Source organism: Xenopus tropicalis, chromosome 1 (genome assembly GCF_000004195.4).
Source record: "Xenopus tropicalis strain Nigerian chromosome 1, UCB_Xtro_10.0, whole genome shotgun sequence".
Lineage (NCBI taxonomy): Eukaryota > Metazoa > Chordata > Amphibia > Anura > Pipidae > Xenopus > Xenopus tropicalis.
In genome coordinates, this window is record NC_030677.2 from 150,621,436 (window position 1) to 150,756,084 (window position 134,649).

General features: G+C 37.3%; 1 protein-coding gene across 2 annotated transcripts; it reads right to left on the bottom strand.

Moving 5' to 3' along the window:
• Positions 1 to 1,557: 1,557 nt before the first annotated feature.
• scarf2 (scavenger receptor class F member 2) lies at positions 1,558 to 99,427 on the bottom strand. 2 transcript variants are annotated; one of them, XM_031892065.1, is made up of 11 exons: positions 98,727 to 99,427; positions 58,038 to 58,096; positions 52,117 to 52,218; positions 47,505 to 48,024; positions 46,757 to 46,975; positions 45,720 to 45,848; positions 37,703 to 37,806; positions 30,921 to 31,038; positions 30,066 to 30,187; positions 11,390 to 11,539; positions 1,558 to 8,089 (listed from the first exon to the last, which is right to left on the bottom strand). In XM_031892065.1, the coding sequence occupies exons 1-11, from the start codon at positions 98,954 to 98,956 to the stop codon at positions 6,846 to 6,848; spliced, it is 2,997 nt and encodes a 998-aa protein (XP_031747925.1). In that variant the 5' UTR covers positions 98,957 to 99,427; the 3' UTR covers positions 1,558 to 6,845. The 2 variants fall into 2 exon arrangements, with proteins under 2 accessions (XP_031747925.1, XP_031747921.1); XM_031892061.1 differs by having other exon boundaries at positions 11,390 to 11,542; positions 98,727 to 99,426.
• Positions 99,428 to 134,649: the final 35,222 nt, after the last annotated feature.

Here is a 134,649-nt window from a genome sequence, read left to right on the forward strand (position 1 = left end):
TTATTCCCAGCAGAAGCAGCTGAATTACCTGCATGGCATTACTAATGGAGCATACTTCATGATGCTCACCAATGCGATTCATGGATAATTGAAATATGAGTCCTAATATGTCTTATACATCTACTCTATACATCTCATACCTGTACTCCATGGGACCCCATCCCGACTATAACAACTTATTCCTTTGGCATACACATCCCCTACCCTTTTTTATTTAAGAAACTAGGAGATGGATTAGGGCATAACCTGTAGAAGCAGGACTGGCAACTTATATGGAAGCCAGTAGCCCACCCTCCCTCTGTTTATTAGTTCACTGGGAAGGTAGAAGCCAAGACTTCATACCGGAGCTGAATGTCTGAAGCCAATTTATAATATAATAATATTGGAACCATTTTATGTGAGAAGAAAATGTGTCTATAGTCTGCCAACTCATGGCAATGGTGCTTACATTAAAATTCTGTAAGTTACTCAAAGAAAACAAGTCAGAATCTAGTGTAAATTTAGACAAATACATGGTCAAAGCATGGAGACTCCATTGGAACATGGACTAAACATTGCTCAGCACCTTTAATTGTGGCGTTAGAAGGACTTCTCTCTGTTCTTGAGCCAAGGAAAGTGTTTTCACACTCTACAAAAGCCAGAATTTTGTTGACCTGTGGAAGATCTGCCTTATTTGATAGCTTCAGAGCCTTAAGCTTCTTACAACAATACCCATAGCTGGAAAATCATTTTGAATGCACAGAATCCATCTTACCAACATTTGGCCAGTTACCAGGCCTTTTTAGAGGCATATTTATCATATAAATTGGGGAATCCAGAAGGGTGTATAGTTCAATGTTGTTTTCCGTATTAATATTGACCAATTATCAGGGGATCAGGGGATGATAATGCTCAGCACAACTTATCAGCAGCGCTAAGAAACGAACAACCTTCTGAACAGTTATTCCACGATGCAAATTGAATGCAGTGGTAAATGATTTGGATACTTATTCTCCATACAGGATCAAATCATGGAAAATAATCTGCTAAATCTAAAATGTTCAGTAACTTTTTACTGTGATAAATGTAACCAGTATGCTTTATCTGGTTGTAGAACCCAAAAATATAATATCAATGAATAATGTAATAATGTACTTCCTTTTTAAAATAGAAGGACAGTAGATCTACGACCTGTATAAAATTGTTTTATATGGGTATGTAGGAGATGGTACATGTTTCCATTTATATATTATGAATACAGTTCAGTAACAGAATAAGTTTCCCTTTTAAGGAGAAGTATACACCCTGTTTCAAGATAAGTGCAACAATAATTAGGGCTTGTGCTGAACATTCATGTTGAACATGGGGGAATACTTCCAGATAACCAGTAAATGCTACCTGCTAGCTGGTTTCTATGGACAAAATAGGTTTCTACTGGCCAAACTACAATAGGTGTCTTTTAATAATGGCTGTGATTTAATTAAATAAACTGTGCCAAATACCTAGATGAACAGTTTTCTTCCAGGTTCATAATAAATGTCTTAATATGCAACATTCTTAAAAAAATACACCAACAAAAATGGAACAAAAACATTTATTAACAAAGCATTTTTCTTGGGCACAAATGTCAGGAATAGTACCAGTCTTCCAATATAAAATAGTAAGTAGCTAAACCTACTGGCAATAGAATAAAAAAAATACCAACTCACAAACCTGGTTCAGTTGTCAGATTATAAATAGCACTTTTCCATCACCAATAGTTAATTGGTTGTGTAAAGCTTTCAGTCTCACTAAAAAGTATTTTATATTTTCAGGTACAAAGGGGTGTCAGTCAAAACCAGCTTGACTTTTTGCCCTGATCCTGAATCTTGACCCAAATGACACATTCACAATCGAGATGACAAACCTGGTATAAATTCTAAAAAAATAAAAGACAAGTTTCATTCAGCTTTCATAGCAATGCATTTCAAAACTGTGCCTTGAATATCCCCACATTGCCAGAACTGAAATGAATTACAAGCTACTATGCAGCAAAAATAGTATTTAGTAAAATAATACTGTTTTATGAATAATCCCATAACATGAACAGATACCATATACAGGCTGACAAAAGAGACACAATATAATACATCTTAGGAGTATAGATGGGACACATTTCCCACTCTAAGCATAAAGTCCCAAGAGTTTTTGTAACATAAAGACCAAGACCAGTGGCCAAAGGCTGTTGCCAGTTATGCAATAGGAGGTTTGGGGTGAAATTGTAGTGAAACAATAGATATATAAGACATTTCTGCACTTACAATAAAATATTAAATGTACATGGGAATTTGGATTGTTATGTACTGCTAGTCCTTAGAATTGCATGGGTAGTGCTTGGATATAAAGGACAAATCATCAGTCCTTTGATAGTACAGTATTTAGAAACCCAGCACACTGCATAAACACCTTTATTTGAAACATCTGTACATGTAATACCTTAACTTGATAAATCCATGTTTATGGGTAAACAATTATATTGGCTTATATTTATTTCTAAATGTTAGTACCTTTAAGGCTTCATGCTTCACATTACTGAAAAGCCCAGGTCCCTTGAATTTCTGATAACAGATCCCATACATGAATTACAGAACAACAATGTAACAAGTTGGAAACTACTGCTGGTTCAGAAAAGGAGAATCAAATCCAAACATATTAAATTTAAAAAAAAAAAAGAAAACAAAAAAAAACAACCCACTTGGTTTAAACAATGAGCTAAACATTTCAAATTCTGTCATTTATTAGACATAAAAATTCCCAATTATTATTAAGCTAAAAATAAGTTAGAGTCTGCTTGGAACTGCTTTATTGGTTTCATATCAGATACTGTAACTAACTTAATCTTTTTACCACTAAGGTAACAAAGGAACCAAAAAAAATAATAGGCTAAAATTTGATTGCAGATTTTCCATTGTCCAGTTTCACTTTCAAGACAGCTCCACGCCTTTACCGGAACTTCTTGCATTCCTCCACTGTATCTAGTCCTAATTCAGGTTTCTTTGTAACCATGGTAGTCAGATAAATAAAGTGGCCAACTTAAACCACAGCCTCAATAATAGGAAAATCCCATATCATATCCCATATCCCATATCAGCATATATGCCACACCAACGGAACCGTTTTACACACACCCTTAAAGCCACTGGTTCATTACAGAAGAATAACATTAAGGGATTCTCCATCCAAAAACTGTTATTGCACAGATTTGCAAGATTTACTTCTGAGCAACTTTGCAATATACAAGCATTCAAAATGTTAAATGGTTTTAAAGTTATTTAAAGGTAATTTAATGCAATATTGGTCTGACCATTTAAATTCAATGCACTGTTGACTTTTGAAATAATGGTACATATCTTTATTTAATCTTTATATTGGAAAGCTGCTTAGAATTATATTTTTTGGGTGGTTGAATATGTTGAATATATACTTCTTTCCCTTTTGCTGCCTTTCAGCTTCTCTGAAGATGTTCCTGGCTCAGCTTGCAGTTTTAGCCTTGCCTAACATGCCACAGACTCTCTGGTTAGAATATGCTAAAGGAGGCATGGCCTAGCTTTAAGGGGCTCTGTGTAGGAATGGCCAGACAATCAAAACCTTAAGGTAGCTCCCCATAGCATAGAAACAACTGTCTAGGTATTCTAATAGAATGTACAGAGTATTAAGACCTGTGCCAGCATAGGTATCCCCCTGAACTAAACACAAATCTGCAGGGAATCCTGGGGGCATAATCCTTTAAAGAATCTTATATGTCAGTGGTTGAAAAACTACCTTAGTGTTTATTGACTTCATTTCGTAATATTATAACATAGTAAAATGTAATTTATTAGAGTTATAGACTGGTTTATAGGTAAGTGATAATAGAACAATAGCAGTTTACTGAAGCAGAAGGCCTATACTCCATGTACAGTAGATCTTTGAGCAAAGATTTCACTGCTGCAGTTTACTTTATATATTTTTACTTTCTTGTTTGCTTCCTACACTATAAGGCACTGTAGAAGTAAATGGATATCTACATTGCATTTGTATATTTAAGCTTTGTGTATTTGTTTTTCTGTTTCAGTACTGAACTTATGGATAATAATAACATTAAACACTACTGAAACTAGCGGTGTGTTAAATTTTTCGCCAGGTTTTGCTGCAAAAAAATGCCTATTGACTTGAATGCATCACCTTTTGGCACAGTGAAATGGGACAGATTTGCATCACTATTGTAAACTGCTTTGTCATTTCATTTTCTCAGGGTGGGAAAATGATCAGTAAAGCAGTGTATACACAGTGGATGACAACAAAACCTTCACTTCACATGAACAAAATCTAGATTTTTGTCAATGATCTACTTGGACTTTTGTTTATACATTTAAGGAAATGAAAGTCATTTCTGTTAGGTCACTTTGTTTAAAATGATGTATGATTTTTACTGTATAGTAAGGAGATCCAGTCTCCAGCCATAAAGCTGCTGTTGAACCTGTTGCTAAATGTTCCTATTTAACTAAAGGGGTATATTATGGACAATCTGTTTATTGTAGCACTGTAAAGGCACAAGTTAAAAATTAATGGATTAAGTTTAACACAACCCAGTGATCATTTCTCAATCAATGGGCAGGGAGGCACACAGGCTTCAATAAGACATGCAAGTGCACAGGCTGCAAACAAGCCCTATATTACTGGATGCCCTAAGGCAGATGGAAAATACATGGCTGGCTTGTGTCAACCAGTGCTGAGCTCTGGTGCTGCCATTTTTTATTTTGCCATGAGTTGCAGAGCACAATACGTTCCTGGATGCAAGTGCTTCCTGATTGACTTCGCACGCCTAGCACTCTAGCACTTGTGTCCAGGGTCACTGTAAATGATCCTTCATATCTGTAGAAACAACAACCTTGGGGAAAGGTCAGCCACAAACTTAATATTATAAACCATTATAACCATTTTAACTAAAACATAGTAGTACAACAAAACTTGCCAACATAAAATGACATCTCCTACAAAATGCGTGCCTAACAATTATTAACTTCCTTGAAATAAGTGCTTATACATTTTCTAACCATGGTGGCTCCTCAGCTAACCAATACTTGTCTTCTGCTGTTAAATATATTTGTATGTGACAACAAAGAAAAGGTAAACAACCATATTGTTTATATATGTTGTTACAACTGCAATGTCTCTAAATACAAATAATGTGTTCAACTGTGACCCGTTCAGGGTCAGTTTGAACCAAGGGTTCTCACAAAGAGATTCAAACTACGTAGGAAAATCATGTGGTGTAGTTCATTGAAAGTGCTAAGTCTAAAGTTGTATATTATTATTTTCAAATGGGGTAATGTAGGTCCAACTGGAAAACGTACATAAGTAGAATTTAGATATACCTTCAGTTTCTGTGTCTAACATACACTAATAAAACACAGAGTATCCATCCATGTCTATTAATAAAAACTTCTATGTATGTATGAGAATATGGTCATCACTCAGGATCTGCATTGTCGCCACAATTTTAGAAGATATTTCTCTACTAGTATACTACAACTCTCGGTTTCCCCTGAGTAGGAAAGAGCGCTAACAGCTGAATTGTTTATTTCCAACACATAAAAATGGTCATTAGAGCATAACAATGAGGATAGAGATGTACCAACAGACCTGCAGAGTTTTGTTAGAGGGATCATTATGTAGATCCCAACTGCAATAATTTCCTATCATACCCATTACTAATGGTGGAATATGTCCTATTTAAGTGGGAATATCTCTGCAGCATAGTACTGATACTTTGAAGCTGTAACCAATTTGATACACACCACAGAGCTAAGGAATCACTGAGGATACAGACAGATGGATCAAATAATGACCCTATCAAGAGCCTATTCATATTCTAATTTTCAATGTCCATTTTGTAAATACAAGTTGATGCATTTGACATCCTGGTTAATTTTACAAACAAAATGCCATACCCCATGCAGACTAACAAAAAAAAGTAATAATAATGTATATTTTAAAAAGCTAGCTTATCAGTCAATGCATAACTAGAACAGATTAATAGGAAAAAAACACGTTTTATATTAAAATAAGCACTGCTTATGGGCTTTAGGATACAGTTACAAGTGAGTATTTTACATTTTATCATTGCTTTCATTTTTTGTTGTAAAATTTGTAAAACAGTCTGTACTTTTTGTGTACAATCTTTCAATCCCAAAATAATCCTTCCCAAGGTTCTCTCAAATTTCTACTTCTTAGTAAATATAAGATTCGAACAGTAAATTGGAAAAAAAAATAATTTAGTATCTTGTTTCCATTAACAAGCTGTAAATTCTGGATTTGTTTATGATTTGCCCAAGTATTTGTCTTAGGTTTTCCAAAAAATACAGCTGTTACAGATATAGATTAGTCAAAGGTTTATGTCAATGCAGCACTGAGAAATGATGGTTTCTCTGTTGTCTCAGCGTTTGAACAGTTTTACCAAACAAACTTTTGTCCTCCTCCCTATACAGGGCTTGGTCAGCATTCTCAACTACATTCTGGAATTCCAATGTGTCCTTATTTTAGATCATATTTAAGATCTCCTCACAAATGGAATGAAGACTGAAACCACAGCTATAGGAAGTTAAAAAGGATTTACTGGAGAGGTATGTCAAGTACACAACAGTTCCCCCTTCAGTCTGAAGGAACTTTGAATTATTCACCACAAATCAATTTCCCTTGTCTTACAGTCATGGGATGTCAGAAGGGCAATTTCTTTTTGGCTCAAGAAGTGGCTATAGCAAAATACTTTAAAGTATATTGCAGAGATTGTCAGAATCTTTCTTAATGCCCTTTGGGAGTGAACATTATGTGCAAATTTGCCTTTATTACTTTACTGGCTGTGGTGGCATTATAGCCATTTTGGGCTGCGTTTTTCCATCAGAGTCCAAGGTGGCATCTTTGCATTTCTTTCTCGGAGGCTTCTTTATAGGTTGTTTTTTAACTGCTGGTTCGCCTGTCTCCTGCTTTACACTTGCAGTTTGTTCCTGACTACTGTTAGAGTTTTGTTTCTCAACAGGCTGTGCTGTATTGGGAATAGTTTCTGAAACTGGACTTATCATTTTTTGAAGATTTGTTGTAGTTGGCAGATTTGGCTTGCTGGACTTCTGGTTGATAGCAGCCACAGACCGTTTGGCCTTCTGTGGAGGCGTAGGTTTCTCTTTTTGTGATTTAATTGGCCCAATTCCATTATGATTTGAGCTGGTCTCAACCCTGTTGAGACTTTGAGTTTTTTCTTTTAACTGAGCAGCCAATAGTGAAGCTGCTTCAGAGGGAAAATGAGGATGGAGTACCTCAGAACGAGATTTGCTATGATCAGGAGTTTTTGGAGCCTCTTTAACTTCAGTAGTCTTTTTGTCACTATGTAGGTTCCCAATCTTTTTAAGGGCATTTTGAACAGTCCCATTGATATTTTCAATAGGATCAAGACTCCTTTTATTTTTATGTTTAGTTTTGGACGGAGACTGGGGTTCTTCTGATGGTCTTGTTTCTGTGTTGCTTATGGTCTTTTGACTTTTGTCCTTATTTCTCATAACAACTTTTTCTTCATTTTTGCTTTGACCTGTATCACTTGGCGTTCTCTTCCTCTGATTATCTTTATGAGCTGAATTCTGCTCTGTTTGGTCACTCTGGTTTACTGCTTTATCGGGAGACTTGTTAAAGACCGGCAATGAATTAGACTGATTAGCATTATATTTTCCATGAATCCAGGAAACCTTGGGTTTTGTAGATGGATCAGGAGGAGGTGGTTTTGTTCTCTCAGGCGATGGAGGCTTACCACTAATAGTTAAACTCTTATTTTCCATTGATATATCCTCTTCATCTTTAGACTGCTTTGATAATCGTGCAACTCTGGCATACAAAGGCCCTCCGGTAGATCCAGAACCACATGAAGATCTTTCACTATCTGATGATTTGAGCAGCGGCATTTCACTGCTGTCAGCCTGGAAAGATTTAGGGGATCCAGATTCCTTTAAATAAGTATATTCTCCAGCTTCTTCCTCATTAATTTCAGTGGGTATCTTCTCAGTAACACTGGAATTTCCCTTTTCTTTACAATCAGTCACAGATTCTAAAAAAAAAAATGTCAATTAATCTAATTTTTTTTTTTTATTTGCATTTAGCAATGTAATTAGTTCCTGGAAAAGAAATCAGTATAACAGAGGCAGATGTAAAGGTTAGGTCTGATACCATAACTTTGCAAAATATAAAGGTCAACTCCAGCCAAATATGCAAAGATTTTCCTTAAAATCTAATATTAAACAATTTTGCAACATTAAAAAAAATTAAATGACTTTAAAGTGTGCATGTAAATATTTTAAATGATCTATTCCATGCCTTACTGGTCTTGGCTACATGTACTGCTCTCATGTCTGCTCTCCTCCAGCCAAGACTTCATTTACCAAAATACCTTGTGAATTTGTGTGATTTTTCTTCTTCACAGGGCTCAACCTTAAAAGATAAGTAAACCTTTAAAATAAATTGATGTAAAATTGATGAGATTGCTATTCTAAGCACATTTGCAATTTTTTTTTTTTAATTTCCAAGATATTAAGAGTTAAAGCACTGTTAATATGAATGCATTTTGTTACAATAGTGCCACCCACTGGTCACTTTCCGAATGTGAAGTAGTAGAGGACATTGTCAAAGAAGTTGTCAGGAGATAGAAAGAGGCCTGATCTGATATTCTTCTGGTTAGGAAAGATGTAAGAAAGTTTAGATTTCTAATGTTTTTCCTAACCAGAAGCACATCAGATCAGGCCTCTTTCTTTCTCTTGACAACTTTTTTAACAATGTCCTCGACTACTATGTTGTAATGATTTTAATAACATTTGCGGTTAATTTTAAAATCACTGAAACATATTAATATATATATATACAGGTCCTTTTCAAAAAATTAGCATATTGTGATAAAGTTCATTATTTTCTGTAATGTACTGATAAACATTAGACTTTCATATATTTTAGATTCATTACACACAACTGAAGTAGTTCAAGCCTTTTCTTGTTTTAATATTGATGATTGTGGCATACAGCTCATGAAAACCCAAAATTCCTATCTCAAAAAATTAGCATATCATGAAAAGGTTCTCTAAACGAGCTATTAACCTAATCATCTGAATCAACAAATTAACTCTAAAAACCTGCAAAAGATTCCTGAGGCTTTTAAAAACTCCCAGCCTGGTTCATTACTCAAAACCGCAATCATGGGTAAGACTGCCGACCTGACTGCTGTCCAGAAGGCCATCATTGACACCCTCAAGCAAGAGGGTAAGACACAAAAAGAAATTTCTGAACAAATAGGCTGTTCCCAGAGTGCTGTATGAAGGCACCTCAGTGGGAAGTCTGTGGCAAGGAAAAAGTGTGGCAGAAAACGCTGCACAATGAGAAGAGGTGACTGGGCCCTGAGGAAGATTGTGGAGAAGGACCGATTCCTGACCTTGGGGGACCTGCGGAAGCAGTGGACTGAGTCTGGAGTAGAAACATCCAGAGCCACCGTGTACAGGCGCGTGCAGGAAATGGGCTACAGGTGCTGCATTCCCCAGGTCAAGCCACTTTTGAACCAGAAACAGCGGCAGAAGCGCCTGACCTGGGCTACAGAGAAGCAGCACAGGGACTGTTGCTCAGTGGTCCAAAGTATGTCATTCGGAAATCAAGGTGCCAGAGTCTGGAGGAAGACTGGGGAGAGGGAAATGCCAAAATGCCTGAAGTCCAGTGTCAAGTACCCACAGTCAGTGATGGTCTGGGGTGCCATGTCAGCTGCTGGTGTTGGTCCACTGTGTTTTATCAAGGGCAGGGTCAATGCAGCTAGCTATCAGGAGATTTTGGAGCACTTCATGCTTCCATCTGCTGAAAAGCTTTATGGAGATGAAGATTTCATTTTTCAGCACGACCTGGCACCTGCTCACAGTGCCAAAACCACTGGTAAATGGTTTACTTACCATGGTATTACTGTGCTCAATTGGCCTGCCAACTCTCCTGACCTGAACCCCATAGAGAATCTGTGGGATATTGTGAAGAGAAAGTTGAGAGACACAAGACCCAACACTCTGGATGAGCTTAAGGCCGCTATTGAAGCATCCTGGGCCTCCATAACACCTGAGCAGTGCCACAGGCTGATTGCCTCCATGCCACGCCACATTGAAGCAGTCATTTCTGCAAAAGGATTCCCGACCAAGTATTGAGTGCATAAGTGAACATAATTATTTGAAGGTTGACTTTTTTTGTATTAAAAACACTTTTCTTTTATTGGGCGGATGAAATATGCTAATTTTTTGAGATAGGAATTTTGGGTTTTCATGAGCTGTATGCCACAATCATCAATATTAAAACAAGAAAAGGCTTGAACTACTTCAGTTGTGTGTAATGAATCTAAAATATATGAAAGTCTAATGTTTATCAGTACATTACAGAAAATAATGAACTTTATCACAATATGCTAATTTTTTGAAAAGGACCTGTATATATAAGTTGCTTAGAATTACATTTTTAAATTATGCAGGGTTCTTTTTGATTATTTGACTGGTGTTTCCCTATTATAAGAATACTGATATACTTGAAGCAATCACAGTGATAGAACAGAGGAAACCAGGGAAGCAGAGGAACAGAGCAGTTAATATGCATTTACTTAAGACATTGTTTCACAATTGAAACTATCATTGATGCTCTCTTGTGATATTTTGCATTTAGTTTCTAAAGGGCTTTGTAAGCATTTATTTAACTACCAGCACAACCTAGGGTTAGTTTTGTCCGAATCCAATGTTTCAGTTTTATGTGTGTTTAATTTATGAGGCATTTTGTAGATCCATTGCTGGTATTTTATGATAACCATGTTGCATGTATTGGGCAGGGTGTCACCATACTGTACCCATGATGTCCCATTGCATGCACTCATATTTGGTCTTTTTAGGCAGCTTTGTCTCTAAATAAATATGGTCTCAGAATCCTATGGTAATGTAAACACTGTGGTTAGAATTTTATGCTAGAATCTCAGCAATAAAGCCTCTGTGAGGAAAAGAAATGTATGTATGTCCCGCTTTACTAAACACAATCTATTGCCCAAACAATTATCAGTGTTAGAACACACAGTAGGAAATTTACAAATGTATGTGCATTTATTCAATATAAAATTAAATAATCCTAGACAGTCTCTATTTAATCTCTAAATTAGGATGAATTAAAGTGAAGAAGTTATTCTAGTGTAAAATCCTTATTCCACAAAAGAAAGCCATTCCAGTAATTTGTGTAAAAGGTGCTTGTCTTGCACATACAGAGCAATCAATTTGGACAAGATCAACTACAATTCCATGCATCTATATCTTAATTGATGTGGTTTTGAATGACTATATGGTAACTGTTTTCTGTTACTAACCTTCATGAGGCACACAATAAACAGGCCCATCATCATTTGTATCAAAGGAGGAAAAGGAGCCCCTTGAAGACCATGAAGGTGATGGTTGCTCTACAACAGATGGAGGTTCAATGAAGCTGCAGTTAAATGTGTTCTCAGCATCATGGTGGGCTACTAAAACAATGACACATTGAATATACCAATTATTACACAATTTCTTCAATAAGCCTATTTTGGCTTTAGGTTAACATTAAACATTAAAACAGTTACAATTTGATCAGAAATATTTCCCTAACCCAGATTTTTCAATACATTTCAATTGCATTTTTTGACACAGACAAAGACGTTTTCCATATCAAATTATATCTGGTCCCTTATTTAGACTAGCACATGTTATGTTAATACCATACAGAATGACACAGTAGTTGAATGAGACACAGCCTTTTTGAAACAGAAAAAGCTTGAAGGTTTAGTGTCACATTCCATCTTAAAGTCACAAATGTAAAACAAAATGTAAAACAAATGTAAAAAAACACTATGATGAAGTTCCAGGTACTGTTGATAGATTCTCAGTATATTATTATTAAAACATTTTTTTAAAGCTTCAATATAATTTGCAGTTCTGTACAATAGAACGGTATATCATGTAAACAAATAAATTACATACAAATATTACCTGATACTGGAGTTAAAAAGGGTCCTGCAATAGAGCTTACAATCTAATGTGTAATAATGGGTACGGCAAGGTAAGAGAATGTTGCAGAAGGAGCTGTTACAATGGCTTGCCAACTGCAGAGGAGGCTAAAAACAGATTTACTAACCAAGATGTCCCTTTGTACCAAATTGTGGTGTATTATTTTATTACTATAATGCTCTCCAAATGTCCCACCAATTTCGTCTTGGGGTTTCTGCTGTGGATTAGGTGGCTGAAAACTAAAGCAAATGACACACTCCCTGCACATATTAACACAACCAAAATATATAGTACTAGCTGATTCACTCAGTGTTTCCTGGGAAATATAATACTGCATCTTTAAAATAGTAGTAGTAATAGTAAATTTTTTTAAAAAGACACTCTGATTTGAAAAACATTAGTACTAATGAACAGTACTATGGAATGTCTAAGGGGCACATTTACTAACCCACGAATCCGAATTGGAAAAATTCCGATTGGAAAACGAAGATTTTGATACTTTTTCGTATTTTTTGCGACTTTTTCGGCGCCTTTACGACTTTTCGGAAATTGTTGCGACTTTTTCGTTACCAATACGATTTGCGCGAAAAAACGCGAGTTTTTCGTAGCCATTACGATGCGCTCGTATCTTGTCGCGACTTTTTTGTATTGAGCGCTCGGAAGCGGCGGGCGAAACTTTCAGACTTAGCATGATTTTGGAAGCCTCCCATAGGACTCAATGGCACCCTGCAGCTCCAACCTGGCCCAAGGAAAGTCTCCCATAGGGCTCAATGGCACCCTGCAGCTCCAACCTGGCCCAAGGAAAGTCACCACACTGAAGCTTGAATGAATCCGAATCTTTTGTACTCGGCGCGAAGGCTACGAAAAAATCGCAACTTTTCGCGCAAGTAGTAACGCTATGAAAAAATCGCCAGATTTTGCGCAACATTCGGAATGGCAACGAAAAAGTCGCGACAATTTTCCGAAAAATCGCCAAATACCGATCATTGCGAAAAAAACGCAATCGGACGCATTCGGCCCGTTCGTGAGTAAGTAAATGTGCCCCTTGGTGTCAGTGGTTAGATGGTAGATGGTTCCATACCCAGCATTGCTTTGTAAACCAATTAGGTTTTGGATGCAAATATACCACAAAGCCTTGAAAACCACTAGGTGAATATTTTGTCCTATACTATGGAATAGCACATTCAGGATGTTTACATATTTTGTTACATGTTGGCATACCCTATGGAATGCTGAAGTCTAATTTGTCAGCTATTGTCCATGTTGCCATGTGTCCAAATAAATGATTTTTAACAAGCAATTATCTGGTTTGCACGTGGGCAAAAACATTTAACATGATAGGCATGTTTATTTTTTTAAACTTAATTTACTGTTAGTATTTTGTAGTAACTTGAGATGGCCAGGGGTATGCAAGGCTAATGCATACTGGAACCTGATGGCTTTTTAACCAAAAGTACCTCTTGATCTCCTTGTAGCTGAAAGGATGGGCTCTGAGAAGTTTTGTTGCATTCATTCATACAATGTCTGAACACCAAAGGAACACCCAAACGAACAGACAAACAAACTTTCTTGTTTATGTATGAATTTTTTTTACAGATGCCTACATGCCGTAGAGTTACTTACCCAACATCTAACTTGCAGTGATAATAAGAAGGGAAGCAAAGGGCAGAAAGACAGAAAAAAGAGTAATACAATTATCTTAAGATTCAATTGTGCTATACCAATAATGCCAACAACAGCAGTAACACCATATACTATTTTTTTATTATGATTTCCTCCTACACTAGAAATGCAAAGAAAACTAACTAAAAAACTACTAAATGTTCATATTACTTCAGTCAGCAAATCTTAAAAGTTTTTTTGTCTTTAGGCAACAGATAAAAATGGATTTTATAAGCTTATTTTAAAATTATTATATTTTTAAATTTGTATGAACAACCGACACTTCAGGGACTACTCGTATCACTGCAGAATTTGACAGTGGAGATCTCCTTTGTTATAAAGGAGAACACATGAATATATTGTTTAATATAACCCAATTTAAAGTCTTGTGCAACAAAAAGTCCATGGGAATTTCCTGAATCAATACAAAGTCAGTACTAGAATTAATAAGTGTCTGGTCTAAACCTATTACCTAATTTCTTTTATATTATAGCAGTAGGGTTTTCTTTTGTGTATAATTCTGGCTACGGAGACACTACATTCTGAGGAGAAGCTATGACTTTCTCTTGCCCTTAACTGCCTTAAACGTCTCTACACTCTGCCAACATACAGTATAATCAGCCTATAAAAACATTAGAAACAATACAAAAAATAAAATAGAACAGAACAGAAGAACAAATTATACTCAAGCTAGTGACAATATATCAGAAACATGCACCATGTTTTTTCCATAAAATTTATTTTAGGTGAAACCTAAAAAGGGGATCTGTCACCAAGACATTAACAGCTGTATAATAAAAGCCCTTTGTAAATTAAACATGAAAGCCATGTTATTACAACAGCCATGCCAGTTAGGTATTTAAAACCTTGGCTGTCATAGAGGCAGGTCAGTCAGTTACTCTTAAGGTGGCCATACACGTACCAATTCCAAACTTTCCTGTGACCAAAGATCATTCGTTCCCTCTACTGACATGCTGGGCTGAATCAACAGATATAGAGGCACAAACAATAGGGATTCTACCACCACCTGCCATTTCAGCCCGAAACGTAGATTTTGCTTGGGTGCTGTTTGACGAAAAGCTTTTGCAATATCAGTCGTCTCGTCTATCCGCCATACATGCACCGAATATCATACGAAACGAGGTGTTGCACGATAATATCGGCCAGCTTTTCATTCAGCACTTCATGCACTCCTCTAATGCCCCCTCTCTCATCATTTATCATTATCATCATTTATAATTGTGTAGCCAGTGCAGGGGCAAGGGATTAGGTCCCCCATTCTGGCACATACACAAGATTTTAGGGTGATACAAAGCTTGCCTTAATAACAGTGCCCACAAAATGGCACCTGTCTGCTTGTTGTGATTGTGAGTTCCAAGACTAAAAAGAAAAAAAAAATCATTTATAGTTTATTTTGCTAAACTAACATGATAGAAAAGGATTTGGAATTCTTTTTTAGCATGAGAGGAGGCCCCCTTTAAATGCACAGTAAATATTCTGTTGGATTTGTCCATCATACTGGGTATTTTCTATTTCTTTTCTTTTAGTGAATCTCTCTGACCAGGGTAAAGTATTTTATATGTGCTGGCAATTTGAGCCTGTAGCAAAGTAATAAAAACAAAATCAACAACTGACTGCAATCAAATTTTGTCCACATTGATACAAAAAGCCTAACAATAAAAATACATTTATAGGATACCAAAGGCATGCTCTGCCCTTCTGCTGACTTTAGTAAGACTTTTAGCAGCACAGAACACCATTCCAATCCCTCTGATCAAATTCTCTTGCTAAAGCAGTGTAGTAGGTTATACAATCTGACCTTTAGCTCTCAGTCTGCAAGAGCACTTTGTCCAAGTCTTGCTATAATGAGTGCAGCCTGTTTAAATGATCCGGGGCAACTGCAGCTGGAAATCCTGCTGTACATCTATATATACACAGACTACTAAAGACTATTCCAGACAAGTGTATTCTCTGTATACTGGAAGCAAGAAGTGTTTCTGTGGTAATAACCAGCTGACTCCCTTTATGCTGAATTATAGGTTTAGTCAGACAATGTAATAGCACCTAAATTACAGGTTTACATCTGAACTTACAGCATTGGCTAAAATGTATAGCTAAATGGCTCAGCAAACCTATTTTTTAGCAGAATTATTTGACAACTGTTTCATGTAGGAGCCTCATACATTACATTTTCAAGGGACCCATCAACAATATCAACATAAAAAAGAGATATGTAAGTTATCATCAGGTGCCCAGAGAATGGCAAGTACTTCCCTTACACTCCGTTTCTGCTCACAGCCCAAACAATTTGGTCAGTAGAATTTGTGCAAACACAGTTGTGCAAAATTGTGTGATCTACCAGCTGGAAGATCAGTCAAAAATTACAAAGTGTATTACACAATTCAAATAGTAATTGCGAAAGACAGTTACTAAGAGATCATAAAATATTTGGCGAGAAAAATTGCTACGTGTAATGAAATCCTTTATAAATTCTCTCTACAGAAGTATTTCACAAAGTGATCATATAACCAAATTTGATGTGCTTAAAGCTAAACAGTCATGGCTAATCATTCAGTATAGAAGTGATGGACTTTTAGCTTTGGTAGCTTACAGCACAATGAAGCTCTATGGTCATGTGAGGGGCAAAATTAACACTGAAAAGGAGACAGAAATGGGTAAATAATTTGCCTATTTCTGTCCATTTTAATCCAAAAGCTAAAATATTGAATGGTTCTCAGTGAAATGCAAATCCAAATACTGTGATTTTTTGTTCTAGGCCATATGTACATTTTTTTACTTGGGACATTGCGCCACTGCCATTAAGGTTACTGAACAGAGCAGATTTAGAGAGTGACCCAGTATTTCTTAATATTTCTAACTGCGGTGGTTTAACCATAATTGACATTGACAAAATATATGACAGTTCTCTATACAAAGTGTCTCTGTTAGACCTATGGAATGTTGGCAGATTTGTTTTCAAATGTGCTTTTGGGACTTTAGAATGAGTAATGTCTATTTTACAGAATGTCGGAATGTATATTCTGTGGATGTGGATTCCTGCTAACTTATGGACCACAACATTTTACTCTTTCTATAATCCCAGTCTATTCTGAAGCACAATGTACTTATATCAGGCACTGCCAACTGTTACAGTAACGCCAGGCAACGAAAGCAAAACTATCTGGCAAATAATATTACATATACTCAAGCGCCAATTGTATTAAATCTGTTTTCTTGTAATGTAATATATACCCCCATGGGCCCCTAGATACAAAGATGGTCAGGCAGTTAAGCTGAACTTGGACAAACTACCCAAACATATCTTTGCACAAATGGTCAGTTTTAGTTGTGGAACAGCTGGAGTGCTGAAGGTTGCTTATCCCAGGAGTAAGACATTTCAGAGAGCAAAATAACAAAACATATAAAAAAAACCATAATATAAGAAAAATGTCCTTGCTAAATGTGATACTGTGATCACATACTGCTAGCGATATAAGAACTTGCAAGCCCACATACTCCCAAAAGAAAATGCTTAAAAATGCTAAATCCAGCATCTGTAAACAATTGTATAAAATAAGAAAAGCAGACGAAAGCCTCGACTAGAAACTGCAATGACAGCATGTCAAAAAACTAATGGTGTAGCACAGAATGAACTAGTTAGTGGATAGGATACCCTTTCCTGGAGCATTACATTTCCAAACCTCTGATTTCATGGGAATTTGTTATTAGATAAAACACAGATTAGCAAGGTCTAACATATATCCACTCATTTCCTGAAGTGAAAAAAAGAAACCTTAAGAAAAGTGATATTATTTATGTACCAACCTAAAGTGAGCTTTCCAAAAGCCTCCCAAGCAGCCAGCTGTCTGCAGCCTATGTACTTCATTAATTCAGTTAAGATTTTTCAGTAGGATATGTGTTACCCTCTCCAGCAGATGTACCTGCATTTCCAAGCTGCCTACAAGCTCTTTGACTATAACGTCAAAAAAATAGTTAAGGAAAAGGCATATGGAAAACGTACATATTTGATCTTAAATACAGAATCTGTTATATAAAATGGTCTGGACCTGGAGGTTTCTGGATAAGGGATCTTTCTGTTGGATCTCCAACCTTTTTTACCCGTGAGCCACACTCAAAGGTAAAAAGAGTTGGGGAGCAACACAAGCATGCAAAATGTTCATGAGGGTGTGAAATAAGGGCTGTGATATGCTATTTGGTAGCTCCTATGTAAACTGGCAGCCTAAATGAGCCTCTGTTTAGCAGTACACCTGGTTTTATGCAACTAAAACTTGACTTCAAGCCAGGAATTCAAAAATAAGCACCTGCTTTGAGGCTACTGAGAGCCATCCAAGGGGTTGGGGAGCAACATGTTGCTTAAAAACCATTGGTTGGGGATCACTGCCTTAAGTCTACTTAAAAATCATTTAAACACAAACATAAACACAATTTAATTAAACTCAACAAATTAATCTTAGTTGGGATCAAGTAAAATGTACTTTTTTATTATTACAGTAAAAACGGAAAATATTTCTAAAAAATGTAAACATAAATATTTTTTTAAAATGTAAACATAATTTCAAGCAAGTTTGCAACATACATGAATTAAAAATATGCAGCCTTTTTATGAATTTTAATTTAATATTATGGAACAGCTACCTAAGTCTGATCCCCTGTCTTTCTGTTTGTTACATGAATTGTACACTGTTTGGTTCTTTCCTATTAAGCAGCAACAGAAATTAGGCACTATATATGGACGTATGATGTACTTACTCACATGGACTATATTATGGAGGGACACTAGGGGGTGGTATTGCTTCTGTGTATAAAGATGTGGGGATGTTTAGGGTCAATTATTCCTGAGAAAGGGATTGGGTAACACACTACCTGAAACATTGTAATTGGTGTGAATTTCTGTCATGCTGTATCTCATGGAATAAATGTTCACCTTTTGTTCACAAGTGGATTGAAAAGTACTTTTCTTAATTCACTGGATACTGGGAAGGTACCAGACTATCAACTTGTGCCCCATTTTTCCTTTCTTTATTTATCATCTATATCTGTCTATTATCAACCTACCAACAGTACCCCTATATATTATAATTAAGTGAAGCTGTTGGTGGTAAAATTCTACAGTCACAAGTTACAAACATCTAAAATATGTTTTAAAAATTTCACTAGATGAAAATGTCTTTACAAAACTCCAATTTCAAGCCACATTTACTTGTTTAAACTTATGATGATCATATGATTTCAATGTGTTCTGGAATGTCAAAGAAACGTTGGCAGCCTCCCAATATAACAGAAAAAAATTGAAAATAAAAATAAAAGGATTGCCGAAATTCCACACAGCAATGCAGTAGAAAATATCAGTAAGGTGCATTGCTTTGCTGAATTCATTTTCCCATACCTTCTGATAACATGGCAAATCAATGGTAAATAATATCCAGAAATCAACTGGGATAAACAAGCTGTACTATATCAGACACTTGTCATGCTGATTTGTATATAATGTTTACAGTGGCTAAATTAACAATATCATGCATGGCTGCTGATAGCCACAGTGACAGAGGAATACAAAGAGCGTCAAAGAAACAAGAAGAAATTACTGACCCTTAACAGCAATTGACAGAAAGTCACAGACAATGAAGATTAAATGTATGTTAGGCCATATATGCTCATAGTATATGTAGAAGAATTATTATTTTTTTCCCCAGTCTGTCTTTGTATTCAGATCATTAACAACAACAACAAATGGTTGGCGTCAGCTCTGCTTATAACCAGTATTAGAAACATCTGCCTTTTTGCTTGATTTATGAAGAATGGATAACAAAAAATTCATAAATGACCCAAAATAAGACCATTGGTTAAGTGGAGAAAATCTTCTCTTAGTACAGGTATGGGATCTGTTATTCAGAATGCTTAGGACCTGTATAGGCTTGTTTTTCCCCCAACAGGGATTAATTATATCTTAGCTGGGATCAAGTACAAGGTTCTATTTTATTATTACAGAGAAAAGGGAAATCACTGTATAAAATTAAAATTATTTGCTTATAATGGAGTCTATGGGAGATGGCCTTTTCGTAATTCAGAACTTTCTGGATAACGGGTTTCCGGATAAGGGATCCCATACCTGCACTGTGAATCCTACCCATAGATGTCTATAATAAAAAGCCTGATTTAAGGGTGATTTATCAAAATTCAAGATCTTTTTTTTTCATGATTTGAAAAAAACAGCCCAAAAATGTAATCACAAATATATATAATTAAGATATTTCAAAGAAAAACGCTCAAATTTGCATTACAAAAGTTTGCCAAATAAAAGCTGCAGAGTTTCTATAGAAGTCAATGGGAAGTACATCTGACAATTTCAAGCAAAAATGAATGAAAATGAATGGAACTATGTGATTTTGGTTTGTGAGCAACTTTTTTTCCCATGACCAAACATGATCACAATTATTCTGTCTGTATTATGCTACAGCGACCATGACGAAAGTAAAAATAGTCTCAAGTAAAGCATTGTTCCACTGATTTCCCATTTACGTTTTATGTTAAATCAATTACTGTCACAACAAACTTTAAAGCAATGCCCATATGATATAATAAAGCGATTCTTTCATAAACCTTTAGGGGGATCTCCAATGTGTTGCAAAAAATGGTGAATAAAGTATTATTATTATTATTATTAAAACCAGATGGTAACTTTTGTCACCTCCATCACAACTGAATGTTACTATACAAAGACAGAAGAATAAAACAGTTCTACATGAAAATGAACTTATTTACAAACACGGATTCCTTGGGACTTTTTGTCACTTAGTCATGTCTGAGACTTACACTGAACTTGTTATTTAATATAAGTGCCATACAGCATTACATTGTATGTCTTTGGTATCCCCCGAGTGTTTATAAGAATGGATGCTTGAAAAATGTTTAATAGCACAAATATAGAAGGGACTTTAATCATATATAGTATGAAGCTGATTTTAAATGTATTCAAGCTTTTTTCATTGTTTAATTTGATTAAGTTTTTTTATATTAATATTTTTTTAATAAATAAGCAAAGAAGAATTCACAGATTCAAAAGTCGTTAAATAAACCTCTATGTGGATAATGTGTCCTATAACATCAGCGCCACTCAGAAAAAGATGTCAGTGTGTATCACCCCTTAGTTATTTGGTTCTTTGGGTTACACTCATCTAAACTTCCCTTTGTACTCAAGAAACTGGGCAGAAAAATATTTGAGCTCTATTAAGGTCTACTTACTAAAAAGGTACTAAAAAAGCATAGATCGGATTTAGAAGTTTTTGAGACAAATGTTTCAAAACCTTTGTGAAGGTTTGTGAAGGTGCTGCCAGATTTCCCTACCAAAAATTTTTAATTTTTTAGGTTAAAAAGTATAGGAATCTCTAAATTGTTTGACTTTTCAACATTTTTCACTAGTGTACAAATTAAAACTGCATGCGTATTTTGGGAAATATGTTCTCATATACTGGTTAAACAAAGTAGAAATAGTTCACCTAATAAATAAATAAATCAGGCTGCTACTGGCTAAACCTTAGAGGGAAGTATGCTCCAATGGGGAGTAAATAAAGTATTATCTGCAGCAAGGTGTCTTATTAAAACAAGATTAAAACGTTTGTCACATCTATCATAGAAGGAATTTATTGTACAAAGACATAATAATAAAAAATGCATACATCAGTCCACAAGAAAATGGATGTAAATAAAAAATATAGATTTTATGGTAACTTAAAAAAAATTCAGGCTTACAAGCAGATCTTTGATTCTATTTGGCCACCCACAAGTAGAACATTAGAAAACATATTGGTAGGGCAAACTTCCCAGAGGGTCTCCATACACGGGCTCACAAGCAGCCAACATGTTCTGGAAGGTCTGAATCGGCAGATGATATTGGCCCAGCTTAAGTGAGATGTTTAATAATGAAGGAATTGTTAATTTACAAGCATCTTCAATATGCCTAACACATAATTTATGAAGTGTCTAAAGCAGTGCATGCTCATGTGCCAATAAACAGAATACTAAGGCTAAAGGGCAAGTTCTCACACAGGGATGGAGATGTACAGATGGGTTAAATTCACCACTGAAGGGTATTGCTGTGCACTGTACTAAAGTTGTATAAAATATCAGCTTAACAACAGATGGGAAACAGGAGTTTCTACCATATTAGAATAGAAAAGCATATGTTCATCACACAAATGCATTTGGTCAAATAAGATTTTTTTCTCTTTAAAACAGTTAAAATTTGGTGTTTTTTCCTAGTAAGGTTATTTATGTTTGTACATCTAATGCACACTAAAGCACACACCTTAACATTCAGCTACAGGTAATTGTTCAAGGAGCAAAGGAAATACGGATACTTAGTGATAAAACACACAAATACGGCACTGCAGCTTTACTTTAGGCAATGATGCCACATTTGCTTAGTCTTTATTTAGATTTGTTTTAAACATAAAATATATAATAACACAAACACATGGCAAAGGTTGAGTGCCAACAAAAACAGGCACTATGACCAAGGGATTTTATTCAAGTCAAATAGCATTTGCCTCTGGCTCTAAAATCAGACAATAGTAATGAAGTTACTCCTCCTTGCCTTCTGTTCTGCATGCTACAAAGTGACCATGATGAGATATTTAAAGAACTACATGATATGGGATTTCTCACAAGAAGGCCACAAAGAACCACATCTGAGTTTACAATGCTTGTGGGCAGCTTTTGCAAAGCAAATTACTGTGTGGTGTCAGAGGCAGACAGAGACAACACTAAACTTGCTTTAAAATAGTTTCTCAGCCAAAATAATAATACACAATATGCACCTTGTGTAATTTAAGGGCAACAGACCATAGGACAAAGGGCCAAGATAAAATGATCGACCATTAAACTAGCCATGCAAGTCATTTTTGCCACGTGTATTAGACATGCTAGTCACTCCATGTTACAAACCTTGTTAGTTGATGTCTCTGACACATAAGGGAAATAGTGACCAAGGTCTCCACTCTTTCCTACATCCCAAGTGATCTGTTGCTCAAACAGCAGCACATACATGTTTCTTATAGGAGATTCAGTAAAGGTGAAAGACAGAAGTTACAAAGTGTGGGATAAAGGAAGAAAAGACCAGGCAAGAGAAGATAGAGTCTATAATCACTGCAACAGAGAGAGAGAGAGACATTAAGGGGGTGATTTATCAATGTACAACTTTATTTGACTTTAGTAGAACTTTTTTCCTCTCTTTTTGCCCTAAAACTCCCAATATTTGAATTATGGTTGAGAACCTTGAATGTTCGATATTTAAGTTAAGTTATTAAGTTAATAAAAAACTAAAACTGGAATGTAAAGCTCTGGCATCTAAAAGCTTGTGAGCTTATGTAGAAGTCAATGGGAGCTGCCCTAGGCAAAATCAAGCCATAATTTCAATTTGAGTTTGTAAGTTTACAAATTCAAGGTATTCAAGTTTTTTTATTGAAACATGTTTTTCAGATTTGGATTTTTAATAAATAATCAAAAATTCAAAACAAAAGTTTTTTTTTTTAAATTGAGTTTATCTGATTTAAAAAAAAACTATCCAATTCACAAATTCGAAAATTGCTAAATAGGCCCATAAGCCATTTGGTCAGAAGGTCACAGAGCTGAAGAGAATTAAATAGTATAATTCAACAGAAAAGAGAAAGATCCATAAAAGACAATGGGAAAAAAAGTACTAGATATGGAAGAGTAGTGCAGGTGTGGCAAGAATGGATACAGCAGCATGAAATAAATACAGAGCTTTCACTGGTGTGGGTGTGGAGTACTGGGATCTAACACAACCCTGTGTCCTCCTGAGTTATAACAGGGTACTTTTATTGTATTGTCCTTCTATGATATGAAACCAATTAATAAATTCTTTTTAAGCATAACTAATGAAAATTATTGGCATCAAATATATCTTCCACAGAAAAACAATAAAGTGGATTTAAGTTACTGAATAAAATAAGGACTTTAATCATTTAGTTGAACACTGATTTGTTCTGTAGATGATATATGTGTGAGCTTGCACTGTAAACATGTTAGTAAAGGTTCTGTGTCTGTCGCTACAAAGCATCTGGCTGCATTTAAAATTCCCTTCTGTAAGTGGAACAGGCCCATTAAATATGAGAACCAACTGATCCTGAGAAATTTCCAAGTTACTAATACGAAGATAGATCTAAAAAAGGACAAATGTCCCACTGATTCCTAGACAATGCACATAAAGCATTGTCTGAAGTTACATTAACAAATACGAGTTATTTATACACTAGAATAGTATAATGCATCAGATAGTAGTGGATTACAATAATCAAGGCAGGAGATTAGGATGGCATGTGTCTAATATATTATGATGCCTTGTAGAAGGTAACAGGGTGGCTGAATGAACATATCAGTGGCTAGGCTGGCTACATATGGACAATTTTAAAATCATCATATGAAAAATAATACAATAAATTCTCTGAGACTTTGTAGCATTTATCACGTTCCACAACTGTCAGTTTGTCTTGACATGCTTATTGAAGCTAAACAGTCGAATGTGTATGGAGCTCTGTGTTTCTGTGTTCTGTATATGCCAAGGGCAGAACTTTATCTCCATGACAGTTGCTTTCTAGGGATTCAAGGACCTGATGTTCCTTGGTTAATTAAGGTAGTATTAATTTAGGTTACTTGTAGATACTGAATGATAATATACCCATGTCTAATTAAAAAGCTATTAGAAATCACCTCAGAGTTCTGTGCATTTAGCCAATGGCTTCATGTTTTTACAAATCCTTAGTGTATTACAGTAAGAAGACTACATTATCCTCACTCTCTTTCTCCCTATATACAATATATATATTCAATCCATAGAAGGCACTCACAGCATACTTTAACATTTCTCATAGGTTTCCTGTACTTTCTGTACTCCACCGATTCTGACAGTTGGATCAATTCCTAAAAATACCTGATCAAAATGGTATTCTACAGTAAAATTTGATAAAGTATTCCGTATATTCTGTTTTTTTCTTTTCTTTGTCTGAAGATGCTGCCTTCCCTTACTCTGTTACTGCCTTGTCTTAAAAAGGATTTTATCATTGTACTTTCTCTCCTTAAAACTTACAAATTAGGTTTTTTAATTATTTTATTGTATAGTTTGGTTTCTACATTGTCTGCAGTAGTTTACATGATACTTAAAGAGGCAGTATACATCTAATCGTTTTTTATTATGAAGCACTAATAGAAAATTGTTTTGATTTTTTATAAACATAGGTATTTTTTTTATTAAAACAATAGGCAAAAGTATGTTTAGCACCTAATTTAAATTAATATAAATTATAGTCATTATAATGCTTTGTTCTTTTTACTAAAATCAGTAGCCATTTGAATTATGAATTGTTTTTCTCTATAATCAAGACTCCAGCCCTCAACAGGCTGCTGTTCATAAGCAACAATCCATGTGACAGCACTCCAATACATATATAAAATGCCTTTATTTAGCATTTTAGGTTACAGAGTAGTTTTTCAAGCCTATGTGGATCTTCGTCCAGCTACTCTTCTGATAAAGAGCCACAAAGACTTGAAATGTGGTGCATGTTGTTTGAATGGGCTGTTGCTTGTTGATCTCGGTGTAAGGGTCAATGACTGACCAGCACCCAAACAGACTAAAAACTGAGCAGGAAGGTATGTGAAAAAATATTTTTGGAAAGTTGGTTTTACTGAGATTTTCATTATATGGTTAAATAAATGGATACAAAAATATTCACCCCCCTATATTCTGCCACCATTAAACTGCCTTTGTACAATCTGGCTTATAGATCACAGCTATACATTTTTTAAGTTATCAATGAATTATTATGTTAGTAAAAGACCAAAGATCGGGGCTGTCCTACCATTTCTTGGTTTGCTCTGCCTTAGCTAACTTTTCTGATCACTCCCACTCTCTAGCAAAAGCATTTCAGATAACAGTCTGGACACAGGTCTCTCCCTGATTCTGATTATATATGAGTAGAACTCTTTTCTGCAGACTGACTCCTGTGTTATGAAACTCCAGACACTTTAACTGTGATACTTTATAGAGTGAAAGCCTTCGTTGTTTAAATAATATCCAGTGTGCCTTTATACACATATAATGGGCAGTTTATGTTCAGTTGAAATAATAACAGTTCAATTAAAATTTCCTGGCAGAAAAGTATAATAATTTGTATATATACCCACGTGCAGCTTAGTTAAGGGGGATAAAAAGTCCAAAATTATAATCCTTCTGTGTGTTTTTAGACCAAATGAAATATATCTGCAAGATAAACCTATAAAAAATTCTCTACTGTTTTTTAATTAAAAGCCTTTGTATTTTGTATCTTATGCTTTTCCCCTAAAGTAGTCAATGATCTCCTGGAAACCTACAGGGACATCTTGATGTGAAAAAAATCAGGGGGCTGTTCTGTACTAGACTTAAAAAAAAAAAAGGCAGGGACTTTCCTTTACCAAACTTGAAAAAAAGCACAGGAGTTTGTTAATGGCATTGTCATTGGTCAGTTGCTGATAAGAGCAAGTCCGGCACAGATAAAATATGAGCAGAGAGTGACACCCATTCCTCATTCAGGCAGCAGACACTGAGCAATACAGAGTTCCAGTTAGCTGTGCTTTGCCATCTAATTTTTTTCAGAACAACATCTCTTATAGTGCTTTCCAGTCTTAGGGCTATATATAAACACTGAGTTAGGATTTTGACTTTACATCCCCTTTAATATAAATAATTGTTTGAAAATATATATTATGTCATACAGTTATGTAGTGTTCTCTCCATCTGGTGTTTTTTTTGCAGGAGTGTCATGGTAACACAGTGTGCTATGAAACAGCAGAACTCTAGTTATGGTTTAGTTAAAGTTAATGAAAGTTTAGGTATGGGACTTGTTATCCAGAATGCTCAGGGCCTAGCGTTTTCTACCTGATCTCCATTCCTTAAGTCTGTTGTATTTAGACATTAAATAAATCCAGTAAGATTGTTTAGCCTCCAATAAGGAGTTAGTTGGGATCAAGTACAAGGTACTGTTTTATTACATAGAAAAAGGGAATCTTTTTATAAAAATAGAACTATTTTCATTTCAAAATGATTTGTTTTAAACAATAATAAAATCAATATGGCGCCTACAATTATCATTTAATGTAAAATGTTAGATCTTGACTAGATACTTATTGTATGTTAACCTTTGGGCTGGTTCCTACAATTGGGTCCCCATGATCCCCTTTAATACAGTTTAATTGCCATCTACAATATACAATAGTAATTAAAAGGTGGGTAACAAGTTATATTTATCAAATCCTGAGGAGAATGGCAGACTTAGTTTGGGTCTCATTTAAAAAAGGTTAGGAATCCCTGCTGTATGTGTAAGACAACAATCTAAATAACAGGAAGTAGTAAATTAAAGAGGGACAAAGTCAGTTTTAGCATCCTGTGAGGTCATCATGCATGTTTGCAATAAAAAGCACCCATCTGCTCAGGAAATACAAAAAGACAATAAAACATACACATGCGCACCTACCCAAGCATAAAGGGAATTCTATTTTGTGCCTTCCATCCACGAATCTCTCTATGACAGAGCGTGAATGTACCTAAGAATAATCTTCCCAAATATATTACATTGTTTATTTCTATATAATAGGGATGAGCAAAATTTCCGCATTTCGCCATTGGTGAATTGTTTTGCTAAACTTCTGTGAAAATTTGCCGCGGAAAAATTGGGCACACAAATTTTTTTTGTCACATGTCAAATTGGACGCGATCGCGTAACAAAATTGCTGCGGCGACAAAAAATATGTGCGGGCGACAAAAAAAAATTTGCCCGACCAAAAAAGGGCTTGGTCGCGTCAAAATTGGGTGCGGTCGCGTAACAAAATTGCTGCAGCGACAAAAAATATAAGCAGGCGACAAAAAAATTTGTGGGCGACAAAAAAAAGGGCTTGGTCGCGTAAAAATTGGGCGTGGTCGAGTAACAAAATTGCTGCAGCGACAAAAAATATATGCAGGTGACAAACAAATATGTGGGCGACAAAAAAATCGCACAACAAATGCGTTTCGTGAATATTTTTCGCAAATTTTCTTCCAGTTTCGCAAATTTTCTTCCAGTTTCGCGAATTTTCTGGCAAAATGAAACAGGACAGATTCGCTCATCACTACTATATAATTATTCATTTGTAATATTTTTTCATTCTGTTTGATGCCGGTGCATTTTTATCACAACAAGCATGGGATCACTTATCTGGAAACCCTGTTATCCAGAAAGCCCCAAATTATGGGAAGACCATCTCCCACAAAGTCTATTTAAAGCAAATTATTGCAATTTAAAAAAATATATTTTTTTTTCTCTGTAATAATAATATAATATGTACATAATATGTATTTTTAGCAGACTTAAGGTATGGAGATCAAAATTCTAAAAAGATCCCTTAACTGTAAAATGCCAGGTCTAGATAACACATCCCAAACCTGTATTTGGGAAGGTAATTAAAACTGATACACACAGACTGAGTTGAAGGATTTCTTGCTGGGATGGTTGGCTAAATGGTAATGCAATTTGGCTTTGCACATGGATAGCCAAATTGCACTAATCTGGCAAATCAAATGAAGTCTTGGGAACTCAGGCCTCCTACTATTATCCCACACCTACTGAATTGGATAACTGTTTGTCTCTTTTGGAAACATAATATTGATATGATCGACCAAATCATCAACTGATTTTTTTTTTGGGGGGGGGGCACCCATGCATAGACAGTCATGTATTCTAAAGCCTCCTGAATTATACACAGTCTACATTTGTGGCAATATAAGCAACATTTTTTGATGTTCTGTTTTTACATGCATATAGGCAGTAGTGTCCTTTTATAATCATATATAAAATAATATAAGCTTACCCGAGAGCCAACCATGCAAATTTTTTACTGTATAAAATAGATCAAAATCCATAACTTTTGTAGTTTGTGTTACTGATATATTTTAGAGCTCAAAACAATATATTCACAATATCTGAAATTCAATACTTCTATTTTCTGTTACAGCTTTCTAATTTAGTCCGGTGTTTGTTGTGAACAGGATATACAGATGCAAAGCCAAGATAATAATCTATGATGTAACAATAAAAACATATAAGAAAAAAAATAAACGAAAGCAGAAGAGCATGACACAACTCACACAAGTAATATGGAAACAGTGAGGGAAAAAACAACAAGGATGAAAATATCCATTGTACATCTAGATACAATGATATTTTCCCTTTCTGTAAAAAAGATGATTTCACATAATTTTTCGTAGGGTATGTTTACTTTAATGCTGGTATCACTGAGGTTGACCTTCCATTGCAATCGTAGTAAAAGGGAAACAAATGTTACAAATTGGCCATTAAAATGTCCTCCAACTCAATTTAGAAAACCTGTTTTGGTTAAATCTTGTAATGCCAAATTTTTATATGGCAGATAATACCATTATTTTATCTTGTTATGGCCTTTTAAAAGATTGATTAGAAGCAAGACAAATGCTAAATGCCATTGAAAAATAAAGAGCAGGTAGTAAAGTATGAAATGGCAAAAATTGTACTGTTTATAGTTTAATTAGATTTAGCATTTTCACACTGACACTGCACTAAATCAAATCATATTTCAAACTGGTTTTCTTTTTGATGATATATTGTAACCCTTTTGTTTCTTATTTAGAATTTCAATGGGGATTTTATGGGGGAAAGTAAAGCATGGTATATTTATTTCTTCTTCTGAAACATATGGAGTTTAACATAAAAATAAATTGTGCTCTACCAACTTTAAAAGCAGATGGCATAACATAACAAAAGCACACTTTAAAAATAAATATACTGCTTAGAAATTTAAAGTTTTCACATATTAGAATAACAGTTAATTAATTCTGGCTGACGTTCTCATCAATGTAATTTCTCGACAAGAATATGCAGTGCCTGGGAAGTAGGCAACTTCAGAACTTTATTCCTTGTTATAAAACAACAAAGTAAGAACTTTTGACAAGACCAATACCCTTGAGACTTCTTCAACACCCTTGTTAAGGATGTATACTCCGCTGAATGGGTTCCATATGCACCCTACATAAGTTCCCTACCTGGAACTTCAATTTTATGTACTAGTGCAGGGAAAATACTATAATAAAATGAACATGTGAACATGAAGATGCTACTCAAGAAAAAAAAGCAAATCATATTGTGACTGACTAAGGTTGATTAACGTTGATCTGAAATTAGAAAAGCCACTCATTTAATTCTTGATTCTTACATTGTAACTACTCTTTTCTTAATGTTCAGTAGAATAATTGAATAATCTTACCCACAACTTTTGGCAGTTTTTGTCTTCGTAATGGAATGCGAGGCAGTTTCATGCTGATTCTGCTAAACCGACCACAAAATCGGCGCTGTTTTTTCTTACTTGTCACGTGAACTTGATTACCACTGGAAATAAGAAAATAAAATATATCTATATTTAACTGCCTCAAAATATATGTAAGGGGATTCTAAAGGTAAAATATTATATAAAACTATCAAGTTATTAGAATGCCAGTATGACATTCTAGTAAACACAATGAAATGCACTGGCCAAAACAGTCTGACCAAAATGCAGAGCTACATAGAGGGTTTAGAGGGTCTACAATGTTCTTGTAACATCACGTCTTGTCTAACAGCGGCAATCATAAGCCAGAAACAAACAAAATGAAAGCCAGAACCAAGTGACCCTTAAGTAGATATGAATCTATTCTATGAGCAACAGTGGGCAAGCCCAGACCGAAAGTAACATTACAAAACATAGCAACTGCCAAACGGGCCTCTTTTGGAAGTCAGGCATGCGAGACTGCACAAGGGGTTACCCTTTAAGAGTCCCCACAAGTAAATGTCTACTGTGATATTTCTTCAAGTTAGCCATTGATCATCAAAATATATTCTACAGCTCTTCTAGTTAGGGTGGTCCTGGATATGTTTATTTAGATGTTATTGCATTTAAAATCTTATGGCAACATCATATGGCAGCCCTTTGTGAAAGACTGACAGCTTACAAAATCTGTGGCCTTCCTCCATATGCACACATAACTTGCATGGCTTACAGCAGGACTAAGGTAGTGTAAAATAAAGGTATTGTAATATTAAGATGACAGACATCTTTCCAATTTTACATTTAAAACCTGCTTACTCGGTAGATGCCTCTTTTTTGCGGCAGACACAGCAGCAACACAACAACAACAGGAGAAGAATTAGCAGAAAAGTCACCAGTATTCCAGCTCCAATAACTCCCATGCGTTGATTGGCTTCTGAAACAAAAAAAAAACCCATCATATGCCCACTGTGCCTCAAGGTTCCTCATAAACAGCATAAGAAACATAAAAAACATAAGGGTTGATTCACTATGGTGCGTTAAAACCAGCGATATTTATAGCATGTGTTAGAAATTTTATCACGTCTTATTTTTTGCTTCTTAACGCACGATTCACTAAAGGATACTTGCGTTAATTTAGATGCGATGCTGTTTGCATTATTTAAGTCATGAAGACTATTTTCGTGTGGTATTTGACGCAAAGTGCGCTAATTAACGCAACGCACACAAATTGTCACCGCGTGCATGCCATATTAGCCATACATGCCATTACTTTCGGAAAACTACTGTTTTGAAAATGACCATTTCCGTGCAAACTGGAGGCTACATCACTCTAGGGCCAACACAGACTTGAATAAATCACACTGCAAAGTCCTTATTGTGTTGCCAAAAGCTCATGAACTGTACTTTTCTATAATTACCGCCCCAAATAGATGTTAATTTTCACATAGACTAATGCGATATTTAGCGCGTCTAATGTTTGTGAATCATGCTTCAGTATTATTTCTGCACGCTAATTAACGCAATGCATCAAAATTAACGCATTCGGTTGTGCGCTATTTAGCGCACCCGATTATGCGACTTAACGCATGCAATAATACTTAAGCGAATTGCGTGGTTTTTTTTCACAGCAATTTTAACGCAAAAAAGCATGCAATAACTCTTATCGACCTTTAGTGAATCAACCCTATAATGTTTTCCAAAGGGAATACAAATATTACTTAATTACTGACGAGAATAACTTAGTATGCTCATTGTACATAGAAATAAGGAAGTGGTGTAACTCTTCTGAGAAAACAGATACAAATTTATTTTAAACCCCTATGTTATCCTTCAAAGCTTTCTATACAGTTAAAGAAAGAAAGTAATGGAGACAAATTATTCTTATTCCACATAATACTGCATTAAATTATTTAAAGCTAGGTTGCTCTGAATTCTCAGAAGAGACTTGGAGTGGAGAACAGAAGTACACAGTACATCTCATAAAATTAATAATGATATATACTATATACATTTGCTATAAAAAAATCTGAATTTATTACTGTTATGTTTCAGAAATTAAATATATAGAATTATGCACAGATTTACGAGGCACTGAACTGTTTTACCAACTAATGAATCATAACATCTACTACTGGGGCCAAGAGATAATTTAGGGTGGCAGTCAACTAAACAGGAACCTATTGGGGTCATTTACACAAAGCTTGCAAAGTGCAAAATTGGAGGCAAGTTGACATGTCTTTACCCACAATGCAGCATTTTTTTTCCATAATTCCAGCATAATTGCATCCACAAGCTTGAGATGCATATGCATTTTTAACACATCCCATAATTCAGCAGCAGTTTTCTTGATCTCTCTAGGACCTGTCGAATCAGCTAAGCCAGCTACATTAAGGCATTTAGTGAGAAAATTGTTGCAAATCTTCTCTTGCAACCCTACAGCAGAAGCTGCTTGGCAGTTAGCACGAATGTTGCGTGTATGTGATAAAAAGAATACACCTTGCTATGCTCAATTAAAATTCACAATGCAAGATAACTGTCTAATAAAGAATATTACCCTGTGAAGCATGGTTTTATTTTTGCCAATAGTTTTTCCATTTACTTTTATTATATTTCACCCTAAGAGTTTGTAATGTCTTTTTTTCATTTTCTTATCATTTATTAGAAATTATACATAGTTTCTATTATAGCAGCAGCTGTTTATTAATCCTTCTACGTCCATTTTATACAATTTCTTATGTTAATTAATTCCACTTCATTCAATTCTATGCTATTTGCTTTGTCCAGTTTTATCTGTATTTTTTCATTTGCTTGATGATTTCTGCCTTACGTTAATTGATTACATTTCATTCAATTATTATTCTGTCGGCTTTGTCCAATTTAAGCTTTATTTTTCATTTGCTTGATGCCTTTTTCAGTAATTACTATGTTTCTGCACTATAGTCATTTTACTTTTGCACTTTATTACCTTGCTGCTTAACTTTTAGATAAAAAGCATTTTCTTTAGAAAATGAAACTTTGTTATGTTCTAAGTATATTCTTTAGTGTTAGATATCTGGCATTATAATTTAGGCAACATTGTAGAGCAGCAATTTCAAAGGATAGTATATTTTCTCAGAATTCCATAACATTCTATAAGAAGTTTTTCTCAGTGACAAACTGAAATATGCTAAAAATGCTATTTCTGCTTTATAGTGATTGCAGTCATAACACAAAACTACAATCTTTGAACTAGGTAATTAGACCAATCTTAATTTTGAGTTTGCCCTTCGATAAATACAAGCATAATTATGATGTTATTCTAAATTAGAAGCAGTAAAGTTAGGCTTCCAGCAATAACTATAAGAAAACATATAGAAATATCCAGTCTACGTAAAGAAAAAGTATACTCCAAGAATAAATACTTAACTAGTAGATAGTTTATATCATATTATATGGCCTATAAAAGGATCCTACCAAACTGGAATATTTATATCAGTAAATATTGGCCTCTTCACTGGAAGAAAACTAAATGCAGGATGAGGTCTAACCAGAAAAGAGAATCAACAGCCAGAAGTCAGTAATGTTCCCCAGAAAAGTCTAAATCTATGTGTGAAAGTTAAGGTTTTCAGTGATTGTAAATCCGTTGTTTTATTCTATTGGTTGTAGATAAGTGGAACTTAAACCTTGCCTGACTTAGTTATATAGAATATGGCAAAAGAAGCTAATATACAGGTGGTTAGAGTACCAAGTGGGGTGGAAGCTTTCTCTTATGGCATAGCTCAATTTACAATCTGTAGCAGGTGTTACATGCAAATGAGTTAGATAAAGTTTCTCTTTGTGACCTAGTCTAAAGAACACAGACTATTTACTATTAACAAATTATTAATAGTTTTTTGCACTAAATTTCCTTTGATGTTTTGATAATAAATGAGTAAAATTTAAATTCAAAGTTACACTCAAACTTGTAAATGTGCAAATTTGCCCAGTGTTTATAAATGAGCCCCACTAAGTCTGCCCAGGAGCAGTAAACAATAGCAACTAATAAGATGTTTGCTTTTAAACAGGCAACCAGTAAATGCTCCCTGCTGATTGTCTGCTATGGGTTACTGTTCCTTGGCAAATTTTAGGGGTTATTTAATTAAGTTTGGTTAGGAGCAGTAACTTATAGCAACCAATCAGCAAGTGGAATTTACTGGTCACCTGTTTAAAAGAAAATATCTTATTGGTTGCTATGGGTTTTGCTATGGGTTACTGTTACTGGGCAAATTGGTGCCTTTTATTACATAAACCTATTTGTTTGTCCAGGTGCAGTAACCTATAACAACAAATTAGATGTTTGCTTTTAAACAGGTGGACAGTACATCTTACCTGCTCATTTGTTGTATAGAATATTTGCTATGTAGTACATAAATAACACTAATCCTGATTACATTGTATTTCTAAACTGTACTTCATAATGGCACTTTAAACCAGATTTTAGGGTTAACAGCAAAGCTGCTTAGTTAAATGAGCAGTAAATAATTAGGATTATCTGTTTTCTTTTTCCCTACTGTTGCTACTGAGTGACGCTTGTGGGAAAAGGAACCCAGAGCAGACATAATTTCCCCTGTGCTGTTTCAGCAGTACTACAATAAGGATGAAACAGAAAGTAATAACAAGCCAACATTGTGAGTGATCTACTGACAGTAAAAAAAAAAATGCAAACAGCATGCTAACTAACATCCCTTGGAGTTTCCACTGTGTTACCCACTGGGGAGCTTTTCAGGCTGTATCGAAAAAACTGTTTATCATTACTCAAAGCACATTTTTCTCCACAAATTAGCTTTCATATATTATATATATTACGTGACGGCATCAATATCAAATCATTGCAATACTTGGCTGTTATATATATATAGGGCATGAAGATTTGACCTATTTTGTGTGCAAGTCTTGCTAGGCCTAACCTGTTTATAGCTTTCCAAGTGGAAGCCTTTAGCTCTTTCATCTGGCTTCTTGTCTGCAGCCATTCTTATCGGCATTTATATTAGAAATGTTCCCAGTCTCATCAGGGTCTTTATATTCATATTTTATTCGTACAAAACTGTTACATTTTAAAACTACGATTTTAAGGTTTTTGTATTCTTATTTGGATACTCTGCAGTTTTTTTGGGTTTTTTTTTTTTAAATTAGGCTGTTTTAATAAATTACTTGGCATTCATGGTTTAAAAAAACCACTACAATCAGAAAGCTGATATGTAGGCCTCCAAGTGATCTACAACCATACCACAATATACAATATAAGTCTGCCTAGTAGGGGAGCCTTGTCCTTTTTGGGTCCATAATCTGAGACTCTCCCACCAAAACAGAAGCAGTGTGGAGTTATATATAATAATGTAATTGTCTTAGGTTTCCACCATTTGTTACAGATCAGTATAAATTCTATTCAAACTGATTGTGGAATCTGTATAAATCTGTGGAAGCTTGTATCTGTAGTATTTAATCAAGCTAGACAGAAACAGTACCTAAAAAAGACGAGCAGCTAATAGAGCACGGCTGGGAGTTTTCATAAATAGATATCTTCTGTGTACATTCTCAGAAATTGTAATGAGAGGTCCTGGTGAAAGCAGGTCATCCAATCAACCATAAAGTGTGTATGTGATAGATGTAAGCTCCACTGGGGTAGGGACTCATGTCAGTCATCTCTATAAAAACCTGAGGTACGTGTTGGTGTATATGAATAAAGGATAATAATAAGTGGGATATAGATTAATATAAATTGATGATGAAGTATAATTGACTGTTTATCAGAGTGTGTCTCCAGAATACATATCTCTAGTTAATTTGTACGGCTGCTGCTGTTTGTCAAAAGAATTCCACCCTGGAGGATATTTGCTCCAGATTCACTTCAGCGCCTACATATGCTAACTGATTGGAGTGTAATATTTCATCTCGGTTCCGGAGCACAGACCTGCCTCATTATCATAGTTTATCTAGACCTGATTTTTGACATTACTCATGTGGTGCCGATTTTTTTGAAAAACTGGTTCGCATTACACTATTGGTTCTAAAATAATCTTTGCTTATTTTCATGCTGGCATTTATTTACATGATGAACAACTTCTTGAAGAGATTTTAAAATTGTTTCCAGAAAGAAATTATCCCTGGAAGAGAAAATGTGTAGGAAAAGAAAAGTGAAACAGCCTGAATGTGTGACCCCAGCAGTGGAACAAATGTTACATATCTATTTTTCCTAGGAACGGATAGGTTGCAAGAAGCTTCTGTCGGCAGCTTGCACAGATCTTTTGCAAAGTATGTTTCTTTATTGTGGCTCTAGGGAGCTTATCTTGGTATGTGTTCTCAGGAGAGCTCATTTGTTCCAAGACAGCAGGAATACTAAAAATATTCTAATATCCAATTATGTTGTATTTACAGAGGAAACATATTTTCTGAGACTTGTAAAAAGATAAGTATGAATATAAAGAGAAAATAGTATCAATACTCAAGAGCTTACAGTCTAAACTGCAACCAAACTAATTAAAAATGCAATAACTAAACATACATGCACACATAAACACATTTGTTTTATTTCACCACATTTGCTGACCACTTGCTTGTCAAGAGGTAACATTAAGTAATAAACTCAGCTTAATAAACTAGATTTTGTAAAAGCATCTTAAATGTTATTGCTACTAATTCTTAAATAAAAAATATTTGTCACCAAATTAGAGGCTATCATTCTTTAACACTAGTTTATTATGTCTTCAGAAGACAATAATATACTGTATTTCAATAGCTCTTTCCTAAGCATGATAGAAATATCCAATATTGTTACTGAACTTGGCTGTTTTTATACTCTTTTGGTGTTAAATAGTATCTATCTCCTTTGCATATGTGATTATTAGTGGATATTCCTGTCCATCATGGCTTTTATGGAGCCTTGGAGTCTGACAAGGATTGGTAAGACACAAGCTGAACATCGCTAATGTACTGTATGTGCTTAATATATCCCAGATAGATTAGACTTGGTGTCCTCTTCGCTAAAAATTGCAAGCACTATACTACAGTCTATATTCTTCTTACCATTTTATAATAAAGTATTTCCTTTGGTTTAATACAGGGGTCAAACCTTTTTAACTTGTGAGCAACATTTAAATATAAAACATGTTAGGGAGCAACTCAACCATGAAAAATGTTCCTAGGGGATGCCCAAATAGGGCTGTGATTGGTTATTTGTGGACTGGCAGCCTACAGGAGGCTCTGTTTGGCAGTACACATGGTTTTATGCCTCCAAAATGTACCTCCAAAAATAAATTTAAAAATGGACGCCTGCATTGATGCCACTGGGAGCAAATCAGAGGGGTTGGTGAGCAACATATTGCTCGCGAGTCACTGGTTGGGGAACTCTGGTTTAATAAATATGACTGCATTACAACCGAAGCCAACCTACAAGCAGGAATTTCCTATAGTATATTAAAGGACTGAAAGTTATTTTACTTTTAAGCCCACCATTAATACCAATATGTTCGTCATAAAAGGTGAAAAGACAATTTTCCACAATTTGGTTCATCTGTATGTGAACAAAGGAAGTCTCATTTACATCATTATACTGCTTTCGCTGGTACCGCACTAAAGCTTACCCATGTGACAGGCTCCAGTAACTGGGTCGCATTTATCATCATGGCAGTTACAATATTGGTCACAATTAACACCGAATTGCCCTGGTGGACACGTCATGTTGCAGCTGTAGATAAAAGAAAACAGGTTTGTTACAATGCCATTAACTGACAATATGATTTGCTGGCTCCTGCTATATGTGTTATAAGGAAAATGAACCTATGTTTTACAGCAATATGGGCAGAATATATATTGCAATATATGGACAAACAATTCCTGTTTGGCTTACAGGGGAAGGAATTTTAGTAGCTTTTTTGCATAAATTGATATGGGTGAAAGCGTAGGATACTGTTTTCTGCCAGTTTATAAAGCAACCTGGTTCAGGTGCAGGTACAGGTTCTGTAGGGACCAAAGCTTTTATTGTAGCCCAGAAAAAAAACATATTTATTACTGTTCAGTACATCAGCAGACACCATGTTACATTTGTACAAGATGACAATGGTATATGGTTCATATTGTCAAAAAAAAATAAACCATAGCAATACAGACTTTCCTAGGTTTTTATATATTTTCCCTATTAATAACAAGCATCATTTTTATTGGCTAGGCCGGTATAATACTGGTCAGGTGGCAACCCTAAGCCCTCTGCATGAAAATTCATTGTGACCAAATTTTATCCTTTGGAAAAGACTAAACTCCATGTATAGACAGAGGTCATACAGACAGCAACAAGAGGTCCTCTGTACTCACCCATTATCAATATATATAGGACATTCTGTGCATTAAGCCACCAAAATATGCCCCCATCCTTTTAGCAAAACAGAGATTGTTTGTCCATATATTGCAATATATTCAAGCTGGCCAACTACGTCAAAGTCATCTGTGGTCTGGCCAGTCCTACACTTACATATGCGATTCAATTCTACTGCTTCAATATATATTTAACAAAGGGACTAAATTTTACCTGCAACTTACTTGCTTTTAAAGGAACAGTAACACCAAAAAATGAAAGTGTATAAAAGTAACTAAAATATAATGTGCTGCTGCCCTGCACTGGTAAAAGTTGTGTGTTTACTTCAGAAAGTCTACTATAATTTATATAAATAAGCTGCTATGTAGCCATGGAGGCAGCCATTCAAAGGAGAAAAGGCACAGGCACATAGCAGATAACAGATAAAACACTATTGTATTCTACAGAACTTATCTGTTATCTGCTATGTAACCTGTGCCTTTTCTCCTTTTTTCCAGCTTGAATGGCTGCCCCCGTGGCTACACAGCAGCTTATTATATAAATTATAGTAGTGTTTCTGAGGCAGACACACCAGTTTTACCAGTGCAGGGCAACAGTACATTATATTTGTATTACTTTAAAGCTCTTTCATTTTTTGGTGTTACTGTTCCTTTAAGGTTAAAACCCCCAAATGATTGCTCTTTTGTTGGCTCACTGGGATCACCTGACTGTAGCTTTGACATAGCTGTCCAGCTTGACGTATATTACTATATTTGCAGTATAAAACATTTTTTGGTAGCTCAATGCACAGAATCTCTTAATGTCCTATATATATTAATAATGGATGAATGTAAGAGGATCTCTTGTTGCTCTCTGTATGAATTTTGTGGCACCCCCGCCTAATTAAAAAATGTAGTGGTGAGCACAACTTTACCTTGTTTGCTATAATGTATTGGCAGAGGTGTACCAGTATGTTTATTAACACCTCTATTTAGTTGCATGGCTCTGGAAGCTCAAGTCTTTAACCAGCATGCACCATATTTGCTTACATCACAAACCAAACTTGCATAGAAAGTTCCCCTACTGGAGTAGCATGTAGGTAAGTAAAATGAACTACAAGTACAGAACAAAGCCCTATGGTGCATATCATTCTTGCAATGGGCAGCAGGGTTGCCATTAATTTACAAGGCCGGTAAAAATCATGATTGATATCAATGTTATTAATTGGGAAAAAAGGAAAAAATATAGGAAGGCTAGTATTTTTTGCAGAAAAGTTGGCAACTGTATTAGCAAGGCCATGGTTTAAAAGCTTTTGTGCACTGTCAGTCCTCAATAGGTAAAAGTTAGAACATATATTTATTTAGTTGTCTATTAATGATCATAATAGATTAGATTGAGCACTATAGGTAGGGACCATCTTCGTCTGAGTATCTCAACACATCATTTTTGTAACTTATTTTTCTTATTTATAGGAAGGGCTGTCTTTAGCTTTGTTTCTTCCAATCTTCAATTTTTTACTTGATATGTGCTGTATATGTATATATATATATATATATACATACATATATATACACAACATATATGTATGTATTGTAAATGCCAATGAAACAGTGGAAACAGTGCCCATCTTATAGCATCATTTTAATTTTTAAATCAATAACTTCTAGACACAAGAGTGTCCCTTGTTAAAACAAACTGTATCTACATTTGGTTAAAATAACATGCCTTTAACTTTCCAAAAATAAATAAGAAATATGCCTAAAAATCATCACTGCATTCTTTGGAAATTCATTTCATTTAGAAGCCAAAAGCAATAAAGCATTTGACTGCTTTAAAAATAAATTTCAGTTAATATAATTGATTGCGATAGATGGGTATATTAATGCCTTTAAGAGGGGTTTGGATCATTTCTTTAATAAGCATAATGTCCAAGGCTATTGTGATACAATTAGAAATAGATATATATTTGTACTGTATATATAGTTTATATATGTGAGGTTGGTATGAGTATGTGTATATATGTGCATTGGGGTTCATTTGGAGGGGTTTTAACCCAACTTAATTATGTAACTATGTAATTATAGATCAGCTGTGACATTTTAGCCAATCAGTTTCCAGTCCAGAAGTAAAAGCGTTACCAAAAGGGAAGAAAACACACCTTGTATACAACAGCTGTTCTAGCATTTGCCATATTGCTCAGATTTCCATTTAAGGTCTAATAAAATACTCAAATTAAAACACAGAAGAATGCTAACCATGATGTTTAGTTATGAATCTGCTTCTATTCCAATACAGATTTGCTTGTAACAGCAGTTTGTAATAGCAGTATGGAAGTTTTGCATGTTGTCCCCTAGACAACAAGAAATACCCATTTATTGACGGGCATGGATTTGTGGCAAATTTTTTGGCAGAGAAAAAACTCCCATTGACTTTAATGTATTTGAGGTGAGAAGAAAGTTTTGCACATTTAAAAAGATGCATACCCAAGAAAAAATTGTTGCACTTAAGAAAAAAAACTAAACAGATACGCTTATCACTAATTATATTGCACGTATTTGCTGTAAGGCTGTTTAAAGTACATTTCTGCAGACCTGGGTATCCAGCAGTTCACTACAAAGAAGATCCACATTGCACACATTAATGGTGGGTTTTGTTTCATATCATGCATTGAAAAGGGATCAAAGTGCTCATAAGATGATGTGCATATCTATAAAATACCGAGCAGCAATAACAGAGGGGGAAAAAGAGAAACAGCTGCAAACATGAAGAGACATCATGTGGTTAACTGTTTTATCAAGATGACATTTCCTCATCTCTAAAAAACACACGGCTAATATTTTTCCAGCCGAGTGTTTATTGCAGGCTCTTTGAACAATGAATTTTATGTTCAAGAAATCTTTTCCTTGTATGCATTACATGGCCAGTCTATCCCAAATGTGATAAACTCCGCATATTTACAAAGCCTACATTTTTTAAAATGGTGAATACTGAGTCCATCTAACCAGCTAACAAGCTTTACGGTGTTCTCTGTAAGAGACATTTTGCAAACTTATTACACAGGTAAAGGCCATAGTATAATAATAATAATATAAAGTAGTTATAGGATCTATTATCCATAATGCTTGGGCCCGGGGGTTTTCTGTAAGTTGGATCAACATATCTTAAGTTATTTATACATTAAATAAACCAATTGCTTTGCCACCAATATGGATTGTTGAAGCTTAGTTATCATCAAGTAGAAGCTACTGTTTTGTTATTAAAGAGAAAAAGGTTATCATTTTTAAAAGCTAACAAAATTTGTAGGAAACCTACTAAACACAATACTCAGTCCTTTTATTATGTGTTCACTGTATGACAATAAAATCAGCCTGTTATTATGAAAATGAGTCAAGTTAGCAAAACAGTTATTTTGAGTGAATGGTATTAATCAGCCAAAGCACTTTTTTTCTTGACAGCTTTTTATGAAAAGTAACAATTGTGCAATGTATATACAGGCACTAAGTAGGCACTTACGCAGATTAGAAATTAACTATTAAGAGTTACTGTGCTCATTTTTACTTTCTCTCATGATAAGAGAGTGATCCAGCCCCACACACTGCTATAGCTGTACTTTATACTGTACATGTCTTTCTATTGCCCCCACACACTTTTTCAAATATTCTTTCCTGTGCTGATTTCTGTCATTCTGAACCCAAGACTGTAATCTCCAAAGCATGACCAAAGGCAAGTAAACTCCGATGCAATTGGTCAACCAAAATATATCTTAATGAATCCTTTCCTGTCTATCACATCAGCAAGATCTGAGACTGTAAATGGCACCCTGTAGCATGTAACCATAATACATGCATCAGGGTTTCTTGGAGAAAGGCCCAGTAAATGAATAAAGCCTTTCATAAACATAATAACGGGCATTAGACATATAAATATATAAACATATGTTCTACTGTTAAATTTGTAGAACATAATTAGAGAACAACTGAACATTAAATACCCAATACTGCATGCCTCGGTGTATTTACGGCATCGCAAACACAGCTATTACATTTACCTGAAGCGTGAGACAGGTGTGTTAAGATCAGCCTTTGAGAAAACCTTACCCTATGCAGACCCAGAAAAAGTAACCTCTCAAGAATTCTCATTGGCTGGTTAAAAAGTCAAATTAGAGAGGAAATTACTTTCAGAGGTCATTACATGTATGTTTAAACATACAAAAAAAATCCATATAATTTCATTTGACAATCAAAACATCAAATAATTTACTATGCTAGAAAATCCAAAAACACAACATTACAAGAAGAAGAATGAAGTGACATACTTTACTTAAAGGGGATCTATTGTTGTATTTCAAAGCTAATTCTATTGTGTCCATCAAGCAAGCAGGTACCATTTTGACTATGCTTTGCAATCCCTAAATCTTATGTATGCGCCAGACCTAATTCACAAGGCCAAGCACAGGCTATACATGATTATAGAGCGTGAGGACATGGGCAACATGAGCAATGGAAGGAAAGCAACATATGATTTGGTGGCTGAGAGCTTTAAATAAGTTTATTAAAACAATTATAGTTTAATATTTAAAGGTACTTTATAATACTCATAGTACTTTATAGCTCATGGTCTTCCTGCCCAAACCTGGCCCTCCTCCTCCTTTCACCATTACTATTGATGGCATGACCATCAACCCTGTAAATTCTGCACGCTGCCTTGGGGTTATCTTTGACCAGTCTCTCTCCTTCTCTAACCATATTAATAACACTGCCAAAACCTGCCGCTTTTTCCTCCGCAATATTGCCAAGATACGCCCATTTCTTTCACAAGCAACAGCTAAAACACTAATCCATGCCCTTATCCTTTCCCGCTTAGATAACTGCAATCTCCTACTAACCGGCCTCCCAGACTCCCACCTCTCTCCCCTGCAATCAATTTTAAACTCTGCTGCAAGGATCCTCCTGCTCTCTCCTAAGAGGGATCCTGCTCAGCCTCATTTAAGCTCACTAGCATGGCTGCCTGTCAAGCAAAGGATAGCTTACAAAATCCTTCTGCTGACATTCAAAGCCCTTCACTCCTCTGCTCCTCACTACATTTCTTCACTGGTCTCCCTACATGTTCCTGGTCGTCTCCTCCACTCCTCTCAGAGCCTCCGTCTTTTTACACCATCCACACCCACTGCGCTCTCTCACCCACTCTCTTTAAGAAAAAACTCAGCTGTTACCTTCTGGAGCACTAAAACATTATTTTGCCCAGTCCTGCGCTTAAGGGCAAATGCCCATACCTGGTGCACTCTTACCTTCCAGTTTGTGCCTGTATGTTACCCAACCACTCAGATTGTAAGCTCTACGGGGCAGGGACCTCCTTCCTACTGTGTCTCATACCACGTGGCACTTATGTGTATATATATATATATATATATATACACATATATGTATTTATTGTATTTATTTATTATATCACTTGTCCTCCCTGTGTGTAATTTTGTATTCTGTAAGACTGTACAGCGCTGCGTACCCTTGTGGCGCTTTATAAATAAAGTTATACATACATCTTTTTATCTTTAGGTGACAGGCAACATTACATCAGTACATCAGTAATCTTCGTTTACCAGCTTACATGGCTGCACACAATTCCCACTTCCCCTTACAAGTTAAACTTGGACTTTCGCTGTATAAAGAATACGTTACAAAAATAAACTGCATAAAGCTACCAACAGCAGTTAGAAAAGGAGTACTACTAGGCATTCAGCTAAGCCACAAAACCAAAACTGAAGCCAGATACAATGAAAGCTCATTTTTACATACACTTTTGTTTTTCCTTATTTTACACCATTTTTTGTGGTCCCACCAATATATAATGCATTTTCCTGTTTTTTACATGTTTTACCATTTTTTTCATGTCCCCTGTAAAGCATAAAATGGGGGTTCTACTATATTTCTACAGAATATTTATATCTACTTGTTTTGGGTAATACAATAAAACCTATGTAAAGTTATCATACACTTTTACAAAACATTGACATATTCAAATACAATTCAAAACTGAATATATGAAGATAATTTATGAACACAGGTGTTTAACTGTAGGACTGTTTCTGCTAGGAACCGTTTCAGCAGTACATTGATTGATATTAACAACTGTACATGTGCAACTTAGCACCTATGTTCGTAAATCTGTCCTCATTTTTGCTTTTCAGAGATGTAATAGTGGCAAACATGATTGCATATCCTACAGAATGGTTTTGTGTATGAGAAGTTCACTTGCTATGCTTATGAGCCTTTACAAATTATATCAAAGGAACTAGAGGCAACAGGAAACACAAGGCAAATCAGTGATACAATACATGTGATACTATAAGGCAGCGTATAATAGGGGTCATCAAATGCCAAAGTAATTAAAGCCTGCAACTTCAAAGATATGTTCATCATATGATTTTCTGGATCCAATATGACTACAAATATGCTTTCATTTACTGTGAGCTTTACATGATGTTAGAACGTTATAACATCCTAGAGGGGCAAAAGAATTCCTCGAGATTGGATTCAAATTTAATAACAACGAGAAGGCACAAATTCCATCTTCCATTTATTACACACTTTTGTGTTTTACTTTCATCATATTTTATGAGCATAGAAATGAATTTAAGTGTGCATAAAAGCACTTCAAAGGCCTTTCTGGTTAGTGAGATACCTAACCTTTGCCCTAATTGTTATTGTTTCCATACTGAACAATAAAATATGTCAGTAAGGACACTATCATGTATTACCACTTTTTAAATAAGGACCATTTTGGTGTAGGCAGACACAGAGCTATTATTTGGGTACCAGTCATTTGTATATGAAATTACCCCCTGTGCATTGGTGGCCAACAGTTGCAAGCATCATGCAATAACATTAAATTGCCAAGCTGATAAGTCCAATAAGAACTGATGGAAAAGGGTGCATAGTGAACCTTAGTATTCCAAGTCTATTTATGATCTTTAAGCACTTTAATCTTTAAGGGAAGGGTCCAGTTAGTGTACAGGAAGTGGTAATATGTTTACAAAAGGCAATTTGCTTTTCTTTTACAGTTTAGAAGAGGGTGTATTATTTAATTGCTTTATTCTGCATCTCTAACTATTAGCTGGTTGCCACTGACCCACTGGCTCTTACTTTCATAAGCACTGAGAGATCTTCATTTACCACGTCCCCTTATTATATATTATAATGAGAAAAGAATTGCATTATGATCATGAATAACTTCTTTGCAGTGGTTCACAAACCTGGGGTATATTAAGGGCCACATTTTGAGAAAGTCATTTTGAGAAATACAAGACTTACTATGGCCCATAAGAGCCTGCACTGCAGAGACATTTCCCAGTCTCAAAATGACACTCCCCATTGAAGCAGTCACTACAGACAAAGGCACACTCCTCTCCATACGTTCCATTGCGGCATTTTGTTTCACATCTAATTTGAAAAAAAAAAGTAAAGAGTTTTCATTGTTTAGCATCGTTTCTGCCTGTAAAGGGCATCAACATAACAAAAAAGCAAGAAATAAAAAAAAAAAGCCACACAGTATGAAAACAATATAAATAAGCTGAACCACGTTCCATAAAGCAACCAAGGGTTGAACTTGATGGACTCTGTTGTTTTTTTCAACCCTATGTAACTATGTAACCAAGACAGCAAGCTGACAAGATAGATTTAGCACTTCTCCAGATTGTTCTTCTAAGGGATAATACCACCCCTATGTTACAAGGTTCTGACACTTCTGAAGAGAAAAAAATTTGAGTTGTACATACCTAGATTTCTGAATGGGGACTATATTAAATACCATAGTAGTGGGAAAGGAGAAATGTTTAATTCCTATTTAGCCATTTTAGGTACTGTGGAAATAAAACAATAAAAAAGAAACACTGGGCATAAAGGTGTACCTTTTTGTGTCAATACAATCTTGCCTTTCATGTGCCTTTAGTCTGATTTGTGGAACAACCTTGTGATTAAAACAAAACATTTACTATTGTGTATAGGTTCACCACAACTCTAAAAAAAGTGTGTGACAACATGGCCATGCTCAATGTGATGGAATGGATTAAAGAGCACAGATATTTATAAGACAAAATGCATTTTGCAGCTAATTTTCCAACTGCAATTGTAAGTAAATGGCCGTCCATGGAATGAAGACATCTTGACCATGTTTGGAAACCCATAGCAGCCAATGAGATTTTTGTTTTTAGAGGTAGATGGCATACTAAACAAGTAGCAGTTTGCACCAACATTTTACACTGTGAATAGAGTGCTTCTTAGATGAATAAGTCCTAGCATGTCTTAAATGTACTCTATGTCAAGAAAGAGTCTTTAGGAACACTTCTTACCGATCACCGATCCAGCCAGGATTGCAGTGGGAACATTTTCCATTAATGTGGTTGCAAGTGTGCCCATCTTTGCACGGTGGGCACACTTTCTCACAAGCCTCGCCATAGAAGCCTTCGGAGCAGACTTGGTCACATTTAGTTCCATTCCAGCCAGCTTCACATGCAATGCATCTTCCGTCAGCAATAGTACAAGGCTGCTGTCCTTTGCATTGACCACATCTAAAAATGGTTGAAACAAAAGTGTTACTGAGTCCCTGATGATCATTTTGCAAAAGGGGTTTCCCCCCCCCCAAAAAAAACAATAAGTATGATATAACATTCTAAAATAATCTGTGATCAGTGTACATTTTTTATTCCTTTGGAACTGTTAACATTTTTTTTGTTGTGCAACTGTCAAGCTTACATTTTTTTCAACTACATTCTGGTTGCTAGTGTGAAAGCAAACAGGCAGAAAATTAGAAGTCATAATGAAAAATGACTGAAAAGGTACTCAATGCAAAGTACCTATAACACTGAATCATGTAGCTTGGGTTAGTGTCTCCAGCAACCAAAGAACATTTTGAAGGCTAGAAAGAGGCATGGTAGGAAGAGAAAAAGTTGTTAGCTATGTGCCAGTCATGTTTGTGGACTTTCCCATTTAAGCAAAAAAAAGCTCTCCCACTATCTTCCAGTAAGTAAGCCTGTGTTGGGCAACACTGAGTTCATGGGGGGAGATTTTCAAAGTCTAATGTGTTTTAAGAATTCTTACCTTTTCCTGCAGCCTTGTCCATAAAGTCCTGCAGGGCAAGGCTCACGACAAAATTTCCCCCTATAACCTGGGTCACATGTGCAAGTTCCATCAGCTTGGTTGCATTTGCCTTTGGCACACTGGCAAACTCTTTCACAACGTGGGCCCCACAATCGCTCCCGGCATTGGCAACGCCCAGTTAGTTGTTCACATGGAGAATTGTTACAAGAACACTGGTTATTACAGCTGCGGGCCCACCATCCAGGTTGGCAGATACACCTTCCAGTTGCCTGGTCACACTGTGAGTTGGTACTGCAGTAGCAAGCACTTGAACACTGAGGACCCCACCAACTGGGCTCACAGGTGCACTTCCCGGTCTCTTGGTCACATCTTCCATGTTTGCACAGACAGGGGGTCTCACAGTTGGGCCCCCAGCGATTTAAATTGCATGTACATTGCCCAACAACATCATCACAATGGCCATTGGGATAACAGGAACATTTTTCTTTACAGTCTGGACCCCAAAACTGCCTAGGACATTCTAGAATAAAAGAAAATATACACAAAACAACATGTTATTTGTCACAAAGTTTTTCAATGTGTGTCATGAGGGAAACGCATGACTTGCCTTTGGCTTATAAAGAAAGTTATCTACAGTGGCGGTACAGTTGCTAGTAGGATATATGCTTAGGATATATATATTAAGGCAAGAAATCCATTTTTCCAAGTGCAGTTCTAAAAATGCTCAGAGAGATAAATGCTTATCATGTTACTGCAATTGATATATCGGAATATGTATAACTCTTGATATTCCTTAATAAACGTTGAATAAACAAACAAACACACACAAAAAAATAAGATAATCTTATAAGAAGATGAGTGATTGTTATATCTATTTATGTAAATTTCAGTAAGAAAATCAGATTGCTTGCAGCTCCCATGCTCTACAGAGGCTTTCAAAATCTGACATCAAAAATGACTTCAAAATTCTCCATCTGTGTTTGGGTTCCTTTTTTTTCTACAAAACCTAAGGTCCAAAAAATCCTATACTAATTTTCACATCTTCTTAAAACTATAGAGAAAATACTAATTAAAACTGTAAAAGGAAAGTAAACTGAATTTGTGCCTTTCAAGTGACCTACCTGTTCTACTGCTATGCAATGTTTAACTAATGCTGGTTTAAACAAGCTGCGGTGCCCTTCTGTGTATAAAAAAAAGCATTACTGAATAGGAAATCTGGCACTCGCTAATTCTACTGAAATTGAACATGCAGGGCAATGAATAAAGAGTCTACTACAACAGGACACTGAATAAGCATGCACATAAGGGCTACATTCCCATCAATCCCCATTGCAATTTTTCAAACATAAGGAATATGTATATAAAATCAAAGGTTTGTTTTTTTTGTGTGGCCAAATGTCCTGGTGATACTCTGCAGGCCTCTTATGGTTTGTTTATGAGCAGAGAGCTGGAAGCATGGATTAAGATACTGTTGTAGCTCAGAGTCAATGGATAATCCAATCATTGAACAAAACTCCATTACCAGATCAGATCTTTGAGACAGAAACAGCAAAGTGATTGACAGAAGTGAAAGGGGACATGAAGTATTACAAGATAAGGTTGTACTGTGTTGTAACTGTGCTGCGTTTCACAAACAGAGCTTACTCAACCTACTTGTATTTACTGTAAATTCAGATAAATGAAACTTTATGAGCATTACACCTGAAAAAAACATTAAGACCTTGTTTTTTTCAAGGTCCACCTTGTCCATGAATAAATATTAATAGAAGCCCACTGTTACAGCAGAGGGTTACAGCAGAATTAGAAAGGTTGTTGTTAGCTTTGTGGAAAGTAGCTTATGAATTTTACTTTAGGCTTCAATATTAAAAGTTTTACATCTGCTCAACTCACTTTTACCATCGGTTTCCTAGTGAGTGTATGTGGGTGCTCAGTTTCTAGTCCTAGTTACTATATTATGACTTATTGTTAACACTTATTTTCTAAGCTTGTGTTTAGGAATATTCCTTTTCATGATTTTAATGTGCTTTATATTGGTAATAGACCTTTCTTGCCCATTCATATTCCCATGGAAAACATAACATACCTTATAAACTACACAGATATATCCTGATGTGTTGTCAACAGCAATACAATGACTTCACCAACAATAATCTTTAAAAAAACAGATCCTGAGTAACCATAACATGAACCATTGTCTCTGAACCTTGGTTTATTATTTATATTTTAGACCATATAGACATAAACAAACCAAGGCAAGGAATGTAAGGAATGCTATTCTTCCTTGGGTCCTTCCTACATATCTCCAGCTATATGGGTTAGTGAACACCATTTACAGTTATGGCTGTAATTTGCTATAAAACTGATTCCCTAATAAAACTAATTAAAAGCACACATCTAGGCACTTTTACCAGATCAGCACATATTGGTGAATATGCTTCTTTACATACTGTAACTAGCCACATAAGGTTTTTTCTTGTATCATGTAACCATTTGAACCATGTAGTTACCTTACTCAGGAATCCACCCATGTGTCATTGCATTTAACAACAACACAGGAAAAAAAAAGTCAAAGCACTGTCAATGCATTTCCAGTAAGAAACTCTCCTCAACATGGTACAAAGTGAAAAACAAGAGAATTCGCCTATATCTCTGACTTCTATATTACAGAACAACAGATTCCCACTAGACATGTGATAGATAAATGTGTTAAGATATATATCAGTTATGTAGACATTCCAACAGCCACTAATTAAGTGGAGCTTCCTGTGAAGCTGTCTGAGAATGGAGAAAGGAGTGGGGTAGAATGGGGTATAACTGAGAAGCTTAGAAACATAGTGGGGCAAGTTTGGGCAGACATGAGACATCGCCAAAAATGTCCATGGATTCAAACCAGAAATACTGACGTTTGGTTTAATCCATATAGCTCAAGTTATTATATTTTATTTACAAAGCCCTGACAAAATAATTCACATCACTCCCTGCCCCACTAGAGCTTGCATTCTAAGGACTCTATTATATACTACGGTCAGTTCTATTACAAGCGAGTTGACCTTTCTGTATGTTCATTCATTTATAATTTTAGATTTGAAAACTAGAATTAAAAAAAAAAAATTCTTTTAATTTTGCCAGGACAACTCCCATTGACTACTATATGAATATAAACTTGCAAGCTTTAAGATGTTTTACATTCAAGTTTTTTTGCACTGAAAACCTTCAAGTTTTGGAAACCCTAATTTGAATTTGTGATTAAATTATGAAACGATCCCTTATCTGAGACAACCCCAGGCCCCAAGCATTCTGGAGGATTCCTTTTTAAACCTTGCCAAACATTCTTTCACAATATTTTCTAGTAAACACTGTATACAATAGCCTTGCAAAATCACCCTCTTTGTGATGGTCACATGAGTGTCCAACATGCACACTGCAATCCTTTGTCCTTCATCTAAATTGTGTAAGAATAGTTTGTCCAATTTCACTTCCATGTACTTGGCAGGTGCTAGACAGGTCTTAGTGAAGTACACAGGCATGTGGAGAAGTTTATTCTCTATGGGGAGATTTGGATATATGAGTTTAATAATGCCAATCTCAAAAGCATGCCCCTCATGTTTCTTGGAAAATATAGATGTTTGATATTAATGCAAAGTGCTGAGTAACATTCTTGGGCTATATAAAAAAAACAATGGTAAAGAAAGGTATGATAAAACATTTGAGTAAACAAAAGTTTTAATATTGCATCAGGTATGGCTATATTGGGGAATCCTTTTAGAGTTACAGGTTGCCTCTCTTCATCTGTTGCTAAGCTACTGAACTACAAACCCTAACATCCAAAGAAACACAACATTTGAAACAATTTTACAGTTTTGGAAGACGTTGATGAAAAGACTAGAAGAGATTAGGTATTGGCAATGATTTCCACAGGGAATAAAGTTGAGCTACAGTTTTCCATCATCCTCTTCCACACATACAGTATAAGTTGTTGATCACTCTTTCCCAGAAGCTGGCTAAGCTCAAATAAGATTGTTGGGAATTCTGGTCATTTCTGACTTTTGTGACTACATGGCCACATGGCTGAAAGGTGGGGACTAGAAGCATTCTGATCAACCTACATCCAGGCTAATTTCGTTGTTAGAGAAAGACTGGAATCAGTGCATGTGCTCACACCAGACTCTTAATAAATGCTCTCTAAAAAGACTGAACGCTCACATAACACAGAAATTAAGAACCCTTGGGACTACCTTTAGACTAAATGAAAGTGTCAAATGTCAAGACATGGGAGCAGATGTATTTTCATTAGAAAGAGCAGCAACACTAGTTTATATCATACATATGTGAAGCCTTTCTTTGTTTGGTGTCAGTAAAGTAAAATTAACTGCTTGGTCAACTATTGCCTCTAATCCAGATTTAGCATCTAAAATGAGCAGGGCTTACTAGATCAGGGTTCCATGCTGGTCCGGCCCCAACAGGATGTGGTTGGTGTGCAGCACACAGTGGCCAATTGTATCACTATTTAAAAATTAAATGTTGGTGGGTATCACTGAAATATATATCAGTATCATCCTTGCTTATGTTCATAATAAAACAGTTTAAAAAGCAAAAGGAAGCTAGGACTTACTTGTTTCGCAGTTTGCACCAAAATATCCATGGCGGCAACGGCATTCATTGGGCCTTACGCAGACTTCATTCTCCTTACATGTAAAGTTGCCCTCACATATTGCTAAAGAAGAACATGGAAAGGATAGCTGAATTACACAGTGCTATCTATAAGTCTCAAAGTGATACAATGGAAAGGACTATAGCACGGGTCCCCAACATGTCTTACTCGTGAGCCACAGTCAAATGTAAAAAGAGCAACATAAGTATCATAAAAGTAAATGGAGGTGCCAAATAAGGGAAAGATTGGCCATTGACTAGCACATGTATTGCCAACCATATCACAATGTTAAAATGCCTATATCCTTTTCTCTTTCTCCCTTCTCTTATTTTTTTTTCTTTTAAATGTTGCTTGTTTTTTTAATTACAAAGTCTGGATAGTTTGGTCTCTTGTTTGGAAAGAATTAATTGAATGTCGGGGGACGGTCCTGTTCTATAAATAAAAACTGGAGATAGCAATAGAGATTGTCCAGCACATTGGCAAAAGCAAGTAGAGGCGCAGTACATTTGGCAGGAATTTTAACACGTCAAAAGGAATGTTATAAAAAGCTCTGCAAATCACAGCAGCGATTGCAAGTAACTTGGACTCTGTACATACAGATATCATCAGCTTTAGATCTGGCAGCCTAACATGGGTGGTTCAGAAAGGAAATTGCCTGACTGATTGGCTTAAATCTGCTTACAGAGCATCCGGATAACAGTTATCTGCCAGAAATGCAATTTGTCTAGTAGTAACATAAATTATTTTATGTAGGAAGTAAAACAAATTCCGTGCACATTCCCATTTACACATTTAGCCCACAGTGTCTTGGGAAACAAGCATATAGCTGGGCACAACCTGTTCAATATGGAAAGTGACAAAATGTTATTGTTTTTTTTTTTTCAATTCTTTTGTTATGCCATAAAATGACCTCCCTTCAAACACTTTGCTAAAGAGGAAAACTTAAATAGAATTCTCACTTAAAAAAGAACAAAGTTCCTTGTTGTACAGTCAATAGGGGGGCCTATAAAAAGTCATATGATGGAAGAACCAGTGTTCATAGCAAGATATTGGCTTAGACTTTTCAGTGGCAACGTTCCTGCCTTTCATTTAGGACACATGTGCATGGAGCAGCATGAAATGGCAGAGCTGGAGAAGGATGTGATTAAAGATTGATGAAGCTAATGGAAGCATGCCCTACCGAAGGTTCACTCATCAGCTGATTGGACACCTCACACTGAGACCTCACATTAAGCAGCAATGCTGGTTTTAAGTGGTGACAAAAAAAATACATTTTCCCTGGGCCATAAAAATCACAAAAATCCCTGGAAATACAAAAGACAATAGGCAATGCCAGGCCAATGTCTACTGGTGCCCAAGGCCTGATGTGCAAACATTACCTCCTTGCTTGATCGCAAGCACCCCCTCAATCCCATGGCACAGGTTACTTTAAAGCCCCCCCACCCTGTGCCACTAATCTATCCCCCACCTCGCACATGTCCTCTGTACCAATAATTAATATACTGACCTCCATCCATGCCACTGTGCCCTAGTTAACTGCCTACTCTGCCCAGCCCTAGTTCAGGCCACAGTCAGTTGCCCAAGGAATCCCATTCATTATAGGTATTTACATTAAAATGCACTACCTGCACTTTCATATACTTTACTTAGTACCACTGCTTTCCTTCTTTCCTGAAGGAACCTAGTATACTCATGGAAACCCAGGAGCTACCGCCTTCTCAGAATGTGGCTATAGTTGCAGGGTTCCCATTGTCTTCGTCATTTGCCACAGCACACTTACTCCTGAAAAATGGGGCTCACACATTACTCTTACACTGGGCAGACATCAATTGGAACAGAAGCACAATTGAGCAAATCATGACACATGGGCTGCAACTGCATCAGGCACTTCTCCCCCTGATGACCACAATTATGCTGAAATTCTGGGGGGGAATGCTGCATTATGTGTAAATATGGTGGTTGCTTTTGGAAGTGCACTTTACACAGTATGCTTGCAGCGACTAAATGGCCCCTAATATATTTCTGCATTGCCTGCCTGCAGGAAGGGCAAATGAGCAGTAGCCTGTAGTAAAAGGTTATGCTCCCCACTAACATGCAGGTCTGCACTGGGATTCAAAATAGGCCCTGGAATTTCAACAGAGTCATTTCACAGAGGCCCAAATGGTTCCCCATAGGCCCACTAAATAGTGACAGTCTATGGCACCTTACTGTAGCCCCTCTGACATTTGCCAAAATCCACTGACTACCAGTCTGGGCCTGCTAACAACTATGTAGTTTTGAGAGCCTGTACCTGAAGGAAGTAATGCACTATGGGACTTGTAGGCCATATACTTATTGAACTAGTGGTGCTCTCTCTGGTGCACTTGTATGTTTGTTTGGCCAGCGAGTCATTTATAGTTATTTGATCACCACTGCTTCAACATTGCCTCTGTATGTGAGGAAATCTGTCCGTGCCCCTTTGTGCTCATAACCTATAATTATAATTAATTGAATTGACAAAATTGTTGCCCGAATGCCTTTCTGGCCTGAGCCCATTCATTGTCCCCTGTGATGCCAAAATCTACAATAAAGGCAGCATTTAGGAACTGGAATGTTCCATATGTTTAAAGTAAACCCCATCTGTACATTATATCCAAAATGTGTTTTCCTTAAGTGGAAAGTAAAGTCTTTACAAGAATAGCCTATTAAAGGCATCTAACTTTCCTTTCCCACACGTATAAACTGGAATTAGCCCTGTCATATTATTGCTGTAAGAGAAAATATGTGGGAAATGAATTCTACTTACATTGAACCTAGAATATACAGTATTTTCCTTTAATAATATTGCACAGTCAGAACTAAAGAGGACAATAACTTTGTTCTGACATAATATGATGCACAATTATAACCTACTGTATTTTACCAGGATAACAAGGTTGTGCAAGGTGAGCCATCTGGGCCTGGACTTGAAAGATTGGCTATTTTTTTTACCTTTAGCTTCTGTTGTATTATTATGGTTATAGTTGCAAAGCATTTTAGAATTGCTAAGCATTGCTTCCAAGTTTCATGGTGCTTGCAAACACAGCCATTCGTTTATTAGAAATGTCTACAGTAGGGTGCCGTATGCACCAGGATTCTGCTGGTAGATTATGTATATATATATATATATATATTTAGAATGCTAATACTAACTATGTATACAGTGCATATTTCTGTTCTGTGCCCTGTTTAGCATCCCACATTCACACACAGTGTCTTCCTTATGCTCTCTACAAACTTTCCCAGTTTCAGCTATTTATTTTTGCATTAAAAATCAGTAGTGTGTGTATACAGCTGGCTTCCAGTATGAATTTATACAACTGCTTTCTCAGTGCAGAGTTCATTAGATATTCAGCCAGGAGGCCATTAACTTATATATGGTGTGCTTCTCAAGCAATTTTCTTCCTGTTCTGTGAATGTTTAAGCTGTGTGTAATGCTATAGGATTTGCATTGTGAATGCCTGCCAGGGAAGAACAGAGCCTTCTCTATGCATGCATAGTCATAAAACCTCCTTTTCTGTCCTCCAAAGCAAATATATCACTAGTGGTCATTAACAGTCATCCTAGCATACAGATATCACACGTGTGATAATTAAATATCAGTTCTTATATATCCGTAGTTGCATTTGGTACAGCCACTCCTTTATTATACATAATATTTTTGAATATAGTGTAACATTTTTACAAGTCAGCACCAACTATAGAAAGAGACATTAAGATTTAAGGGGAAAAGTACAAAGTGAACAATTTTTTCTTGCAGGTAATTAATTTCAATGTTGCAAACCCAAAAGAGAACTGAACTACACACCCATCAGCAGAAAACTGATTATACAGGCTTTATTTGCGCTACTGCTTAGTTGAAATGTCTAACTGGAAAAGATGTTATTTTTTCAACAAAAAAACAAACCTTCAAGCCTTACAAAGCAATTTGTGCAACAAAAAATGGTATTACATTCTCTCATTATTAGGTTAATCTTGTACAATGTTGGACCGGGCCCACTTAGCTGCTGTGTGATGCTGCACTGCCTGTAACAAGGAAAGTGGAAAAGAGGCACTGAAAAGAGACTAAAGCAAAATGTGGATTATACAATGCAGAAGGTAGCAGCCAGCAGTAGGACTGGAGCCCATGTGCCCACTGGGACTGGAGCCAATGAAGACCTTCCCCAGTATGTCAGTGGGCCATTCTGACCCTGACTTTGTATTTATCCTGGTTTAGTAACTCATAGGAGTAAGTTAGCAGTCAACATGGGCCTTAGCACACTTTTTAGTATAGCACATGGGATTCAGTTAGCATAATTATGTGTAATATCATCTGTACAAGACGACCATACTAGCAATTATGTAAAAAAGATCCTTCTATTTCAGAAGCATGCTGAAATTATTAATAAAGAAAATTTGCCATAACCCATGGCAGTAATTACTAAGGACATTTCTCCTTTAGATACTTTCCATCCCCTAGGTTCCTGTTAGGAGTTTTCTTGTTTTCATGCAATCATTTTTTTGTGCTCAGAATTACTCTATAACTGCCTGCAGCAACAGCTCTGGCTTCCTGACTGAACTGATTCTCCCCATGATCTTCTTTACTCAATGGAAGTTCTCTCTCTCAGAGGCCAAATAGAGGGTTCTTGCTGAGCTGTGCATGTTTTAAGTGAAAATCTGTCTATATACAAGTAGGGTTGCCACCGAGACAGTAAATCGCTAGTTAAGTTGTTTTACATACAAATTTACTGCCAATGTATTTGCCAGTAATTATGTAATACCCTGTGAAACCCTATCCTCCCCCGGGCAACCCTATACACAAGTCTTCTCAATGCATGGCATTGGTGTCTCTCTAGTCACCAATGTCTAAAACTATGGAATGATGGAAAAAGTATTCTTTGCTGGGTCCCAAGAGGCTCCTTGCCATGCAGCTCTCAGTGTGTGGAATTCATTGGAGCTGCATCATACATTAGGGTTGGCTGAGCAATGCAATTATAGAAGCCCTTTCCCTAGATATATAATGTTGTGCTTGTGCTGGGGCCCCATGGGCACGGGGACTGATTGGGTCCAGTCAGCCCAAGACTGACCCTGTTTAAATGTAAAACCTTGATGATTTTCTAGTAATTTGCCTTTGGAATTTTGGACATCTCTGATATTTTAAGTGCCTCTTTTTAAGGTATAACCAAAATAAGCAAAAGCTAAAATGACATTAATTAAGAACTGCATCAAAGGAACAGTGTGGCATAATATTCTCTGAATAGGGGCCAGGATCTGCGTACATGTGCCCTGCATACTTCAGCATTCCAGCCAAATGAAGGTTTATTTATTGACGAGACACAATGGTCATTTTAATACCTCAGATAACATGCTACTAAAATATACAATTCCCATAATGTAATTCATTTTCTCTTTGGAATTTCCTAATGATTATATCAAGAGTCCTGTACTTTGCTTGTATATACAATAACCTTCACACTTGACCTTATTTATTACTAAAGTACATCTTTCTGCCAGTTTAAGGCTGGCCTACATGGCACGATTCTGATGATTTCTGCCCTCACCAGCTCAGAACTCTAGGCCAAAAGCAAGACTCCTACAGTGGATTAAAGGCTTAACATATCTATGTGAACATGTATACATACAGCCTAAGGCAAATATTTGCCTATTGGTAACATATCAGAGGCACCTTAGTGTATGCATGAAAAGCTGATTATGATCTTTAATGATTAAAATACAATGTATAACACAGTCTTTCTCACATTTTCCAAAATATTACTAAATAGGCCATTATCCAAAACACAAATATGTCAGGTACATGTGTGAATCCTAGGATGCAAATCCTAGGGCTCAAAACGATGTAACATAATATTTTTTTCACCACATACCTATTAAACATTCTTCACCTTGTTGTTTCCATCCTTGGCAGCACACAAACCCCGTTGAGCTGTTAGAGAGAAGACAAAAACCAGAGAAACAACGGCTGTTACAATCGATTACTGACATTCAGTTTAAACTTTCAAGACGGTTTACATTATTCTCCACTCTGACATGGGCTGGAATATATACTTGGCAAAATGTAACAAAAACACATCTATATAGTGTTACACGCAACAATCATTAACATAGGAGAAGCTGGAATGCAAAGTAACTGTAGTCTGACAACTCCATTAAAAATACATTCAATCTTAAGGCTTAAAAGCAAAATCAAAGTTACAGTATATAATTGGCTTTAACAGACTCTGACAACCTCTTTTTTCCCTAAGTGGACACAAAGGTTAGCTGGGAACCGGTAAAAAAGCCTTTAGTTTTATGGTGGCCATACATGATGTACAGTATCCCACTGTTTAGCTGTTATAGTATGAAGGACCATAAATGTTATGGCCACCTTTGTATTGTTCGGTTTGTTTAGGCAGACACCTTGAACTGGAATAGCAGGAACTTAAGAGAAGCTGTGACTCCATTCTACGTACATATTGGTTGGGATGAGCACAAATATACCAAAAATAAAAAAATGAACTGACTGAGGGGAATTAAAAATAACTGGTCATACACAAAGGTCTGCTTGCTTAGCAAGGTGACCAAAAGAGCTCTACCAAAATTGTCAACGGGGAAGGTCAACCAAATTTGGTCAATCAGGAGGGTCAACAATCGGATCAAAATATCACCTATACAGGCTGGTAACAAGAGATCTGCATCAAAAGCTAAGTGGGGTACTCAACCAGAGGCATTTTTTTAACTTGCCCAGTAGACATTGGTGGCCCATATACAATAAGCATAAGTTTAAGAGTTAACAACATGTGTACGTCCAGCTATATTCTACTCTCAGGTCTAGAGGGCCTTAAGTCCAAGATCCCACCCATCATTTATGGTTAGAAATCAAGGTTATTAATGAATTGACAACTCTTCCATCTTAAAACAGTTCTACTTGTGAACTATGTATTTCCGATTAAGCCTTAACAAGGCTAGAATTTTGAGTTCTAGAAACCTAAAAAATACTATCTTGAGAATTGTAGTTATAGTACACTAATACTGACAAAATGTCTTGGATCACTGATGCTCAACATTTGATGGCAGGATCTAACAGCAGGCCAGGTTTTCAATTTAACACACACTTAAGCAAAATGGCAGTTTCAGCAATGCTAATTAGTTACTTAAGTGATAAATACTTATTTCCTTGCTAGACAGTTAATCTCAAAATATTTATTTTGAACACCACTGGATATGAAATGTAGGAATTCAAAAGATGATTTTAAAAGTAAAGGATGACTTAAGTAACAGCAACTGAACAGAAAGAACTTTGCAAATACTAGGTCTAGGTGCTAAAAGATTGGGGCAGAATTGCCCTAAAGGCCTCTTTATGCACCTTTAGTAAATAAAACCTTCCTTGCACCTAAGGGCAAGGCTAACCAGAAATAAAAAGGGGGTGGTGCAAAATGGTGGTGTAAGGGAGCATAATGAAGTATGGTCAGTAAAAATAGGGAGCATAGTAAAAAGTATTCAACATTGTTGGAAGCTTTTCCTTAAAACAAAACATTGTATATTGACACATTACAAGTTTATTGGTACTTTCATAATTAATAAAATGCTTATCTGTAATGTTAAAAATGTGACAATTGCAATAATATTAAGAAGGGAATATTATTCATTTGTTGTGTAAGACAACTGCATTGTAAAGTGATGAGTTCCAACAAGATATACAACATTTTCTGCATCATTTTGCTTAAAAGGATCAAAAGAGATGCGCAAAATGCACAAGCAGGTAAAAGGTTCAAAATCCCCTTTGAAACATACATTGTAGATTAATTACCCAAATTTACTGAGCCATAGGATATTGTAGGATATGGTATAACTGGAGTATTTAAATTGACATATGATTTTCATTTAGACTCGCCAAACGTTTAGGGGCTACAGTAATAACATTCAGGAATGGTTTATTGGCCAACTTGCCACAGTCTAATGGAATTTTGCGCCGCTCTAATAGAAAATGCCATATAATCATCACAGAAAAAACACGCTGCCAATTGCCGAAAGCCTGAACCAGACCCCAAGATGATATTTAAAAATATTCAAGTTAATTAAAATCCCCAGTAGGTGTGTGCTATAAAAAGAAAAAGCAAACACACAATAAAAGATAATGTCTAGCAGTCCTTGAAATGAGCTCCTTCTTTCTCTGTTGCTTCGCTGCTTTTTATGTCATGGCATAAGGCTGAAAGAGAGAATGTAGTAGTTCTAGGTAACCACGATGATAGGTTTTAGCCGTATTTATACTGCTCTTTAAAAATATGTATTTGTGCAACACGCCACCTTAAATAATAAAAAATAAAACACAGTTACTTTTAAACAAAGGCAAAAGATTCTGCATATGAAACAAGTACCCAAAACCTAATTAGACCAGTCTGAAGGCCAGAAACACCAAAATGAGCTCTGCCATGTTTAGCCATTTTTTATCTGCTGCCTTAACAAAGCCCTGAATTCCCATAGTTTAGTGGAGAATTAGATAAAACACATCCAGCACCTGAACCCCTACCTTAATTGCTGGCCCTTTAACTTAAACTAGGGATTTATTTTTTTACACAGCCTTGGGCTCTGCCCAGAAGAATGTCAATTTTTCACAATCAATTGTACTGGTTATATAGATGTCTTCAAATTGGCATGAGTTCAATCTTTTTAATGAACCCATTTACTATATTAAGCATTAAAACTGCAACATATGTGTTTGTGTGTATATATACTCACACACATAAAGGCACAGTTCCTATACAGTCCTGATTTGCTGAGTTATTGATTCACAAGATATACATTTGCCAATAGAAAATTGTAAGTCAATGGGCTAATGAGCTGTTATGTTAAGAAAAAAACAACTGGGTCAGCAACCCTGCACGGTACTAATATTGATCTTTGGCTTCAATTGATTAAAAGAGGGGTCTGTCATTTCTGGCAATTGACTGCCACCAGATTTATTAGGTGCAGTACCAGTTTTTCTTTTCATTTAACAATACTCCACAGGGCTGCAACACACACACATATATATATTTATATATCAGGAATTACATTGAAAAACACTAGCAAAAGACAGAACTACACTAGGAGAAGACAGAATTAAACTATATATGCTAAAGAGACATACAGCACAAGTGAAATCATTTTGGCAATAATAACATATATGTGGAGGCAGGTTTACTAAAACTTGAATTTTTCCCAGTTTTAGCTTTTTAAAACTTCGAATAAACTAATTTCCACGAATGTCAGACATTTATAAAAAAAAATATGAACTGAAAAAGCACAGAAAGTTCTTCCAGGGAAGGGAAGGGGCATCTGCCATTGACTAGATCTCGACAAGTTTTAGATGGAGTATTTCTTTAGATTCAGAATTGTCACAGTTTGCTGCATAATAAATCTCAGGAAAGTCGCAAATTTTTAAAGTCTGAATCGTGAAAAAAAAAATCCAATGCCCCCCCCCCCCCCCAGTGTTGGTTATACTCTGGGCTATAAATGATCATTAGCCTTAAAAATGGCCCCTTTATTGGAGCTGTCTATAGATCTGTTATGGTCCCTGTACGTGTGGGCATGTTCTAAAGCTCCTTGCCTAAAGCATTGTAGGAGGGAAATACTGTAGCCAATCAGAGCCCAGCATTCATAGAAGCAAAGAAAGGCTATTAGGTCTCTATCAGGTCCCCCTAGTTACTGGTTGGTTCCTATCCTACAGTGCAGTGTGCCAAGTTCTGCTTCCCCACCTGCACAGCCTGGGAAAGGAGGCAGAAGGAAGTGGAACAGATGGGTGAGATTAGCAGGGTTAGGGTTGCCACTTGTCTGTTTTTGACCTGGACAGCCCGGTTTTTGGAAGGGCTGTCTGGGTCAAAACCTCCTGCCCGGTTTCCCATATTAGGAAAACCAGGCAGGACTCAGTAACACTGATGCGGCGATTGTCCAATCAGTGAACGCTGCACCATAACCCTGCCCCCATGATGTTATGGCCCACCTCCTTCCCACCCCTCAACATCATGGCCCCACCTCCACCCAACCCCTGTGACGTCACCCCCGCCCGGCTAAGAAAGCCGGCAGAGGTGGCAACCCTAAAGCAGGGAAGTTTTCAATAAACCAGCACAATGCAACTTTTCTCAGCATGCCTCTTCTATACTAAGAGGAGTATAATGCAAGAGTATAGAGAAAAATAAAAAAAGCTTCTTATTTACCAAAGTTAAAAAGAAAGCACAAAAATGGTTTGATCTAAAGCACTGTAACTGAATCTCTTAAATTGGTGGGAAACTTCTACTTAAGGTATGTCACTATATACAGAGCCAGACTGGGACAGTCATGTACCAGATCCCTACTGCGGTCCACTGGGCTGTTGATCCTCTCCCCCGATACAACCGAAGGTAACTATATTGGACATGCACTCAGGGAGGCGGTTGGGAAGGGGGCCCAAGCAGGGGCCCCTTGGGGGGTATCGGGGGCCTAGGGTGGCAGCCCTGGTGGGCCCTGCACCCCTAGCTGACCCTAATTATATACAACCACACATAAGTCTTATATGAATGATGTTATAAAAACACAAAAAAGAAACAAATTTAAAGCTTCTGTTTCGTGGCTTCATAGCTCTTTTTGCATTGACCCCTACACTTTATAATTAAAATAAAAATGATTTCAAGTAATTCCAGCCAAATAATGAAAGAAATTAAATTCTGCATGAAAGAAAAGATAATTCTAAGCAACATTCCAAAATATATTCATATATAAATATATTAATTAAAAATGTTTAATGATTTAACACCATTTATAATTGTTGAGTCAGTTCATGTCCTTCAGGCCTAGCTGGGTATTTCAAATGCATGTTAAACACGCTGGTGTTGTGCCCAAACAATTACTGCTAGGGACGTGGCACAATTAGAGAAAGAGCTTTCGCCCTGGTTCCCACGCATCCTGTACAAGGTCACAGGGTGCAATTCCAAGAAATGAAACTTTCCAAATGTGATATGGCTATGTTTAATATTAGTTCTAAGATACTGCTATATTTTTTGAAAAACAAGAAGTAGAATAGTGAGAGTGAGAGTTTGTAAGAAATATTTTTCCAACATACTTTCACTGAATGTATTATTATATACCTTATTTATGTAATAACAACATATTGCTCAGTTTATTTACAGAGGGTTCAATTAATAATCAGTCCCTGCCCCCAATGCAATTTACAATCTAATTTTCTTACCAGTCTCACAAACTTACAAACATCAAGTTCAGTTTCATCAGGTTCCAAATGAAGCATGGGAAATCCAACAGTACAAACCACACAGAGAGCCCTGGTTGGAATCAAACCCAAGATCATATTGAAAATAATATATACTTGAATATTCTATGCACTCTATTCTAGCAGTTACAGCAGAATTATATGATGGTGTGACTGTCTTTTGTTTTACTAGGTGTACAATAGTATTACTGACAGCAATAGGGGGCTCAGGTCAGACATGAGAGGAAGCGTGAGACATTCCATCCTTTGACATGTAAAGTTTATTCTGGCAAAGGTCTAGTTTCAATATATTGCTGAAAGACAAATACTACTTCATAATTTCAATGGCAGTTAGGTCCCTAATGCTTATCAGGATATAGAGCCTATCCTTAATGTTAAAAAGCCTTTTAAGCACTAGATACGATAAAAAATATTGATTGGCTATTCAGTAAGAGCCTGTTAAACTTTATGTAAAGTGCTGATGGGCCAATTGCAGGAAGTTGGCCACAAGATAGCTTAACTGCTACTGTATCAAAGAGCACTGAACATAGAGTTTGCACCCAGCAATTAGAAATATAGTTAGAATTAGAAATATAAGCATCATTGATTGTTGAAGTTTAGAAGGAATTTTACCCCGAAATTTGGCTACTAAAAAATGTATAGTTTGCAGTGACTACCAGTTCATCATAAATAATATATATATATATATATATAGTAGAAAGTAATGTTTAGTACATTGAAGTTATTGTCAGTCTTTGCATACTTGTACCAGTAGTAAAATACCAAAGTCAAAGGAATGTACCAGATGCTGTACACGTGGGGCAGATTTAATACCAAAAGGCTTAATTTAGTGTTTTTGGGGCAAAACTCCATGTTTGCAGTGACATGCTGATGCCATTGTAGTTAATCACATGAGGCATGGGTGCTGTTAGATTTTAGACAACCGTGCCTGCAATCAGCCACACATTATTGTAATTTCTCTTAGTATTAGTATTATTCAATAGTAGTTATAAGAGCATGTATTTTCAGTATTTTTGCTACAAATCTATGTATAAATATAGGTTTATGTATTTTCTTTCTCTTATGTTAGCATTACCAAACATCTAATATTTTATGTAGACATATATTAGTGTCGTCCAATGACTGCATTTTTACAGTTTATTGTGATTACATGGGTCATAATGAGTCCCCTCGATGTAACGTTTTGCCAATAAAGACACAATGACACCATAATTTCTTTTGGTGGGTGGAGTTCGGCCACAGCTTTATTAAAGAAATCCCAACATCAGAAAAATTAGTCCTTGCCATGTATTTAAAACTTTACCAAACATCGCAACAACATTTTTTTATAACTGTTATATAACGAATGCCGGCCACTGCAAACGCAGTGGGCATGTAAAAACCATCAAACACCACCAGAGATTAAATGGCCAAGGACTATCCTCCGCCATTTGCTGTGACAAACCAAATCTGTAAAGTATATATGTCTTTTTGAAAATTTTTTTTTTTTTTTTTGCATAAAGAGAACCTGCAAAGGAAACAAACATGCAAAATAGGCGAACTTACTGTCTATGGTAAATTTCTAATTGCTCTTAAACAGGGAGGGGGAGAGGGAGATGCTGCTGCCGTGCCTGCTAGTGAGACGCTGCTGAGAGAGCTGACAGGCAAGGGGAGGGGGTGAGTATAATTACTTTTCTTCCCGCCCAGAGGCTAAAGATAACTTAACTCCTTGTGTGCCGGAGGGAATTGGGAACCTATTGGCTCCCCAGTCCCTCGGCGCTTTCTTTAGGTATTTCAGCGCCCTTTAAACCAAATGAGGGCTGACACCAGGAATCATGACAACAAATAATAGAAATGATGCAACTCATACAAGCTTTTTCTTAGGGTCAGACTAAATACAAGTGCTAGCTACATCACCTGCCTCTGTCCCTTTCTATTTCAGAGGAGACACTGGAGCTAAGTAACCAAGAAAGAAACACACAGTTCTACCATAAGAGACATTGAGATTTTGGCATGAAACGCAATGCTCTCATCAGAAAAAATGCATATAATAAGACGTTTTTACGCAGAGAATTCTAAATTTACCAACCATAGGCTCCAGTTTATTAATATCTATTGTAGAGTGAAAGAGAAGAGGAATAAAACATAGTTAATTGTAGGCAGCAATCCACACAAAGACAAATTATATTCATATAATGAAATATGTTTTATCCCATATTAACTGGGTCACAAAAATGCCTATTGGTATCACTGAGAAATGCTTATGAAAAAGTAGTTGACAGTAAGTAACATGACAAGGTACTACTGATGGCTGAAGTTTATTTTTATTTAAGAAGCTCTGACATGAAGTGTGTCCTATCATAAGATACAGCATAAAATGCATTGGAAATTAAATTTACATTTCCTTCTGCTTGTTGCAGTCATGTTAAAATATGTTTTACAAGAGCACTTTGTGCAGAAGGTACAAATCAACCCACTACATATCTACCAATTTGGTCCCATGTGTGAAAAGCCCGACTTCACTAATAGGAATGGCTGGCTCAGTCATATTGGTATGTGCCCAATCTTGCTACAGGCTGGCCAATAGCTCCTTACATCTGTTCATGCTAATGATCAGTCAACCAAAACAGATGATTCCACAGACTGCACAAAGGTGTGAAAATTGCAGAAGATTAAAAAAAACTAGGTGACCTGGTTGGTCAGCATTAGCCATGTGTGGCCAATAACAATAACCTAAGAAAAGCTGAGCCTGTTGCGTTCCTATGTTATTACTGTGGTGCAAGTTCAAGAGCTCGTTTTATGTCAGTTATTTACATTGCACTTAATAATAACTGTGACTGCAATAATAATAAGCTGTAGTGATTTTTTGTGCATTAATAAATAATTTACAAACAAATAATTAAGAGATCAAATCAAGAGACTTCCATATACAAAGGAAATAGCTCTGTTTCTCTATTCTATTTCTGCCCTTCCTAGTGATGTTGCAATGGCAGATTCTGTTAATGTCTTTCAAGGGGCCTGGATGAGTTCTAGAACAAGCACAGTATCCAAGGCTATTTTGATACCAATATCTACAGTTAGTATTGATGTTAGTATATATAGTTTATGTGAGTGTATATATAGGTCAGTATAGGTTTGAACACTATGTAACTAACTATGTAACTGAATTGTGATAGGGGGGCCCAAGTGCAAAAGTATCAAGAATGCACCATTTAGTGCTCATTTACTAGCACTTGAGCCCCCTGGTGCTGTAGCTTGGCACAAAGTGCCGGATTGAAAATCCAACCAGCTGGTGCAGCTCAACCCTTGTTCAATCTAGCGCAGCCTGACGCTGGCCACACTTGATTCAAAGCACAGTACACATGTCTCAGCGTTCCAAAATGAAGTGCAGATGCCTTTTTGCACAATTCCACATGCAGTGGGCAAAGTTCTAAAAACGTATGAGGCATTGGAAACAAGCCCTAATATTTATCCATTTGGATAACTATAAAGTTGCTGTGCAATCGGTTGCCACTGGCTGCTGTAATGCCGTGGCTGGCTTTAGCCGTGCACAATATTTTCTTAATGATATCTAATGTGCTTGTAATATTCTGCATTACTGCTGGCTGCTAATAAATACGGAATATTATAAGCTTCAAGAACATAATAATGTTTAACTGCTTATATTTCATAACATTAAATGCTGAAACAGTTTTGGTCTCTTTTATCCTGTGTACTGTATAAACATTATTATAATTGTGTGACGAAATTACAAATATGAATAGACACTTCCAGCAGTTTCCAACTCTAGCACAGAAAGGTCTTACTTTTCAGTCTTAAGAGTGTATACCAGTGGTAGGCTCACATCCAGAGAAACTAGGCAAAGAGTGAATTAAAATAAATCTCCCATCTCTGAAATTAGGAATGACCCATGGGTGTTGTTTTTCCCGTCAAATTACTTGATCTGGTCTTGGTCTTATTTCCCACTAAACTGTCTCCAGAGCTTGAGCTGGATTTAGTACAACAATCTACTATACTTTCCAAATGTTCGCTTGTTTTACCCGGCTACAGTATGTAGTTATTGGCAAAACAGAGCAAATAAGTCACAAAGGTTGACACCTCATTATAAAACAGCACGTGCTACTTTTAACAGTTGCATTGTTTAATCGAAAACATATTATATAACAACTCCATTGCAGTTCTACAGGGGTTATTTGCTCCTGGACCAAAGCAAAATATGTTTTAGCCTCTTAATGAAAGAATAATGCTGAATACATTGACAAAACAGCATGGTTTAATTCTGGAAAGCAAATATTATAGCTGAATTCTTTATATTCTCTCAACAAAAAAATATATTTTTTAGACCATGTTACCCTTAAAGGAACAGGAAAATTAAAATGTATCAAAGTTATTAAAATATAATGTAATGTTTTCTTTAGAAACTTTACTATAGTTTATATAAATACCCTTCTATGGAGCCACGGGGAAGAAAAGACACAGGTGAAATAGCAGATAACAGATAAAATAGCAAATTATTAATTATTCTACAGAGCTTATCTGTTATCTGCCGAGTAACCTGTGCCTTTTCTCCTTTTTGCAGCCTGAATGGCTGCCCCCATGCCTACACAGCTGAGTATTTATATAAATGATAGTAGTCTTTATTACTACTGTGTTTCCAGTGCAGGGCAACAGTACATTATATTTTTATGATTTTAAAACACTTTATTTTGTGTTACTGTTCCTTTAACATGTGTACAGAAAATAACTAACCTGTAAATCTGTATCATTTTGTGTTTATTATCCTATTGAAAAAAATGACAGAAGGGCGCCTATGGTAGGTGGTAAGTGCATGGCTAGACAGCATCCCCTGATGATGTGGTCTGCATCTTGCACCTGATCTTTTATCTGTCAGACTGGAGAAACAAAAGGATAGCGTTCCTGTACTCACTCTCACCCTTGTGTACCTGAGGTCGATTTTGAGGGCAGACCTGTATTTATAAATGATTTAAGCTGCAACCCATGGTAAAACTGTTGCAGTTTTTGTACAGCTCTACTGAGAACATTCTGTTCATCTCCTTATGTTATGATTAGCCAACTGGAATACTGGAAGGTAACCAGATGCCGCTGCTCATATGCTAGGCCCTTTACCAACCCTAATATAATCAAGGTGTTTTATTGCCAGATAAGTTCATTATTAAAGTTGGAAGCTACGTAGTCACGTACAGGCAAGCCCACAGCATTCTAATTTTTAACAAAAATAAATGAAAGTTAATGAAACCTATTTGATAGTGTTAGCTTCAAACTGCTTTACACTATGTACTATATGAAAATCTACAACATGAAAAATAAAAATATGATATATTCAAAGTCAGCAGGTTAAGAAAGTGGTATAAAATGAATGTCTGTGTGCCTACTGAGCATATTTTTTTTTTCCTTTTCCCAAAGCTGCCAGTTACTTTGGGCAAATGTAACAGTGACATCTAGAAGGAGTGGAGCACTTTAGGGTGCCTTGACCTAAAAATCTGCCCACTGAATTTGGAAATGTGGACTCATTCTTACACTATGATTGGGTTAGTAAATGCATTACATTATGTTCTCCAGCCTCAAAGCTTTAGAATGGCCCCAAAAGCATGTTTGTTATGCTAGTTGTGTAACAATATGTCTATGAAGATTTTCATTCATGATGTACAGTATCTAGCAGAATTAAGTCTAAAGCAACTAGTCAATTTGACTGAGTGGTAGGGAATTCCCTGGCATTTAAACCCTTAGGGCAATGACACACAGAGCTACTTGCTACAAAATAGACATTACTAATAGTTGTCTCTTGTATTTTAGCAGAGACAATTCTCAATATTGTCTATGGCAGGGTATTTTCTGGTATTTTGCAGCCACAACATGTAGCTCTGTGTGTCACAGCCTTTAAAAGTTACTAAAGTCACAGACATCCAGCCACAATGGTTCCATTGCACTTATTCTTATGTTTGCTGAAAACTCACAGTTGTATAACCCTATATATACAGTTGTATAACTGTATATACGTATAGTGGTGCAAACTGGCTCCTCTAGTTGTCTGTCATTTCTATGGGTGCCATAGACTTTTCTTGCAAATGATTTTCTTAATAGTGCATATTCTGCACTTTTATTGCCGATTTTCCTATAAATGACTACCTTGTAAACCCATGGATGCCATTGGTTGAAAGGGGTTGTTATGGGCTACAGATTTGTGGCTGCTGTGAGCAGAAGAGGCCCCTGTAATTCTTAACGGAATCTATGTGGGATAATTCTTCTGTAGACTGGGGTACCAATGTAAACAGTACGCCATCTTACTGAAAACTCATGCTACCCCCAGTACAGCCTGAGTGCCAGAACCTGCTCTCCCAAAACTGGAGTGTTGGGAAAACCATCACAATAACCAGTGCTTTCATGTATTAAAAAGTATAATTAATACAAACAACATTATTTTCTATAGAAACATATTACAGAAATAAAGTATTATAAATATTATAAGACAAGTCCAAAAGCCCATGCCTTAGACATAAATGGGCATATTTATCAGTTTTCAAATGAATTCGAGTTTGTTTTTCTAAATCGAATAAACTCGCATTTCAAATGCTCACTTATTTATTAATAAGGAAAACTCATCTGTATAAAAAAAACTCGAATACCTCAAATTTTCGAGTTTACAAACTCAAAAAAAACTTGATAACTCGAATGTCTGAAATTAAAACTATGGCTTGGCATTGCCTAGGACAGCTCCCATTGACTTCTATAGAAGCCTGTAAGCTTTTAGATGGTGAATTTTTACATTCAAGTTTTCGGGTGTTTTGCAAACAAACTTGAATTGTGAAAACAAAATCAAACTTGAATGTTGATAAATCTCCCCCTTAATGATAAATATTTAGTAAATAATACCCATCTACAGAAAATTATACAGGACTTTGAAAGCAAATACAGAAAGACCTCAGACCTGTAAAAAAAAGTTTTGTAAATCTCTGCAGCTGTCTGGCTTCCTTCATCTCTTGTCCCCCCATGCATCTCTCATCATGAGTACTGTGCTGCACCTTTAAAAAAGGCATAGTACCTGCCTTCCTAGCTTTTTAGAAATTCTCATCACAGAATATTTTCTTGTTTTCATTTTTCAGGCTGACAGTTTTATAGTGAAACAGCAATTTTCTAAGATGTAAACAGAGACTTTGAAAAGCTATCTGTATAAGCCTTACATAATCTGGAGAATGAAACACATAACCTGCTGAACGCAGGAGGACAAAAAAAAAATCAATGTTCATCCAAGGTATCTAATTGGAGGTAGATCAATAGAGCTCAATATGTTGTGCCCGAGCCCAGAGACATTTGGTGAATTGCAATTACCCTGTTGGAACTCTCAGGATCACCATTTTCAGATATTTAAGACACTTCACAGAGACATCCTGTGTGTTAAATAACTAGGTTTGTTTCATTTTATTTTTCTGCTTTTGAAGTAATAACTTACTCTCTGCTTTATAAAAGCTCCTACATGAAATATAGCCAGGGCATTGCTGCCTGGTGACTGGAAATCATATGGGCACAGAATAATTGCCTCATTTCTAACTGGTTAGTTCACAAAGAACAACATAATGGGTGATCCATTGCGAGAAACATGTTTAATGCAGAAAATCATTGCCAAGGAGCAGCAATTTGTGAAGCAACTTAAATCACTCTAGGGGTTGCCTGATCCAATACAAATATGACTTTGAACTTGTAGTTGCAGAATAAATTTTTCCCTGAGGTAGTACAAAGTAAAAAAGGGAATGTTGTTTTAACTTCAAGGGAAGAAAAGGGATTATAAAATACATCTTGACCACAGAAAATTAATCCTGTGAATCTGTGTAGTGGGGTGGGGGGGTCTAATTTACATGCCACTTGATGTATTTTTAATTCTAACATATATTACTTTTTTGTTTCAGATATTCATTTTTCAGAAAGAAAAAAACAGATTTATTAAAATGTATGTACTTAATGTAACAACAAATACGTTTTAATGGGCAAAAGACTAGGGGATTATATTGTAAGGAAACACATTCCTTTTGCCCAATAATGACATGTCACACCACAAAGTTGTCACACAAGACTTCTTATTTAGCAAACTGATGTATTATGCGTTCACTAGAAAACCCACTCTCACATTTGTCACACTTTAAATCATGGCTATTATATAGGTAGCCATTATATTCCTTCTTAGTGTGGCCAAGGTAGATTGATTGAGATGGTGAAACCTATATACATTTAATTAGCATTTATGTTACATATAGTCCTGGTTTAAATATAAAGTTGACATCACATGAACATAGGTCATTAAGTCATCCAAAGAGAGATCATTGACTGTCGTCTGTTATTTTAGTGAGACAAAATGAATCGATATGAATCAGTGATAGAAACTTTGTTCTTCAAAGAAAGTGTGGCGGAGTTTAAAGGGATGGCAGATTGCCCTTGGCCACACTCCATTAACCCACTGTTTTTTAAAGACCCAGTTGCTTCCAAAGCAGGAGAGGCTGCCAGAAAATACATTGTACCAAGCGACTATAAACCTTTACAAATCCTTACAAAAAACATTGGTTATAATATTATTTTTTCAGTTGCGATTACCAGGATATGTTATTTGTACCCCATTTGAATAAAATCTTACTATTTTTGCTGTGCTATACAGAAAATGACAAAAATCCCATTGGAATGGTTACAGCAATGTTTTCTTCCATTCTCTTCTTTTTTTTATTCCAAAGAATTATAGTACTGACATATTACACAGCACATTACACAGTACATTCACATTACTGACACAAATCAGTTTCAATGTGTTCTAGTTCAATGTAGTCTATTTCTCTGCTGCAAAAATTAAATATGCAGGCCAATAGCAGAATAACCAATTTTCACCCAACCCTATTACATTATAATTATAATGTAATTATAAGTTTTTGCAATCTCATGATCTGGCCCCAAAGTACATAGACTTTACATAAAGAAAAGACAAGTGGAATGCTGTCTGTACAGTATGTTGTTCTTCTGTTTGTAAGCCCAGCAGTAAGTGGATATACACAACACTTGGCATATTGATTATTGAGCCATGAATTGTATTCAAGAACCCCTGAATCCCAACTTTCTAGTCAACTACTCCCTCATTCTTCTGCTTTTGGGCAGCAATGGCCTATGAGTACACCTGTTGTGCATATTTAAACTCCTCCAGTGATCTCCAGCGGAAACACACTATTTTGTAAAACTATCCAAATAATCTTGAGAGCAATGTACAAAGCACAAAGATTTACAACAATATAAAAGCTTGAAGTAATTTTGATGACTTGAGAGAATACTGCAGTTTTGTCAGACCTGTGATCCCATTATTCCATTGTCAGTCAGACCTGTGATCCCATCCAGACAAAAGAGCAATGTTGTCTGTCATTAGAGTTTATCTGTTCAGAACACCAGGTTAATGCTCATTGGTTATTTAATTTTGCAACCAAGCTGCACAGTATATGTAGGTACAGTACTTTAGGCTGTTGGCACACTGTTTATAGAAGAATTCTAAGGGTGAAGACATGCAAAGCTACTAGAAGCAGTTACTTGTCATGGCTATTGTCTCTGCTAAAACACACCTAGGACGCCTTCAACGGCGACCATTCAAAATCTTTTGTCCTGAATGATATGACTGATATTTTAAGCTTTTTCGATAACACTTGATCCGCCCTACACACCGAATAACGTATAAAACAAGGTTCTACATATGATAATATTGGTGTGTGTATTGCCAGCTTTAAGGTAAGAGATTTACAGTGCTAAATTGCCTCCGGAAGCTACCATAAACAAACAACGTGTAGCAGAGGCAACAAAATGGCTTGGGAAGTGAAATTCAAACATTCAGCCTTTTAAAATGGGCACTGGTTTTGCCCAAAAATATAGTACTTTTTTAAGTATTATTTAACTGATGCCATTAACTGTCCTTTTTAGCTTTTTCTATTTTATCTTTATTTAATTATAATTTTGGTGTTTCCTTCCAAATGCTCCATTTTTGTTCCACTACATAGACCTAAACTCATTGCCAAGTTACTAAACTTCACAGTACATGAGAATTTATCAGCATTGGAGGTGAGCCATTCCACATCAATTCCCCAATTCTATGTAAAATTGAAAATTGCTAACTCTGTCATACCTCGCTCAGAATTGCTACTCTGAGGTTGAATTGTCTGCCTAACCAAAAACTATGAGCGGGATTTGGTTTCATTAAGTAAGCACTGCTCTCAGCATGAGGTACAGTGTGTGAGACAGGAAGCTGTAAATTAGGAACTCTATGTACACATGGTACTGTTTTAAGCGTTCATTAAAAAGGCGTCACGAGTCAAGCTATTGATAGAAAGGAGAAAAAAACAATCCTCCGGTCTAGGTTAAAGGTACAAGCTTCATGAATCACTGCTTGTTAATTCAGTGATCTTTTTTTACCTGTATGAATCCAATACATTCACTTTGGGATCTTAATTCTACAAATGAGTTATAATAATATATTTCTGTAGCAAATCCTAAGTTTATGAGCTAAATCAAATATGCTGAATAGTCTTTTACTGCCTTTTGAATTCAGTGGCCAGAATTTTACTGACCCGGCCAAAAAAAATGATCCTTGAAACCAAAGTTATTAATAGAGAAGACAAATAACAGGGACAGCAAGGCTGGTATATTTTTCCAGAAAATCAACTGTTACACTTGAGAAACAGTTACAACAAAATAACTTACTTAGAAAAAATTTGATCCTTGGCCAAAGAAAAACATTTCAAAGTAGAACTCCACACATGCATTGGCTTAAAAGTAAAGGCTGTTCCATAGGTCATTTATTTCTCAGGGATGATTCAAATCTCAAGTCAAGTGGATAACAGAATGTTCTGAGAACAGCCAATAATATTTGTGAATATTTCTTCCATGTGATGGTGAGGAAAACACAAACGGGTCTAATTTAATGTGATCCTAGCAAGTAACATATAAAGATTTAATAGATGTAATGAAAACTACATTAAATAAATTATTATAATTTATGAATTACTATAAACTAGCTAAACTAACATCTAAAGACAAACAGAAGGTAAGATACTAATGTGGATCTTAATAAATAAATCAAAGTTTATTCATGCCCAGAGTTAATGAATTGTGCATGCTTGCTCATTGGCTGTAGGGTTAAAGTATCATATAAGCAGACTTGGACTGGAATTCAAAATAGGCCCTGGCATTTCAGGTACACAGAGGCCCAAACAGCCCCGACTAGCCCACTAAATAGTGACTGTCTATGGCATCTAAGAGCAGCCCCTCTGGCATTTGCTAGAATCCACACATTGCCAGTGAGGTATAGTTCAGGGACTAAGTAGTATACATTCCAGGGAATATCCATTAAATATCCACAGAGTATCACCTTCAGCACAGTGCTGCAGGATTTGCAAGGAACTGTTCTTCTTGCAAGATGGAAGTGAAATCCGAGGCCAAGAAATCTACTCTGTAAACATAACTTCACTAAAAAGAAAAATATTTGTATGTTTACTGAAGGGAAGTTTGGAGAAAATACATACTGTTAATTAACAGAATTGTTTGTCTAAATGTGTATAATGCTAAGCATATTGAATGGATATTGTTGAGTTGGCCTTTGCTTTACATATGAACAATGACAAAAGGTTTTATGTTTAAATGAAAAGACACAAGGAGTAATTTACAATGACCCTGGGCAGAAGTACAAGAGCACTAAGGGGCACAAGCGTGCAAAGAGTACTTCTGCTTAACCACAACACCCACTGACCTACATGAGCCCCATAGATGGATTTAAGTAAAAGGGGAAGGGTAGTACATGAGCGGTGGAGTAGGTGGCCATTTTAGAGTGAGGAAAGGTTATCTGGGTACCATAAAATGAAAGAAAGTAAAGTACCCCTCCCCTCCCCTCCCTAGATGGGGGTGTTCTTCATAGTTTGGTTTGTTATTTTCTTAGCTGTCACACGTGTGGCCAAGGAGGGTAGGGGTACACAAGTTAATTGTTAGTTAATGGGAGGGACAAGCAGAGCGGGAAGGTCATCTCCTTTCATTAAAGATATTTGTCACAGCAGATAGCAGATGGCAGATGGCGGGCCCTTGTCAGTTTGCCGGGAAAATATTTGGTCTGGTAAGAGGGGCTTATCTCGGTGGGATGGTTTAACCCCTAAGGTTGGTGACAATTATTCTGGATGCATTCCAGGGGAAGATACTCAATAGGTGATGGTGGGCGCTCCAGGTAAGGTGCAGGTTCTTTGATATTACAGTTTGGCGGCGTATCCTCTGGGCCAGGATGCTTTACTGCTGGAGGATATTGCTTCAGGTAAGGAAGGGCAGACTGACAGCGGCTCATGTGATTTATATGTTATACATGTTTACAATATTTGCAAGGTTTACCATGTTTTTTACATTACTGTTAAAATGCTGTAATGAGAATTTGGATTTGTATATTGTTAAACTGTTATGTTATGGATTTTATTGCTGAAAACGAATAAAGCTGTGGCCGGTATCATTCCAAGATGATAGTGTCACGCATTTTATTGGATCTCTATCTATCTCTATCTCTAGTTTAGTGTGAGGATGCAGTGGGTGATGCCTGAGTCATGTGCCACACTCAGCCATCCCCATCCTGGCCTGATTGTTTGCTGGGTGCTATTTCACCCCAGGCTCTTCACATATATTCTCCGCCACTAAACTACACTAATGAGGAAAGGACTTTTCTATAAGGATGTTATCTTAATAACTGGCTACAGCTGAAACTGAAAGAACAAAGAACATTGTCTATTTCTGTCTCTTGGTACAGTTGAAACTGATACCATGGTGCGTCTGTGTATCTGTGTGGAAGGGAACTTTGTAAGCTCCACTGGGGCAGAGGCAGATGCATATGCTGGAAAATCACTATAAAACCCTATGTAATATGTTGGTACTATATGAATAAAGAAACAATATGGCCATACTAATGCCTATTTTTTTGAGCTGGCTGCCCTTTTAAAAGACACCTATGGTCAATGAATCTGTTTCACTTGTCCTAAGTATGTAAAGCCGAAAAAATCCAGGAACAATGGACCGACAGTTAAACCTTTCATAAGAAAATAAATCTGGGATTATCTTTCAGGGAAATTAGTACGGAAAAGCTAAACCTCAGAAATTGGGCTAAAGACATGCAGTGGTACTTAATGACTTAATAACTACTTAATGATACTTAATGTACATACCATAAACACAAGATTATTATATTTCATACATGGTATCACTTCTAAAAGGACATTTAGATCAAATGTATGCTTGAACTTAACATATGCCAAGAAAATCATTTAGCCTTTTATTTTTTAAACGATTCTGCTGTAGTAGTTAAAGGCAATTGCTTGGACAAGAACACAAGTGATGATATTTGGGGACACTTACAGAGCTCATTATTTATAGAGCTGCAGAGTCTGTTGGTAGTCTATAAATAAATTGTAAAAATAATAAAACTGACAGAAAATTGCCTTCCTGTGCACACTGAATGAACAGGTCAATAGCTCTATTTAGCTGTGGTTTAAGAGACGTGAAATGTGCATAAACCTGTGCTTTCTGGATGTGACACACAGACCCTTCTGATGTAGCTGCTGAATTTATATTCAGTAATTATCGAGGCTGCAACACTTTCTAATTCTTTCTTTAAAAAGTGTTGATTATATTGACTACATGAATGCATGCCACCAACATTTCTAGAATAGAAAAGACAAATACTTGCAGGCAAAGATTTGGCAGGAAACCTTGGATATGTTGTGCTTGGGACCTCACTAGCAAATTCACAAGCATCTGCCATTGCGGCTCTGAGTAATTGCATTTGGAATATATATTGCTATTGCATTGCTTCAAATATCAGATTGTGTGACAGATGAAGCATCTGGCTTTTTTCATGTTACATTAAATAATAGGTAAATGGTAGGGGAATGTGACTGTGTTGCCAGCATACTTGAGCGCATACCTCCCAACTGTCCTGATTTTCGCGGGACAGTCCCGATTTTGACAGCTCAGCCCGCAGTCCCAAATTCTTACTGAAAAGTCCCTCATTTCTCTTTGATCTCCTGCACTGAATGCTAAAAAAGATACAATGTTTCGCATACATAATTAAACAAGTAGCTTTAGGCAGAGAGCCCAGAAAAGCTAACAAGCTACACCTGCACTTAGATACAGTTGTAACTGATAAGCTACAGGACTCTTGGGGGAACTGAGACTTGCAGCTTAAAGGGCAAGTTCACCTTTTTTTAGCAAAACTGTAATAACACATAAAAAAGACCTCAAAACCCCTGAAATGTGTTCGAACCTGCCAAATTTTGTAAAATGGGAATGGTATTTAAGGGGCATGGTCACAAAATGGGTGTGGTCAAAAAAAGTTTCAAAACGCTACACGCGCCATTTCTTTTTGTCCCTCTTTACATTTTTCAAATGTTGGGAGGTATGCTTGAGCGTCCATTTATGTACCTGATGGCATGTCATCTAAGGAGTTTCTAACAAGCAAAATATGGTCTGCTGTAAATCTGTGGCTAAACATCCACCGCTTCTGAAGATTCATACATATCATATCTCTGCACAGAAGGGCAAGGTATTGTGCAGTTGCACTGAACATTCTGGGTATGGGAGAAGCAGTAGGCATAAAGGAAGGTATGTTTTTGTAGGTAATGTATATAAGATGGTCCAAAGTAGGTCTTAACAGAAAACAAAATCTCCAAATGTGTCTTATGTGATTATGTGAGATTAAGGTTTTAGCATCAGTATATTCACCAAAATATTACAGTTGACTGCACCAAAATTTGCTATCTTACTCAAAGAAAGTGTGAAAATATGCCATATTTATGGCTGAAGTCTTGCTCAAAGGAGTTAACATACCACAATATGGCTGATACCTTGCACAAAAGATTTATGAATGGACACCACACAGGCATGGCATTGGCCCACCAGCATACACACAGGGTAAATTTTAAACATTAAACTATGCATTTGAAATCTGCCCCATGTGCATGCTGATGGGCCCATGCCCTGCCTGTCAATCCATGCAAAACAAGGGGAAGACAGGAACTGGTCACCCTTTTCTCCACTGGCACGTATAAGTTACTCCAAAAAATAATATTGCATTTGATTACCTCATCTTGATCATGTAACACTGAATTCCCACTGTCATCTCACCAAGGGACCATGTCTCTGGACATTGTTTTGTCATTAATTCAACTATGCCTAAATACAACTGATAAAGGTTAAATGATAAACTAATCTTAGAAAAACATATTAGTATACTCATATCTTACTGTAATTAAGTCCGTTGTGGGCAGAACACATTAGGCGGTTTTAAAGGAACAGGTCAGTGTAAAAATGAAACTGAGTAAAATAGACTGTGCAAAATAAAAAGATTTTTTCAATATAGTTAGTTAGGCAAAAATGTAATCTGTAAAGGCTGGAGTGGGCAGATGCCAAACATAATAGCCAGAACACTACTTTCTGCTTCCAGCAAGCTAAGCTAAGCTGTTAGCAGTCAGTAACCAATCAGTGACTTGGGGTGGGGGCATATGGGACATAACTGTTTAGTTAGTTTCAAATCAGACCTGTCTGCTCATAAACTAACTGAACAGTTATGCCCCATGTGCCCCACCTAAAGTCCCTGACTAACTAAGAGGTTAGAGAGTTGAAAGGTGGAAGTGGAGTTCTGGCTATTCTGTTAGACATCTGCTCACTCCAGCCTTTATAGATTACATCTTTGCCTAACTAACTATATTACAATTTTTTTTGATTTTGCGCTGTCTATCTGTTTTACACAGATTCATTTTTACACTGAACTGTTCCTTTAATGTTTCATGTGGAATAAAGGTATCTAAATCTTTGAAGCAAATACCTCAAAAATGAGAAAAACAAGGCTGGCACTAGAAAAAACTGTACCACTTAGCCAAAAGTGGTGCAATTCAAACATGTTGTTCTGTATTTAAAGAAAAATATCTCAAACATAAACAGCCTGTTTGCAGGCCCGGATTTGTGGAGAGGCCACAAAGGCTCGGGCCTAGGGCGGCAGAAACCTTGGGGCGGCATGCCACCCCGCCGCACCGAAATTTTAAAAGTTTTGTCCCCATACGGAGCAGTGGGGACTTCTCCCCACTGCTCCGTATGCATGATTTGGCCTACAGCGCATGCGCGCACCCCTCACCCGCTGTTCGCGCATGGGCGCGCAAAACCCCGCCCCCCTCTGCACGCATGCGCACTCGGGGGGGGCGTGCGACCGGGGGCGGCCTCGGGGCGGCCAATTGGGAAATCCGGCCCTGCCTGTTTGCAAATTTTTCGAGAAACAATATCAGAAAAATCGAGTACTGGCAAAGACCCATTCGTAATTCTCGAAAATAGACGTAAAAAAAAAAAAATCTACCTTTTCTCAGAATTGCTTAGTAAATGTGCCCCCATGTATATGTGTTTGTAAAACATACTGCAACAAAAGTTTTAAAAAAATCATTAAATCATACATTCAATTAAAATAAGTCACCCAAAATACAATTCTATTCTAAAGAGTAAAAAAAGCGCAACCCCAGTTTAAAGCATTGAAGTTTTATCACCAGCTGTTAAACAACACTGGCGCACACATTGGCAGGATGCAGCTGGCTTTCTGCTGTACAGCAGCCATTTGTACACAGCAGCTGGGGCATGTACGGGTGGATATGAAATGAGTAACAGAACCTTGTTATGTATCACATTACTTGGGCCCTGCTGCAAGCGAGACAGAGTCGAATACAGAGATGAGACAAAAAACACACACCTAGAAATTCTACAGAAAAACTTCTTTCTAAGGCAGAAATCAATCACAAGCTTCTGTGCTGCACTGCCAATGTATTCAAACAAAAAGCTATCCAACATTCAAGTTTATTAGCAATAATAACATGCTAGGGTCTTGCAGTAAAATGGAAGGAAACTTTAAAAATGAATAATTAGTAATTAGTTAATAGTACACACTGCTTAGCCTACATCAGTGATCCCCAACCAGTTGCTCGTGAGCAATATGGTGCCCTGAATTCCTGACTTGGTGGTATGTTTTGGTTGAATAAAACCAAATAGAGCCTCCTGTAAGCTGATAGTGCGCATAAAGGCTACCTAATAGCTACACTAAAGGTGGCCATACACGGGCCGACTATAGCTGCCGATATCGGTCCCTTGGACCGATTCGGCAGCTAATCGGCCCATGTATGGGGAGAGCAGAGCGGCCTGGCCGACCGATATCTGGCCTGAAATTGTCCAGATCTCGATCGGCCAGGTTAGAAAATCTGGTCGGATCGGGGACCGCATCGGCTCGTTGATGCGGTCCCCGATCCGACTGCCCCATTGCCGCCCACATAATCCCCAGGGCCAAACGATCGGATTATTATTTTTTTTACCTAAATGCTCCCCGATATCGCCCACCCGTAGGTGGGGATATCGGGGGAAGATCCGCTCGCTTGGCGACATCGCCAAGCGAGCGGATCTGCTCGTGTATGGCCACCTTTAGCCCTTATTTGGCTCCTTCAGGAACTTTTATGATGCTTGTGTTGCTCTCAGAGTCTTTTTACATTTGACTGTGGCTCATGAGTAAAATAGGCTGGGGATCCCTGCTGTACAAGATGTGTTAAACACCCCCCCTGACTGGATTCCTCACTTGATATCTTTTTACTTCCCCTTAAATATACTGCCATAGCTGGAGGCACGTTATAGTAGGGACACAGTATATGCATGTTTAGATTTATATGTATGAGCAGCCATATTGTCAGTGTTGGCAATGGTAGTGCACCCTTTGTATCCTACTTCTTTGTTAAGCTTTAGTTCTTCTTTAAAGGGCAGTTTGTTGAAAGTCATATTAAGAATAAATCATGCATCTGACTGCCTGAAGGTGGGAATGACTGATAGCGAAAATACATGCAAGGAACTATTAACTACCTGCAAGTTCTATTTCTCCAGGACACTGCAGGTATAAAAGTGAGTTATAACAAGGGAAAGTTAATAAAAGACAAACGTGAAGGTTAGTTCTATAAAAATATAAATGAAGCAGGGTGCTATAAAATGTATTCAGGCAATATATTCAGTTTAAATATAATACTCTGTTTAACCAGTCTGTTGCCTTTTTTTACTCAACAGATTCAGAACAGAACATATAGCAAAAAAAGAAAGTCAAACTATAGCAGATTGTGATTATATACAGTGCAAAGAAGAGGTATTTTTGGGTGATTTGTTGCAGGGAGTGTAACTTTGCATAGGTGACAGCCCTGTGTGCCACCACTCTTAAGGTGGCCATACACAGTGAGATTTAAGCTGCCGATCCAGCAACTGCAAACTGAGTCTGCACTTATCTGCGAGCCCTGTTGATGGGCCTACTTGACTGACATCTGGCTGGAAATTGCCCAGGTATTAATCTTTGAAATAAATGAAATAAATGAACAATGAACCTTGCTTCAAAAAAGGATACAATGCAATCTTAAAGGAGAAGGAAAGGCTAAGTCACTTGGGGGTGCCAAAATGTTAGGCACCCCCAAGTGACTTTAATCGCTTACCTTGTACCCCGAGCTGGTGCACCTGTTAGGAGAAAACTGCACCGGGGTACCTGTAGCCAGGTAAAAACCCTGGGCCGGCGCATGCGCATTAGAGTGAAAAGCCAACTTTCTTGTTAAAGTCCAGCTTTTCACTCTAATGCGCAAGCGCGCCAACTTGGAAGAAGGAGGCGCTCGCTGCTGGTGTGGTTCTCTCTTAACATGAGCACCAGCCTGGGGTACAAGGTAAGCGATTTAAGTCACTTGGGGGTGCCTAACATTTTGGCACCCCCAAGTGACTTAGGCTTTCCTTCTCCTTTAACAAACTGCCAGCTTGAAAGATAGGCTAAAGCTGGTGTATATACAATCTATAATGGCGCTCATTTACATCTGAAAGTGCATTAAGCTAGGTGCCACTTTAAACACAATTGGCATGTTCAGGGTCGGACTGGGCTGGAGAGGCATCGGGTGTGCATGCCTAAGGAACACACATATATATGCACGCCTAAGGAACACGCATCTATGCACACCAAAAGAACACGCATCTATGCACACCTTTCTAGCAGGATTGTGCTCTCTTCTTTATCGCCCTACAGACAACATCCATATCAGCTTTTGGGATACTTTGACAATGTGCTTGCCTGCTGTTTATCTTTAAACTAGTATTTGATAAAATAATTACTTCCTTCACATGGAGGAATAAGAACACAGGGCATGTGGATCTCAGCACCTGATTAGACAGTACCACCACTTCTCCTTGGTCATTGTTGCCCCTGCAAGTGAGTGGCAGCTAAGAGGCTTGGGGGGAGAACATTTTGTGCTTTTGTGCGTGCAGCCTGTCACATACTTCCAACCTCTGTACCTACCCCACCTCTGCTCCCATGTCAGCCAGTGCATGTGGCCAATGTGTAATAAGCTCTTTGGTATAAACAGCACGTGTCTGGAATTCTGCTCCTGTGTTGTCCTGCTATTTATACTAATCCCATATTGTTCTCTGTCACACTGGGTGCTGCAGCACGGCACAGGCTTCTAAGATACATTTTTTTCTGAAGGTAGATCTCATGACAAGAGCCAAGTGGCAAGAGTAGATCACTGGGTGACAAAGTCTGGACACCCATGATATAAACTATAGTAGGCTTTCCAAAGCATCAGAGCACCACTACATAATATTTACTTTGATACACTTTCACTTTTTTTGGTGTTACTGTACCTTTAAGCTAACAGATAGCAAGTATTACACTGTAAAGCTTGTTGTTATAAATAAGGAGATCTGTGCTTGACACTGTTTTTCTGTGATAAGCAAATGTTAAAATTAAATAAGGCAACTTAGATGGGTTAAAGGTCTTTAACAAGTAGAAGGAGGTTTTGTGGGTTTTAACTCCTCAAATGCTAGGTGTCAGTCCAGTGGATGCAAACCAGGAGGTTCCTACTATTCTGTAGCAGGGCCTCAGACATTTAGTTTAAATCTAGATGCTTATTCATTAAAACATTATTTTTCAAACTTGAAATGAGAAAGGATTTGCAAAACAAGACGTCACCCCAGCCAAGAATTGCTATTTTTAAACACTGACATTGTGCAAGCAGGAAGAAACGTTCCAGTTTATATTATAAGCTCTGTGGGGAGGTGCCTTATCCTTAGCATTTAAGGGTAGCAATGGTTTTAGGTTCAATTTGTAAGAATCTGACCACAGTGTATAGGTCTGACCACACTGTCTGGGTTTTGTACCTTCCACTAGTACAACAGGTTTGGTAAAATTGATTTTGTACCATTTTTGTTTTGTAATTATACTCAAGAAAACTGAAAAAGATACTGTATCAGGAAAACACAGAACACACGTTTCACTTTTTAGCCCTTAAACTTTTTTACCCAACAATTATCAACTTCCTCAACTATGTTCTGCCCAGGACATTGCAAGCTCCTTCCTGTCACCTGGCACAATGCACACCATAGCCGAGCATATCTAAGAGAAGGCATGTTAGTAATGTATAGTAATGTAAGCTCCAAGAGGGCAAGAACTAATGCAAATCATATATTGTTGAAATTGTACAAATAAAGAATAATAATAAAGTGCACAAGCTACATGATCATGTCTCTATGTTTGCTGAAAGTCAGAGGTATTTTTTTACTTTTGTCAGTGCAGATCAATGTGTCAGTTTGGCAGAACTAGTTTGACTGCTTTGAGCAGTTGAATGCCATGTTGTTTATAAGGGTGTTAGAACTTAGTGGCAGCTCTGAGGTCTAACACCTCTCTCAATTGTTATTACCTGATGAAAATGCTGGAACACATCTTGGTCTTTATTTCAATTATGTATGTAGCCCACATTCTAAGTCAATCATTCTGTTCCCATGCTAGGGAGGGCTGGCTGGCACAAGCCTGACTTTTGCCCATTGGTGCTGTGCTCTGCATCTAGTGCAACCCCTGTACAAGGTATCTCTGAAAATGACCCCTGCAATCTTCTAGGAAGAGACTAATACCATCACATACTGTAACCACTGCAATAAATACTAAACACTAAACTAAGATTATTTTTCTAACCTTACTAATCTACTGGACTGGATCAGGACTACTGCTCCTATAAACCTTATCCCAGTTCTTGCAGTAGCTGCTTATACCCTATCAGCTTGGCATGTCACACTTCTATAAAGTACAAAAGTGTACAATGTCAGTTTGCTGGGATCTGAACACCAGTAGGTTTTATTTCTTTGTCAGGTTACAGTTTTACCTTGTATCTTGTATAGACAATAAAGCATGCACTTTTCACTGACAACCACTCTGAATTATGTTATAATGTAATAAAGTATCTTTATTTATTTGCTCAAAACTACCCCCTGGCAGACAATAACACCTCCAGCCTTTAGCAAGCATTCTACATTGCTTAACATGTTATATTTCACAGATATTAAAATATATCTATGCATGTATTTTAAAATGCACATACTATTCCTTATATAGACAGAAACAGCTATGTAAAGGATTAGACAAAGGGAATTCGCCCCCTTTTACAGCTATGTAAAGCATGGAATGGAAGACATATGTATGCACTTGCACATGAATATGCAAGGACAAGTCAGTCTCCAGCTGTTCATATAACTAGATCAAAAGTGAAGGAATTTAAAATGTTATCTATAGTCAAAGGGGATTGTTGCTGGTCGCAGGAATCCTTAGTAAACAGACAGTAGCTGTTTGTGCCCAAATCCCCTGAGAGTGAAACTGAATCTGGGATCATGAAATGTAAGAAAAAATGGTGTTGTATGAGTGTAGCCATATGCAGGAATAAAATGTTCTTAACTGTACCAGAATAATAATGCACACTAAGCCTGGTTCTGCTGTCAGATCCAATTACTGTGCCACACATCCCAGATCCAGAGAAAGCAGGAAATTCCTAATATAACTCCATGCAAGATGTTTATATTTGAGAAATCTTTTTTTTCTCTCAGATATCAGAGCAGTTAAACTGGTATTACATAAAAGACAAAAAGTAAAATACCTATTTTGCTCTAATTGTATTATAATAAGTAGTATATTTATTATTTTATTTATATAATGCCATCATATTTAAATGACAAAGATTATACATCATTTACATCAGTCCCTGCCCCTGTGGAGCTTACATTCAAAGCTTTATTCACTTTCACACACTACAGGCAAATTTATAAGGAGCCAATTAACCTGCCTTCAGAGGAAAGTGGAATATATGGAGAACAGATACAGTCATTTAGTGTCCAGACTGGAATTGAACTGGAACTGGAATTGAGGAAAACCTTTCCGACTTTGATCCTTCTGTGCATGATTTTGGACACCTCCCATAGGAATCAATGGCATTCTGCAGCTCCAACCTGGGCCAAGGAAATTCACGATAACGAAGCTCTAATGAATCCAAAACTTTCGTACTCGCCGCGACAATACGATTTTGTTGCACAAATTTTGTCGCAAAGTACGAATAAGTCGTGCAAGTGACGAAAAAATTGAGGAAAATACGCTCGAAACGTTTGTGGATTAGTAAATCTCCCCCTTAGAGTTGCATTTTTATGGCATTCCTGTTTCATTGCTGCATTTTCTTGGGCTTGCTGCGTGTTCAGAAGCTGAGAGAATAGAGGGTTGCATTTAAAACCTGACAAAAATGCACATACGTGCATTTTTAAAAATGCATATAAACATAAAATATGTGTTTTTATGTGCTAAGCATATGTTTCCAAACACAGAAAAAATGCCTGTGTGTAAGAGCCTCTAGTATGGGTCCCACTTAGCTCAAAAAAAGGTTTTATAAATTAAAATACTGTTGCATTCCAAAATAGGACAGCAAATAATTCTTCACCACAAATCTCACCTTAATTACCCTTTGAGTTGGGCTTTGGGCTGTACCTAGGAAAGCAAATAGAGACTGTACCAAAATGGAACAAATAACCTGCTGGATCTCAATAAGTGTTTCCATTTCTCTATGTGTACTGGTGTTCCCCTATTTCTGATGTTCTAGATCTTTGTTTCTTTATTCTTTGTTCATTACAGTATGTCTTTAAACAAAGATTTGTTTTAACTAAACACTGTGCAGACATGATATGTTTAGTTTCTTGGCTAAAGATGTTTGTCACATCCGGATTGCTCTTGACCAACGCCACAAGAACACAGTTTAAAGTAGACAAAAGAAACTTTAATGTTATAGAGATGGTGATGTCATACATCCCTTTTAGAAATGGATCAGATAACATAGATATTTCTATTTACAGCTATAATAGCTATATGATATTAACACAATATTGGTTTACACTGCAGATTTTTCGATGATAAAAAATATAATATTATTAATGACAGATGGCTCCACTTGTGTTATAAATGTTAATGGGTATGAATAACCATGTCTGGTATTTTTCCAAAATAAACCATATATTTTAATTTTATCAAAAGCATAACCATTGGTGAAATTTGAGTTTTTCATTTATTATAGCTAGAAAACAACTGGAAATACACATTCAGCACATACACTGATGTATGATGGCGGCAACATCATTGCACAGGGCTGCTTTTCATTAGCAAGGACTGGGTCTTTTGTTAATATAGAAGGAAAAATTGATGGGGTAAAATGCAATGAAATACATTAAAGTCTGATAAAAAATAAAGTTGGAAAATAATTCATCTTACAGCAGTACAGTGATCCTAAGACAAACATTGGGGTGGCTCAAGAAGAAAAAAAGCTAAATGTACAGCAGTGGTCCAGTAGTAGCCCTGATCTCAATCCAACAATCCAACACTCAATCTGCAACACTATTTAAAGTTCATTTGTCAACATGTCATTCAACCTTAGCAAGTTAGGTTTTCTAGTGAAACAGACTACAGCAGCAACCACAGGCTCTCAGTTACCAAGTTTGTGGCAAGACTGAAATCTTTCTCATCCAAAATTTGATTTTCCTTTTTATAGTTCTTAGTTATCATGCAGGGTCTTACTGGCCCATCAGGATACTGGGAAAAATCTGTGAGGGTCCCCGAACCTTGTTGGGCATTGCCACCTGCCTACAAGCCAGCAGGCCCCCAGCCACCACTGCTCTCCAGCTTGCTAGTTCACTGTTAAAAATTAAAGATGGCCATAAAACAAACAAAAATAAACAAAAGTGAAATAAGCAGCAGTTTTCAGCCCTGCCCACTCCAAGGTTGGCTGCACAGTCACAGACAACAAAAATGTGAATACAATTTGTGCTCATATGGCATAGTTGCCATAATAACCATGGATGCACAAGCCCAAGAATAGCATAAAGAATAGAAAGTATGGGACAAAAGGGGACATTTTTTTCCTAAGGACAAACAAGTGAAAAAAAGATGAGATGTTAGTAAATCTGTCCCTAATTTTTCAAGATAAAACAATAATAACATTCACTAATAAAAGTATCTAAGTAGCAAGCACAAAGAAAATAAAAGAAACCTTTGAACTTGAATAAGGGTTTCATACATAAAAAGCTTTGGAAAAAACATAAGTGAAAGAGCAAATCTGGATCTGTTATAGGAAACAAGTAAAGTTGGTTGCATTAGAACAATATGGAGGAACTCTGGTTTCACCAAGGGAAACCTTTAATATCTCCTGGATGGACAAGATAAGAATTATAGCTGTCTAATGTGAGAGATGCAGCTTTAGTACCGCAAGTCAAAAGGCTAATAATGAGACCATGAAGAACTGACCATATAACACATGACATGGCTTCTCTTTAATGATGGTTAGAAATGAATATGTCTCTGAACTTTCATATATACTATTCAGAAAAGGGTTCTGACAAAACAGTACATCCTTTTGTATTTCAAATAATTCATCTGGAATGAAAACTCAAAAAGTGGTAAGTTATATAAGGCTATAAAGCAGTACAATTAGGTTTAGTTCTAAAGGACCTGAAGGCTGAAGGATGGTGAAGCAATAACACAGAAGCTTAGCCTTCAACTGATGTCATATTGGTAGCACTACTTTTCCGGTTCTCATGTCTAGTGCTACCTGGCTTGAGCTTCCCAGAATTATTTTCCGGCATATGAAAATGAGCCTGAAGCATTAGCATCATCAACCTTTTAGTCCCTGTCCATTCACTTTAATTCCCTTTATTGTAAATAACTGCATGATTAGTACATCAACGTTTCGGTCCTGGTCTAGGACCTTGTTCACTTGTTTGGTCCTAGACCAGGACCGAAACGTTTATGTACTAATCATGCAGTTATTTACAATAAAGTGAGACAGGAGACAGGAGTGCGCATAATTATATATATATAATATATATATAATAATGGAAATATATATATATATATATATATACTTTATAAATAGACAGCATCCACATTATATGCAAAAAACATATATTATATGCAAAAAGTTATGTCATTATCTTACTGTACACATAAAAATGCAACGTTCAAGGCATATGAACAGTGACTCCATTTGCATTACTCAAATGCAAATTACAACATCATTCCATCACTGTAATAAGTAAACAGTCAAAATACATGCCGCACTGTAAATGACCAAATCATATTTTGGTACCCTCACAATCTTTTTTTTGCAACAGGTGAAGTAACCAGTTTAGATATATGAGACAAGTGGGGCAAGGCAAATTCTTTAATCTGTAGATACGCACCACACAAAATATGCCAATGTTACCATAACACCATTGCAATTTGTTTACTCCGTTCACCATATTGGGTCCCAGAAGCTATCCTAGAGGATATTTCTCTTGTCCCACGTGATTGGGATTTGCTTTGCTCCCACTTGTCTCATATAGGTGGGGTAGGACCATAGGCTCTAAACTGGTTACTTCCTCCATTCCAAAAAAAGATGGTGAGGGTACCAACATATTATTTGGTCATTCACAGTGCAGCATTTATCCTTGTTTGGATTGCAAATAATGCAAATATGTGATGGGAGGGAAAATATTTCAACAGAGAATTTTGAGTTAAGGAGGCATTTTTCATGTTTGTCCCAATATGTGGTATATGTTATAATTTGCCCCTGCAAAAAGATATATGTGGAAGAATCAATACCGAAGGTATATTCACGAATTTCACAGCATAAGTCCACAATTATCGTTGGGAATGTTACATTAATATTATTGAAACACTTTAAAAAACAGTGGAACATGAGTTTAAACTTAAGCAAAGGGAGGTATGGTGGCCCAAGAGATGAAATTCCCTTCACCCTAGTGATCTCAATAAGGATTACAATTTATATTTGTTTTCATAAAATAACATTTATTTAGATTCTTGTGTGGTAAACAAATGATTTCATAGTGCATTTTATTGGAGAATTTACCATTGTATTTTGTCTGTTTACTATTTATAGCGATGGAACCCTGCAGCAAGCTTATATTATATTATCATTATATTATGTTGTCATTTCCTCTTTTAGACTTTCAATAGCATTTCTTTAAATAATGCAAAAATCCTCACATGCCTTGAGGAAGAGCCTGGCCGGGCTTGAAAAGTTGCATTTTTATGTGTACAGTAAGATAATGATATAACTTTTTGCATATAATATACCTGTATGTTTTTTGCATGTAATGTGTGTGCTGTTTGTTTTTGAAGTATATGTTGTAATAAAATTCGGAACCTGTTGGATACAGATACAGACTACTCTAATAGAAGGGTACTGTACAACCTTTTCAATATATATATATATTTATAGTGAAATGGATTTTACCTGCCAAGAAGCTGCCACATTCACACTTCACATAGCAAGGAAACAAGGACACTTTAGGTATGATATTCATTACAATTCTTTTTCTGTTTCTTGATTTAACAGTAACAATTTAAAGGACATGGAAAGGCAAAGTCACTTTGGGGTGCCAAAATGTTAGGCACTCCCAAGTGACTTTAACCCCGGGCTGGTGCCCCTGTTGGGAGAGAACAGCACCAGCCCGGGGTAGCTGCAGCGCTTCCTTCTTCCTGCTTCGCGAGCGCGCGCATGTGCAGTAGAGTGAAAAGCTGAACTTTAACAGAGAAGTTGGCTTTTCACTCTACTGCGTATGTGCCTACCGCATAGTCGCAGCTTAACGAAGCAGGAAGGAGGAAGCGCATCGCTCCAGGTACAAGGTAAGCGATTAAGGTCACTTGGGGGTGCCTAACATTTTGGCACCCCCAAGTGACTTTGCCTTTCCTTGTCCTTTAAGTAAAGTTCTAACATAGCTGCGATTATCTTTGCAAAGAGGAGAGCCACCTCTTGTCTCTGTGTAATTGAAAATATCTTTGGTTTCAGGTAAATTGCCTGACCATGGGTTTAACTTTTTCCCTCAAATGGCATATGCTGTTTTATAGGATAAAAGGGCCCAAAACACTTTATACCATTTACTCAATAATTTCTGCATTTGGCCCCCAAATGCAGAACATTTTGCAATTCATGTTTATTCAATTTATAAAAATTCTCTCATCTTAGTCATCTCTTTCATCTCTAGAACAACAACAGTGACTGCAATGTACATTAGCATTCAGCTGTGCACAACAATTGTTTCTGGTACCTATTTAACACTTCATTCTGTAACACTATGGTCATATTGTAAGCTCTTTTGGACAGGGCCCTCTTCACCTCTTGTATCGGTTACTAATTGCTTTATATGTTACTCTGTATGTCCAATGTATGTAACCCACATATTGTACAGCACTGCGGAATATGTTGGCGCTTTATAAATAAATGTTAATGTAATGTAATATAACTATTAGCCAATACCTTTTTTTACTCTGTATATAAAATTCAGAGAACTGTGAGAATGTTACTACTATTACTAGTGTAAATGAATCTCAGCTTCCACCTTATGTACCAGGGTACCAGGGAAATCTCCATAGTAGGACATTTTCATTAGCTCTCTTATTTTCACCATAATATTTAGTCATACCAGTAGTTTCACTGGTAAAATCAGTTAGATTCTTAGAATGGGCCATACATGTTAGGTACTCTGGCAGACTATAGGAAGTCTACTACAACACAGATAAAGCCAGAATAAAGTATAGAAAGAACAGTAATAAAAAATAAGAGAAGATTTTTATGACTTTACATACATGTATGATCTTCCATGTCAAGAAAACATAAGTACCGTATATACTCGAGTATAAGCCGAGTTTTTCAGCACCAATAATGTGCTCAAAAAGGCACCCTCGGCTTATACTCGAGTATATAATATAATTCCGATCTGCGCTCCCGGCCGTGCGCTTGCAACCCCCCCATGGACGTATGTTCGGGCTTGCGGGCACCCCCCCCCCCAGGAAGTTCCTTTAAAAGATGAAAGCATTACATTCTTTACATTGCGCAGTATCATGTACCAAAGTCCTGCATGTTCCAAAGTAACTCTCTTTCTCTTCAGTCTATACTAACCTGTAGCCGAGACGAGCGTGGATATTCGTTTAACACAGCGGAGTAACCGAAACCCAACCCCCCAGTGCACAGCGTCGGCACACACAGACGTCGCGTCTTCCGCGTGCGTGACGAGTGTGCGCGCTGGGGCGGCGCACGGTTGTAGGGTGTTTTGGTTGCGCGCGTCCTCCGCTGTGTTAAACGAATATCCACGCTCGTCTCGGCTACAGGTTAGTATAGACTGAAGAGAAAGAGAGTTACTTTGGAACATGCAGGACTTTGGTACATGATACTGCGCAATGTGAATGTAATGCTTTCATCTTCTACAATTATAAAACGTAATAAGATTACCTCTCAATAACCAATTTATGATATTCCCACTTTTCTCTTTGATATGTTTCAACAGACTAGGAACTATTCATTTGTATTAAAATTAGTGCATTTTTTGTAGATAGCGGTGGAGTTGTCTAGCAGATCTTGCCCAATGTCCTTATTAAGTTAAAAATTAGCTTGTAGTACAAAAAAATGTTTCTAAGCAGGATTGTTCTAGTATAAAATATACATATATTTCACCCAAATGCTACCAAGGTGTATAAAACATGAGACCACTGTGAAATGTACACTGATCCCACCCCTTTTGTGCATGTGGGGTTATAAAGTCTGCCAACACCACCTCATTTTGTAAAGCCCCTTTTGCAGTGATTCTGGCCCCCTTTTTCTGGAACACGCAACTCCCAACTCATGTGTAAAGAGTTTCTATTTGCCCATAAAAACTACTTTCCACTACTGGCTCCTGCTTATGGCTGTCAAATATAAAGGCCCTCAACAAGGAAACTTGGCAAACTGTTAGTAAGAAGGTAGGAGAGTGCAAGGGAGGAGTGGGAGCTGTAAATGTGAGCTATTATCTGCAAGATGGTGCAACAAAATAGCTCCTTTCTGCATTAGATTTTTTTCTTTTTTTTTTAATGTCATGATCAATGACTTGACTTATGTATTAGCACATGAATTAATTGAACTATTTATATGTGACCTATTTACATAATTATATGAGCTATCAACTACATTAGACTTAGACTACAGGTTAGACTACTGGAGATGGCCATTTGCAATTAAATTTATTTGACTTCTGTGAGGTTCTTCCTATGCTGTTCCTGAGACTCACTTATCTGCAAGTACTTTTCTATTTGTACATCTTGGGTAGAACACATTATATAAATACTATGTAGCTGGTTAGGGTGCAGTGTGTGTGGAGGGGAGGGGGCACAATAAGAGGTTGCATTGCCTAATCTGACAGTGCTTACCTGTGCCATGGCCTCATAGGTTGCCAACTACACCAGGGCATTCAAAGTGGGTCATAAAGTATATTCCGTTCCACCAACAGTATATTCCTAGGCTTATACTCGAGTCAATAAGTTTTTCCAGTTTTCTTAGGTAAAATTAGGTACCTCGGCTTATATTCGGATCGGCTTATACTCGAGTATATACGGTAATATCTTCAGATGTGACAATACCATTTACATTCAGCACTTGGAAATGCATGGCTTGCTATATGTGTAAGGAGTTATAATGTAAGAAACCTGTCAGTAAGAGTAAGAGAGGACTGAAGTATTCTGTTGTTAAATGCCCCAACCCAGTACATTAATTTCTAGTTCCCGACACTTTGACTTAATTTGGTCTTTAGGGATAGCAAGATCTATAACTCATTTAATTCTTCAATAGAATGGAGCAGCATGGTGGCTTAGTGGTCAGCGCTTCTGCACTGCAGTACTGGGGTCCTGAGCTGGATTCTGATTTGGGCACTATCTGCAGGGAGTTTGTATGTTCTCCCTGTTTCTGCGAGGGTTTTCTACAGTTTCCTCCCCCACCAAAAAACAAACAGGCAGGTTATCTGGCTTCTGATAAAAACTGACCCTACTGGTCGTTACTCTAATAGGGACCTTAGATTGTAAGCTCCACTGGGGCAGGGACTGATGCCATTGATGTATAATTGCTGGAAAGCTCTGCTTAATCTGTCTGCAATATATAAATAATAATGATGGAATGTTGTTTCCATTTGTACTCCAGCCTATAAAAGGATAAATCACGTGGTCCCCATTCCAGCACGACTGGCTAAAACTGTCTTCCCTGCTGATCCTTTTCAGAGTTTCCACAGTAGTAAGGCAGGCTTGGGGAGACTTTAAAAAAGAATACTATGGTTCTGTTTTATTGGTAATACTGACATGTTCCCATACACATAATGGTAAACAAAAACAATAGTAAAAAAGTATGCATGCCTTGAAATTAGCTCTAAGCATGAGGCGTACAGATGTATTTGTTTATATCCAGCTGCAGTAATCCCATGAGCAGCACAATCCCTCAAGGTGGGGTGGCTGATGTTTGGTTGTGTGACCCAATGCTTTATTGGGAGACATGACCATTTAGGGTCATTTATCAACAATGGGTAACATTGCACCTGGGCAGTAACCCATGGCAACCAATCAAACTGTTGCTTTGATTGTTCTACTGCAGCTGGTTAAGAAAAGGCTAATAACTGGTTGGTTGCTATTGATTACTGTCCAGTTGCAAATGTGCCCAACTGAGCCCAAATTGTCTGTCTGTCTCCATAACCCTGTGTCACCATTCCAGGTCATGAAACAAGTTTCCTGGGGAGTTCTGTATAGAGGCAGTGGACAATCAGTCTCATGCAGGAGAGACTGTTTAGCTTGCACCAGTAAATGCAAAGCCAAAGGGGATGGAGGGAGATATAAAAAAGGGACAGGGGGCACATTGGAAATATCTGTAATTTTGCCCTGCAGCTTTCTAGTTTAGGAACTAAAGCCCCCACACAATTATAGCTTAAACTGTCAATTCTACGGCACAGGCCTGTTATAATGATTCCCAGGTAGAGCAACCTTATATAGTTCTTCGTTTGAATTCCCCATCACCTACTATATTTTGCCAGCATCCTCTTCCCCAGGTTCTGCACTGGGCTGTGGGATCCTGATGCACATGTGCCACAGGCTGCAACACTTCTCACAACAGCGGTAAACAACATCAAAGTCATTTTATAAGAAGGCACTAGTCATTTCTACAGGAGGAATCTCCATCCTTTGTTTAAAAGGGATACAGGGCTTCGTAGTTCTACAACAGCTGCAGAGTCACCAGCTTGAGCTCCATTCTCTAGAACAAAAAGCTGTGCTCTGAAAATTACATTTTCTATTTAAAAAGTTTATAAAGCCTTTGGCAAAACAACATTCGCTACAGTGCATTCCAAGTGCAATCAAAACCAGGAGAGGGAACCTATTTAAAACTAATTTGCAGAATTCTGAGTCAGGGCTATAAACGAGCTGCAAATGTACTGGCACAGATCCAGCGCGGAGCAGACCTCTGGGATGGAAAAATGGAAACTCCTCACAAATGTATCACATTGGCAAGCTTGTGTTGTCCTTCCTGATTGGATAAAAGCACTACACTTGCAAGCTTGCATTATCCTTCAATATTGGACACATAATTACACTACACTGGCAAGCTTATGTTGTCCTTCCTGACTGGACAAATGTAATACACTGGCAAGCTTGTTTTGCATTCCCTAACTGTAGTGCACATGTTTTCTCAGGGTATTCTGGTTCATCAGGGCCACATTCTCTGTTGCGGAATGTGGTCCTAGTAACAATTATCATTGGCAGCACTCTCAAAATGAGCATTTCCAGATGCAAAATACACCCCTTTGCATCTTCTGGAACAAATTCTATTAAAAAAATCCATAGATGCTGCTCTAAGCCAAGAGACCTGACAACTTTTAGCTGCTTTTGGGCTACAGCTAATATGCTTTTGGAGGGTTCGGAAATGCAGACTAAAGGACTGCAGATTGTCCCTGCTCACCAAACAGTGAGCATTTCATTCTAAAACATTTACAAAGGATGAAAAGTAATGTATATTGTCTGTAAGTGCCACACAATGTCTGTGCTATATCAATAAACGACGAAAATAATACAAAATAAAGTAATAATAAAGGTCAAATAAAACACGATGTCAAACTTTGTTTCATTCTCACAGAGAATCACCCTATTGGATCAGCTAAAAGTCGCATGCATGATTCACTATTAACACCTAATTATAGCAAATGATTTACAGAAGTTATAGCACACGTCATGTTTGAACAACAAACTCAACATTAGCAAACATCAAGTGACATAATTGCTGCCTATACATCACCTTTCCCTTCCGTGGCCAAACACACAGGGAGCACTTATTGGATTAATATTTGGTATTCATTAACATTTAAGGGCTTGTTTCCTCCTAATTTACCAAACAGCTCAGTTGATGGGCCATGTATGCTAGAACATTCTTCTTCATAAGAAACATTGTTGCTATTTACACTGAGAGTTTACACAGGGCACATGGCACTGCAAAGGATTGTGGGATGATTATTTTGCTACCACTATTGACTTATGCCTTATTTCAAGTACAAGGTACTGTTTTATTAAGACACATAAAAAGGAAATTGTTTTTTAAAAAAAATATCTATTGGCCTATAATGGAGAGATGGGCCTTTGGAGCTTTCTGGATATAAGATCCCATACCTGTATCTTTATTTAAATGCTTGAATGTATAAACAGTACCAGTAGAAATATGATCACATTTCTCTAGAGGAAACTGTGTAATAATGAACCCATTCTAGCAAGGAGGAGAACATTTCCTTGCAATAAATATGAGCATTAGCTGGAAGCATTATGATAACTGTCTAGCTGGCACTTGAAGCTTCTCATGACAGCAGGCCTCACAACCAATCATAATCAGTGGTGGTCTGACACCGCTAAATCCAAAGATGTTATCACCTAGTCTGTCAGTGACACCTATCAGCGGCAAAGGTTTGACTTGGAGAACCCTTGTGAGAGGGAAGATAATGACACTCTTTGGGAGTCAGTACACAGAAAGTCTGTCACCTCACACTAATTATAAGTGTCACCTTTAATGCAATTGCCTATTCCTACAATACCATTAAGATTTAATAGAATGAAGGAGTAAAAAGTGATTAGCATTTTACTAAGTCCGGATGCACTAATTATATACTGTAAGATCAGAAAATGTCACATAGAAATGCCTCTGGGGATGCAATAACCTCAATATGATTAAGTTTTTGATTAGAAACATAGGATAGTTTAATTATGATAGTTAACTTATATGAAAAGGAAATACAGGCCTTAATACAGGTACACTTTGGAAACAATCAGCTGGAACCATGGTAACTTCCAGCCCCTCACTAGCCATAACTTGTAGTGTTCTGACTCTAAACGGTTAAAAAACAAACATCCTCATCCTACATAGGGTAATGTAAAAGGAGGTGCAGGCTTACCCAGGTATCCCCACAGCAACCAATTAGATAACTGTTATCAAAATACTGACCCAGAAATGCTATTAGCTGGTTACTATAGTTACCAGACCTGTAACAAATACTTGCATTCATTATAACATTGGTCCCAGGAACCAAAACAAAAGAACCAAAATATCAGGAATAGTTGTACATATTGTAAGCTCTTTTGGGCAGGGCCCTCTTCACCTCTTGTATCGGTTATTGATTGCTTTATATGTTACTCTGTATGTCCAATGTATGTAACCCACTTATTGTACAGCGCTGCGGAATATGTTGGCGCTTTATAAATAAATGTTAATAATAATAATAATACATAAATACTTTATAAGGGGATGGAAGCTCCCACTGCGTGTATGTGTGTATAAAAGTATGAAGTTGTGAAGGTGAGTGTTTTGTATGTGTAAGTGTGAGTTGTTTTGGTTTAATATATGCGTGTGCATGTGGAAGTGACTGAGCGTGAGTTTGCATTAATGGGTGCATATGTAGACATGTGATAGTATGTGCCTGTGTGTGGGATAAAGGGTTACTGTCACCCAGTAGACCACATTGCACCCATCATCAATACATAATATAACCCTGAAGCTCCTCCTACTACAACATACATTGAAATGACTCTGTGGCACAGGCAATGCATTAGTGCCTATAATATGCCCATCCACAAAGAACAATAGCTCATTTGTCCCTAGTTTGTAGATGCTGCACTAAGGTGCACTTATACACACACACTTACACACAGACCCACACACTTACACACAGACCCACACACTTACACACATACCCACACACTTACACACAGACCCACACACTTACACACTTATACACACATTTATACACACAGACCCACACACTTATACACTTATACACACACTTACACACAGACCCACACACTTATACACACACTTACACACAGACCCACACACTTATACACACACTTACACACAGACCCACACACTTACACACAGACCCACACACTAATACACACACTTACACACAGACCCACACACTTACACACAGGCCCACACACTTATACACACACTTACACACAGACCCATACACTTGTACACACAGACCCACACACTTACACATAGACCCACACACTTGTACAAACAGACCCACACACTTATACACACACTTACACACACTTACACACAGACCCACACAATTATACACACACTTACACACAGACCCACACACTTACACATAGACCCACACACTTGTACACACACTTACACACAGACCCACACACTTACACATAGACCCACACACTTGTACACACACTTACACACAGACCCACACACTTGTACACACAGACCCACACACTTATACACACACTTACACATAGACCCACACACTTGTACACACAGACCCACACACTTATACACACACTTACACACAGACCCACACAATTATACACACACTTACACATAGACCCACACACTTGTACACACACTTACACACAGACCCACACACTTGTACACACAGACCCACACACTTACACATAGACCCACACACTTGTACACACACTTACACACAGACCCACACACACACACAGACCCACACACTTACACATAGACCCACACACTTGTACACACACTTACACACAGACCCACACACTTGTACATACAGACCCACACACTTACACATAGACCCACAGTGTTATTGAATCCATGCAGAGAGCCCTTACCCTTGTGCCTTGCATACATTCCTTCCTCTAGGATTGAGTTCCTGAGCACTTCCATAGCTGACACAAAGTACGAAAAGTACCACAAAGCAGATGTGGACCCTCCGTGTCATTTTCCTATAGGGATGGAGCAATCCAGTCCATTTGGCGGCGCATCCCCGCAGCATGTCGGCCCGCTCTCCCATTCCCCTCATCCCCATCCGATCCAGAGCCGCCGATTGCACAATATGCATCCCAGACAGACGCGCACCCCCCTCCCCAGATCTGATAGAAGTCGCTGCTGCTGCTGCGAAAACTTTCAGACTCCCCTTTGAGAGGCAGCAGGCAGGAGTGAGCCCCGGCGCATCGCAGCACAGGATAAAGCGCACACACAAGTCGCTCCGCTACTTTCCCATCCACGAGGTCTGACAAGTAGAAGCGCAGGCTCCCCCCAAGCAAGCAAGGCTTGCCCACTAACTTCTCCCACTGTCCCAGGAGATGGCCTTGTACTGTATCCGAACAGGATGTCGGTACCCTCCTCCCCCTGGAGCAGAGCTGCTGGATCTGAGCTTGGGACTTGGGATCCTATTGTTGCAGCAGCAGCAGCAGCCCAGAGCCCCACAGCTTGGGAGTCGCACAGAGCGGAAACGAATCAGAGTTACTCTGGCTGCCAGGCAGCTTGAAATGATTTTTACAGCAGGAGTGGCAGAAGGAAATTCCAGATTTGCTACCCTGATCCTCTAGGAGGTGGGGCAAAAGGGACATGTCCCACCCAAATTTATACTCTCAGGGTAACTCGCCAATGGCACTCTCACATCGCTGTGCCTCCGGCCGCACTGAACTTGGCTTCTCTGCAACATAGATAAAGTCTGGGGAAGTCATACTGAAGTTGCCTGCTGCTTCTGCTGCTGCTCTTGTACAGGCAGAAGAGATGCTTAGGATTCCCATAGGGTATCTTTATGTAGGAAAGTTGAACTGAAGAAGCTGCTCCGATGAGTAGTGAAATGTCTTCAATGATTACTTAACAAGTCCAGTTGCTTTAGATTTATTTATACTAGATTTATGCGGTAAAGTGTTGCTCTATAACTTGTAGGGATGTTTGGTTACTGTTACATTTCTCCATTTATGTACTGACATTTCAAAGGATTATTAGTAGTGTATCTATCAAACGGTGCACTCTAACTTTCACTTATTGATAAATATGCTTCTAAAAATTCCATAGGAATGATTCGAATGTGGGTGAATTTATCTATACTTTGTGCTAATCTCACCTTTTCATAAATATGCCCTTTAAAAGTATTTTTATTTTTATACTGCCCTAGAAGTTCATGGACTCCCTGAAAGTTCTACATTTTATCTTTTTGATACATAGGTGGATCCTGACTTGCCAATGTCGAAGTCACATTATATGGGCAGTGTACTCCTGTATACAACTTTTTTTTACAACATGTCCCAAGCAGTTTTCTATTTAGACTGATGTAACACTTTCTTAGGAGTAATATCTCATTCCAGCTGCTCTCTGGTCAGAGCATCAGACCCAGACTGGCAATCTGTGGGTTTGGCAAATGCCAGAGGGGCTGTTTGAGCATCTTTCTACATGGAATTCCAGGGCCTATTTTGAATTGTATGTATGTATATCTTTATTTATAAAGTGCTACTTATGTACGCAGCTCTGTACAGTAGAATACATTAATACAAACGGGATTATTAAGATAATAATAGATAAATACAAAGTATAACAATAAATACAGATAAATACAAGATAATTACAGTTGCAATAAGTTAAGAGTCAAAGACACAAGAGGATGACGGTCCCTGCCCCGTAGAGCTTACAATCGATATGGGAGGGTAACTTACAGACACAAATAGGCATTTCAGACCTCCATGGTTACATTGCAATCCTTTTTCATACCTGGGCCCTCAAAAAGTAGGGCTGAAATGCAACTCTCAACACTTGGGTACTTTAGAAAAAGACACCAGTAATCTTAATCAAATAAAAATATATTGACCAGTAGCACAGGTATTTCCTACAACAAGTATTTATGGCACAATATCACAGCACACACGCTGAGGTCATGCTGGATATTACTCACACCTGCTCCCAGTGTATCAGAATGTTTCAAAGGGTGCTCCAAAAAATGTCCTTTACTATTTTGTCTGCTCTATTGTGCTCCTCATGTTAAATAAACTACAAGCAGGAAATGGACACAAGATCCCTGGGCCAGTAGGGGAAACCTCCCTCCCAAGGGGCATAGGTAACAGAACCAGGACTTCCTAAACCAGAAGAGAAGTTTAACCCTGTAGGGCCTCTATATTATTGAAAGGTAACAAAGGAGGGGTTCACTGATTCTCTGCCAGCAGAAAAAAACTAAGTAATGCGTAGGCATTTCCATCTGCAATTCCCTCAATTGTCAGGGAAAAGCTTTTTGGGGAGATTAGTAACCTGCAGTAGCAAAGATTAAGCGCGGGTGACTAATCTCATCCCAGATAATCAAAATCAACCAAACTTCCTGACCAAATCTGGGCATATATATAGCCCGCTTTACTGTTTTCACTTCCTGCTCCCTGAAATTAGCTGACTTAAAGAGAGATAATGAACTCTGTATAAACAACTCACTCCCTTTACCTCTTTTTTATCCATGGCTTACAGATAAGCAGGAATTCTAGATGCAGGAGGGTTTATCTGTGCACTTCCAAAAAAAAACTGCTGACAAGAAATGGGAAGGTTCAAAATGAAAAAGTTTGTATTTCTTGGTTTGCCCTATTTAGCTCAAGAAATAAAACAATAAGCAAAGTAAGGCTTACTCTTATGTATCCTCATTTTTAGCAATCTGTCTCTCTACATGTAGGTTTGTATTGGAGTTGGTTCTTTTGAAGGATAGTTATCTATAATACATCACCTGGGCAAAGGCAAAGATATTAAAGCTAATTGTGCATGGAATGACTAGCTTTGACACAATGCCTGCAAGTAGAGAGACAGATTGCTGAGAAGGGTAAAGGTAGCTTAATTATTTCAGAATTGGTACATGACTTTTTATTAATTATATACAGAAAGTCTCTTATTTCTATCAGATGAATCTTATATAAGAATGTCACTGTAAAGTTGTTTCCTAACTGTTAGTGAAGAAATTGGGGTCAGTGTCACCATTACTGCTTCAGTGGCTGCTCTCCCGCATGTCTGTGTATGATTTCAGCCAGAGACTGACTGCAAGCTACATGCATTGGATGCCCTAGTGACTGATACTCACTAATAGATGGCAACCCTTACAAACACTCATAATAAATGCCCTTGCAGTTGCGTTCTGTTACATATTAGTTTCTGCCAGTAAACAATTTCAAATCGTATAGAGGAAAAAACTATTTTAGTTATTATGTTATATTTCTCTATGAATTGCTTCCTCCTTTTTCCATTTCTTTGCCCTCTGACTTTGAGCTGTTGATCAATTCACTACATCCCCACCTTGTCTTATCTGCAGTTTTGCCATGTTCCATCTTTCCCTTTTTCTCTTATAACCATGTGTCCATAATTTCCCCTTGTGTGTATTGTCTATTCTCTTGCCCCATTCTGTTTTCTGTTCACATACCATCTTCCTCTTTATTGCCATTCTCAAGCTTTTACCTAAAGCCAATTATCTTCAGCTTTTTACATAATTCCACAGTCATATCTGTATAATTTGAGAATAACAGGAGAAAAGGTGTGAAGATTAACTTTGAGAAGTAGAAGTGTTTTGCTATTGGGAGCAACATTTAAACCAACTGCTGCTGAGCACCTGGTCATAGTCACGAATAATCCACCCAAGCTCATTAGCTTCCCATCTAGCTTTCAAATTGCCAGTACGGTTGGCCTAACCAATTAGAGATAGTAAAGCAATTTGAAGCACAGATATTTTAAATGAGAAGAAAAAAGGAGAACCCTTAAAACCGACCCTTTGCTATATTTGGTTATAAAAAGCAGAGTAATGCAGTGAGGTTGGCAGGGGTCAAGTCACTCTGCTTCAGGTTGTATACTTTGTGATTGTTGACCCAGAGCATGGGTTATGCAAGGGAAGGTATGTAAATAAAAGAAAAAACGGGACAAAGTAAGAGAATGTAAATTAGGGATGCACCGAATCCAGGATTCGGTTTGGTATTGGCCAGGATTCGGCCTTATTTTGTCAGGGTTCGGATTTGGCCGAATCCATGGTCCTGGCTGAACCGAATCCAAATTCAGCCGAACCCAAAAAACTAGGTATGGTGCTAATGTAAACCTGTAAAGAAAGCAAAAGTACTGCAAGGACAAACAAGGTTTTATTAAAAGTGGTATAGATTTGTGGATGGAGGGGGTTATTCTTCCACTTTACAGAGTGCTGGTAAGGCCCCATCTAGAATATGTTGTGCAGTTCTGGTCTCCAGTGCTCAAATGGGACATTATTGAGTTAGAGAGGGTCCAAAGAAGGGCAACTAAGCTGATAAAGGGTTTGGAAAGTTATGAAGAAAGACTGGCCAAGTTGAGTCTGTTTACACTGGAGTAGAGGCACTTAAGGGGTGATATGATATATAGGCATTAAGGTTGAACTTGATGGATATGTGTCTTTTTTCAACCTAATTTACTCTGTTAGGTTGCGTTGCGAGGTTCCGTTTAAATATTCGTAAAGGATTTTTTACTGTGAGAGCTGTGAAGTTGTGGAATTCCCTCCCCAAATCAGTCATGCTGGCTGATACATTATATAGCTTTAAGAAGGGGCTGGATGGATTCTTAGCAAGTGAGGGAATACAGGGTTATGGGAGATAGCTCTCAGTACAAGTGAGGGAATATAGGGTTATGGGAGATAGCTCTTAGTACAAGTGAGGGAATACAGGGGTAGGGGAGATAGCTCTTAGTACAAGTGAGGGAATACAGGGTAGGGGAGATAGCTCTCAGTACAAGTGAGGGAATACAGGGTTATGGGAGATAGCTCTCAGTACAAGTGAGGGAATACAGGGGTTATGGGAGATAGCTCTCAGTACAAGTGAGGGAATACAGGGGTATGGGAGATAGCTCTCAGTACAAGTGAGGGAATACAGGGTTATGGGAGATAGCTCTCAGTACAAGTGAGGGAATACAGGGTTATGGGAGATAGCTCTCAGTACAAGTGAGGGAATACAGGGTTATGGGAGATAGCTCTCAGTACAAGTGAGGGAATACAGGGTTATGGGAGATAGCTCTTAGTACAAGTTGATCCAGGGACTGGTCCGATTGCCATCTTGGAGTCAGGAAGGAATTTTTTCAAATTAGAGAGGCTTCAGATGGGGTTTTTTTCCTTCCTCTGGATCAACTAGTAGTTAGGCAGGTTATATATAGGCATTATGGTTGAACGTGATGGACATATGTCTTTTTTCAACCCAACTTACTATGTTACTATGTATGTTACTATGTACTATATAGGTTAGAAATAAGATATGGGGAAAGAGAGAGAAAGTTGGAGAGAATGGGTTTTTTGAGAAATACAGAAATAGGGCAAGAGCTTAGACAGTGGTTGCGAAACAATTTCAAGCCCCCTTGAGGGGCCAACCTTTGGCAAGGGCCCATCTTACAAGTCCAACCCTTGATCATGGTCCCTTTTAAATATATAGACCTTCTCATTTACTTTGTATGGTTTATATTGTATGTAGGGTATCTTATTATATGCACTCTGCCCTAAATTTTCTGGCTGTAATATTCACACACTGTGTGTGTTGGGGGGGGTATATATATTTAGGTATATATATTTAGGAAGAGGAACCAGGTGGTACGTGATTATTTAGCAGAAATAATGCAACAGGCGTGGTTATTAAAAGCAGTCAGCAGTGATACTGAGGTTTCTCTTCTTCTTCTCGGTGTGCCAAGGAAGCAGGGAATTGATATTGGAAATATTGTGTTAAAGACACAAAGAAAAGGGGGAGAAACTGGCACACATATTCTTAGATAAAATGTAGCTTTTATTAATTTTCAATAAAAAATCTCATTAAAAAAATAGGACAGATCGGAAAAAAGAATTTTAAAAGAATGAATTCACACCTTGAAAATCTTTCAATTCTAGCTGACACACTTCCAATGTACTATTACTTACAAAGTATCTTTATTGATGTAGTTGACTTGTGTTAGCAACAAATGTAACGATCGTGTGATCTATATAGTATATCGTAACTTTGTACTCTCAGAAGAAAATCCGGCTCTAACTAACAGGTGAGTATATTTCTCTTTCAGATTGGGAGTATAAATAGATCTAATACCGCCTTATTCATACAAATTATGCTTTACGTATAATAAAGATTTTATTTGGACACCCTTCTGATGTTTTGTTTTTTGTTATGTATTATTTATTTCTTTTACACAATTGTTAAACATACAGGTAAATGTAAAGTTCGTAAATTTTATATAACTGGACAGCGTGCATTTCATTAGAGCACAAGAGTGACCATGGATCCCTCTTAACCAGGTAAGTTTCCCTTATTTCAGTCACCTGCTTATGTTTTCCTTAGGAACATTGAACAAACATCCGATTGAAAAATCTCACCAATCGTATATATTCACTGCTTTTGTTCCTCCTTCACCGGCTTCTTTTATTTATTAATTTGATTTATAATCGGTATTCAGCTCTCAATTTGCAGTAGGAAAATTTGCAAAAGTGCTATGGATGTCTTAAATACGTAGTATAAAGACCTCTCTACGTAAGGTCAGCTGATTATCAGTCAGTGCTTACTACGTCATCCGCAAATTCCACTATCTGGCGTGGTCTCCATGATCACATAAACCGCTACTTCTGATCCCATCATCACGTATACATTACTATACTGTATTCGCTTTCCATAAGAAAGCATAAAAACGTTCAATATACTGATGTCCTATTTCTACATGCAGTTAGGTGAAGTGACTTTTCAGAAGGCAATACCTTGTCTCTAAGCCCTCGGCATTTAATAATCTGGGCGAGATACACACACTGATAATGGCAATCATACCTCCCAACATGGTCACTTTTGTGACCACGCCCCAATTAACACACCCCATTTTTTTCTAAAAATACTCCTTTTATATAGTTGAAATGGTGGGATCAGATCCAAATGTGCTATACCCTCATACTGTACTACCTAAGGAAAACAATATAGCAACTCCTACATATAAAATACAAATATAGAGAGAAGGCAGTCAGTTATGTACGTATGTATGTATAACTTTATTTATAAAGGGCCACAAGGGTACACAGCGCTGTACAATCTTACAATATACAGAATTACACACAGGGAGGACAAATGTTATAATAAATATAAATATAGGTGAGTTATAACTATCTACTAGTTTTGCCCCCCACACAGGGGAGACAGTACCCCCATACACAGTGCCCCCCAGGCCCCCATAGACAGTACCCCCCATAGAAAGTGCCCCCACTTGACCCCATAGACAGTGCCTCCAATTTCCCCCATAGACAGTACCCCTCATACACAGAGCCCCCCATACACAGTACCCTTCATACACAGAGCCCCCCATACGCAGTGCCCTTCATACATAGAGCCCCCCCATATACAGTACCCCCCATACACAGTACCCTTTATACACAGTACCCTTTATACACAGAGCCCCCCATACACAGTGCCCCCCATACACGGAGCCCCCATACACAGTGCCCCCCATACACAGTGCTCCCCCATACACAGTTCCCCCAAACACAGTGCCCCCATACACAGTGCCCCCCCCATACACAGTGCCCCCCCATACACAGTGCCCCATACACAGTGCCCCCCCATACACAGTGCCCCCCATACACAGTTCCCCCCAAACACAGTGCCCCCCAAACACAGAGCCCCCCATACACAGAGCCCCCCAAACACAGAGCCCCCCATACACAGAGCCCTGCATACACAGTGCCCCCCAAACACAGAGCCCCCCATACGCGCTCCAACTCCTTGCGCTGCTTCTCTCCTTATGTGGCTCCTTCTCCGGCGGTCCCAGGCCCTTTTATAAGGTTGCGCCCCGTGTGTACGTGTGACGTCATTACGCACGGGCGCAACCTTATAAAAGGGCCAGGGACCGCCGGCGAAGGAGCCACAGGAGAGAAGCAGCGCAAGGAGTCGGAGCGCTCATCTTAAACCCTCTCATCCCGCTGTCGCGGATCCTTTTATGAATGTCCCGCATTTCCGTTATCACGAAAATGCGGGACATTCAGGGAACTATCCGGGACAGCTTAAAGCGGGACAGTTGGGGGGTATGGGCAATCCCCAACAATACTAGCCCTATTGTTGTGTGCCTCAATATCTAACAATTCCCGTAGGGTTGTTTTATATGGCGACAGAAGTTATTTCCATTTACAAGTTGTGCCTACCAGCCTTGATGCTTAGAGACAATACCTGCCTACTTATTAGCACTTTAAGTCCTAAATTTCAGTTAAGCAGACAGCCTTTACAAGTGCCTCTGTGCCTACTACTATGACTGTTACCTCGGCACAGGGAAGTTCTCAGTGCAGGATACAAAACGCCTTTTATTTCACATCGTTATTGCCTCACATCTATTACGCTGTATCTATATATTATACTGGTTAGGGCGTGTAGGTATCGTTCACGACGGATTATAAACTCCTCACAAATCAGATCAGATCATTGCTTAACAACACCCTTACAAGCATCTCTGTGCCTACTACCACAACTGTTACCTCAGCACAGGAGAATTCTCAATACGTGATACAGCACGCCTTTTACTTCACATCTGTGTTTCCACGCGTCTCTTACGCTACATCTATAAATCACACTTATTATGGTGCACAAATATTAATTTATAGTGAATTATGAGATCTTGGCAGGTCTAGTCAGATCAATACTCACACCTATCTGTGCCTACAAAGAACGGCTATTTCCTCGGCACCGGATGAATTCATCAGATCATTACATATACCCCTGTGCCTACCACCTTGGCTATTACCTCGGCACAGACATACGGCACTCTACTTTCCTTAATACCGGTTAATACCCCAAACTTCAAAAATTCTGCGGTGCGGTTATCATCTTTTTACACATTCGCGACTTGTTACCTCAGCACTTAGAGCATTGAACACCAATAGATCAGAATACTCATGTGCCTACACCTCTATCTATTTCCTTGACACCAAGGGTTTTATACAATTAGAGTAACTATAACTACCCGCATCCAGACTTTGATTGGTCAGCTGCCTAACACGTTTACAGAAATCAACTATAGATCAATTAGAAGGTTCTAAGATACCCCTGTGCCTACAAACATAGACAATACCTCGGCACAGGGAATGCTAAGTCAAGAGTGTGAAACGCCAACGCGCGTTTCGCTAAAGGCTTTCTCAAGGCGAATTGAATAATGGTTAGGTACACGGAGGGAGGAGGTGAGATCCCTGAAATGTTTTGTTGCTCCTAAGAAACTCAGCTGTTACAACATTTATTATTACCAAGTGGTACTCTGCTCCTGGAATCTGCCTAGAGAGAACAATACTTTTTTCCTTTTAAAAACCTTTTGGAAAAACATTACATTATAATACACAAGAGCCATGAATAACCTGTAAAATACATTCATATAAACAATGTTTAGTGATGCCATCAGTTCTAATAAGTACTACTTGCTCACCTGCATCAGGACTGCAGCCACTTGCCTTTATACTGTATGGCTGTAGAAAGCTTTGCTGACTTCAGATATACTTTTATTCTGCAACAGGAGTACTTTATTCCCTATATAAGTATACCTTGATGGTAGCGTTTAGCTATAAGATTTTGTCCAACTGGGTCACCACTCAAACCAAAGTTGCATTTTACCCCAGAGTACCATAGAGTAAGAGATTTAGTCAGTGTTTGAATACCCTGCATGATTCTAGTGTCATTCTGTGGATATGAGTGTTCTCTTCCCCTACAAGCACATTCCCATAGTTTCAATTGAGTTTTCTTATTAAATTCAATCTGGCTATGTTTTGCTGCTATAGATAGTCTTACATTTATTATCCAACAGGTGGGGCCCTGACTAAAGGTGGTCATACACTGTAAGATCCGAGGTCGTCAAACAAGCAGATATTCTCCTGATGTGGCCACCTAAGGTGGGCGATATCGAGCTAAGCGATCAAATTAAATGAGTGGGCATAGGTGCCGTAAGACCGAGGACCATATCAACGAGCTGATGCGGTCCTCAATCCAATGGAAAATCAAACCTGCCCAATCAAGATCTGGCCAATTTTAGGCCCGTCAGGGGTGCCCATGCATGGACAGATAAGCTACCTAATCGGTCTAAAGGACCTGAATCGGCAGCTAAAATCTGCCCGTGTATGGCAATCTTAAAGGTTATATCTTCAAGGGGGATGCCTTGACCAAAGTAAGGACCTTTGGAGTCTTGAAAAAGTTTGACTACCACTCATCATGGGTGATATAATGCACAGAGGCTATTTTATAGGGCTTATTAACTATTGAAAGATGCAGTGCAATGAAAAACCAATCAAAATCAAAATTGCATCTATTATTTATATTGTGCGATCATATAGCACTTTACAGAGTTCCATTAAATGTTATGCACAAAGGTACAAGCTTCTTTTTAAATGCCCCTACTGTCCACTTTACTGAATAAGGTGCAAATATGCAAGAGTACCCTACCTTGAATAGATGTTACTTCCAAGTCTCCGAATATAGGACCCAATGCTCAAGGGAATTTTGGAATTATCACCTGTGTTAGGGGCTTTCTTTCCACGTTAAACACAATACTTACTCTATTGCATAAACATCTACATGCAGTAAATTACACTATTTGCTCTCACACTAATGCAATCAATTAGGATATACAGTAACAATTTACTGGGGTGAAGGACATGCTCTAATGTGTATTTTCAGGTCAAACAATGCATAGTTTGGATGAAAATACAAACTCATGTGATTAGCCTATTGGTAACCCCCATTGGACTGCTGTTAACACACCAAGCAGCCCTGTGTGAAGATATCTGGCATTAGTCTGCTTAGTAAATAGCCACAGGGGTAATAGTTCCCTTTACTATATGTCTGTACCTTGAGGTGAAATAAAGTGTGGAATAAAGTCATGTCTCTGGGGTGAAACTCCCCTTGAATACTCAAAGACCCTGCATCATGACAAATACGGGAATTGTTTTCAAGCAAAAGATTCAGCCACTTGATATAAAGGCCCTATATTATTCTCTAGTTAAAGAATCAGATGCATTTTTTAGCAACAATAAATAATTCAATGCATTTTTATGCTAATAATGACCACGGTAGCTTTGTTACTCTACAAAGAATAATGTCAGCCACATTTTCTAAGAAGTATTGCCCCTCCTGCATTTAAAATAGAAACCGATGTAGGATTTCAAAGAGAATACATGAGACAAATATAATGAAATCAGTGATAGCCAAGAAAAATCAAATTATATATGCATGTTCTAGTATCTAGTTTCTCATTATTATTGCTATAATGTGTGTGTAAAAAGTAGCTAATGGCATCGCTAATAATATTTGCATGGTTCATAATTACCTTTTATATTATTTATATTTTAGGAGATATTATTTTCTAGACATGCAGACATTAACTTGGCAAGGCTTCCCTGTCTATGCTATGTATTTATTATGTATGAAAGCAAGGTTGTGGTACATCTTAAATGACAACGTTGCTGGCAGGTTGCTTAGTGCTTTGTCTTGGTGTGTCGCTTGTCTTGACTGTTATATATTCCAATACATTTTTTAAAATCTTTTTTAGCCCAATAAAAACAGAATAAAATGAACAGGTATCAACATTAAAGTCTAGTTTATTCTTTGCATGCAAGTAAACAGACAGTTGGAATGTGTTCATTTCCATTTATATTATACAAGGTATAAGCTTAAAGGGGAACTCCACCCAAGCATAACTTGAGCTTTTTGAAAAGTAAACATAATGTTAACCAACTTTGCAATGAAAACCAATTAAAAAATATGCAGCCTTTTTATGATTTTTAATTTCCTGTGCACATTATGTAAATAAGGAAAGGAATATCACGTTGTTACAATTTGTAACATTGATGTTTTAGTCCCTCCTCTTTTGTCAGGATTTTAAATGATGCAGAAAGGGAAGCCCGATAGAGCAATTGCTGGATAAGGGCGTATGACTGGGTGGGACAAACTGCCAGACAGGGGTTTAGCATTTGGGGGTGGAGCATAGGGAATTTAAAGCAGGAGCAGTTAAGGGGGGGGTATCCATTTTGAAGAGAGAAAACTGAGTCCCACCCGGCCTCCCATTGTTTACTCTTTGGGGCTGATTTACTAAGACACGAATTCGAATCCGAATTGGAAAAATTCCGATTGGAAAACGAACATTTTGCGTCTTTTTCGTATTTTTTGCGATTTTTTCGGCGCCTTTACGACTTTTCGGAAATTGTCGCGACTTTTTCGTTACCAATACGATTTTTTCGTAGCCATTACGATTCGCTCGTATATTGTCGCGACTTTTTTGTATTGAGCGCTCGTAAGCGGCGGGCGAAACTTTCAGACTTAGCATGATTTTGGAAGCCTCCCATAGGGCTCAATGGCACCCTGCAGCTCCAACCTGGCCCAAGAAAAGTCACCATACTGAAGCTTGAATGAATCCGAACGCTACAAAAAAATCGCAACATTTTGCGCAACTTTCGGAATGGCTACGAAAAAGGCGTGACTTTTCGCGCAAGTTTTAACGCTACGGAAAAATCGCCAGATTTTGCTCAACATTCGGATGGCAATGAAAAAGTTGCGATAATTTTCCGAAAAAATCGCCAAATACCGATCATTATGAAAAAAACGCAATCGGACGCATTCGGCCGGTTCGTGAGTAAGTAAATGTGCCCCTTAGTGTTATTTGTCACAACTGTGCCCTGGGTTACTGGGATACAGGTTAAGTTGACTCAAGAAGGTGAGGGGCTACGGTTAGGTAAGAGTTAAGTAAGTATGGCCAATTGTCACAGCCGAGCAGCATGTCCCTGGCAATGGAGCTAGATTTTGTTGGCAGTGCCAAGTTTAGCAAGTAACACTTGTTCAGTGGCTCATGGCTTTTGATGTTTTCTCTCTAAGAGCGATGGATCTCTGGGAGGTGTTACATTATATATATATTGATACCTTGGTTGAAGCATACAATCCTGCGTACCCAACATGCTGGAAGGCACAAGAGGCTGATGGTCGGACCGATTGTCATGTACTTAGTTTGGTCCATTGCCAGGGACTTTAGAGCTCAAAGTATTACTGTTATTTTTATTAATATACTTGTTAACACTGTTATTATGTACCTGCTATTTATATTTCTGATTATGTATTGTTATTGCTTATTTCATGTAATAAAGCTGTGGCCAATATAAATTCCTATGAAGGACAAGCTGTGGTTATTATTTCTAGGCCAGTAGTTTGGGGCAAAGGAGTATTTGGCCCTGCCCAAGTCAAGAGAAGAACTGTTTTGCAGCTGGATTTCAAAACACAAAAATAGTATTTATTTTATACTTTTGAAGGAACAGATAACAGTGATAGGTATATTAGGGGTTTCTGTGTTGTGTGGGGCTCTTTTACATATTTTGGTTTGGAAGCCAAAGTACCAGGCCCAATCATATCAAAATTAGGGTGTTTTTTATTTGTATCAGATTCCACAGGGGTGATTTCTTAACAAAATGGCCAGGATTGTTTATCTTATGCTCTATCCATTTATGCTATTAACTTCCTATTCTCTGTAGGAACTATAAAAACAGTATTTTTATTTATGAAATCTGAATTCCACTTCATTCTATAGCTTTCTTATGTCACATGATGCTGCCCATGTCAATTCTTCTAAAAGTGAACTGTAAAAGTCTCTCAGATGACTGGTAAGGCATTTTAAAGATTACTCAGAAAGTCCAGTTGTTTTAGATATTTCCATAAGTTGGATCTCCATACTTTAAAGCAGATTTATCAAAATATGAGTATAGTGCTTAATACATGAAAACTCACTCACGTTCTATTCATTCCTATGGGATTTTTATAAGTGTATTTATCAAATGGTGAGTTCTAACTTACACCCAATGATAAAAACACCTTTAAAAATCCCATAGGAATGAATAGAACGTGAGTGAGTTTTCATGCATGGATGAGTTTTAATGTATTAAGCTCTAAACTCATATTTTGATAAATCTGCCCCTAAGTCTTTTAGGCTTGTTTTGCCTCAAATAAGGATCTACAGTATCTTAGTTGGGATTAAGTACAGGGTTCTGTATTATTATTATTACAGAAAAAAAGGAAAAATGTTCTTTTCATTATTCCTGGATAAAATGATTCTGGATAACAGATCACATACCTCTAGCAGTCATGATTTTATTAGTGTGCAGCAATGCTAATTGTATACAGTAAGGTTTAGCTATTTTATTCAGGCAGTTTGAATGCCTACTGTGCTAGGCTTGCAGAGGGACTTGCCCAAGGCCACAAGGAGGTGACATATAATTTGCAGCCTTTATGACCTCAGTGCAACAGTACAAGCACGCCATTCTTCCTTCTTACTTTATTCTTCCTTTTTTTGTTTGACCACTGGCCCCATCTCAAATCCCTCAGGGGCTATCAGAGCAGCATCCTCAGAGTTTTAGATTTTATACAGACAAAATGAATGAAGACACACATTTTATCTTACTAATAATGTGATAATTCTCCCTTGAACGCTTGAGGCAGCGGTTGGTTCATGCATAAATAAAGGGTTAAGACTTTGGCAAAAGCTTCAAGAATTAGTGGGAAAATATTTAGCATCACATGAAGAGCTGAGTCAAGAAACCAGGAAGCCAGTATCACAAGATCTCTGACCACAACGTCCATTCTTTTTAACCATGGAAATGTCTATTTGCAAACCAACAATGCACTGAACATATGTACAACTGAGTCCCCAAAGGGTCGTAATTACATCCTTGCTTTGTTTTTACTTATGTCATTTAGTGACCGTAGTTTGGTATTACTCAGTATATTGCGGGAGTTGTGCTTGAGGCTAAAGAAAGTAATCGGCAGAAGAAATCCCTTCCAAAGAACAACCTTTTTTTTCATATTTAATGGTAATTATGAATACTAAATCATTGAACTGAATTTACAACTAAAATTAGGATCTTTTTCTGCGATTAATAAAATGTAGCTTACATTAGTTTATATTACATAATTTTAACTGAAGTGATTGAAAATAAAACTTGCCCAGTTAGGAAGGGCCACTTCCTTAAATAAAATAAAGTATATTTTAACCAGGGTTGCCACCTTTTTATAATGGAACCAGCAGGGCTTGGTGGCAGGCCCGCAAGGGGGTGGCCATGGCATCAGTGGACAGAGTTATGTCACAGGGCAGATTCATGACCTCCAGAGGGTAGAGTCCTATCACGAGGGATGGATTGGCTGTAGATATAGTGAGTTTAGGAGCTATGAAAGGAGAAAAGAGAAAGGAGTGGATCGGGGGGGGGGGGGGGGGGGGCTGATTGAATAGTTATTACAAATGTACCTGCAATTATATTGCCTGTTGATCTTTATTTTACTGGCTAGGCTGATGAAATACCAGCCAGATGGCAATGCTAAACTGGCCAATCACCCTAAACAAGGGGTAGGCAGCAGAAGAGATAAATGCCTAGCACCCCCATTGTTGCACTGTTGCACCCTAGGCACAAGCCTCCTCTGCCTACCCCTAGTTTCAGCCCTGATATCAATGAGACGCCTATCAATGGTCTGTCACTCATTCTACACAAATCCACTACCTAAATCCATCCAAACACTGTCCTCAGTCTAACTGGTTTCACCGTTTTACATGTCTATGATTTGGGATTATATGTTGAATATAATTACATTGGAAGATATAAAAAATGGATTCCTGAACTACATAATTACAATGCTGTGGTAGCTAGGAAACCATTTGCAATAAAATATTAATCCATTTTGAATAAACTGCACTAAAAATGAGAAAGAAGCTATTCATATACAATTTTGAAAAACCTGCTTTAAAACATTTTGCTTTTAAATGAAACTAATAATTTTAGATGTTTCAGCTGATACAGCAACTAAAATACTTATATTACTCATATAGAATTTTAGCTGTTAAAGGAGAAGGAAAGTCATTTTGGCATTTTACTGCCAACAGATTCGCCACATTAGTGCCACCTAGAATGCTATATTTATTCTGCAGAAAGCTTTACCATACCTAAGTAAAAAGCCCTAGAAGCTCCCTCCGTTTGTTTAAGATAGCAGCTGCCATTTTAGTGTGGTCTTAGTAGCTTCCTGCTGCAGTGCTAGCTGTTGGAAGCTCAGATTACATATTCCTAAAGGAGGGGGGAGTGAGTTTTATGAATTCTTATGGGAGGGGGGGAGCAGGAGAAGGGAGAGAGGAGAGAACTGTGCAGACTCTGGCCCCAGGAATGAAGGATTTTTCTGATACCGAAGAATATGTTTACAAAAAAGGAGAGAAGAAATCCTGTGTTTCTTTTGATAGAGGACTAAGTGCAGCTTCTCTGTGCTTAGTGCTGTATTTACATAGACCTTACTGATAAACCTTACTTAGTTCTTACCTTTCCATCTCTTTTAAAAACAGTTCTGCTCTTATATTTAAATCAATAAGAACAGCAAAACAAGATTATATTACAGGTATTATTATTATTACATTTCTTTATAGTGCTAACACATTTCAATTACAACGTCCTATATAATGAAGGTGTTAATATATGTTGTTAATTAGTATTGTGCCTGGTAATGAAGTTTCATAATCATCTTAATATGTTATTAAGATTTAAATGTCATTCTTATCTGGAAGATTTAATCTTGATGAAACTATACACACTAGTAATATTGAAGTTTTGTTAACAAAGTAAGATTCCATTTAATTAATCATCCTTTATTGCAACTGCTCACAGTTGAATGTGGTTCTCCGAGAAAATGTAATGGCCCCAGATTTCCTTTGGCTTCTGTGTATGACATTACATTATTTTTGTAATAATCTTGATACGGGTAATGTATTTAATATTCTGTTCAGTGCCTAAAAAGAAGGGGAAAATCTGTCAGGTGAATTATTTTTTCTTTAATTACATACAGTAGCTATACGTGTATTATATGTACGTGTATTAAACCCCATAAGTCCAATTTGAGTGGCTATCTGACCTCAAGACTTGTTTGGATTTGCTCTGTTTGCCATATATTATTCAGATTTTATAAAATGCATTAACAATGGGTCAGACTGAATTCCAATACATATCTCCTAATTGGATACCAAATTTCCCCATTGATTTCTGTTGAGTCTTCCTGACATAAACCATGATATAAGAAAACTTTTTTAATTAATTCTGGCCCAGTAAACAGAATAACATTTTTTGATACTGACAGCTGATATTTTCTGCTGGTTATTAAGGTTCTTTTGCCCTACCAAATATTTTGTTGCATTTTTTAATTAGCCCATAAACCTGGGTATGAAACAAAAAGGAATGACTTTCCAATCGATGTGATCTTACTTGTGCAGCTATTGAGTAGAGTGATTGAAAAAAAATCCCACTGCTGGAGGAGCACATTAATCGGTGTGTGCTGTTTATGACACTGCATTTTATGTCAACTAATCCATATCAACTCATTCCATATCAAATCAATATAACATGGCGCTCACAAACTTAGTTATATATTATTTACATTATTACTGTTACATGGGTGCTGACTGTATAGGTTGAGGAGCATAAAATAGCCTTGGTCTGCAATAATGTGTTCTATAAGGTTTTATGTACTTCTGGTCCTCAAAATGAATTTTACAAAGTGTTAGATTCCAATTAAACATGTATAAATGTGTAGAGGGAGAGTATCAGAAACTTCATGGAAACATTCTAACTTAACTGTGAAAACTTCTTTTTAATAGAGGAGACTTTCCCCTTCAGAGAGCATTCCCATAGTGACTGATATCAGCGGTAGTTAATTTATGAGTTGTGTCTCCTATAGAGGCACTGCTAGGTTTGTCTTCAGTTACATTAGGGCTGCTATAAATGAAGAGTAATCTTTGGATTTGTGTCTGAAGACAATGTGCTGTTAGTTCAATACAATATCAGGACTAGCTTGAGTGTTTCAAAAGCAATATTCCTATTCTGCTTCATGCCCGAGGTTCTATTATTGTTATTAATAATAAGTCCATGAAATGGATAATCCAATGGCAAGTTCCAGAGTCTCAGAGAGTCAGTTGGCTTGCAGCTTCCTGTGGTTGGTGTTCAGAGTGCATTTTAGAGAGGGGGACACCAAACATAAGCAGTCTTTTCTTTGATTGATGCAATGGCCGTTGATTCAGGTACAGTACATTAAGATTTTAGCAAAATTTTAGCTTTGCTATACATGTAAAATGTTGGTTGGTATAGAGATAATACCAAAATATGAGGATGATTTTTGACAATTGGATAGGCATCACATGAGTCTTTTCACATGTTCTCACATTCTTGTGAGAACAGAACTGTATAATAAACTTATTGTGAATGGAGATATAACCATACAAATAGGGCCTGCAGGAGCATAACTGCATTGAGTGTTATTATTCCTATTATGACAGATAATGATGAGCAAAATTTTTTGCCAGGCATGGACTCATGGTTTGTGGAACAGGCGCAAAAATTTGCAGCGGAAAAAATTTGGATGTGTCAAAAAAAGTTGCATGCATCAACAAAATCTTGCACATAAAAAAACACATCACAAACGTAGCACAATAGCTGCATTTCACAAATTTTTTACTGTTTCGTTAATTTTTTTGGAGTTTTGGCCTTTTTTGTCAAAGCTAAATGGGACAGATTTGCTTATCACTAATGTCAGATACTACTTTATCCTATAGGCATAATTTTTAATTCTTACCTTCAAAGTACCCACATGACCCATTAACAATGAGGAACCCCTTACAATCTAGATTGCAGCTAAACAGAAACCCCTATGCAGCTATACTTAGATTGTAAGCTCTACGGGGCAGGGACCTCCTTCCTACTGTGTCTCATACCATATGGCACTTATTCCCTGTGTATTTATACTTATTTATTGTACTTATTTATTATAACACTTGTCCTCCCTGTGTGTAATTTTGTAAGATTGTACAGCGCTGCGTACCCTTGTGGCGCTTTATAAATAAAGTTATACATAAATACATACATGTTAGTTTATTCCCAGGATAATGATGGCCATCTTTTGGTTTCGCTGGAATATTACATTTTTCTTTGTGGTTGTGAGAGAATGACAGATGTGTCTGTAAATGTCAAATGTGGCTGTAAAGGCAATGGGATATTTGGAAAAAGGGTCAGCCCTGTGAATTGAACCAAACTGTGAAAACATAGCTTGAGTGACATAACTGATGTATTTGTGTTATCTTAAGCTGAACTTTTCTATCTTAGTTCAGTTAAAAGCTGTAAAAAAGCTGCATGTTTAATATCAAAGATATCCATATGCTCTTTCATGGGCTGTCAGTTTTGGTTTAACTCTCTGACTAGGATGCTTTGTGTGCTGTCATAAATGTTGTTGAGAAATGAAAGCAAACATTTAATGGCACTGTTGGTGGACATTGACATCCAGGACTGTGACACATTATACCGCAGCACTGTCAACAATTATATTATCTTACAAATCCTACAAAACAGTGTTATTAGATGCAGGCATTTGAGGCCCAAAATATATGCAATTCATGTTTTTTCTTTACCGTAAATCTGATAAATATAGAGAGCGATCAGATGAATGTTGCTTAAAGAAGAAGGAAAGGAAAACAATGGGTTTGTTATGTCCAGTGTAAATATTGGGAGATGGGTGACTACACTCTGTCCTCTAGCATTGTTTCCCTAGAATCTATAAAGGCTTTTTTTTACTTTTGTACATTGTAGAAACAAAAACAGTTTTTTACATAATGAATAGGGATAAGTGATTTTTTTTTGCCTGATACAGTTCACAGTTAAATTGATGTTCCATCAGTGGTAAAAATTTTTTGAAACAGCAATAGAATTTCTCAATGCTTTTTTTGCCACATACAAGAAAAAAAACTAATGGCAGTATTGTGAGGTTATGTAGTGAAATACACTTAGGGGCTGATTCATCAAAGTACGAGTTTGAATCCTGAAATGGGAAAAATTCAGATTGGATACGATAATTTCTGATGATCGCAAATATCACAAAAATGCTTACGAAAAAAATCGATCCAAAAGTCATGAAATTTTTGTATCCGAACGATCGGAAACAGTGGGAAAAACCTTTCTGACTTTGAACCTTCAGTGCAGATTTTGGAAGCCTCCCATAGGAATCAATGGCACTCTGCAGCTCCAACCTGGCCTAAGGAAAGTCACAATACCGAAACTTGAATGAATCCGAAACTGTTGTACTCGGTGCGACAATACGATTTTGTCGCAAAATTTTGTTGCAAAGTACAAAAAAGTCGCGCAACTATACGAAAAAGTCGCAGAAAATACACACAGTACGATCAAATACGAATGTTTTGTTATTTGTACCTGTCGTACTTTAATAAATAGGCCCCTTAGTTTGCCCAGGAGCAGTAACCTATAGCAACCAATTAGCAGGAAATATTAACTGGTCACCTGTTTAAAATTAAACATCTTATTGGTTGCTATGGGTTACTGCTTTTTTTAATTTTTCTGCCTTTTATTACATATAGGACTATGAGTTTTGTCATGCATTTTGTTTTGCCAGAAAAAAATGCTGCTTATAACACCAGAAAAAGGCATAACAGCATTATTAGAATTTTTCCATACATTTTTTCTTCCTCCTCCCAAAAAAGCATGAAAAAAAATGCCCAATGATGTCTCATGTATTTGACAAGAGAAAAAACGTGGAGATAAAAAAAACACCCATTGACTCAAATACATTTGGCAAAGCTTCAGCTAAATAAAGTTTTGTGGTTTTGCACGTTTTTTGGCAAAGAGAAGTGGGGGAGTTTAGCTCATCACTAATAATAAAAATAAAATGTGATTCCAAAAACCTTTCCCATATACGTTAATTAAAATGTTCACTCATCTTCAAAATATTTGCAATTGCAGTCGAGCAGAGCATTTGTTTATCTTTTCCTGTTCTCCGGTTGTGACTTAGTAGCAAAAGTCAATTCTCCCCCACATCTGTTGATCAGCTGGCCTCTTTCTCCATTTTTGTCAAGGCTCAGAGTCAACGGTGCAGAGAAAAAAGAGGGACAGACAAATACTGCTTTCAGTCCCAATCACATTTACAAATGACTTTAAAACCATTTAATTTGTTTGATGAATGTCCTGTATATTGGTGAAAAATGAAAAAACACCAGCACTCCGGTCATGTTGAAAAAAATGTGACTTTTACTCAAGTGCACAAGGCTTTTTTTTTCAACACAACCGGAGCTGCTGTTTTTTCATTTTTCATCTTTGATACTGTTTTACCCGGACAAAGGGTTCAGCGTGCACCTGGGGCTACAATTAGCTGGTTTGTCCACCGTGTAGCACACCTTAATTGATTTTGTCCTGTAAATTGGAACATTCCTTAGAATTACACTTTATTGTAATATGCAAAAACAAGGGTAAACATCCCCATTTATTGTGGCTCCCTATAATTCTCTATTGTCCATCTGTCATCCATGTGCAATAAATTTCAAATTCATTAGTAAAATATCTATGAACTAGTCAATACTTATTGACTGGTTAGTCTACTACAGTTTCCCATAAGCATGAATTCCATGAACTTGACATCCCTTTCAAAAGCCAAATTTCTATGAATTTTTAAGTTCTGTGGATGCTTTTTTGGCAACACCTTTAATCCTCAAACTATTACTACTGATGAATTGTGAATTTCAGACAATAATTTTGTCATTAGAAATATTCACTCTCCAGAACAGGTTATTTTTTATTTAATTTTAAGGATGCCCTTAGAAAACAGGAACATGGCTTCAATCTAACCTTATGGTGTGCTACAGGTGTAGTATATGTTATCTGAAATGCTTGGGACCTGGAGTAAGGGATAAGGGATCTTTTGGTAATTTGAATCTCTATACCTTAAGGGGCTGATTCATCAAAGTACGAGTTTGAATCCCAAAATGGGTAAAATTTGGATTAGAAACGATAATTTCTGATGATCGCAAATATCACGAAATTGGCGATCCGAAAGTCACTAAATTTTCATATCCGAACGATCGTAACCAGCGGCAAAAACTTTCTGTCTTTGTGCATGATTTTGGAAGCCTCCCATAGGACTCAATGGCACTCTGCAGCTCCAACCTGGCCCAAGGAAAGCCTCCCATAGGGCTCAATGGCACTCTGCAGCTCCAACCTGGCCCAAGGAAAGTCTCCCATAGGGCTCAATGGCACTCTGCAGCTCCAACCCGGCCCAAGGAAAGCCTCCCATAGGGCTCAATGGCACTCTGCAGCTCCAACCTGGCCCAAGGAAAGTCTCCCATAGGGCTCAATGGCACTCTGCAGCTCCAACCCGGCCCAAGGAAAGTCTCCCATAGGGCTCAATGGCACTCTGCAGCTCCAACCTGGCCCAAGGAAAGTCTCCCATAGGGCTCAATGGCACTCTGCAGCTCCAACCCGGCCCAAGGAAAGCCTCCCATAGGGCTCAATGGCACTCTGCAGCTCCAACCCGGCCCAAGGAAAGCCTCCCATAGGGCTCAATGGCACTCTGCAGCTCCAACCTGGCCCAAGGAAAGTCTCCCATAGGGCTCAATGGCACTCTGCAGCTCCAACCCGGCCCAAGGAAAGCCTCCCATAGGGCTCAATGGCACTCTGCAGCTCCAACCCGGCCCAAGGAAAGCCTCCCATAGGGCTCAATGGCACTCTGCAGCTCCAACCCGGCCCAAGGAAAGTCTCCCATAGGGCTCAATGGCACTCTGCAGCTCCAACCCGGCCCAAGGAAAGCCTCCCATAGGGCTCAATGGCACTCTGCAGCTCCAACCCGGCCCAAGGAAAGCCTCCCATAGGGCTCAATGGCACTCTGCAGCTCCAACCCGGCCCAAGGAAAGTCTCCCATAGGGCTCAATGGCACTCTGCAGCTCCAACCTGGCCCAAGGAAAGTCTCCCATAGGGCTCAATGGCACTCTGCAGCTCCAACCCGGCCCAAGGAAAGTCTCCCATAGGGCTCAATGGCACTCTGCAGCTCCAACCTGGCCCAAGGAAAGTCTCCCATAGGGCTCAATGGCACTCTGCAGCTCCAACCTGGCCCAAGGAAAGTCTCCCATAGGGCTCAATGGAACTCTGCAGCTCCAACCTGACCCAAGGAAAGTCACAATACCGAAACTTTAAAGAATCCGAAACTTTCGTACTCTGCATGACAATGCGATCTTGTCGCGCTTTTTGTCGCAAAGTATGAAAAAGTTGCACTAATGTAAAAAAAGTCGCAGAACGTACGCAAAAGTTGTAACCTTTAAAAGAAATACAAATTTTTTTGTATTTCGGATCTGTCGTACTTTGATAAATATGCCCCTACGTCTGCCCCCACCAATATGGATTTATGCAGCTTAGTTACCATAAAGTACAGGGTACTGTTTTATTATTACAGAGAAAAAGTTAATCATTTTTAAAAAATTACAATTATTTTCTTAAAAGGACTCTATGGTAGATGGCCTTCTCATAACTCAAGGCTTTCTGGAACACAGCTTTTTGGATATTGGATACAATTACCTGAATGATTCCAGTACAACCACATGGAAAAATGTTTTTTACTCTAATAATACTCTAATAATAACATGTGATCTATTAGTTTCTCACAAATGAAAGAACCAAGGCATGTACTCCAAGGTACACTAGCTTTAGTATAGGAAAGGGTAGCTTGTCCCAAATGGGGAACCATCCTTGCTGTTGAACAATAGGGTAGTGTGCAGGGACTAAAGGTTTTTTTTTTACTTAGAGCAAACTGCTGTGTTTAAAACAACATTGTTTAATTCATTCTGTTTATAAAATGGGGGTCATCATGGCTCCTTTTCATCAAGTCCTTCAGCTTTGTTAGTAATAAAATGAATTCAGTTATTACTATGAATTCCCTGAATTCTGCATGTGATTGGCTTGCAATAACTTGAGAAGCCCCTTTATTTATTTGGACACTCTTTTCCATAACCATTCACAGTTTCATATGGTGAAAAAACTCTACTAATTCTTTCACTAATCCAATAATCCTTTTTTTTTTTTTCAAAACTAGCAGCACACAGACAAAAACTGGCACACCCGGAGGATCCAACACCAAAAGTAAAACAAAGCAATGTGGTATATGCAGTCCAGTGTAGCGAGGAGTGCTCACACATTGGGGAGATGAAGCAAATGGCTCAGCATAGGAGGACACCTGTGCAGGTGGTTTAGAAAATGAAAGATCTTAAATAGGGTCCCTGAGACCCACCGTACTCAAACCTAATAAAATTGAAACTGATTTCTTTGACTTTTTATTCAGTCAATAGAATAAACATCTAGTAAAAGAAGCTTCTACTTCCCCAGAGAGATCTTATGTATATAAATAACCTCATAATTAAAAATGGGTAGGCACTCAGTGGCAACTATGCAATATAAAAGTAACATTGCCTTCCATCCCTTGAAAGGCATTGAAAGACAATAGTTTGATTTTCCCCTGTGTAAAAAATAGGCTTGTGATTGCATCCAAGTTGGCAATTCTCTGACAAGATCTGATACAATTATGACACAGAAAACCATACTGATTGCAATGTATTGCAGCAAAAGCTTTACCTTGTGTTCCAATAGAGTTGCTCTAATGCCTAATCCATTCTCCACCTCGTGTCATTTATTTTGCGAGATATCAAGCTAGGCACCTAATGAAGTGAATTGCACTGAAAAAAAACTTCATTAAGTGAAGCATTGTGTGAAATAATGTCAAGCTGAATGGATCCCTCTTTTCTTTTCACGTTACAAATGGCATTCACTTTTTCCCTGATATAAAGATTGCAGCTTATTATGGCAAGAAACACTGAATATAGGGAATTAATCAAGGTTTCTTCAGCTTGTGGAAAACAGAACAAAGCGATACAGAAAAGTTATATATCCAACAAATATTTAAAACATTTGTATACATACCGTATAACAGGGTAATAATATTTGCTCATTTGTGTTTTAGTCTTAGAGGACAATATGTGTTTTTTAATACAGTAGTGGGGTTACGTAATAAAATATACTATGTTTGCCCAGGAGCAGTAACCCGCAGCAACCACTCAGCAGGTATCATTTACTGGTCACTTTTAAAAAAACAAACATCTTATTGTTGCCTTTAATTACATATGGGGATTAATGTACTACAGTTTTTTTGCACTGCTGTGTGCTTGTAAGTTTGTAGTTAATCTTGCCAAACTGATGAAGAATCTTCAGTCAGTTGAAACTTAATGAATAGGCTTATTCTGGTATATTTCTCCCTCGTGTGGCAAAAATACTGTATTGGCTTTCCTTATTGTATAAATGTAATTGCAAGATAAATGGATACAACCATTATTACAACAGGTATGGGACCTGTAATACAGAATGCTCAGGACCAGGGTTATTCTAGATAAGGGAACTTTCCGTAATTTGGATCTCCTTATCATAAAGGAATACTGTCATGGGAAACATGTTTTTTTGAAAACACATACACAAAAGTTAATAGAGCTTCTCCAGCAGAATCCTGCATTGAAATCTGTTTTTTCTTTAAAACACAGATTTTTTTACATTTAATTTTGAAATTTCACATGGGGTCCATGTGACCTGTGCTCTGATAAACTTCAGTCCCACAGATTAATCAAAATGTGGGTTAAGAACTTAAAGCAATACTGTCATAGGAAAGCACAAACAGATTTATTTATATTTCATTTTGAAATTTCACATGGGGCTAGCCATATTCTTTATTTCCCAGGGTGCCACAGCCATGTGACCTGTGCTCTGATAAACTTCAGTCACACTTTACTGCTGCGCTGCAAGAGTTGGAGTGATATCCCCCTCCCAGCAGCCAAATCAGCAGAACAATGGGAAGGCAGCAAGATAGCAGCTCCCAGTAGATATCAGAATAGCACTCAATAGTAAGAAATCCAAGTCTGGCTTGGGACTCCTCTACTTACATGGGAGTAGGAGAAACAATAGGTTACCTGAAAGCAGTTCTAATGTGTAGCGCTGGCTCCTTCTGAAAGCTCAGACTCAGGCACAATGCACTGAGATGACTGCCTACACACCTATATTACAGCTAAAAAAAATACATTTGTTGGTTCAAGAACAAAATGTTAAATGGTAGAGTGAATATTTGCTATGTAAACAGTGACAGTATCCCTTTAAATCTACTAAAAATCATTTAAACATTAAAGATGAACTTCACTCAAGCTTTTTGAACTTTGCAATATGCATACATTAAAAAATATGCAGCCTTTTCACATTTAAAAAAACAAACAAACAAAAAATGTAACAATAGTCAATGGTCCTCAGCCTGCATCGTACAAATGACAGTGCTATGCATTGTGAGTTATATCATTCCTGCATGCTGTCTGTAAGCTGTTGAGAAGTTGTTACAATTAGTAACATCAATGTTTTTTCACAGTATGAATAAAAAAAAAGGGGTAAAGTCAATGTGTGTTCTCTGTATATGGCAAATCTTACCTGGGAGGCAGTATAAATCCCCACAAGCAGCAGTGTATCTACCTCCCACTTGAGCTGCCATCTTACTTGGTTGGCTTAGATACAGATGCACACCTTGCCCTCCAGTAGTTACACCACTGCCCACAAATGCCAAACGATTATTGCAATTAGACAGGTGACTATTATTTTGAATTGAATAATTAGATGGTATTATATATAGAAAAAAAAGTTACACTGTAGCTCCAACAAACTATTACTAAAATCCACCTGATTCACAGATGGTGCATGATTCATATACTGGAAGATCCAACCAAACACAGTTATGCTTAAATCTTGCTCTTCATTCCAATGTGAAAAAAAATATAATAATATTAATTAGAATGATTCCTTGGCAGATGTAGTCTACATGGAACAGATGCTCTGATTTGAAAATTAGCCACCACAGTCTAATTGTTATTGTGCTTATTCCACAAACCCAATTTTTTACTTTTAGCAGCAGCAAGTCTTCAGTCATTTGCTAATATTTTGAGTACTGACAACCTAGAAATCCCAACTACACTTTTATTACCAGATTTGACATGGATGGAAATTTCTGTTTGGACATTTCTTTTTGGATATTAGACCTTTTAGACCTTATTTTGTTTTCATTTGTGAAATGTTTACAGGTGTAAATTGTAAAATTGAGAAAAAATTATTTCTGACAATGATGGTACAAGAGGCATTGTAAATGGTCTGCTTATCTTTTTATGTGGATCAGGATACTGTGTGGTAATTCTTTTTTATTCATTTCTTTTACTTATAGTAAGTCGTGAGTTTTTTAGGAGGACAGATTAATATCTGATTTCATCATGACAGATAAGACATGTTTTTGATGTGGATGCTTTGTACAATGTGGATACATGGTAAAGAATTTATAACATAAACCAATGAACCATTAGCAATTAGAAAAAAGGACAACTGAACCAAAACATTTTGGATCCAGAATCCTTCAAATAAAGTAAACAGACATGCGCTGGGTTGGTACTGAAATCTTTCCCTTTGGGGGGCAGTGGCTCCAGGACAAACTGGGAACATCTCTGTCTCACTTACCTCTTTTTGCTGTTTTAAAGGCACAAGATGAAATGTTCTTAAATGGCTTATTAAGACTAGAAGGGGAGTCTGAGAGAAACAGGGGAAGAAAAGAGGAGTTATTCCGATTTTTGTTCACAGCTCAGCAATAAATAGTAGATATTAGGCTTCAGGGAGCTCCATAAAGGCTTGTGTATGCATCCTAAATACTAAATAAATGCACACTGAGAGAAAAATGTATTAGACTAATAAAAATCAGACAGACTGATGGATACAGCTAACATTTGAATGAATCTGTAATTAAAAATATATACAGTATAATAAATTTAAATAAACCCTCCTATGTATCTACTGACCCATCTCTTTATTTCCCTACAGTAGTATAACAGATGCTTTCAATGTAAAGGGTTGGACTTAGTACTCAGTAGGATGGAGCACTAGAAGCACAAAACAGTAGGTCTAGGATCAAATAGACAAAATCACACTTAATAAATGGAAACCAAAACTACTGAACCCCTGTGGAGGTATAGAGATGTCAAGCAAAAATGATTTCTAGCCACACATTGCTGGTTTCCATCAGTGTTGGAAATGCCTATTTAATTAACATTTATATTGCCATCTTGTGTTCACTAGAATGTATTAACGTGAGTTAAGATATTCTAGAACACTATTACACTGCCACCTGGAGGATACCAACATGTAGTATTTAATGCAATGAGTGGTGCTCAGACAGCGGAACTGCACAGGACGTCTGACCATTGTGTTAATTTGTGATTCTACTGAGAATGTTCAGAGAGTTCAAGCACTCACACACAGCAGACCCTGGTGCTATTTAAGCTAAAATCATCATGAAATCTTAATTATGGGGAATATTTCTGAAGAAAAACTTAACTTTTATTAACTATTACTAAAAAAAACAGCCCAGTTTTCTTTTTAATAATGGTTAATAAAAGTTTTTTTATATTACTCAACAATATTCCCCATGCATCCAATTTTGACAAGTGTGTCTATATATATATGTATGTGTAAAAATAATATTTCTTTATTTTAAAATAAGTTCTGTGAAGTGTGGATTCTTTTTGTTGTATATCTATCTATCTATCTATCTATCTATCTATCTATCTATCTATCTATCTATCCAGACTCAAAGTTATAAGACCAGATGATACTTGTATCCAGTGCCAGGTTTCTGCCACAAACATCTGAAATTATCAATAACCGAAACCAAGTTGGGTGCACTTCACAGACTTTTATTAATAATTACTTTGCACAAAGTATAATAAATGTATGTGAGATAAAAGCACATGGAGTGTGCTTAACTTGCCTTATTACATACATATATAGAGATAGAAAGGAGAAAGAAATGAATGACTGGCTATATTAGTTTAAGGATGAATATGGCAACATTTTGTGGTATTATAATAATTATACTGAGAGTCACTTTTCATAGGGAAGCTTTCAGGAGCTATGCAGGAGACCATCAGAAAGCTTTTTCAGACCAGGAGAGAAATACTAAAGAGCAACATCATGCTTAAATATCACATGCATTAGCGTCCCATTAAAGCACTTCATAAGAAGTTTTAGAACTGCCTTAGTCTGGATTCCAATGATTATTTATACTTATACCTTTTTAAAAAAGAAAACTATAAACTTTAAAAAAGCTAGATCAGTAACTTGACGATTCAAGTGAGTATTCATGGTTTAAATAGTTTTCAGCCATGCTTGGCTTTATATGTATAAATGGAAGCCATGTAACCATGATACTCATGAACCAGCATTACTGGGACAGGAGGGTTCAGTCCAGTCATCTGGTAAACGGATGTCAGTTGATTCATTGCTAAAGCTAAACCACCATGAAAAGCTTTTCCATCCACATGTCCTTTTTATTGCTAAAAGGGAGCAAAACAGCATAACATAGGTTAAGGTTAAGAAGATTTTATTAATTTTCCTGCATTCCTCTCTGCCATTAGCTGCTAATATATTTGGCCACTCATTGTAAATGAGATTTGGAAACTTGGTGGTAGTATGGGCAATGTATCAGGGCCATACCCTATAACAGCAATTGTGGACTATATACATTGTGTGACAGATGCTTACCAGTCAAGGAGGAACTCGTCAAGGTCCAGGATGCACTCAGCATGAAATATGTGAGAATAGACAGGATACTGCATCTGTTAAACTGTGATACTGGCTGTGTGTTTAGGATTAAGTATCACTATTGAAATAATTAATGCTCCCATTATGGATAAACCTCTTTCAGACATCTTTTTACTCAACACATACAAAATGTCTACGTACTTGCTTAGAAAAAACCCAAATTCTTAGCCTATAGCTGCACAGCTTTACAGGACTACAGATAACTATAATCTTCTGCGCACCTTGAACATTGTAAAGCAGAAGGAAAGAGGGAAAATAGTAGCTTCTGGCTGACCTGATAATGGCAGGTAGATATAATCTTGAAATCTATAGTCTCCAGCCTATTATTTTGAGCAGGATATTCTGATATGATCAGATATCTTTTCAGATGTCCCGGTGCGACCAGTCCCTCCTCCTCTGCTCCCCAGCCCAACCGTGCCACTATATTTAAGGTAGGAGAGGGGCTGGTGAGGGTATACCAGACCCTGCGGTCCAGGCCCCCTCCTGGCTACGTCAATAAAATATTAAGTTAATCTGCTGTTAAAATTAGACTTTTGTAAAATAGTTTAACATTAACATTTCCATCTACAACAGTTTTTATTTCCTAGTAATCAAATTAAAAGTGAAAAGCATCTTATAAAAAGAACAATTGCTTTAGTTTGACACTAAGGAAGAAATGAATATTCTTAAATTACCCGACTCTTGGGAAGGTTCCTACATTTACAGTGTATTTTCAAGTCTACTAAGGAAGTATACAACTAAAATGCCTTATGTTGCACTGAATTATTCATCAGCATGCACTTTGTGGCAAATTCCTCACACTTAATGATGTGATGACAGGTGTTGTTAAAATGGCAAATATGATCCGAGGGGGAGATCATGCGTTGAGTCAGCAGAAGTTCATACTGTTTCTCCACTAAGCTGAAAGCAGAGTATCGGATTATGTCTCTGCATAGAGCCATTTGATGGCTTAATCCTGGAAAAATGATTATTTATGATTTCTCTGTAGTAAGGAAATTATTGTTGTGACATTCAAGCAATTTAAATCACAAACATTGGCAATTAAAATCAGACAGTTGAAGAGCATTAATTATATGATGCATGAATACAGCACAAACCGCCCTCACAAAATCATTGCCTTACCAAGGAAAATATGGATTAACTTCGTTCCTAATAGCAGCCTTAAGGCTCTCATTGCGTAGACTTATTAGAAAGTCAACATTCCTAGGTTCAGTAGGTATATGGAAAAGGTTTCTAAAGAAAATCAATCTCTTGAATAAAAATGAACATAGTAATACAGTAGGTTATGGTAGGGTGAAGAAAAGCATAATTGTGTTAGGCTCATGATATTCTTTTCCAAAATACTCTACAAACAAAAGGCAAAGGCAAAAGGCCAGCAAACCCTTTAACAGGCCAGTTGCCAATTCCACTTAGCTTGAGGCAAGGCAGATTCATTTTGGTCCCCAAATGGCATTTGTATTGTCCCCTGAATCAATCCTTATTATGGCCTCATTGGTTGAAAGGACCAGAATAGTGACAGCAAATGAGGAGATACTATACCACGATACATTTCATTCTTATACAGGTATCGGACCCCTTATCCGGAAACCCGTTATCCAGAAAGCTCCGAATTACGGAAAGCCCGTCTCCCATAGACTCCATTATAAGCAAATAATTCAGAATTTTAAAACTGATTTCCTTTTTCTCTGTAATAATAAAACAGTACCTTGTAATTGATCCCAACTAAGATATAAATAATCCTTATTGGATGCAAAACAATCCTATTGGGTTTAATTAATGTTTTATTAATTTTTTAGTAGACTTAAGGTATGGAGATCCAAATTACGGAAAGACCCCTTATCCGGAATACCCTTGGTCCCGAGCATTCTGGATAATGGGTCCTATACCTGTACTAGTAAATTTGCAATGCACCTTGTAATTTATAAAAGATTGCAATACTCTTAAAAGCCAGCATCACTTTTACTTAATGCAAGGAGCCTAGTATATTTCATACCATGCAAGTTTTGCTGCTGTTGCATAGAGATATGCTGCTGGTGCAGCACAGCCAACATGCAAGCATTGTTGAAAATGAATGGTAAAGGGAACATCAGCCCCGTACCACGCTTTGCGAATGAACATAAAGGTAACACTGTAGCAAAAGTTGCAAAATGCTCTGGTTTAAATAGATGCCATAACTGGCATCTATTTAAGTATCCGATGATGATACTAAGAAAGGGAATAAAGGGTCAGTGCAGAATGTTCAAGTTGGCAAAAGGGTCAATGATGCCCAAAATGTGTTGTGTGGCCTCACAATAACGCACAACTAAGCTGCAAAGCTTTGCAGACAGTGATTGTGGGAGGCTTGATATAGGTTAAATACATAAAGTTCATCAATGGATGAGAAGAAAAATAGCAACAAGGAGAAATAAGACTGTACCCACAGTTCTTTTCAGTATTTAATGCCTGTCATGTAAGGCAATCCCAAACCTATTCTGCCTATAGTGGCCAATTTTGACTGGGCCTAACTCTTAGGGGCAGATTTATCAAAATGTGAGGTTAGAGCTGAATACATGAGTTTTTATGTATTAAAGGGATTTTGTCAATACTTTTTATTTCTAAATTATACTGTTCACATAGCGAATTATTCATTCGACCATTTTTTTTATAGCTGTAATATAGGTGTGCAGGTGCCATCTCAGTGCATTGTGCCCGAGTCTGAGCTTTTAGAAAGAGCCAGCGCTACACATTAGAACTGCTTTCAGGTAACCTATTGTTTCTCCTACTCCCATGTAACTGGAGGAGTCCCAAACCGGACTTGGATTTCTTACTATTGAGTGCTATTCTGATACCTACTGGGAGCTGATATCTTGCTGCCTTCCCATTGTTCTGCTGATCGGCTGCTGGGAGGGGGGTGATATCACTCCAACTTGCAGCTCAGCAGTAAAGTGTGACTAAGTTTTCAGAGCACAGGTCACATGGCTGTGGAACCTTTAGAAAAAAGAATATGGCTAGCCCCATGTGAAATTTCTAAATTAAATAAAAATAAATCTGTTTGCATTTTTGAAAAATGGAAGCTCTATTAACGGATTCGTTTTGAAAAAAGTGTTTTCCTACGACAGTATTCCTTTGAGCTCTAAACCCACATTTTGATATATCTGCCCCTTAGCTACTCTGGTTCTGCCAAGACTTTGCATGAATCGTGACACTCCCTCTGAAGCAAGTAGGGGAGCTGAACATAAAATAAATCAGGAAAGGATAAAATTATGAAGAAAGGATAAATAAATACACACAGGATGTCATGCTCACTAATCTTAAGACTGCAACCTAGGCTACCTTTCAGGGTAGCGGGTTATGAGTTTCAAATTAACTGTAATTAAGTTAATTAAGCCAGTAGAAACCTAGCTAACATCTATGCTGGTGCTTATGTTTTTTTTTTAGTATATTGCCCTTAGAATGCATATTCTCAGCCTTGAAAGGAAATATCATAAGAAATACAGAAAGCTAATATAACACTGTGCTTTGAAATACCCAGTGTGGGATATTTCTGAAACAGAGCAGTTTATCTTCTACAGAGCACCCACTCATTATGACATTTTAAAGTCAATTCCCTTTAGTGTGATCATCTGTTACAGGAATGGCAGTTAACAATTAATAATGGGCTGTTACACATTTGCTTACTCCTATCCCCAGAGTCTATTGTACCAGCTGTTAACAGCTTACAGATGTCTAAGTGAGAATTTAAGAGGTGCATCAAGTAACATCAAACATTTCTTTATGATATCTACCGTGAAATAAATCTTTTTGAATTTTATTGTTTGCGGGCCACACAGTTCAACAGGAAAAAAAAGGAATTTTGATATACAGGAATTCATACATCTAAACAAAAACATTATATTGATTTATATTCTATATTTATTGTCCTTGCAGCCATGCCATATAGAGCACTGACATATGTGCATACACATGAGACAGAACCACAGAATAAGAAAATAAGTAACAGACAAATCTTAGTTTTCTTTTTATTGAACACAAAGCAGTACAGTATATAATAAAATATAGATTTTAAAGCATAATATAACATTTAAAGAGAAATAGAGTTCAGAAGAAATCACAATCTTTACAAGTTTTAAGATGAGTGCATACATAGGCTCGACTAGTACTAAAGACACTAGAAACAGACGTGACTAGTACAGGTATGGAATTGGTTATCCAGAAACCCATTATCTAGAAAACTCTGAATTACAGAAGGGCCATCTCCCATAGACTATTTTAAAACAGTACTTGTACTTGATCCCAACTAAGATATAATTGATCCTTATCGGAGAGAAAACAATGCTGTTGGGTTTAATTAATGTTTAAATAATGTCAGTAGAATAGAGATCCAAATTATGGAAAGATCCCTTATCTGAAAAACCCCAGGTCCTGCACATTGTGGATAACAGGTCCCATACCTGTACCGTAGAACAACAGAACTAGAAAAATTAACGATTTAAACCCTAAAAAATGATTTCCAGTATATTTGGAACCCACATACCATATAAAAAAACAGACACCTTGACCTATTTCAGTGAAAACACAGAAGAGACACAGTATTTCTAAAAGCAGCATTTTCTAAGAGTCAAAACATACAGTATTCTGAATCTTTAAGGAACCAATACAAATAAAGAGCAACCCTCACTTAACTGCTACTCTCAGATACTGAACGCCTTATCAAGAGATATGTGTGTATCTATTGATATATATATATATATATATATACATACATACATACACACACACACACAGGTCAAGGACCTGTTATCCAGAATGCTTGGGACCTGGGGTTTTCCAGCTTTTAGCAGCCAACCAGTCTGTAGAATAGTAATTTTCTCACAGATGTACACCTAATTTATTGTTAGCAATTATTTATATACATTTACACAGATACAAATTGTGAGTTGGCCATAATGTTTGCCTTGATGCACAGTATGCGCCCTCTCCTTAAGAGGACTGCGACATTCAGGCATGGCTCCAGTAACAAGGGGAGTGAAGCCAATCACCTTGTTTGTAGACACCTGAAGGGCTTAGATTTATTATCTATTATAGATTTTTTTAATGCTATTGGATCAGTTCTTTAGAATTACTAGAATTATCAGGTATGTTTTAAATATAACAATTTATAATGAAGTCATTTAAAAGATTTTCATCATTTCACATCAGAAACCAGTGTCTGAATTTCAGCAGCAACCATGATCATAATTGCATTTTTGGCTTAGTTCGTAGAGAATATAGATTTCAGCTTTTCGTTTGAATTAATAATGCTACACTTGTTTTTAAAAAATTGATGTAGGTCACGCATTTTAGTCACCAAAACAGATGCTTTCCTATTCCGCAGCATTTGCCGCGACTCATGTTCACGGTGACATAATGTCGTTCGGTTTCAAGTGATTACTCTTGTTAATATAATTCAACACATTAAAACATTTGAAAGATTGTTATATTAATGCTTCAATTAAAATTGAACTGGAGACTTACTGTTATCAAAATTGCTTTTCTGGCTTATGACAATGAGAATAATAAAAGCACACTCTGACACTGTTCCCTAAATGTAAGGAGTAGATGGCAGCATGAACAGATGTGTTGTGATTGGAGGATATTCACTTATTCACATTTTTGGGGCAAATTTGCATAGATGTTTTCTAGGAACATTTAGCTCATTGCCTGCTCTGTAGCAAATCTGTAAATTAAAGTCAAAATATACACCCCTATTTATTCTATTGGGCTTAAAGTGTGTAAAAAGACATACAGACAGACAAACCTGATTCCACAGATTAAAAAAAAAAAAAAAAAAAATAATGCTAGCCTACCTTTGACTCATACAAACCATCTCCTAACCTTCCTTAGGCTTGCAGTGTCATTTAACCACTCCCACACCTGGTGCCATTGTGAAGTGATAGATTCTGGGGCTTATAGACTCTCTATTTTTCATAGTGGGCAGTGCACAGAGTCTTTGGAAAGCAAAGGCACTTCAAGTCCCAGAATCTATTACTTGACAATGGAACATGGTGTGGGTGGGGACTCCATTGTTACTCAGAACTCATTTATAAATATAAGTTTACTTCATGGAGAGGTGGGATTGATGATGGGAAAGTTGAGATACTGACAAGAGACAGCTCAGTATAAGGGGCAAGTTTATCAGTGTAAAATGTTATAAGTAGGTGAAAGTTAGAGTTTACCATTTTATAAATACTCCCAGATTGCATAGAAGAGAATAAAGTGTGAGTTTTTCTGTGGTAAGATCAAATGTCATACTT

What these genes read in the sequence shown, in the direction of transcription:
- scarf2 (XM_031892061.1), bottom strand. Translation starts at nt 98,956, where the DNA reads ATGCATATTGTGCAATCGGCGGCTCTGGATCGGATGGGGATGAGGGGA. An exon ending in TACTGGAGCCTGTCACATGG is followed by an intron (nt 31,039 to 37,702) that starts GTAAGCTTTAGT and finishes TTTTTGTTTCAG; the next exon opens with AAGCCAATCAACGCATGGGA. An exon ending in AAAAAAGAGGCATCTACCGA is followed by an intron (nt 30,188 to 30,920) that starts GTAAGCAGGTTT and finishes TCTTATTTCCAG; the next exon opens with TGGTAATCAAGTTCACGTGA.